This window comes from Coloeus monedula (assembly GCF_965178545.1).
Source record: "Coloeus monedula genome assembly, chromosome: Z".
NCBI lineage: Eukaryota > Metazoa > Chordata > Aves > Passeriformes > Corvidae > Coloeus > Coloeus monedula.
The window spans coordinates 32861734-32989324 of NC_138822.1; the positions used below are offsets into that span (position 1 = coordinate 32861734).

Sequence of the window (127591 nt, forward strand, 5' to 3'; positions counted from 1 at the left end):
GGAAAATTCAGGCTACTATGCATGGAGTTGAAAGCCTAACTTTAGGTCATTTTTAAAACTACTGAAGAGTTTCAGCCTAGTGAGTTAGCACTTGTACATTCAGTCAGATGTGTCTTTACTGTAAGGATGTTAGAAATTTCTGAATTTACTGGTGCTGTTTCGCTCCTTTTCTAAAGTCACTAGAGAAACATGTGCAATTACCTCGGCACACACCAAGGAGCCTCATACTGCAGTGCACTTTCCTTTTATGTTCTAGGCACTGTTTCATGGAGTTTTTGACCTAATTCCCTTCACGGTCCCATGCCCCGTTCTTCAGATCACTGAAACAATGTAGCTATTCACAGGAGCACAAGGAAATGGCAAGGGAGGAAAGAATCATAGTGCATTGATTATGGTTGTGATGCATCGTCATCCTTCCCTTCATACATTCCCACTGAATCTTGTCAGCTACAGCTAGCAGCTTTTTGCAGTGTTTAGTGGGACAAGGTCCTTTAAAACAGGGAGACCTGAGCAAAAGCCCTGCTGTAATTGCAGTTTGTTAGGGCACCAGCACTATTGTCTCTGTGCTTTACCACAGGGTCTAAATAAGCATTTTGAGTTTTATTGTGCATCTATCTAGTTTTGCAGTGATAAAACTCAAATCACAAACCAACTGTAAATCCAGTGAGAACATGCTGCAGACCTGTTAACTTGTTTTAAGTGTAGGAAAGCATACATGAAATACACCAGATGCCTTTCTTAGAATTCCCAGCAAACACAATCAGAGCCTGACTGCTCTTTCATGTCCAAGAAACTTTACCCCATCTTGTCAGCAAGTCCCACAGTTTCTCCCATAGAGCAATAAGAGAGTGCTGTTTCCAGCCAGGTAAGTGGATGATTTTGTGGCTTGTCTAGCAGTGGACTTTCCTGGACAACTTCTGAGGAAAGTCTCCTGAATTTTTTTTTCTCTTTCTTGGTCTAAATGCTTTCTGATTACTAGGAGAAGTTAGGGAGCCTTGAGGAAGAGTAGAAGGCCAAATACACTCTTAAGAACAATTTCCTTAAAACTGGTGGTTTTAAAGAGGTCACAGTCACTCCTGATTGAGACACAGGAGGATGTAGTGTCCCTTCCCTGCCCACATATTTCAGTTCTTTAGTTTCAGAACATGGGTTGTAGCTACAGGGGTTCATGATCACTCTTGCATCCAAAGTCCTGAATGGTCTTCTCTCTACAGGCATCAGGTGTTGGGATCTTCACTGCACTATAATTTTACACATTTCTCCTTGGTTGCTGTTGGCCTCTTGGCAGCACAAGGAGCCTGTTTCTGGCTGCACCTCCACCCTCCCTCCCTCAGCCTGCTGGTAGATACACTAGGCTGCTAATGCTAATTGAGCTCCAGCAAGCTGCCAGCTGCTATGTCCCCGCTGTCTCACAGGCTTGGCTTCACTTCCCCCACAACGACCCCCCTTTCCATTTATTTAGACTTAACTATTACAGCAACAGGAGAAAAAAAAATCTTCCTGTGAGCTCTGAGCAGCCTGCTTGTGAATATTGTAGGCTCCCTCTTTGTTTTACTCCAGGCATGTGGATTGGAATCCTCTGACCACAGTTCAAGGCGTAAACTTAAACCAGTAGATACAACCTTTCTCTGCCTTTTCCCCAGTCTCCTCCCATATTGCCCTCTGCCCTTGGCAGAAGGGGGTTTCTTTGCCAAATGCTTTGCAGGCAAATCAGATGCGTGGGGCCAGATGAAGGACACCAAACCCAAGACCTGCAGCAGGGGATCCAGATTATTTGTGACATAAGCCAAATTTTTTGACAAGCCCTCTCATTTATCTGTCCCTTTGGTATCACCCTGAGTGAGAAGGCACTTTTGACACTTGCACCAGCTGGACCAGCTGCACACGAGGGACCTTCTTCCCCTTAGGCCCCAGCTAAGTATTTCTCCATGGTTGAGTAGCTACTGTCTTGCTCTGCCTCACCCCAGGTTTCACTGTGGTCTCTACAGCAACCAGTTTCTAAAGTTTTGTGTAGCCAAACTGTTTTCACACCTAGCAAATCCTCACGTTTCCAATACACATACGTGCACCCTCCTGAATTCTCCAGAAATCCTCTCTGCTGCTTCGTTTTTGATCTCAGCTGTGATCCCCTTCAAGTTCCTCCGATGTACCAGCTCACATTTATTTGTTCCCCTTCTCCGAGGAAGCTAGCCATGTCTCTGCCCTGCGTCCAGATCTCAGTGGTGCAAGCAGCTTGGGCTGCTCAGGCACCCTGAGGTTTGAGGACCCTGGATAGAGCTGAATCTCAAGAGATTCAAATCATGTATTAGCAAATGAAGCTTGAGCAGAGGGAGGAAGGTGCTCTCCTCCTTGGTGCTCTCTCCTACCTGCTGGCTTTGAGCAAGGTCAGCAGTAAGGTGGACAAATTGTGAGACAGGATAATTCAGAGACCTGTTCAGGCAGGTGCTCATCTTCCTCAGGAGGACACATGCAGTAGCTGTGTACCAAATGCAACAGCATGAAAAATCAACAGAATGTCAACTAACCTGGCTTAATTTACCTGCTTTTCTCCTTCCCACTCCAGGAAAACTCACACTTTATTTGCCCCCTTGCATAAATCATATTGCACACAGCACCTGTTTTTGACCTGCTTGCTGATAACTTTTAAATAAGAAGTTTGAAGATCCCTTGTAGCTGCACCTAGGAGTGAAACTGGGCCCCAAGTAGTCAAAAGCCCAGCTGCCTGAGGCCGTGTGTGCTCTGCTGTGTTTGCCATCGCCTGCTGTGATGCAGCTGTCCACATTTAGAAGGAGGAGGGGCGGGGAAGTCGTACAGCCGCTTTTGATCTGTTGCTGCTTAAATGTGAGCTCTGATGCTAAGGGAAGAATGTGGATGTGTATATATATGCATATAAAAAAATAGCTTTGTGCTCTACAAACACAAAAAGCTCTGAGTTCATCCAGCCTTGCTCCCTGGTACTTGATTTGGCATTTGATGCAAGCTCACAACCCAATGAGCACTTTCTCACTAGGAAGCTCTCAAGCTTTTTGAAGCATTTCTGGTTCTTGCTGTTCTGTTTCAGACAGCTGTCTAGACCTTTCTGTATGTGAATAGGGCTGGCTAAATATTTCCTGGAGGGGACAGACCAAAGTCTTTCTTAGTAGTAACACTAGCTCATATTTTTGAACACTCTCCTAGAAATGTTCCTTCACATCCTGTTTTCGTTTGACTACAGCTGTGATTAGGATTAAAGCTATTGCAGTTTCTCCCTTGTCAGTATATTTCTAGATCACAGGAGTGCATCTTTCTTCATGCAAGTTTTTGAATAATTTCCCTACTCATTTTCCTGGTGTTTTTATAGCTCGGGGAAAATCTCCCGTTGCTATAAGCAGTACATTGGCATGCGTAGTCACTGAGCTGTGACAAGCAGCCCAAATAATACCTGACTGTGGTAGTGTGTATGGTACAGCACTGCCAGACTTACACATGCCAGACACGGTTAACAGCTCTCCCGTGTTTTCCTAAGTGTGGGAAAGACCTTTCAACAATACTAGCCAAAAGAAACAGAAGCCGATACAAATGCAAAGCCCTGCTTGGTATGTTGGTAAGAATTTGGCTGCTCTTAAGAGAAAAAAAATGGCATCCCAATTCAAACCTATGGCAGACACCAAATTTACTGCTGCTGAGGCAAGCAAATATGTAACTCATCCTCCCATGAGTGTTACTGGCAGAACAGTTCCAGCAAAGCACTGAAGGTCATTATCCATTATTCACAAGAAGAAAATTACATATTTATACTCTTGCAGCTCAAATGAATTTGCCAGAAGCCTTGTACAGATGGGCCTGTATTTATGGTAACACCTGACCTTGCCAAGATAAGGTTACAAGATGATTTCATACCTGGTCATATGCTGTGTCCTGCACACAGCGCTGGTGTCAAGCACTTGCTCCCTCCCTAAGTGGCCTGTCCCAGCTGCTTTCCTGCCCATCCCAGGGTTCTCTGGTCACCCTAAAACTGTAGGACTAAGATGATGATGCTTGCCAGCTTTAGGTGAAGGTTGGCTGGTACTAGGGGGTTTCTGACCTGAGCAGTCATCAACTGTGCTGTTGAGACAGACAGAAGACAGCCTGGGGCACAGTTTAGCAAACATCCTCTCTTCCCCTGCTGGAAGCTGGAGTTAACAGTGTTGGGGTCCCTCCCCTGCCATGGAGCCCTGGGAGAGGGGCCCTGGGGGGGAGACACGGGGTCTCCCTGCCCCTGGTCAGTCTCATTCCCCATTGGTTGGTTTGTGTTCCCCGGGGTGGCCAAGGACCCTCGGGTCCCGTGACTGCAGAGTTCCTGAGCTGAGCCCTGGCCATGCGGCTGGAGAAATAAACATCTCTGAAACAGCTACCACGAATCTGTCCATATATACTTCTTTTCCACGGGACTCCTGGTTTGAAATATACTTGTTGCAGTAATCCCCGCTGCAACAAACTGGTGGAGGAATGCGAGCAAGATACCGATCCCTGAGGAAGATTCGTGAGTAAAATAACCACTCTAGACCTCTCTCTTCTCATCTTGGTTTGGATATTCTCTCTGGACTATGGCAGGATTGTGGGAAATGGGGCTCTCTGAGCCACAGAGAAAAATGTATCTAGAAGTAAAAGGAATCCTTGAACAACAAAACAAAAAAGTAATGCAACCGGGAGATCTAGAACACTTTTTCATCTGGCTTTTCAAAAGGTTCCCCTGTATTTCTCGAGACTTACTTTTTAATATCGAACCTCCTGTATCTTGTGAGGGGTGTTTCTGGGATGAGATCTGGGATAAAGTATGGGGTCAAAGAGAAGCTTGCCGTGCATACCTTATAATCAGGGAAGCCCTTGAGGAGCATTTGAACGGTCCCATTACCCCTAAAGCAGAAGATCATACTTATCCCGTGGCCGAGCCCGCGCGGCCGCCATCCCGGGAGCACATGACTGCAGCCGTGCCGGCGGAGGTGCCTGCGCTGGATGCGCCCGGCCCCCTCGGGAGCCCGCGCCTTATCGCGGACCCCATCCCTGTCTCGGGGTCCCCGGCCACGCGGCCGCGAGTGAGGGAGCGATGCCGCAGGCGCCGCGGGTGCCGTGGGCCACGAGCAGCCAGGAACCGGCATCGGCGTGGCAGCCCGCTCTGAGCACATGGCTCGGAGAGCCCTGCGGAGGGAGAAGCGGCGGTTTCCACAGCGACACGAGAAGCCGCGCAGCGCCGAGCCGGAACGGGGCCGCACCCAAAGCAGCGTGGAGTTTGCGGAGCGGAACCGCTCACAGGGCACGGAGCCAGCGGCGATGGCGACGCGGGGCCGCGCAGAGCCCAGACACGCTGGAGCAGCGCTGCTCGGAGAGCGCGGAGCAGCCGCAACGCGGGGGCCCGGCCGAGACATCGGAGTCAGCGAGGCAGCGGCCACGCGGGACCAGCAGCCACGACGAACACGCAAGCACGTGATAGGAGGAGTTATAGCAACGAAAGTCACAGGAACTGTGAAATGGTACAATGTAAAAAACAACTATGGATTTATAACATGAGATGATACAGGGGAAGATTTATTCATCCATAGAACTGCCATTAAAAGGAATAACCCTAAAAATTACCTGCAAAGTGTAGGAGATGGGGAGGTTGTACAGTTTGATATAGTGCAAGGAAAGAAGGGTTTACAAGCAGCAAATGTTACTGGGCCTGGAGGTATTCCAGTCAAAGGCAGCCATTACGCACAAAATTATAAACAATATCCATCCCTGCAATTTCCCTACCCACAGCCTACTTCCCCCTTTTACCCTATACCCAATATGAATCCCTTCCTAAGTTTACCCTATCCCCAGTTTATTCCTAATCCGTTTTTCACCCCGTGGCTTCCCTATACAATTCCATTTCCCTACAATTCCTCTCCGATGCCGAGGGGGGGATGAAAAGAGGGAGGCAAGAAATTAAACCCTCTCCTGCCTCAGTTTCCCCACAAAGCATGCCCAGAGAGTTCTGTCTCCCTTCTGTCAGCCCTAAGAGGTTCCAGAGAATCTGTTTGGACATTTAAAGACTCAGGAGGGTGGCTTGTTTTGTCTTGAAACTGTTCTTTTTATGTTTATCCAGTTGTTTTCATTCTCCTTTTATTAAAATAAAACGGGTGAGATGTTGGGGTTCCCCCCCTGCCATGGAGCCCTGGGAGAGGGGCCCTGGGGGGGAGACACGGGGTCTCCCTGCCCCTGGTCAGTCTCATTCCCCATTGGTTGGTTTGTGTTCCCCGGGGTGGCCAAGGACCCTGGGGTTCCGTGACCGGGGAGTTCCTGAGCTGAGCCCCGGCCATGCGGCTGGAGAAATAAACATCTCTGAAACATCTACCACGAATCTGTCCATATATACTTCGGTTTCCACGGGACTCCTGGTTTGAAATACACTTGTTGCAGTAATCCCCGCTGTAACATAACAGTTACAGAAGGGAATTGCACCACTGATTTAGAGGGATGCAAGGTGTGGTCTGCTGAACAGCATCCACTTTTGCTGAGTTTCCTGTTAAATGTACAAACTACAGTTTGGCCCTACAAAGTGTATTTGAATATTTTGAGCTCATCTGTGCAGAGTAAAGCTAAATTTACCTTTTGAGAAATTTAATGATAGGAAATGTTGAGATGAGATGAGGAAAAGGCTTTTCAACTGAAGAAGAGAAACTACTGCTGTACTGTGACAACCTGAATTTGGGACAGTGACTCTTCCAAAATGAAACTGGGGAACGAAGTATAGGTCAAAAATTAGTGACAAAACATTAAATCAGAAGTAACTTTAGATGCTAAACATGGTAGAAAACTGTGCCACCTACTCTAGATAGCCTCCCCACAGAAATCAAAGTTGTCACTGAACTCAGCTAGCAATTGCACAGTACTGAGTATTTCTACTCTTAAACCTTTCTGATGAACTCAAGTCCACTCTACCCATTCCAAATTGCAAATGCTCCAGGCACAGAAATAACATTAGAATTAGAGCCCCATTGACAAGCACAGGACAAAATTCAGCTTTCAGTATATCTTGCTTATTGTGAGTCTTGACAATTCCTCCCTTAAGTGATTTGGGCAAAGAAATTTTCAAGCCTGCTCTGATCCTTATGCAGGGTAACTGCTGCTATTATTTCATGTTCGGAAACTGGAAACTGTTTCTGGGTATACTGACTTGCACTCTGGAGGAGGGTTCATATTAAGTATTTAGGTGGCTCAGTGGTTCAGTTTACCTTCAGCTGTTAAGAAAGTAACACAGGTGAGCTGAGGTAAAACAACATCAGGTTTGTAAAAGCTCTACCAGAATTAATTTCTGGACCTTAACGGTTAACTTTAACTTGTAACTTTAGTGCATGTGGAGATTTAGCTTTGTATATTTAGCTTTGTTTGTATTAGGGCGTAAGTTCCAGATATTTCAGTTGTCTTTTCTATGGAATTGACAAGCACAGGTGATGGACCAATCTGCAGTATGATGTGTAAATCATGGCATGCAATTGTTTTGGTAGTGAAGCTGGCATCAGATGCACAGTCAACCTCCACCTTGCCAGCAATTCATATTGGGGCTGGTAATGCTGGAGTTGTTGAAGAGCAGAGAAGCAGCTATCTCGGGTGGTAAGGATCCGTGAGGACCAGCAAAAAGCACTCCTGCAGACTACAGTGCCTGCTGATTTAGTTCTGTAGTTTGCCTCTGGATTTCATTTCTGGTGGAAATGGTGCTGAACATAAGAGTTAAAAACCAGCAAATCTCTTGGTATTGTAAGGGCACTCTGCATTATGCAGCCTCTGGTAGTTTTGGGCTGAATTTGAATGAGAGAATCACAGAATTAACTAGACTGGAAATGACCTTTAAGATTATCAAGTCCAACTATGGCCGAACATGACCTTGTCCACTAGAGAATGTCACTAAGTGCCACATCCAGTCTTTTTTTAAACACATCCAGGGTAGTTACTCTGCCCCCTCCCTGGGTATTCCAATGCCCAATCACCCTTTCTGTGAAGAAATACCTCCTAATGTCCAATCTGAACCTCCCCTGGTGCAGCTTGAGACTGTGTCCTCTTGTCCTGTCACTGGTTGCCTGGGAAAAGAGCTCAACCCTCATCTGGATACACCCTCCTTTTGGGGAGCTGTAGAGAGTGATAAGGTCACACCTGAGCCTCCTTTTCTCCAGGCTGAACAACCTCAACTCCCTCAGCTGCTCCTCACAGGACTGGTGTTCCAGACCCTTAACCAGCCTTGCTGCCCTTCTCTGGACACGCTCCAGCAGCTCAATGTCCTTCCTAAACTGAGGGGGCCAGAATGGACACAGCACTCAAGGTGTGGCCTCACCAGTGCTGAGTACAGGGGGACAATCCCTGCCCTGGTCCTGCTGGCCACACTGTTGCTGGTACAGGCCAGGATGCCATTGGCCATCTTGGCCACCTGGGTACACCCTGGCTCATGTTCAGCTGCTGGCACCAGCACCCCCAGGTCCTTTTCTGCCTGGCCACTGTCCAGCCACTCTGTCCCCAGCCTGTGGCACTGCCTGGGGTTGTTGTGGCCAAAGTGCAGGCATTTGGTCTTGTTAAACCTCATACTGCTGGATTCAGCCCATGGATCCAGCCTGTCCAGGTCCTTCTGCAGAGCCCTCCTACCCTCCAACAGATTGACACTTGCTCCCAGCTTGGTGTCATCTGCCAATTTGCTGATGGTAGACTCAATCCCCTCATCAAGATCATCAGTAAAAATACTAAACAGAACAGGGCCCAACACTGATCCGTGTGGGACACCACTAGTGCACAGCTGGATGAAGCACCATTCACCTCCACTCTCTGGGCCCAGCCATCCAGCCAGTTCTTAGCCCAGTGAAGAGTGCACCTGTCCAAGCTGTGGGCTGCCAGCTTTTCCAGGAGTATGCTGTGGGAGAGGGTGCCAAAGAAGGCACACACAGCACAACAGAGGATGGTACATGCTAGTGCAGACTAGTCACATCAGTGGAAGATGAGGAGTGACTGCAGCAGCAGGTAGTGGTCAAAAACTGCTTACTGATTGAAGGACATGGGCAATGCTCATGGGTCCAGGGATGCTTTAGAAAGCCAAGGAGCTTTGTTACAATGCTGGGCACAAGCTGGATCTGTGGCATGTCACTGTAGCTGTTAATCAAAAGACCCCTCAACAGCTCTTTTTTGCCCCATCCTGGGAACAATGAAAAGCTAAAATTCCCTCCCATCCACAGAACACTAGAAATCAGGAATAAACAGTCTACTGCTCCAGGATGCCACGAGACAGATCCCTCATTTTAGATAGAATGAAAAGATCTGACGAGCCATCATGTTCCCATGGAATCTGAAATACCACATAAGCTGATTGAATTTGTTCATTAGCAACTCCAGTGGAAATAAACCTCAGCAGCTGTGTTGAAGAAAGGAGCTTTCATGTGGCATCTAAAAGCAGCAAGCCAAACACCACCAATGGGGCTGGCCTGGCCTCTGTTCACAGGTACTGTGGGTGGTCACACCTATGCAAATCCAGAACTTTGCTATGCAATTGCATGTAAATGACTGGGATTGAGGCTTGACCTGGTCTGCTTTGCCACAATCATTTTAATATATTTTAAGTAGTATCAGCTACTCTATCACAACAGCTTAGGAAATCTTGATGTACATATATGCAGAATTATACTTAGGATATAAAATTTGCAGCACTTATCTTATCTAGTCATAATTTTTCTCTACTTCACCATGTTCAGCCCAATTCAAGCCAAGTACAGCATTTCTTATTGTCATAAGTTACACATAAACCCTTGGACTTTGGAGATGAGGAAGGGCCTGCAAAAAAAGACTGCTGTCTGAGGATGAAGGAAATCCCACAGGACCTCTGCTTCTCCTGGGAGTGAGTACCTCTTGCATTTTGCTGCCCCAGCCTTTACCTGCTTTCATGCTATCACCATTGACAGGTGCATCTCAGCACAGCAGGCATTGCAGCAGCAAGCAACTACAAAGGCAGAAAGCCTGATCTTACAGCATCCCTCAATAGCTGAAGAGGAATTCTGATGTTTATAAAGTAAAAAACTGAACTGAGGGCTCAGCTTCCCCAAATGCTCTGTCCCCTCTAAGCCAGATGAATGGGCAGTGATGATCAGGAGTGGTCCATGTCTACTGGAGACAAGCTGCACACTCTTGTTGAACCGCTGTGCTTTGGAAAAGACCTCAGAGTGGGCTCAGTTTGATGTAACTTTATTGTGTATCATCTCTGAATGTGTACTTACTGAAAATGAGGTGTTTTCTCATTCTGCTGAGGAATACAGAAATGAGAACAACAAAGAGAAGCCATGTCATGGTACATCATGGTAATGTTTTACACCACTAGATAAAAATATTCTTCCACATCTATTTTTCCAGTTCCTAAAGAGAGATTGGGGTTTGTCTGGCACTTAAATCCTGCCTCATCTTCAGAAGAAAACCCATATACTAGGTAATCATGACTGAGAGAAAGGGGAAACTTAAAAATACATACATACACAAAGACAAGAAACATGTCAACACCACTTTACCACTTTTGTATTTTATTGTGGAACTGAGTTTGATTCCTTTACATCAAATATCCTCAATGGAAGAGGGGATATTGCACACAAATATCATAAAAGCACTACATATTACTTTCACTGGAAACTAATTTTCTACGTTAGATATGACTGGATAGAATAGAAGTGATGCAGGATTATAAGACATAATACCATACACAGCTGCAGACTGACACAAACACCATTCAGAACAAGAGAGAGGAGGTGTGTGAGGTGCTTCTCAGCCAGCCACAAGACTTTCTTTCCATAGTTTGGAAAATAATGGCTGCATGCAAATGCGTGAAAGCATATTTCAGATTTTGTCTTTTACAGTTGAGATTACAGCCCAGTCTTGAAGAGGTAGCTCCTGCCATCTGGAGCTCTTAGTTAGCCTAGTAGAGAGAAGCTGCTTCTTAAATTTTTTTTTCTTTCTATATTTTATACCATTGTTTTATTTAGTTACTTAATTTCTTTTTTAAGATTTTTTTTGTAAAGTCAAAACCAACAAGATTTTTTCTTTTTTTTTTTTAATTTTAAATAGCAAACATTTTTTAACCAGTTTAATAATATAATTGCATTCTAAGAAATGCTTATCCCTAGTTGCTTTTAGTGTTTTGTTCAATTAAGTGAAAAGATGAAAGTTTACGGTTTCTTTCAAGTGTAAACAGTATATTTTTTCATCTTCTAGTAAATCCAGACCAATAAAATTACTATTTCTCTCAAAAGCATCATTACTGAGCAAGAACCTCTGGCGACAGATGAACAAAGAGAAGCGCATGACATAAATGTTCCAAATGCACAGCAAGTGCTCTTTGGAGCTCATTTACTTGTGTTGGGAGGGATTGAAAATTCAATTAACAAATTTATTAAATCTTAGTAAAAGAGTACCAGAACTCTCCTAAAATGCATAAGCTATCATAGACAATTAAAAAAACCCCAACATTCATATACACAGTTATCTCCATTCACCACAGTATGTAAAATAAGTAAAAAAAAAATCTAAAGTGATTTCTATGAAAGATGGGGTGAAAATAGAGGTCAATGAGTCAGGCCCACCACAGGACTTTGAAAAGGCATGCATGAGAGGCCCTGTCCAAGTTCAAGAGTGGGATGGGATCCCCAAAGTTAATTCTTCATTGAATTATATGAAGCAGTATATTAATAGCATAAAGATCATGACCGGGAATGCTGTTATGGGTAATACCATCATTGAAATGGAGTGTTCTTTGCACTCAGATATTGAATCTTTACAATTAAGAGTAATCAATAACAAACCATGCTCCTAGAAATCTATGCTGATCAACAGCACTCATCGTTAATGTACACAGTACATTTGGATGACTGTTACACTAAACTAGTTGTGTAGTACTAGGATTAGCACAGGTAGATTAGTTCCACAGGCAGGAAAGTCATTAAGGGCAAGAGGAGCTCATCGCTGTGTTGAATCTAGGTGCCATTGCCATTTGGAAGGGAATGGATGGAACAGGCATTGCAATACCTCCGAATAGCCAGACCAGGGTTTTAATATTCTTGTAGCAGCAAAAAAAGCAAATGCACATGTTAAGGTTAACTGTAACTGTCTAGTTATCATTATTATTTCAGAAGCAAAACAAATGCTTTGGCCATCATAAACTTGCTTGGGCATATTTAAGGCTTGATTCCAATTTAATTTACAGTAGGATCAGATGACTGTAACTTCCCTGACAGTAGTGAACTTGCTCGTGATTCACAGGCTTAAGTGGCATAAGTGAGATTAGTCACAAGACCACTGCTGTACTTAAAACAATTTTCTACCAAAGCAGAGATACAAACCATTTCAGTTATTGTCAGAAAATCAGAAAATCTGTTCCCACCCACTCAAAAGGTTTGAATTCTGACCTATATAATAAAGTAGACAAATCAGAAAGAATTGTAGAAAGAGTACAACTCTTGTGCCAAAAATTTTGCCCATATCTTTGTAGACTATGTATTACAAGAGCATTTTTAAGTGAATGACATGAGCCCAGCAAACATGCTTGTTTTCACAATACATTTCCATCTGCCTTTTGTGCCATAGTCACTCTGAGTTATTCTTAACTACTTAAAAGGTATAGCAATAAATAAAACAGCATTACTAGAGAGACCTAAAAAAAAAAAGAGAAGACATTAAAAATAAATCAAAATCCCAACCACTGAAAAACAGTAATTCACAGCATTAAATGGGCGTGAGAAGCCCACATTTACAAGACCCTAAACCAGTATTAAAAAACCCTCATAAAAATTAGGAGTGCAAACATACACCTATTAAACAAAAATATCCTAACAATGTAAAATTGAAATAAATTATAAGTAAGGAAAATAAAATGAGGTCATAGTTCACTACATCATAAAACTTAATACCAGCCGTAACGGTGATTCATACAACCAGCACATAAGTCCATGCTGGAGGCCTTTACACCTTCTTAAATTCAGATTTGCAGACCTTCTGCAAGGCAACAAGATTTTTTAAATTGGGGTAAAACTTCTGAGACTGAAAATCCAAACTGTCTTAAATCACAGAGAAGTGGTGCTGTTCCTTTGTAAGCAGTCTAGAGAAGGAAAAGAAGGGAGACATGAAGAAGGAAAAGAAAGGAAGAAAAAAGAACAGTAAAGGAAGAGGCATAGAAAGGAAGAGGAAAGGGAGTGAAAGTAAAAAAAGGAAATGAGAGGAGGAGAGAGGAGTAAAGGAAAGAGAAGGAAAGAATAAAGGAAAGAGGAAAGAGGAAAGGGGAAGAGAAGAGAAAAGGGAAGGAAAAGGGAAGAGAAGGGACTTATTTTAGCTTATTGCTTGTTCTATCCTTTTTCAAGATCTTGTGAGGGTTGACAATGTAGGTTATAACCTTTTAGTAATGGGCAATCAACTTCTCAAATCCCATTTTCTGTCATCACCAATAGAATGATTTTATAACCAGGGTATCCTTCCATACCCCTCTCCCCAAAAAGGTATTGACAGTTGACTGTTTTCAATAAATTTTACCTCAATATCCATTCTCACTAGAATCTTAAACAACACTATTCATTTATCTTACAAAACTACTAAAAAAATGCCTTTGCCTGCAAAATTTTTCTTTGCATTTACCTGTAAATGAAAATGTTTGTTACAAATCATGTATTAAAAGTTCACATAGCACTTAAAAGAAAGGCTTCTGTACATTTGTTCCCATGTTCACTCTTAAATTAAACAAATAAAATAGGGTAAGACAAAGGAAGGTTGAATACTGTACAGGCTCACAGGTAACCTTTTCCATCATTCTGAATGTTTCACTAAGTTTTGTAACTCTGATACTGGACACCACTTCAATCTTGCTTCCACAGTACAAAAGGAGCCTTCAAAAAAAACCTCATCTTGCCTTGTTGAGCTGTCCAGGTGCATCAGTGAAGTGTTCACATAACTAACATATGTAATTCATAGCACCAAACCATTTGACCAGTCATAAAGTTCCTAATACAACACATGCACACTCACGCTTCTTTACTGGTGTAACTATGATCCTACACAGATGTTTTATAAATTTGCTGTCTCAGCATTAAAAAATAAGTGCATCAAGTTTCTTTGTACATTCAAGTCACTTTCTAAGGCAAATTGTCTACTGTATGTACTCCCGACCGCTTTGGTATTTTGCTTCAGTTAATCGACAGTGGACATGGGTGTTCAAGCATGTGGACTGGTCAGTTCTGGCTGGAGTGAGTGGGCTTTCGCTGGAAGCATGCCTTAGACCAACAATTCTGCATGTTGTAAGAAAGGTTTTAGACTTCTGGATGGGGTGCAGATTACATGCATATTTGGCCTATGATTGTTACGGTATGTCAGTATGCAGAGTTCAAATTAAAGTGGAAAGCTGCTGATGAGTGAGTGATTAGGTCATACATCCCTTCCTAGCCATGTTCTCATTCTTTTTATTTTTGAGCTAACTTAATTCTTTAAAAAAAGGATCCCCATAGTGATAGCTCATATTGATAAAAATTTAAAACTTTCTTCTTGTGTGAGAACATAAGCAGACTGTAGTAAGCGATACATCTATTGCCATGAGACTAATGCAGACCTAATAATTTACTACTTTCTCCTCTTACCCCTCTCTCTCTTTCTCTCTTTGTGTTTCATTAGAGGTCAAATGCCTCTACCTGGCAAAAGTCAGTTGGGGTTGCTAGTGCATGGTTTCAAAATGTTCAGCAGAGATGCAACTGAATCTGTATTTTCGCAGTAATTTGTACTCTACTATGGGAAGACTGTTATTTCCCTTAGCAACCAACAAAGACTGAAAAATATTAGTGACTTGCATCACTGTGACACAGTATAGCATTTGGCAGGTATATAGTTCAGCAGTTGGAGTAGATGAGTTGAATTTTCAGAAAAGGTGTTTTCAAACTGAAGAATTTCTGGAAACAAAGTTTAATCTTGTGATGCACGGTCTTGTTCTTACAGTTCAATCTTGCATGCAGGAAAAGATTCATCTTGCATAACAACAGTGCTGCTGCTTGCCAAAACCATGATGTTGAGATCCTGCTGTTTCTCATGGGTCTCTTGATACCATTCCCTCATCACTTCTGAGTCGTGGGTTGGGATTAAGGTCACCTGCAACACAAAATTAAAGTCTTGTTGAATGGACCGCAAAAACACTTAATATGCAAAATGTCTTTGCAAGAAGCCCCAGCCAACAAGTATGTTTCCCTTTTGGAAAGAGTGGCTTTTTTATGCAATAAATACTTGAATAAATTGATGGATAAAAGGAAATCAACATGCTGGTGTGGTAGAATGACTTCAAATAAATAGTTTATCAAAATAAAAAGTTGGTTCTGTAAGGTGATGAGATGCAGGTTTCCAGAGAACTATCAGGCTGTTATCTGCACTGATAACTCTTCAGATTATAGACAAATATTTTGTTTACTTATTCACCATAATGGAAAGGCATATTAATTTTCCAAGTGCATGTAATTACTCTATAAATGGTGGAACATTGCTTCCCTACTTAAAACTGCAACACTGCCAAACTCAGATCATATATATGGTGTAGTAAAAATACGAAACAGCCAGCTGGCCCTGAAAGCCACTTCTCAACTGTTTTAAAAACCAGGAAGAAGTCTGAAGGGCCAGAGATGTGGGAGCAGCTGAGTGCAGAGCAGTTCTGTGCTTCACACGTCATCAGTGAAACAAGTGTCCAGCCTGGGGGCCCCATTCTCTGGCAGCTGCCATCCACTCCAGAGGTGCTCTAGTTTCTCATAGCTAAGAAGGGTTAAATTTCCAGGTTGAGATAGGAGTGAAGAGCCTACCTGCATGTTACTCTCCCACTGTGCCTTGCCCTCCAGCAGGGAGTCCAGAACAGCCCTGCTTGGCTCCTCGGCTGCAGCATCATTCCCGCTCACCACATAGTAGGATGACCGCACCCTCTTGAAAAACTCAACATCAACATTCTTGCTGTTGCTGTGGTTGGGAATGTACACCAGATCTAAATACACTGGAGGTCCCGGAGGCACTGCTGTAGATTTTGCCACCTTGGTATTCCCAGGTCCTTTGAAAACCAAACAAAATGAATATATCACAGACTGGTTAAAAGCATGCATTTATTAATTACTGTTATAACCACTGAGGTGAAATGTGTCCAATTATGGCATTACCCTCCTACATACAATGACATGTAACAGCTTTGCTGTACCCCAGTTATGATTGTAATGGGAGGAAAAACCTGAAAAACTGCAACTATATAATACAATTAAAAATCACTACCATATAGCAAAAATTTGGCTGAACCTTTTCCAGTAATAATCTATTATTATAGAACAATTATGATGCAGAGCTGTGATTACTGAATTACTATTCAATAAATGGTGGTATTATTTTCCAGGTAAAGAATTGCAGGTTTTTGAAAGTCTAGGGTACGAATGATTATAAAATCTAGTGTCACACAGGGAAGAAGATTTGAAGATTTGAAGCTTTCCTGAAATCTGAGGTACATAGCAAGACATGATAGCTCTTGATATGAGCAGGCTCCTGTACAGATGCATCAGGAAGCTACTACATGTGAGCAGAAAGGGGTTCAAGGAGGAACTTGGAAGGAGAAAGTTGTAAAGCAATTCAGGGAACAGAGTCAAGTATTTGTTTGCCGGCTGTATCCTTATTTGCATACACAAATTAGCCATTTATTGCAAAAAGTGGGGGGAAGCATTTCTTCGCTGCTGTACATAGCATATATAGTACTTGTTCTAAGAAGAGCTTCAGTCAAAATGAAGTACAACATGTAAACACATTAAAAATATTACACAAAAAATTGCATCTTTTGCTACAAACTAGATCACAGTGTTAACTAAAAATCGGGATTCAACCTGTAATTTTACCCAGATAATCCACATTTATGGTTTATCAGCCTTCTCACGTTGATTAAGCTTGGTAAACAATTATCTGAGCAATATGCTCAATTTAGGGTCAAACAGTGTAAGGCCAGCAAACTCCCTTACAGTTGCCTAGCGTGTCCTGACACTCACCATAGGGCAATATGCCAAATGAAGTGATAAGATTTCCTGATTTAGAGAGTTTTTACTACTGGTTTTGTTACAGAATATTTTATCATCTTTGATGATAAAAAAAAAATCTCTGATATATCTTTTTTAATTGTGCACACCAACACTGAATAAGATGCTTGTTGTTACATTTTTACATTTTTATATCATTACTAATTATTTCAGCACATACCTAAGAAGTATGACTAATGACTTTAATGTAGAGGTGAAGCGCTGGAGAAATGTACAGCATGAGAAACTATATTGCTGCTTTGAAATGTATCTTCTAACAGAAATATGCAAACAATGGTGTGGGAAAGGAACAATGGACTACCAAAACCAGGGAAGCTAAGGACAGGTGAATGCTGGTTTTTATGTATGGAATCCTAAAACTCCTCCTTGTAAAAAAGCTTTCAACAGAACATCAGTCCTCACAGCAGAAAAATCAAATTATCCCCCAAACGATCCCTGACAAGGTCTGCCAGAAACAACAGATTAGCGCAATGCCTCCTTCAGTAATCAAATTCATATTTTATTGCTACTTAGAATATACAACAGACATTCAAAATTACATTAACTTTCTGTATGTTTAGTCATTGCTGATGGCATAAAACTGGATTATGTGATGTCCATGCTTAGTTCACTCAAAATGTTTTTACTAATGTCAATTTTTTTTAAATGCTCCTTTTAAAATCAATCCAGCAAAGTAATAAGAGTATCAAAGGCAGATTGTAACTTCACCTCCCACAATATTAAATTGCATTAATTTATCTTAAAGAGAATTGTGTCTACTTATTTCTCACAATGAATAAAGGGGTTCACTTTGCTATTGATTCTACTTCACCTACAAAAGTGGTACTTTTAGTTCTATTAGGTGATTAACTGTTTAGACAGCTTGTATTAAACTCTTTCTATTTTATGAATTCTCTGGGCAAACTGACACATCAATTTTCTCAGATTATAGAAGTAGAACTAGTCAATTTCATGCATTTAAATGTGGCATTTACATGCTGGATTTATGCTTAAAACCTGATCTTTCTTCAAGGATATGCCACAAACCACATTCTCAGCTGATATAAAGGTAAACTAACTACACTGCAACAACTAAAAAAATCGTAACACTAGGGAATTGCTATTTTTCTTTACCTGTGGTTGCGGTCTTTGCCGACTTGGATGTTGTTGTATTTGCCGCATTCTTGGTGTCCTTATCTTTCTCTTCCACCCGAGACTTTACCTCTGGGTTAGAGATATTTTTGGTTGCTTTCTCCACAGATTCCTTCTTTTTTGGAGAAGCTGTTCTGGAAATCTTGTCTAAAGATTCTTTTGTAGCTGGCTTTGGTGAAGCCACTTGTTTTGATTTACCATCACTTTTTTTAACAGGAGAAGATGACTTGGTCTTTGTACCCTGCTTTTTTGTCTTTGTCTTGTCTTTGAGGTCTTTCTTCAAAGGTTTACCTAAGTTCTGTTCAACTGGCAGAGCCTCTGGATCAACCATGGTAACATCAGGGTGCCTGGGGGAAGGGCTGCGATCCTGCATTGGGACAGGTGGTGGGTCAATGTGTTTGTATGTAATTGTCTTGTCCGTTGGAATGGTTTCTGACTCATCTTCAGAGTCAATGTTAGCATCTGCAGTGATGGAAGGGCATTCCTCAGTTTCTGGGGGAACATCGGAATCGGTCTGGGATGGGGCAGACTCACTCACAGATGTGGGAGGGGTTTCATCACACTGCCGCCCTTGCTGCTTTCCCCCAGAAGGAGGCTGAGCTCCCCCAGACTGAGTTAGTGGCTTGTCTTGATCTAGAGACTGTTCTTCACTTGCAAACCACTCAAGGGGATTTGGGTTGATAAAGGAGGGTGAAAGTTCAGTTTTGGGATGTTTATATTCACAAGAGGACACAAGGCATAAGTCAACATCTTGACGGGATTCTGCTAACGATTTGCTTGGAGTGAAATGTGCACTTGCTTCATAGGAATAGCTGGTAGCTTCAGGTGACCTCCCAGTGGTGGCTGCCCCAGTTGTCTCAAATGAGTAATCTGTGGCTTCAGGGGAACTGGAGTCTTTCCCACTTGTCTCATAGGAGTAAGTCATGCCCTCTGATGACCTGGTGGTTCTCCCAGTTGTCTCATAGCAGTAGCCAATGGCTTCTGGTGACTTAGAGGTTTTCCTTGTCTCATAGGAGTAATCCATAGTATCAGGTGATCTGGTAGCTTTCCCAGTTATCTCATAGGAATAATCTGCAGCTTCAGGTGATTTGGTGGTTTTACCAGCTGTCTCATAGGAATAATCTGTGGCCCCTGGTGACCTGGTGGTTTTCCCTGTTACCTGATAAGAATAATCTGTGACCTCAGATGACCTCATATTTTTTGCAATTATCTCATATGAGTAGTCTGTACCCTCGGGTGACCTAGTAGTGCTCCTGGTTATTTCAAAGGAATAATCTGTAGCCTCAGGAGACCTAGTAGTTTTTCTGCTTGTCTCATAGGAATAATCCATGGCTTGAGGTGATCTAGTAGATTTTCCAACTGCCTCATAGGAATAGCTAATATTCTCTGGCGACCTAGTAGTTTTCTCTCGGGCCTCATATGAATAACTAAGTTCTTCTGGTGACCTGCTGCTTTTCTCTGAATCTTCTTTATCTGGGCTGAGTAAAGGTTCTGGACTGTGCTTTGATAGGGCTTCCTGATAACCAAAGGCTTTGACAGAAGACACTCTCTGTGACAACAAAGGTGTGTGACTAGCTGACACCGCTTCTGCGATTGCAGGAGGCGAATCTGGATAAGTAGGAGAATACAGAGGAGAAGATTCCCTCGGAGTTAATGGAGATAGATCAGATTTTGGTGACATCTTTTCTCCTAGGCTCTGCACCTTTTCTGAGGTAAAAGAATGTAGTGACATCTCTCTGGGTGGAACACTGCCTGAAAAAGTTTCCTCTGGCAGTGGTGAAGCTACCTGGGAAGGTGTATGAGCTGATGAGGTTGAGGATGAAGCTTCAATTTGAGAAACTGAAATAATTTCTGAAATATCTTTCTCTTGAGAGTAAGACGACTGCTCCACAGGTGAAATCTTCCGTGCAAAAGGAGGCTCCTGTATATCTGAAGGGCTATAATCTACTTCCGTTGGTCCATTTTCAGATATATGGTGTATACCAGTGCCTACAGCAGGATATTCTGGAGACTGCCTACTAAAATCCATTGCTAAAGACTGCTCAGGCGACTCCCGACCATATTCTACTGACATAGCTGACTGCTCAGGAGATCTTTGATCATGCACTGGTGTTCTTGATTTTGCAGTTTTAGGTGAGTAATCTGGTGGAGAAATTGACATAGGCCTTGGGCACTCTTCTTTAGATGGAGACATTTCTGTTTCCTGAAAAGTTGTTGGTGTTTGTACAACTGACACTGAAAGGGAATCATCAACTTCAGTAGAGTGGGGAGAACCAACTTCAGCATGCAAAGAAGGAGATACATCATCAGTAGTCGGTTCTGGAAATGAGCTAGTAGCAACAGATGCTGTAGAGACAGAAGCTACTCCTTCAATATGAGAATAGGTGTCTTCTGCAACAACCTCATCAACAGGAGTTGCAGACTTGTCAGAGACAGTGCCTTCAGAAATTGACATTTTGGTATCTTCTTTTAAGGAACCAAACTGACTGATATCTATTTGAGTTGGTGAAAGATCACCTGTTAATTTCCGCTCATCCAAGACCAGTGATGACTGGGAGCTGCTGGGTTCTGTATCCTCCATTTTCCTTTCCAGGCTGAAACCTTCCTTAATTACCATAAATTCCATGCTTTTTTCATCTTGTTTTTCTTGGAAGAGGCCTACAGAGCTTGCTTCAGAACCTGGGCTCATCTGAACAGGTGATTTTTCTTTTTCAGGTTTCCCCTCAGAAGGACTTCCATAATCTCTGGTGGGAGATTTTAAATCAGCACTCAAAAATGTATCATAAGTGGTCTCTGAACCTATCAGTGGTGGACTCCGCAGAGGCGAGAGAACCTTTTCAATAGGAGATTCTGAATCTGGCACGGGCTCATCCATAGGGCTTATTCTGCATTTTGCAGACTCATCTTTGTCTTCACTGAACTCAAAGCTAACAGGAGCTTCTGTTGACTTTTCACTGGTTTCAGAGGGAAGCTGACTGGACTTTTCATCAGTGGGAGACTGATAATAAGGTGTGTGGCCAGCACTACCAGCAGCAGACTGTGAGGGAGATGCTACTTCTAATGTTTTATCTTCAGGGCTCGCACAGTGCTCTTCAGCAACTTCTTGGTGTGCATCAGGCAATTTAGCAGTGGGGACAGACTCAGAAGAGACCTTGATCTCATTGGGAGTGAGTGAAAAGTTCACACTACGTTCACCCAGAGGTGTTTTGGCAACAGGTGATGGAGGGGACAAACTGTCAGCTGGACTTTCGGCTGAACTATGTTTTCCACCATCTTCTTGATAGGGTTCTTTGATTTCTAATTTGGCAGTGCCTTGGATTTCACTTTCTCTTTGCCGGTATACATCTTGGAATGCAGATTTACAGAATTTGTCTTCCTCTAATGAAGAGGGTGGTGAGATGGTGGAAGCTGAGGCATTATAATCCTTACCTTCTGTGGCCTCTGTTTTAGAACCTTCAGATAACCCATTAAAAGCATCTGGAAGTGGAGAAAGTTTAGCTCTACTGAACTCCTGAGAGTACAGTGATGTCTCATACTTGGTAACGTTCACATACTCCTGAGAGGGTGACTCGCTTTCCTCATTGTTAGTTTCATCACTCATGACATCTCGGGGTGTTGACATTTCATCCATTGGAGTTGGTTCACTGGATATTTCAATGGTGGACTGTGTGTAACCTGAAGTAGCAGTGAATTCCTCAGGCTGATCTTCTCTATTTTCTTCATCAGAAACAGTGGCTTCACTTTCTGAACCACCAGGTAGCGTCTCATCATGGATAGAAGAAGCTGGTTCAATCACTGGAGACTGAGACTCTGAGCGTTTAGTTGGTGTAATAATGAGTAAGCCATACTTATCCTCAGCTTCACCTGATTCTGCAGCTTTGTCTACCACAGCCATCACATAATCTTCTTCAGCTTCTGTTTTTTCAGTTTCCTCTTCATCTCTGATGTCTTCTGCTTTGTCTTCCTCATCTTCTTCAGTCTCTTCAGTTTCTGCCTTTTCTATTGCTTCTTCCCTGTCTTCTTCAGCCCGTTCATCAGATGCCTCATAATCTGCCTTTTCAATATACTTTTCATCTTTAATGTTAGCATCTACTTGAGTCATTACTTTTTCTAAGCCACCTACAATTTTTCTTGATTCTTCTATATATGGTTTTGTGGCATCCAGTTGTGTTTTTTCTACTTCATTTTCATCTCGTTCTTCAGCTTCTTCTGTCTCTGCCTTTTCTTCATAATCTCCTGCTTCAGATGATTCTTCCAAGCCAGTTCCCTCATCTTCAAACTTTTCGTTGTCATCAACCTTGTGCTTTTCCACTGGTTCCAATTCTTCAGGTGTCTGTTCACACTCACCCTCAGCCTCTGTGGTAGTTATGCCTTCATCAGATGACTCAGCAGGTCCTTCATTATCCAATTTTTCTTTTTGTACTTCAAAGGTGTCTTTTTGTACTGTGTCAGTGAGTTTCAGATCATCCTTTATAAGTGCAACTTGAGATTTTGTTTCTTTTATTGTTTCTACTTCTTCTGCTTTTAATTCCTCAAAATCCTTTGTTAAATCCTCTGGTGAAGACATAAGGGATCTCTCTGCTTCAAGATCCTTTCCACCACCTGTAATTTCTGCAGCTGCTACAGTTGTGGCTCCAACTGCTGCAAGGGCAGCTTGTGCTCCACTGACTTTGAGGTCCTTCTTCACACTTTTAACTTTACCTTTTTCCTTTGGCTTTCCAGCAGGTATTGGTTCTTTTTTAACAGGTTCCTCCTTCTTTTGTGGTTTCGGCTTTGCTGCTGGCTTTTTGGCTTCATTTGAAGGAGTAGCTGTCTTCTTTGTTTCTTTAGGAACCTTTTTGATGTCCTTTTTGGCTTCTTTGTCTTCCTTCTTGATTTCCTTCTTCTCTTCTTTTTTAGCTTCTTTTTTAGCTTCTTTTGTTGAAGCTTCTTTCTTTATTTCCTTCTTAGTTTCCTTCTTCTCTTCCTTTTTCACCTCTTTTTTAACTTCTTTCTTGATCTCTTCTTTTTTTGGTTTTTCCTCTTTTTTGATGGGTGTTTTCTCCTCTCTTTTAGAAACCTCTTTCTTTGGCTTTTCTTTTTCCTCTTTCTTTTCCTCAGATTTTGCTTTGACTTCCTTTTTCACTGTCTTCTCCTTCGACATTTTCGGTTTTACATCTGTAGTTTGTTTTTCAGGAATTTTTTCAGGAATTTCAGATTTCACTAGTTGTTCTTCCTTACTTGCTATGTCTTTTTCCACCACTATTGGTTTGGTCTCTACTTTTGCTGGTTTTTCTTTTTTAACTGGAACTTTTTCTTTGCCTTCCAGCTTCTGAGGCTTTTCTGGTACTGGACTAGGCTTCACTGTCTCTGGTGTTTCTTCTTTAGATTCCTTTCTGACAGGCTTATTTGGTGGTGTCTTTGCAGCAGGCTTGAGACTCTCCTTGCTGTCTGTTCGTTGTTTCAATTTTGCTTGTTTCACAGCTGGACTAGCAATGTTCCCAGTTAGGTCTTTTTGTGTAACCATTGGTTGTTTAAGGAAGTCTAAGTGTTTGAGTTTTTCTAGTCCCTCTAGAATATTATACTGGGTGCTGTTTCCAGGAAACAGAACTCGGATAATTTTTTCTGCAGGGTTAGCTGGATGCCACACAATCAGGGATGAGACAGAGGTGAAGTAGGATAATGGAATGTCTAGTTCTTGGCCATTGGGTAGCAGGAATTCAGCTTTATCTTTGTTAGTACCACTCCACTGCTGCATAAAATATTGCATCTCTTTGCTATTTTTGACAGGATTAAGCACATACATCTCAAGTTTGCCAACTCCCATTTTCTGAAATAAAATGATAGGGTCAATGGTATTTCCTGTATTTCTGAAAAGAGGTTCTGGTTTCATAGACAATTTATTTAAATACTGGAGAGTAAAGCAAGCTTCTTCTACACTCCTCTTTACTCTAAAATTAGGATCCAGGTTCTTCAGGTTCTCAGGTACATTAAGGAACACAACGCCTAAATCAGGTGAGATCAGATTTTTCATCCAGTCACTGTTGGTAGTAGACCCTTGGGACTGTTCCTCTTCTAGTTCGGCTATCTTTCGCTGAAGCATGCTATTGATTCCTGGCAGATTGTCATCTCCAATGTGAGTGAGCAGAATGGAATCTACCCTGTCCAAATGCCGGATAAGTTTCCAAAAACAAGATTTTCTTTCAGATCCTCCATTGATAAGCATATTGAATCCATTCACTGCAAACAATGCAGAATCCCCTCTTCCCCCTGGGAAAATGTAACAGCAGGGTTTGGAGAGCTTCAAGAAACCTCCTGAGGTTGGAGGTTCCAAAATGTCAAAAGGTGATGGCACTTCTACTGATTCTGACAGATACTCAGTGAATTCAGAGAGTCCTTCCATCTCAGGCAATATGGAAGCTGAGTTGAGTTTAATGTTGATAAAGTCTTGAAGGTTGTGTCTGTCCAGGTTGGAATTTTTCCAGTCCCCTTCCTCAGGGCAGAAAAGAGTTAGGCTGGCTTTGTTGGCAGGGTGTGTGGTGCTCAATAATTCACCAATCTAGAGTTATAAAACAAAAACACAAGAAGATACACACAAATTCATTTTTTTAGTGAGAATTAATGTCAACACATAGTATTTCCTGACCAGATAGATAAAACCTTTTTCATTTAGTTCTGCACTGGTGAGTCCCCATCCTAGAAGCTAAAGTAACATATTACCACAATTAGTTTACTGCCGTATTTTTTTAAGTACAAAGGAGGACCTTATTTCTGGTCAGTACTGCCCAAAGGACAGTGTCCAAGGTTTCCTCTTCCCTCTTCCATATTTTATAGAAGGATGGTACTAACTATTATACTGAGAGGGTATGAGGACTGAGAGGGTAATGCAGCCTGAGCTACCGCTGTATCTCTCCTGTGGACTCATGAGTCTCCCTGCTGGTCCTGTCCACCCAGAAGAGACAGCCAAATAGCTAAAGGACTAAGTACAACCTCTTAACAGGCAGAGAGTAACTGCAACACAGAGGAGGCCAGCATCCTCCCAAGGGCAGCCGCCATCCTTCCTCCTTCTCTCATGGGATATATTCCACCACACCATCGTTACTGTGGGTCTTTCTGCAGGCTGGCTCCTGAAAAGCCAGTATTGCTCCCAGATTTATCAAGATCGGCTGCAGGGGAGTTTTTCAGAACAGTAACGGTAAGATGGTGGAACTTGGAATCCTGCAGGGAAGAAGCAAAGCAGTAAGCACACTAGAATCCTGACCTTAGACCTCTTCAAGGACCTCTCTTCCTCGTCTTAGAGGAATCCCATCGTTTAGGGTTCTAGAAAATACAGGGCTCCAAGACACTCGGTCAATATTCAAGCAGCTTTCCTTCAAGCTCAAGACCCGCGTATTCTTGTGAGCAACAAATCAGTCAAAGGGGTCAGGAGACCTGCATGGATAAGCAGGGAGCTTCTAGGAAAAAAGAAATTTATGGGATATGGAAAAAGGCACAGAACACATGGAAGGACTATAGGAATATTGTCAGAGTATGCAGGGATATAACAATGAAGATCAAGGCCCTCCCAGAATTGAGTCTGGTAAGGGCTATCAAGGACAACAAGAAGGACTTCTACAGGTACATCAGCAGCAAAAGGAAGATTAAGGAAAATATGGGGTCACTGATAAATCAGACTGGTGTCCTGGTTATGGAAGACTTACTGAATGCCGTCTTTGCCTCAGTCTCTACTGCTGAGGCGAGTCCTCAGACCTTGGAGATAAGGGAGGCTGGAGAAAGGAAGAGTCTTCTTGGTTGTAGGGGGTTGCGTTAGAGATCAACTGGGCTTTCTCTCAAGAGAAAGATATTTCCGAAATTATTTCAGTTTCTCAAATTGAAGCTTCATCCTCAACTTCATCAGCTCATGGATCCTGATGACATGCACCCACATATGCTGAGGGAGCTGGCAGATGTTGCTAAGGCACTCTTTGAAAAATCACGGAGAACAGGAGAGGTGGATGATGGCTGATGACTGGAGGAAAGTCAGTGTTACTCCCATCTTCAAAAAGGGCAAGAAGACGGACCCAGGAAACTACTGGCCAGTCAGCCTCACTTCCATCGCTGGAAAGGTGATGGAATAGATCATTCTGGAAGTCATCACCACGCAAATAAAAGAAGATCATCAGGAGTAGTCAGCATGGATTCCCCTAGGGGAAATCACGCTGACCAATCTGGCAGCCTTCTATGATGGCACAGCAGGATGGGTCAACGAGGGGAGAGCAGTGGATGTTGTCTACCTTGACAAAAGCAAGGCTTTTGACACTGTCTCCCATAACATCCTCATAGCTAAGCTCAGGATATGTGGGTTAGATGAATGGACAATGAGGTGGATCAAGGACTGGCTGAATGGCAGAGCTCAGAGAGTTGTGATCAGCCAAGGAGAATCCAATCGTATTCAAACTGTTTATCAACAACCTGAAAGAAGGGATAGAATGGACCCTGAACAAGTTTGCTGATGACACTGGGAGGAGTGGCTGATACACCTGAAGGCTGGGCTGCCATTCAGCATGACCTCAAAAGCCTGGGGAAGTGGATGTAGAGAATGAAGTTCAACAAAGGCAAGTACAGGGTTCTGCACCTGGGGAGGTGTAACCCCAAGTACCAGTAACCGGCTGGGGGCTGACCTGCTGGGAAGCAGCTCTGCAGAGAAGGACCTGGGAATCTTGGTGGATGACAAGTTGTCTAAAAGCCAGCAATGTGTCCCTGTGGCCAAGAGGGTCAATGGTATCCCTAGGGGATACCATTCCTGAAAAGTCAGTACCATTCCTTCCACCAGGAAGAGTGTAGCCAGCAGGTTGAGGAAGATGATCTCTACTCAGCCTTAGTGAGACTACATCTGGAGTGCTGTGTACAGTTCTGGTCTCCACAGTTCACAAAAGACAAAGAGCTAGAGAGGGTCCAGCAGTGCCCACAAAGATGATGAGGGGACTGGAGCATCTCTCTTATGAGGAGAGACTGTGGGAGCTGGGCCTGTTTAGTCCAGAGAAGTCTGAGAGGGGATCTTGTCAATACATATAGATATCTTGAAGGCAGGTGTCAAGAGGATGGTGACAGACTCTTTTCAGTTGTATGCAGTGACAGGACGAGGAGTAATGGCCTTAACCTAAAACACAACAAGTTCCACCTCAACATGAGGAAGAACTTTATACTGAGGATGGCAAAGCACTGGAACAGGCTGCCCAGGGAGGCTGTGAAGTCTCCCTCTCTGGACACATTCAAAATCCACTTGTTTGGACATGTTCCTGTGCCACTTGGATGTTCTCCTGTGTCACCTGCTCTGGGTGCCCTGGCAGAGGGTTTGGACTGAATAATCTCCAGACGTCCCTTCTAACCCTAATGATTCTGTGAATCTGTGATTAAGAAATGAGTTAGTACTTCAGAAATAGAAACAGTTTTAAGTTTTTGGGCCCCTCTCTCCAAGGGAGATACTGAGGTGCTTGAGCATGTCGAGACAAAGCCGATAGAGCTGGTGAAGGGTCTGGAGCACAAGCCTGACACAGAACAGCTGAGGGAGCTGATTTTGTTTATCCTGGAGAAAAGGAGGCTTGGGGGGATCTTATTGCTCTCTGCAGCTGCCTGAAAGGAGGGTGCAGCCAGATGGGTGTTGGGCTCTTCTCCCAAGTAACAAATGACAGGATGACAGGAAATGGTCTCAAATTGCACCAGAGGAAGTTTAGATTGGGTATGAGGGAAAATTTCTTCCCCAAATGAGTTGCCAAACACTGCCCAGGGAAGTTATGAGTCACCATCCCTGCAGGTATTTAAGATGTGTAGATGTGGTGGTGCTTGGGGGTATAGTTTAGTGTTGAATTTGGCAGCATTGGGTAAGAGCTGGACTTGATGATCTTTGAGATCTTTTCCAACCCAAACAATTCTGTGAATTTACCTTTTCCAACCTTAACAATTCTATGAATCTATGATTCTAAGTTTTGTATTTCTGAGATTACAAGGTCCAGAGCCAGAGAAAGATCAAGGAAAAAAAAAATTAAGAATGCTCTTGTCACTAGTTTGATTTAAAACTCATGGACCACAAAATTTGAAATCTAGAGTAATTCCATTAATTTTGACATTATTAGTTAACCTGCCAGAAACAACTGCTGCAATAAAGGCACAGAAAATACGAATTTCCATGCCACAGTATGAAGACTTGTTTTCTATTCCACTCTAAACTAAAAAAATCCTGTAGTTGATGGTCCCAGATAAGTAGACAAACATGAGAAAGTAAGACATATTTTACCTTATCTCATTTCCACAGATACTTTCATTTGATTTTTTAACTGACAATTCAGTTAAATGTAGCTCATTTCTGTTCTATTTGCCCTTAACAAAGAGACCGCCAAACTTCTATAAAGAAGTATTCAGATATAAAATGTCAGCAGAAAACATGCCAGCACATCATCATACAAAATACCACAACCTTCTTTGCAGAGACTCAGTTGTCAGTTCAAGCTTTAAGAACAGTTTTTGTAAGGATGATATAGGTAACACTACAGCTGAACAATTGGAAATTCTTGGACCACAAGCTGTATCTACAGAGGAAATGAATATATAAAAGATTAATGATGTTTGATTGTGTTAGATCTCTTTGGGCCTCTCTGTGTGTAGGTCTCACTTTTTTCTTTGTGTTACATAACTTATTTTTAGCGTTTACCAAACATAGAACTCAACAAAGATGCACTGGCTGTTATAAAAAAAGTCCATCCAATAGATAAATAAAGCCCAAAATAAATATCTTCTACCTTCCTGTATCATCATTACTGAGTATCCAAACCATCTGACAGGAGTATAAATAAATCTCATAAATATGTCAGACATGGCCCTGTCTGAATGACAGCAAATGAAAAAACAAAGCAGAAAGAATAAATGGAGAAGAGGCTGAAAAGGCTGAAAGATAAGGACAATAGGGAAACCGTTGTTGGTTTTTATTGCAGAATTAAGAGAGGCAGCACAGATGACAGCTTTGAAATGGATTTACAATCTCAACAGTACTCCTTATGATATGTCTCTGATCAGGGTTGAAAACACATTAATAGGGAGAGCCAAATATAATAAAAGATCACTTCCTCTGAATAAATAAATCCAAGTCTGTTGTACACATAAGGGAATAAAACTTGAGTACACACTGCTTCTCACAAAGGGCCAATTTTCTGTCTAGATTTAAAAAAATCATATGATAACATACTGGGCTAATGGATATACCATGTCAAGGTTTGGGGTGAGTCCTCTCCAGTTTATATTATACCATATTTCGATTTCTGCTTCATACTTCTAAATTCTGACTTTTTTGCTCCTAAAAGTTCGCATGCATAATGCAGACAGTGTTAAGCCACTGGAAGCCCAGGCTAATTAAAAATTCAAGAAAGTTTATTTGAGGCATAGATCATAACTGTTGGGAATAACAAGTTCAGTCATGCCTCAGAAGAAGTATCAATGGATTTGAATTTCAAATGGTGTCATTAGGGATAGACAGTAACATAGTGAGGTAGCCATTCTTTCTCTTCTCCAAATTCAAAACCATTCTGTGAGCAAAGAAATATACCTGTAAACCTGAATGTATTTTCAAACATTTGAGAGACATCTGTTGAAGAATCCTTATGTTTTAAAGGTGTCACAGCTAGTGAAGACAAACAGTAAGTTGGCTTCTCAGAGAAAACACAGTATTACTTCTTACCGTGAACCACAAAGGTACAAAGAAAGGTCTTCCTGTTCTAGCTGTTGTTACAGAAGCAGGGGAATGAGACACTTTACACCTTCCCACACAGGAGATATTGAAAATTCTGCTTTTAGGCATTGCCTGAAGGGAGTTCTGCATGCTAGGGATGGATTTCTGAATTAGACTTTATACAAGTATCTCCCAAAATGATACTTATTTGCAAGCACATTCCTTGACCTTAGTTCAGGTTCAGCCCAGTGACGTAAAAATCGGCAGAGGTCAGAAACACTTACTCCACTGTACATGGTTATAGAATCATAGAATTGTTTGGGTTGCAAAAGACCCTTAAGATCATTGAGTCCAACTGTAAATCTGGCACTGCCAAGTCCACTAGGATCAGTACAGCACAGTAATTCTTCCATCTCATCACCACATAGAAAACTAGTAACCACTTTTTCTAGACCTTTCTTTCTAATTTTTTGTTTCAATTTAAAAAAAATGTTGCACACATGAACTGCAGTATGGCAACATGATCTTTCTTCAGTTTCATGAAAGCTTGCAGACACACTGAGACCCCGAGGCTTCAGAAACAATAGGCTGGAAGCCAACACTTGCTGAGAGCCATGCCAGCTGGCTGGTGAGCACGCTGCCAGCCACAGAAATGAGCCAAATGAGCCTTACTCATAGCCCATGCGAGTGTGCCCTGCACACCCACTACTGCAGTAATCCCACAGCATCTGCAACTCATGGCCAACCTCCATCCTTCCACTTTCCAAGCAACAGTTTTGTTTCCTAATGGTAATGGTAGCATTAACTCCTAGTTCTGCATGTAGTCATAAAGTAATTATGTGTCATTAATTAGACAGAGACATAAGGAACTTGGGTTTGTAATTTCATAGAAAAGTAATTCTGAGAAATGCCAGGGAATTTTAGGTGTCAGGCATGTCTCAGAGAGCAGGAATCCAGCTCTTTCCCCAACCATTTGCTGAAAAAAGAGGCTTTGAGAATAGATCACATGGATACAATAAGGTCACTCTAGAGCTCACACAAACTACACTGTTTCAGTGCTGAACTTTCAAATCTCAGTCTACTGACATGCTCCTAATTAATACTGGAAACTAAATTCCTATGGATGCAGCCATACAGTTTATTTAAACATATACTTTACATGGCAGCCAGATTAAGTATGACAGCTTGTTTACTATGGATTCCTGCCCTATGGGAGCTTTCAGACACAGTACATTAAAGAAGAGAGCAAAGTAACAAGTTATGAAACAAATGGCATTAAATACTGGTATACTTCATGCTTATCTTTTTGGTATATAAAAATCACATGTTTTACAGATTCACTGGCCATATTTTAAACGCTACTATAAAAAAGCTCATAGATGGTGCAAAAAATACAGCTCTTCTGATGGCCACTCTCTGTCTTATTAATGCCACTTACTAGTTAGCCACATGCAAGAACCTCAGGTCAAGTACAATTTGACTGCTTTGTATGTGCACCTTAGATAAACAACCTGTGTATTTTAAATACAGCACTATCTCCTTCCATTGTTGAGGGTTCCTTGATTTTCTCTTTCTGAAAGTTGTAATTTAATTTCCCAAATTAATATTTAATTATTTTGTTAGGCAATTTACATGAAAACTAAAGTAAAATAAACAAATATTTTGCAAAAAAGCCTATTAATGAAGAATAAAGAGCAGCAGCATCAGGTTGCTTATGCTAACTCTAACAGGACAGAGACCCATTTTGGGTCTTCTAGAAATCTCTGCCAGCACATTACAATTCATGGGAGACTTTCTAAACATACCTCTTGATCTGTGAAGATCTCAATGAAGTTCTGGAAGGAGAAGGATCCTGACTGAAGAATGAGTTCTCCTGTGTTTTCAAAGCACTGGCCAGTTAGAACAAGGAGCTTGTGCCTTGCAGCATCTGTGATCATTAAGCGCACCTAAAGTGAAGAAGAGAAATGCATCAATAATGGGAGCAACCACGTGTTTCAATATTCCACTGAGAACACACAGTTTATCTCTCCTAATTTAAAACCAGTGTCTGGAACAGGACTCTCAAAACATTATGGAGTTATAGTGCTGTTTACAAAAGACAATGAGAAAGGGGAAAATGTGAAAAAAGGAAGGGCAAGATGCAATCAGAAAGAAGGTCTGAATAATAAATCAAATTAATGACATGGAAAAAACAGCAAGGAGCAGAACAGAACACAACTTGAATGAAGAAATAATTTTTTTAACAACAAACTTATTCATAATGTAGCTCTTGGTTTACTTTTACAGAATTTTATCAGGACAACCTTGGTAAACTATTTAAGAGCAGATGCTTGTTACTTTATCTGACCCTCACTACAGCTACTAATTATTCTTGTTTACCACTCCCAAGGGGGAGACTTATGTGCATGCTAAGAGAAAGCCATATATTCTAAATTTAGGAACAAAACTAAACAAAACCTCTGTAAGATTCTGTACTGTTAAGTAAATGCTTTGTAAATACTTTGAAAGTCTTACTGAACACTGAAAAACCAATTCAGCCTATGGTAAGCTATGAATTTCAAGTCCACTAATTACTCTATTAAGGAAGAATTAAATCAAACCAGAATAGTGATTCCAGAATAAGGCTATTGACATATTAAACTAAATGAGCAAATAAGCAGAATCCATCTGGGACAGCTCCACATGATATTGCATCCAAGCTCCATCTCCATGGAGATGACACAATCAACTCAGCTCCCCTAGCAAGATATTCTTCCCAAGGTTTATATTGATTGTTAAGCAATCAGTTGTTCTAAATAACTCTTGAGAATGCCGGGAGGCTGAGCCAGGAAGGCTTAACCTGAATCTCTGCTGAACAACTCATGTTTTCAGTACAACTAGAAAACAGACACTGCAGTGTATGTATCTAAAAGAAGGTCCCAACTCTATCATGTCTTCACTGTTATTTTATTAAATAAGTGACCCTGATGCTGGGCACCAGAAAGTTTCTTTAACTAAATGTAGGACTAATGCTTGTCTGCCACTAATTGCACTAAATAATTATAAATTCAGAAGTATCATGTATGCATTGAGTGTATCTATTTCTATTTCAGACAAAAATATAGATAAGTGCAAACATTTTTCTGATGTGCATTGCTCTAATCTTCTGTTTTCACTCTATTAAAACTGTATCAGAGCTGCCTTCCTCTTCTAAGTTTTCTATTGTTGCTGCCAACAAAATGATGAGCAGTGCACACCAGTCTGATAACTTTTGTGTAACCTCAATACATTTTCCAACAGTAAAACTACTTCCTGACTTGTGAACCACTGATAATGTGACTGTCATATAATTCCCCTTCAACCTACTTTAATAATTGACAATAAAGTATGTTCTGCAGAGCTAGCAAACTATGCCAAGAAAAAAAGTAAATAAGTATTTTCAGATTGCAGAGCATGATGTGTTCACATGGAAGACCTTGAGAGACACATAAATTCTGTGTCTGGGTACAAATAAGGTTTTTTGAAGGACTACCAGGAATTTGTCTCCTGATTTCAAGACCACTCAGTTTCAGAAGAAATACTGCAATCTGGTAATTCCATTCAGTTTAACTGTTGGTTGAAGTTCAAAACTGGTTCAAGTAAGTGCGCAGCAAGATGCAGCCTCAGACAAAACAGAGGTTAAGATGGAGTATGAACAGAGACGGGCACATCAGCAGGTCAGTGGTTTCCCAGACTCACAGTACAGTCACAGGAATATTAAAGCAACAGAGTGGGGACTTCCTAAAAAAGAAGTAAACGTTCATCGGGGTTTTCTTCAGGAAACAACGATCTCTCTCCCTTTGGGCCTCTTTCTTAGGGGAGGTATTTGGCATTTGACAGAACATGACAGGAGCTCCGGGCACAACCATGCTTGGGCTACCAGCAGGTAAGGCTATTAGCAGCCAGATTAGCAGGTATATTTTATTTCTTTCTGGGTCTTTTTTTGTTTTGTTTTGGTTTTCTTTTTATGCTGTTGTTTTACTTTGGTTTGTGTTTTGTTTCTTTGTGTGATTTGCTTTTTCTCGAGTGAATAGATTCCAGTTCCTCTTCTGGTGAAGTGAGAACTTCATGGTATATCTCTGTCTCCCCCAGATTTCCAGACCCTGGAAATCTCTGATATATGAAATTAAGTTTTATATTTGCCATAGTGAACAGATAATGTCTACTCCAACCTCTGATTTAATTCTGCCACCTCTTTCTGATCGTCTCTTTCTGAATTCTGTCTATTCAGAGCCTTGCTTCGCCAGCCAAGTTAAATCTCATCTTGTAACATCTGACTGTGACCAGTTTGGCAGGATGAAAGCAAAGTAAAAATCGCCTCCCACAGTCTAGTGAGATAAAATTTACAGTAACATAGCCAAACATCTTCCAGAGCCAAAGGAGTAAGCCCAGGGTTCAGAAATCATTAATGGGGGTCAGATCATGTTCTTCCATGTAGTCATCCATCAAAGGAATGACAAGCAACAATAACAGAAATAGCATTTCCCTTCTTTTGGCAGTTTTTTGTCCCTTCTACCCCTCCACACACGCACACACTTGATAGCTTTTTACTCTGAATGAAAGCATAGAGAGCTGCTATCCTGGTGACCCCCTTGTCCTTACCAAGCACCTCTAATGGCTTGTAAGAGATCTCCATGCATTGTATTTTAGTAAATAAATCGCCATTAACTAAGGTGACTTTTCAACTTCTACAGCTTCAGAAATTTCATTTGTTTTGGAGTCCTTTCTTCTGTTTGTGTTCAACATCATTCAGCAGTTGACAGCAAAATAGTTTTTTCACCAGTTACCACCAGCAGAATCACTTCATCTCCCAATAGAATGAGACTGTGGCAGTGCTTCCCAGCACAGACCAGCAATGCAATTATCCCTATTATTTCAACCTTCAGTCTCACTAGCTAAATAGATCAATTTTGTCTTTGAGCTATACAATCAGTTCTTTGACCCTACTGAGTTCATAAGGAATTGGCAGTCCTCTTGTGGGCACTCTCCAGGGTTCGCTAATCATGTCACATGCTTTTTGAACAACCTAGAGTCACCACCACATAGTTGGTAATTCTTCTCAGAGACCCAAATTTGTCCCTGGGCATCTTCAGGCACTTTCTTCATACATAAAATAGGCTACCAAACAATAGCAAAGCAGAAGAATAGCAGAGGCAGGTTCACCACAGCTGCCTCCACTCCATGAAGAAGATAATTTGATGCATTATGAGAAAAGGAATTCTGGGATCAGAGGTGTGTTTCTGTCCTATGCCTCTGACAATATGTCATGAGTCTGGGAAACCAGGGAAAAGATCAAGGGATGGGTGGCATTTTTCATGGTATTTATTCCAAATATACCCTTTCACTGACAGGATCTGCTCTCAGAGTCTGCTAAGACTTTGAAAAATAGTATTTGAGTTTGTCAGTCTCTAAGCTGACAGGCAGTGAGTGTGCTCCATAATCACCTCCACCACATCTGCTTCAATGCTCTCAACATGTCCACTTAATGGAGCTTTTATGATATGTCAAACAAAGTATTTCTGACTTACCTCGGTACTAACTGCTTCATCTGAGGGATTGATGAGGACTACAGTTTCTAAGACATCACTTCTGTGGTGAAGAATCTTCTGACCTGCAAGTGCAGAGAGGAAAAAAAGAAAAATTAAATTCAACCGTTATAAACCAGGATTTTCCATGAGTTTGCTGTATGTTTCATTGTGTCACAGCACTCTCGTTGCCCTGGCTGGAGGAGTATCTGTAACTTACCTTGTTCTCACAGAGCTGGTGCAGGTAAGGGAGTAACCATCATCAGCTGAGCATCTGACCCTGACAAACCAAGTGAAAACTAGAACCCACACTGCCAAAATGCTCCCTTCTGCCTTCCACTGGTATGGACTAACATTGGGACCCTGCAAAAAGTTCCCTATGGGGATTGTTAGACACTTGCCATGCTGCCCTGCTTCATCTTCCTCCTGCTTACAAAAGCTGGAGCAAGCAATGTCAAGCAACAAGAGTGACAGAGTGTACAAATAACATCTAGACCCTGAATTCGTAAATTCTGGGCAAGTTTGGAGCAGCCTTGCAGTGTACTGGCTTTCATACTTAAGTTTGTCTCGGTATTTAATAGTGATATTCATCTCACTGGGAGTGGATGCCAGAAAAACAAAACAGGACTGTTGATTTATTTTCCCCTTATGTTAATTGGCAAGTTCTTATCAGGGTCTCTTTCTGTGAGAACTGCAGTGAGATTAATTAGCATTGGATTGTCATTCAGAAACCCAGACTGATAATTAGTCTAAAAAACCAGAAGAGCTCTCCCTTCTGAGCAAACTGCTTGGCACAATATTAATCAACTAAAATAATTAATTAGGCTTAAAAGGGAGTACGGGACACAGACCTATCTGCCAACTTAGAAAAACTCCCCTGTAAAGAGACATAAATTAACAAGGCTGAGGATGGTCAGGCTGAAAAGAGCTCCACATGCCTGAGAGCATTGTGTGAGAGGAAGGGCAGCCAGCCATTCCCACAGCGTCCCTGACTGGGGCAGGCTCGGTGCTGCCCTACCTGCCCCTCGCTGACCTGCCTGCACCACTCCTGCCTTCTTCCTCCTCCTTGCCTTGAGCTCCCACTCTGCTGTGTCTGTTGCTGTTGCTCTGGGGAATCTCTACATTTATAAGCATGTGAGCTTGCAATCAAATGATAGAAAGTGATGGAGAAAGAAAATAAAAATAGTGCTCTCAAGTAAAATGTGAGATAGAGTTGTAGTCTATTCTCTTGTGCATGACAGTGCCTAGAAACTTAGGAATAATATCTATTTAGTTGGAAGAAACTTAGTTTTCTTGACATGTATTTTTTCTGCTATACTTCCTTGAAAGGAGGAGACAGATTATATATTACAAAAGGGGAAGAGGGCAGGTCTCTCTCCCTCTGCAACATCCATTTCTGGTATTACCCTTTGCAATTAAATTTATTTTTATAGTTTTGCTTCCTTGCCTATCAGAAATGTACATATAAAGCTCCAGTCAGTAAAACATCCAGATAGCTCTGTTACTGCAGACTCCTTCAGAAGATGATCCGTGCTCTGATATTTTAGTTGTTTGCCAGATTTCACTTAAATTAAGAGATTAGGCAGAGTTTATTGAATCTAATCATGAAGGAAGTGAAAGATATCATCACCCTTTAGCAGACACTGAAATTTCTTGCTTAATAGTTGGTGACACTGAGCACATACTTTGCTTCAGGCCAGACTAAGCCTCATATATCATTAGACACGAACACATTAAACACAGGTAGAAAAGAAATGCAATTAGCCACATGCAAAGTTACACAAAGATGCATAGCTTTCACTAGGCTCAAAGCACATACTTAGGACTTAACTGAAGCTGCTCCAAGTCATGTGTCTGTGTAGCTGGGAAGGATCTGACCCGAGGAGTCACAGCTCCTGGTGACCAACACTAATGGTGGTTACTTACATCCTAGCAGACTCCCTGCTGTAGCAGCTGTGTGGGTTCATGGGCCCTGAGACTGATTTCCAGAGGCAGGCAGGTGTTGTCTGCACCATGTACATGGTGCCCACTCAGAGATGCATGTGTGACTGTCTCCCCCTTCAACTCCTTGGCATAAACATGTTACTGATTATCATACAGGGTGGGGACCCAGCACTGGCAGGGTGTGAGTCACTACAAGGGCTCCCATGCCATGGAACACCTGGGAAGTTTGCAGCTACTTGCTGATGTCAACAACATGGTCCCATGTCACCGATTGCATAATAAAAGAGACTTTGAAAAACTATTTGCAACTTTGTAGGAGCAACACAGGCTTGCTGCCCAGGTTGATATCCTCAGCTGGAAAGTCTCATATAGGAACAGTTTTATCAGACAAATTAACTATCACAGTGTGGGAACAGAAAGCAGCAACAGCACTTCATAAACTGGCAAGAGACTGCGACTTACTAAATTACAGATGGAGTGGGAGAATCTGAGACTTGTGTAGATCTGGGGTTGCTTCAACTCTACTGGATTTTTGCAGCCTCTCTCTACACATGCGACAGATCATTTTTGTGATTTGACAGAGGAAGAAAGGAAGAAACTTCCATGTTGCACAGGAGTGGTTGGGTGGATAGATTTTACCTGTTTATAGTTTCTGGAAAGCAGAAACAAAGCCGCTTCTAAAGACTTCCATATATAAATACTATTTTTGTTTGGAAGAAATCTAAATATCTGCTCATATTTTGATTTTATTAATTAAAGCTTCAAATGAAAAACTGATATGAGCAAAGAGTCCTGGCAGCTGTTTGATTCAGAACAAGAACAGAGAGGAGTAATAAGCATGTAAAAATTGCTTAAAGAGTGGCTTTTGCATTCATCAACCCAATTTCTATGGCCATAGGATCCTAATGTCCCCCAGCTCATCCAAATATCAATGGCATCTATTGTGTGATTATTGAGATGGGGATAGTGTTAGTCACATCTCCTAGAAAAGTGACTGAACAGATTTCTTATCTTACACAGTCAATTTTTTCAGGCCAATCAAGCAGCACAATCATGAGGGCCACTTTTAACAGTGACTATGTTAAATTCATGCAAACACAAAGTGCAAATGAATGGCAAGGGAAAGAAATCAGTCCTCATTCAAGTTTTGTTTAACCAAGCATCACTCCTGACACACAGTTTTTCTTGGGCATGCCTGTGTGACCCAGCCCATGGGTGTGCATGCTGTAACAGGCTACTCAACACAGGGGTTCCCACCAGCTTCTCCTGCCACCCCAGGTAGACATCAACATTCACTTGTTCCCTATCAATGCCATTTCCACACAAAGTAAACACAGAGGAAGCAGGCAAATCCTGTGGTGATTCTTGGCAGAAAGGGTGAAAGGAGTACTCTCCCTGAAAGTATTCCTTCTCCCTGAAGGTGGTAACTGTTTGACACCTGATCTGGCATTCAAACACATTTCTCTGGCAACTTTAAACATCTCTTGTTTTTCATTGTAAAGAACTTCAAAGTATCGTTTCACCACCAGAAGACATGACTCCTGTGTTACGTCAGCCACCGTGCTGGGTGGTGTTAACAGATGGCACAGCTTGCAAGGCTGGCTAATGAAACTTCCCACAAGCCATGAATATGCGATGACCTCTCTGCAGCTAGAAACGTTCAGTGCTCTGCACTTACAAGTAGCGCCAATGCCCAGGTCCCTCCAGCTGCCCCTTGTCTTGTGGAGGAATTTCTGGACATTCAGGGAGAAATCCTCTAAAATGAACCATAAAACATCCATCCCTCGAGTTCTAAGGATGCTGAGACTCTTGAAAGACAGTATTGGAGCTTGCCAGCCACTGTGCTGGGAAGCAATAACTGATGCTTAAGAATCATCTCAACTACAATCTTTTTCAGATTTACCACGTCTGATGAAGGTTATTGGAGTGTTATCATACCGCTTGCACATGACACATTTAAAGCAATACATTCCTTTGGAAAAAAAAGAGCCTTCTGTGTAGCCAACAGTAATCTAATAACTCACACATTTTAAGTAACTTCAAACTTCTCACTGTTTCATCTGCTATTTCTAGTGTAGACTCCAAATTTGTCCTCCAAAACCAGATGTGTTAACTTTGTGTTCTTCGTGGTTGTTCTATGTTATCAGCAGAGTGCTCAGAGTCTGGATGACTGGTCATCTGATGGTTGCTATGTCTTGTACTAACTGAATAAATCTATTTTTCCTTGTTTTCAATACAAAGATCAATGGGTATAAATTGTCAAATAATACAGTAATCATGACCAGCCCCAAATATCCCCATTGTCTGCCTGGAGGCACTACATTGCAACAACATTTCCAGGCCACAGAGAAAGGAACAAGATCCCCTTTTACAGCAGATTATTAATTATCTGAAGAAATCTTGCATAAATGATATGGAGCACTCCATCCTCTTTACCTTCTTTGTTGAGCATGCTAAGCTTCCTGCTGAACTAAACTGCAAGCTGGAGAAACTGGTAAGTGTACAGCACTGAGGAAGGCAGTGATTTTACAGAGTCACTGAAGCAAATTCTGATGTTGTAAAAATCTGGAGTTCTATAACTGCAAGTAAGAAGAAAATGATTTGCATCTTCTGATGAAGAAATGGCTATCTAATATCCAGGCACTGGACTACGAGAACAGGACTTCAGAAAGCTTATTCCAGGAAAGGTCTGAAAGCCCTGTAGGTGATGCCAGGGAATGCGGAGCGGAATCATTCAGTCTTGTAACTAGCTGACACAATGGGGAGTGCATAACACAGGCATAACTTCATTTATGCCAGAGATGATAGATTCACTGCCTCCAGGGCTCAATTCAGCCCAATGGCGTCTTAAATTTAGGCTGTCTGCAAGGAAGGTGTGGTAATTTTTTTCCAGCAATAACTCCTATCTATGTACAAATATCAGAATACTTTACACATTTCTAGGTGAAAAGAAAATCCTGTTAGGATGCTGAGCTAGTGTGACACCTGTGAACAAATCTAACAATGAGCTAACATTGCTGAGCCCTCTGATGGAGACCAAGATTTGGGAGAATGACACTAACTGCAAAGTGTGACTGTTTTCCTTGCCATCATTTAAACCTGCTTGCTCTGGACCTGATGGTTAGTTAGGATTCATATCTAATATGATTCTTACAGAGAATTATGTGTTATCTCTACGAAGTTAGGTTAATCTTTTTTGCATCTGATCAGCTGGAATACTAAACTGTGTTGTGACTCTCCAGAAAGAATAAATGTCTTGTTTATTTTCTCTCTCTCCCTGCATGAATAGAATTGATATTTGAGTTTCATTTGGTTCAGCTGCAGCCTGGTGATAGTTAAATATTTTTCCTATCCACATTTGACTTTCAACAATTTATTAACTACAAGTCCTGAGAGGCGATGTCCTGCAGCGTGTTGTATTTTTTCATGTTTAAGCTCACATTTATTTAATGAAATAAAGCCAGTTGCATACAATTTCATTTTTGTTCTTGGTTAAGTCCTTATCTGTCAGATCTCATTTTGGTTTATACCTCCAGATAATAACAGAGCCCTGAAAGTGGGAGGTTAGACAGAAGATGATTATGCAGTCTGAACAGTGACTGCAAGATTCAGCCTCCAGTTACTGTACACGAACCGAGTTCACCAATCCTTGCTCAGGACTCTTAGACAGAAGCGAGAGAATGCAAGTTGACCTGTTTGCACTAATTTTCATAGGTGGATTCGTACTTTCTGCCTCAAACTTTAATACTTGAAGACTTATGAACTGAGCTGTGCTAGGAGCTGCTGCAAGAACTACAAGTGATTGCAGGGACCTCACTGATCGGCGACCATTCCCCCTGAAATATCCTGAAGTTAATTCAAGACATTACATCACCCTTTTCACACCCTGTTGATCAACAGACTAATTGTATCATCTTTTCACACTAAATATTGATTTCTTGCATGTTTGCCAACTTTGTGCGACATCTAATTTGCTGTCAAAATACAGCCATTTATCAAGTAGAAGCAAACTGCCGGCCTTTCACTCCCATCTGTTACTGTCAGGAAAATTAGTACTTTCAACTCTTGTTTCTCACCTTCAGAAAATGGTATTTCTCTGACAATTCTGAATACTTTACAATTTCAGGACTCTATGAAGAACTGCTAAAGCATTAAAAATCAAAGACTACCCTGAAAAGAAAAGTCAAAGCAAATCAGACTAAAGTACTATAACAAGAAAAGTTTACGTATTATAATTTTAATGTCTGCTAAAATAGATTTATCTCCCAAAAAAGGGTATGTGCTACAAAAACTGAACCAAGTAGCCTAGAGTTTTCATTACTGATTTCACTGAGTGTCTGGACAGGAGTGAAATTTAAAACCAGTACTTCTGAAGACCTCAATAAAATGACAGTAAAAAAAAAAATACACTTGCTGTTTATATACTGAACTTGCAACAGTAGTGGAATCCAATGTTTCCAGTAAATGGATTCACGCTTGATTTTGTTTAAGAAAAAAATATACCCAATAGTCGGTCACAACAGCATCAATTTGTTCAACGAGTTCAGCTGCAAGTTACTGCTGTGGAGCACTAAAATTCATTACCAGTACGAAAAAAGACCAGCCTCTTTGCGAAGTGAATGACTTTGATTGCTGGAGTACTTATTGGATTAGGAAATCAAACATTCCTGATCCATCCTATGACAACCAACTGTTCCCAATACATATGATTTCATCTTTTTGGGGAAACTACACAATATCCTAGCCAGCTGTAGAGACAACAGATCCCTGGCAACAGTCTTTGCTTTCTTGTATGCTGCCACAGCCTTGCATGGCTGTCTCTGAATTCTGCCATTTCTGTTCCTCCATTGACCTGTGTCACCTACAATTCACATGACAGGTAAAGCTTAAACCCCAGAAGCCTTGTACACCACTGTTTAGCAGCACTGTGATTTCAGCCAGAGGATGGCAAGCACAGGACTTAAATATGAACAGGAATAGCTGGAATTATGCTTTCCAGAAAGAGAGTGCAGCTTTATGATCCTACTCCAAGAAGTTATCTCCTGTGATTATAGGAAGGGGAAAACAAGGAGTGTTTAGAGAATGGAGCAGTTTATTATCAGGGCAGAAAGAGAGGGAAGAGTGATGGGTGTTTATTAGAGGGCTATGCAACGTTCCTAGTCATGAGAACTGCCTTAACCAACATCACGGCTGTAGTCAGTGTAGCTTGAGAAGACAACACCTCTTTCCAACCCAAGTGTCTGACATGGGATTTCACCAACAATTCATTTACCTGAAGCCACCATCTCCCTCATGAATCACTCCTCCAACCTTGAAACAAGCAGTTTCAGAGATGCTAGGGGACTGCTGCATTCATCAATTGGCTTGCCCTTTAATCCTTTTTATATGAATTATATAGCATTTTCCATTGTTTTCAAGGCAATATATTGCATTTATTAATGCTCCAGATAATTAAAATTTAAGATTTTCCTCCAATATATTCAGTTTCAGAGTGGCTTCCTGAAATGAATATTTTAATCTTGTTGTAGAGTATTTCCACATATTGCTTTTGTATATTAAAACTCTATAGACACTGTGATCTCTAAACGACTCCTCTCACAATTTATTTTATCTTTAGAACAGATCTGATAAGTGTGACAGAATTTTAATCTCATAAAATACATACAGAGAAACAATTTCCAAGGTCATAGAGAAACAGAAACATGAACCTTTAGAAGCCAACTAGAGTGCTGTAGCTAGCTTTTGGTTCTGCAAGTACATCACTATGTTGTGTTTTAGAAAATACTGAATACTTAAAAAGCTAAGCTATGAATAATGGATTTTTTTTTAATGAAACCTGTTAGCTATTCCCAGAGCTGAAATTCTGCTATAAACTACTTTCCTGGGTGTTATTTGACACTAACAATGTTATCACTGCAGTCCTAGAAACTCCAGCTTCAAATGGCAACAGAAAACAGAAACCAACATCCAGTGAAATTTAGGAGAAATTTGTATGGGATTATCTGGGATAAAGCCAAGCAATTTCATCTCTTCCTCTCACAGATTCTGCATGTCACAAAATTGAGGCAGGAAGGTAGGTGAATGTGAGATTCTCTGCAAGCATTTTTCTTGAGTTACACATCTCAAGATAACAGAAGTAATAATCTCAAGAAGCTCTTAAAAGCAAGATAGTAAATCAACGGCAGTATACCACAGTCAGCCCTGTATTTTTAGGCTTTTTCATTGTCTCTCATTAATCTCTCTCCCATCCTTAAATCTTAATTACACAGAAAATGGCAACGATTGCTCTTGGATGCACTGCAGAACTGATTCGTAGACCTGGAGATTTAATTTTCAGCAGCACAGCACAGTGCCCTGGTACTGCATAGGAACTGGAAGCCAGCACACACCGCGATGGGAGACTGCAGTAATGCAGAGCTGACTCATGAGCCCTGAAGGTCAGTGAAAGCCTTCAACTGAAACTGCATTTGGGAGTGCAGTTACTGCATTACAGTACTGCAGGGAGAGAAGGAGAGCTGCGCAACATCAGACCTCTTCCACAGCCTTCTCCATCTAGAAAGAAGGAAAATTTCTTCTTTTACCTCTGGAAAACATCTCAGACCCAGGAACTAAAATAATCCTGAGGAGAGCAGACCACTTCCCAGGATAATTTATTTGAAATAGTCCCTGGAATATGGTATTTTAACTTTGGTCAGTTATTCAGAAAAGGAATCTCTCCCAGCTGTCAAATAGCCAAATAAAATCTTATTTGGGAAAAATGCTACTTCTTTCTCAATACCTCTATCTCATACTTCACTGTTTAGCAAACAAATCATAATTCACAGGACTGGTTAGAAGCTTAAGTGTTCTTTTGTTATTCCAAGTGACAGGTATATTCACATTACAGACAAAACTGTTTACTGGGCTATTGAAGATGCTAAGCAGATTTGTGCACTAAACATCCTTGGCAGTTTTTCCAAGGGCTGCTCTTTATGGGAAAAAGACAAGCCCAACCAACCAACCAAACTATCTGGTTTATTTAATTACATCTTAAAGTATGATTGTGCTAATCTCCATTAATTAGCTTAGCATCTACCTCAAATCCAAGTGTACTCCACAGGAATATTGTCACTGAGGTCAATGAGGAATGGAAAAGGCTTTTTGATTACAAAGACCTGCTGTTGAAAACAAGATAGGAAACATCAGCAATTATGGTTCTCCGTAGTGATATTTAACCTAGTAGCCAAAAGCCTTCTTGTATGTCAAAAGAATACCCAACAACCTCAGTTAAATTTATTTTATTTCCTTTCAAATGTTGCCAATGCTAAAACCTCTTTTTTACATCCTTTCACTTCACCTCCCTGTGCTGCAGTGCCTGGCTGTGCTGTTCAGCCCACACCATCCTGACTGCCAGGGAAGGGAAGTTTTTTCCTTTTCTCTGCAGCACACTCTGCAGATGCTTCCCTGCACCTCACCGCAACTCCCACCTTCATAAGGAAAATGGAGCACAGCAGCATCAGGGAAAAGATTATGTAAATTTAAAACATGTAGCAAAGGCATAAATACTGACATATATATATCAGAAAAAAGTAATTCCAGAAGTTAGCCTTTCCTCTTCCCAGACATCTCTACCTGAATATATTTTTAGTCTTTCATTTCTCCTTATGGAGAAGTATCTGCATTTTGATCACTTCAGAAGGTTTCTGCTAATGTTTCTAAATTGCTGCAGGCGTCTTACTAATGGGTTTTCATCACTATGGCAGCTGAAGCCAAACCCAAAGCTCCAATTAAAATCCTGTGGAGGACACTTTTGGTCTTGGTGTCATTACCTTACATGCAATTAAGTTTTAAGTTCACCTGCCATTCCCCTTGAAAATCTGACAAGTCAATACAACCTATAATGGCTTCACACACAGGGAATCTATTCTTTCCCTAGAGCACATTTTCTTTGCCATGTATTTATTAAAATTTCTCAGTTTAGGTATAATTTTTGTTCTTCCTCCTAGCTCAAATCAGAGAGGATTTTCTCACCTTGGCAGTGCATGAATAATGAATGACAGATCTGTTTGCAAGCACTAAGGCTGTTGCAGGAGCCTTGCACTGCAGATTAGACACTTTACTTTGCAGTATTTTAAAATTACTTATGGTTAAATCTTCCTACAGTCTGGCAATCAGTAAATTTTCTTGGGGAAAAAACCCCACAGTTAATAACCCACCCTTGACTCCTGTACTGTAATGTTCATTATGTACCAGAAAACCCCTCTGCTGTTTGTCAAAATAGCTCCTTAAATCATAATTTACCTAGTGATGCTCTTTGAAGAGCTGTGAAGTTCTTTCTCAAGTAACATCACAGCTTTATTGCTATTCCCTGAACAAATCACACAATCATCGTAACTGTATTACAGTGGAGAAGTTGTATTTTTTAATACTTGGGTATGCGTTTGTGCATTTTAGAAAACTGGCATTCTGTTGAATGTAGTATTACTTTCAACTAATTCACCACCTGTGGAATATCCCTGAGCCTCTGCAACCACTATGAAATATAACAAGATGCTCTGTTTGTAAGCCTTTAATGAGAACCAGGTATAAGATTTTCCCCTGGCAATCACCTGATTCCCAGCTCCATAGCAAAAATTGCCCAAAGCTTTTATTCTGGTTTACATATAAACAGTGTTGCTAATCAATTTCTGGATTAAATTCACTTTCCCTTTCTAGCAGCAACCACTTTCCTGGTCTGAAAGAGCAGAGCAACTGTTCCACCCCCAGGGAGAGCACAAGAGAGACTCTCTTATAAGCCTCAAAACATCTTCCTTCTCTGATTCTTTACTGGATGTGTGCAGTTCTCCACTGTGATGGTTTTATACAAATTGAAAATGTAATATGAAATCGATTGCCTCTGTGTACAATACAGGCAAGTACTATTAATTAAGTCTAGGTTTTACAGAGAAGAAATTAGAGGGCACACCTGTTTCAGCACCAAGGGAACATTCTTTTGGGTTTCATTTCTGGAATTAAAACAAGCCATAAAGTAGTCCCTCCAGTCTTTGGCCTTTAATTTTCGGATGATGTGCTTAAGTACAACTAACTGAACTATATTATAAGGCAGAAAAAGACAGTACTATCCTCTAATTAGATTATAAAAAACACTGAGAGGGGGGAAAACCAGCACATATCTTCAGGAAATACAAACTCATATTCAAACATTATCTTGCACAGGGAATGTCTTTTAATACCTAAATAATAGGTATTACCTTTTAATACCTCTGAAATTTCACAAAGCAATTATCCCTATCAGTGGTTGAAACTGTCGTAACAAAAAGCAATGCATGAACAACAAATAGTGATAGCTCATACCCACTCATACAAGAAAAAAATACCCAGCAACAGAAGTCAGAGGACCTGGAAACCAGAAATCAATGAACCAGCAAGTGTGACAGCAAAAACTGGCCCTCTAAATGCCAAAGTGGACAGATTCCAGAGGCCAGTCAAGCATTAGCTTGGATGATTTTACTTCTTTACTGGCCCTGTATCCTCTCCCTACACCAACTTCTGTACATAAGGATGAGTGAGGAACATCTATTTTAATCTTCAAGTGTTTAACTTGTTAAATCTTCTTCTTAGTAAAAAGCAGGTGCCCCCAGAAATAGTTCAGGCAGCCTCTGAACTGAGGACTACTCTTGCAGACTTGTAATAGGAGGATCCCTTTTGCTTAAGCAGTCACAGCATTTACAGGAGGAAACAGAACTCATACCTGGTCCAACAGTTTACTCCTGTATATGCAAGAGCCACTGTGGACAACTGTGTCCTCTCTAACTGGATAAAGATCCACCAAACTCCCAGAAAGCCCACCACAATGCTCAGCACATATCAAAACTAATTACATTAAAATGAAAGAGCAAAATCTTGCCCTGTCACAGAAAGCAAAACGTTTAATTAAATATGAGCTCTGCCTTAGGTTCTGTCTCTTGCCACTAAGATTTCTTACCTTTTACTAAATCTTCGTTGTTATTTTGGAACCCCTAATCACCCTTTATGTCTCAAAAATACAAATCTCTGAAAATACCTAACATCACCCAGTAGGAATAGTCATACAATTTTGGCCTGGTCCTTTGTGAAACTCTTGGAAACCTCTAGCATACTATGATTGCTTAAACTTCCAAGCTTTATTCTTCCTTTTTTGTGCATGCTTAACTCCTATTAATGCTGATGAGAGTTATTTGCATACAACAATGAAAGATTAAACTCTTTCATTGTCTAAGGGGTGCTATCAGCCCTGGCCCGCTTCAGTGAAAAAACCTCAAGGATATTGCAAATACTATGGGGAGTTAATCTCATTACACACTACTAATAGCATTTGTGGCAGTGTTTGCTTCTCAGATCAACTATAGGTGACCACCTGGTGTCCTGTAACTAGAAAGCTCCTGCTACAACACAGGCACAGAGCAGGCTCTTCTTGAGAGACTAATCTGTAAGCTGCTATGGATCTATTCTCCTGACACTTTCTCTCCCACTGAGAAGAACATGTGTTTCTGTTTTAATGTTTTAATATTTTTAAGTGAACAATAGAGCTTTGTGAAAAAAGTTCAAATACAAAGATGTTTAGCTAGGAATTAATATATTGTGATGCTTTCCAGGGCAAACTTCACATAGGCTTGTCTTCCTGAGTTACCAAATGATTATATGATCAGCTTCATCTAGTCCTTTCCAAAAGTAAAATTGCTGCAGGGCTGATTTTAAGTACTCTTCAGGAGAGCCATCAGTGAAAATAAAAACATCTGTAAAAGAGAAACTAGTATACTGAAAAACACATGAGAAGTTTCTTTGATAGGTCAGCATTGTCTTGTCTCTAAGTATTATAGAAGATAAGTATTAAATTTACAAAGATATTTTTAACTAGGTTTTCTTAGTGTATGCCCATTAAATCAGCAGGGTCATGCTGACTTAAAACAGCTAGTGACCTAGCACACAAAGGAGTTTTACTGCAGATTTGAACAGAAAGGACACAATCACTAAGCAACTCTTTGCAGGCACCAACTGAATAATTAAAGCTGGTTTCATCATAAAGATGACACATCATGCTGTGAAAAAAAATTACCCCTGGCAACTCCTGTTTCTTTATCTGAAACCTAGAAAACTTTAAAAAGAAACTTGTTCATACTAGGTCCTGTATTAAAATTAATTCCTCTGGCTTGGATCCTGTTGGGATGCTTTAGGGTAAAAGCACAAAGAATGGTGACCGCCAATATTTAAATAAATTTCATCTTTCTAATTACACCTGGCAATTGATACCAAGTAGCCTACAGCAAAGGATTGCCAAGATGACACATTTCTAAGTGTCAAAACTGAAATCCATAAATGTGTAGCGAGAGCATTTTTAATAGAGCTGATGTGCTGATACAGGCATACAGCAATGAGGACTGCAATTAAAATACAGTTTATTTAATGTGTTTTAAAAGATGTCTCATATCCGTATCCCATCTAGGGATTTCATAATGACACTGACAATTTGTTTAAGCGGTAGCTCTTGAGCAATATAGAGTGAATACTAGAGATACAAAGGTTCTATTTAAATCAGAGTGGTTAGAACAGTTTTTGGCCCCTCTCCTCAGCAAGCTTCAGGCTTTGCCTTTGCCTCTGTGCACAGACTGCACCTGGAAATGTGTTCCTGGAGTTCTGAAGTCTGAAGGTTCTTACCTGTATCCCCAAGGATCATACTGTTGAAGTTATCTTAATGTTGTGTTTCCCCTGATAAAAAAATTGGGGAACACAAGAGCCAGAAAAAAGAACATGTCTTGGGAGTCTCTTAAAGGAGAAAATCCAGATAACATGGAAAAAACCCTCAGCTCTCACATAGTTGAGAGTGAGGGAATGTGGTAAATTCAGTAAATAACTGGTAGTTTTGTAGAAAAATTTTAAGTATAAATTATCTATCAATAAACAACGTCTACATTTTGATTTATCTAAGTCCCAAAAATTCCTGCAGAGTTTCCCCTCAAGAATTCTGCAGAGTCTAAGGTGGGAATTTTATAGCATTTGGCAAGACTCCATGAGGATATTTAGAAGTTGTAATAGGCACGCACAAAAGGAGTTCCATTTCAACATACTTTGAAGGAGACCTCTAGAAAAAGCAAGAGAAGAACATCTTCCTGATTCAGATATAATGGTGCAGCATTGTATGCTGTCCAAGAACAGATGTGTACACAGTAAATGAAGGAAGTCAAGTCTAAAAGTAGCATTAGAGCGGTCAAGCACTGTACAGATTCAGAATGAATGTGCCTCAAGCCATATCTGTCTTACAGTAAAGAGCATGCACTAGATCTGCAGAGGTGGCAGGGAGCAAGAAAACATGGCCTTTGCTCAAAGGGTGAGATTTCACTGTGTTCTCTGAGTATTCTGTATCGCCTGCATTTCTCAACCTAAGGGTAATTTCTGGAGACCTCTTCTTCAAAGTACAGTCAGTGCACAGGTTTTTATTCAGGTTTTGGGTTTTTTTCCAGCTAGTACGTAAAATTACTGTCATTCAACTTCTAGCTCACAGTGTGCCGTATCCCACTCCATATCCCACTCCCCTCATTACTATGCAGTCCTACCTAGGCTGAAGAAAAGCTCACCCAACCCAGATAACCTGTAACTTCCTCATTTGTAAAAGAACTGGCACTGAAATAGCTGATTTTAAAGCACCTGGGGAAAAAAAAAAATCCCTGGTGATTATAAAAAGAGCCGTTGATTGCAGTGGCTTTCCCCCCACAAGCCTAGCTGTGTGGCTAAATCCCATATGCTGCTACTCAATTTTTAATACGTTATTGGGCAAATTTTCATTCATTTTTTATGAAAGCTAAGGTTAAAACTTAACATGACTGCTGGTAGGCATGGGGTAAGAGATTGTATATTTCCATAAAGAGGTTTATATATTCTCTGCATATAGCTAAGAAAGATAGAATGAAAATATATGTATGTTTATCCTCTCATTAGGACTGCAGTGCTGGAAACATTCAGCACTTATCCTAAAGCTGCTTGTAAATACCAGTTGAAGGAGAGAACCAGAAGAAGACCTATTTACTCACCTGCAAGGCCTGTGCAGTTTAGAAACATATTAAGATCACCCTTGACAGGAGCAGGTACCACCCAGACAAGAGAGGGCCTTGGTACTGTCTCAGGATAGTTCACATCGCGAATCCACTGGGAGGTCACATCCCAGTTTTGGGACCCCTCCTCTGTGACAATCAGCAGATTTGCTGAGCTGAATTTACTGCCCCATCGCTTCCAGGAAAAATCTGGTGGGTCAGACCCATGCTTTCCAGTGCTTTAGGAAATCACTAACAGGGTAGGAATAAATCAGATTTAGATTTCAAAACTATGTCTCTGACCCCCTCTAGCATCTCTTAATTCAGACTTTGAGGGTCTCAGCAAGATTGCTGGATTTCCAACAGGTCTTCTTTGGCCTGTTTTCTCCAAATAATGTGAGTGCCCGTGCTTTTATTTTTAATTTAGATGACAATGAAGCATGGGGTAGAGTCCAATCAAAGTCTAAGCAAAGATACTGTCTGGTATGAGTATTAGACCCAGACATATTGATAATATTTAATATGTTCACCGATAAAACCCTCATAATGATATTTACAGTTGAGGGAAATGTTCCTCTTTTATGTGCCAAAGAATGAAAAAATAATATGAAAGAATCTCCAGAAAACTGGCACACTTACTTACAAACTGTCCTCGGACTGGTTGTTATAAAACAAACCACATGTTCTTCAACATAGCTCTCATTGTTTATAGATTTAATCAATTTGCAGTTCATGGGTATTAGATCCTGATCTGCAACTGTAAACAAATCCCTGCTGTTCACTGAGGTGAAAGCATGGGGACTTACATTTTATATCATCAAGACACAGTATGCTTGCTCTTATTTCAAAATATTTAGAAAACATCCCATGCAACTCTCATTTGAATTATATTAATTAGGGAGACTGAGAATTCAACTGTCATTGCAATATTTCATTTAATGCAAGAAACTCTCAGAAACACCTTACAATATTCAACTGAGTCAGATGAGTTCTTAAAATATCAAGAGCTCATTTATATCTTCAGAGCATATGTCAGTTTTCAAGCCACATGAATTGCATATGCACACTTAAGTGTGTCAGAAGGATATATTCATGGGCATAAAATCAATTAGTAGGTCTGACCTTATGTTCTAATTACACTGATACAATTCTCTTCTCCCTCGTTTGACTTCCATGTTCCTATGAGATAGTGCTTCACTCTCATTTCTCTAAATGGTGAAGTATGCCAACACTAATATGCCCACATTTTTCCTATCCATTCCATATATCTGGGTACTTACCACCCCACCATTATCAGACTTACTGTATATGCCATTCTTCGTCCATATGCAGACTTACAATTTCTATAGTTCCCTTCTTTCTGTTATTTTAATCTCCAAGATAACATTAATTTCTTACCTCACCATCAGATAATATATTAAACAATATGTTCATTTAAATTTAAATTATGGATTGCAGTACATCTCCACAGTTTGTACGGCAGTAAATTTAAACCCTTCTGAATCACAAAAGATCTTAATTTTGGCTCTGAACAATTTAATTCCAGTGTTTGCATCTTTCCTGTTTGTAAACCCAAGATGTGAACACACCAGTCAGACAAATTGCACCACTGAGGTACAGTCTAAGGGCTTGCAAGGATCTGTCTTTACTTGGCCAAATCCACTGCTGGATACACACAGCTCCTGGTGACTTAGAAGGAAATAGGAAAGCAGTAAGAAACCTTCCCCCTGGGAAGGTTTGGCTCTCTGACCATACAATGAGGATGAGGTGTCCTGCCCCACTTTACATCATGGAATTTTATTTCCTTTGCACCACCAGCATCACAAAATATTGAATATGTTCGTGCTGATTAATTACAAAATTGCCCTCATTTCTTTGCTCATTCCTTTCTCTTCTTGATCCTTGTCTCCTTTCTGTCCAAACTGTAATTTTCAGGGGCAAGAGCTCACACGAGAAGTAAGTGAGCTGACACAAACACGCAATATAAACAAGTAACACAAAAGCAGCTTGTGCTGCCCATGATCCCAGCATGTATTAGGTGTGTTGATGCAGAGGATATGTCTGGGACGTTCTCTGTCTGCAAGGCCCCCAGAGGAGTGGTCATGGGCAGTATCAGCACATGAGGCCACAGCTGTCACTACTACTTATGGTCAGGATAAGTGCTCATGCCTCAGCTGTGGAGACCTTCCTTCTTTTACCCCGCTCTGGAATACACTAAGGGAAAGGAGACCTTTGTGAAAATGTCCCTGATAAAGCCAGGCTTACATTAGATGGAAAACTATGCTCTTCTGGTAAAAGCTTTTAAATGGAATTAATTTTTTACACCATTTCAATTTGGAAATTGTGGGGGCAGCAAAAAGGAGGTAAGATTTTACATGTTTGCTTGTATCGGAAAATCCTGCACAAAAAGAAAAATAAGAAATTTTGGCAAAATGTGAATTCTATTGAAAGGGCATTTTCAAAATATGTGTAGCTAAAACCTTTGAGCAGCTTTGCAATCTTTATTTTTAGTAAAAAAGGTCAAAATTATACTTTTGGTTTCCTTCAAGTGTGCCTTCCAGCTCACTTCCTGAGCTCCTGGGAGCACTTGCTTGCTTTATTCCTGACAAAACCCCTTCAGGCCACAAGGACAGGGGGCTAGTCCCAGTGTGTGCCACATTTACATTTGGAGTGAGTGTCTCACAGCTGCAGCTGCTGGCCTATGTTTCTGTCATTATTTGCATTTCAAACAGAATCAATGGAAGCAATGAACTACAAAAAACCCGAAATTCTACAGAGAAAATGAATGCCCCTTTTTAATCTGAATCAGTTGCTGGAATACTGAAAGACTGAAAACTTGGTGAGACTGTACAGTTCCTAATGCTGAGCACCATATCAGGTGAGACCAACAGTACTTATCTGTCAAAAACTGTAATTTAAAAACTTCTACAGCTGCTGGTAACCTAGTTTTCAATAGGTAATCACCTATGTGGTTAAAGCCTAGCTTAAATACTTCAAAATACAATTCCAAGGATAGTGTAATAGAAAAGAAATTGAGTAAGTAACTCCATTTTCTTCGTCCAGTATCTTAGGCTGGTCTGTGTTTCACACGCTATAGAAGTCGGCATTTCCTGCCTGGAAGTTTGATTTGTGGTTCCCAGCCTAATACTTATCTCAGCCCTATTGCCATATCCTTTAGGTCGTTTCTCACTTGCATTGATCCACAATTTGAAAACTTGCTTAGGAGGCTAGTGTCAGGTGTAACAGAGAAACTGCAGGCAGTTATAAGTCTAGGTTCTGGCAGGAAATAGAAAAGGCAGGAAAGTCAGAGAGAACACCCTGTAACAGTCTCAAGCGTCTAACACTTAATCCTGTTCATTCTTCCCTACTTCCAGGCAGCACTGTCATCCATGCCCTGCTGTACCTCCAAATGACACATACTGTGTCTGAATACTAAAGAACATTTCTGACAAAATAATTCCCTGGTGAGCAGGGCAGTGAGGGAGCACTAGGATTTGAATTGGCTGCACTGATCCTGTGGCTACGACATCAGATCTCTTAAGCTGATGGTTAGGACACTAATAACAAGAGTACTTTGCTTCTTAATGGACTTCTGGGTTCTTCAGCACATCCTTAGTAAAAATAGTTCAGCATTAGTCCTTCCCTTGACTCCTTCCCTTTTTTTTCCTCTTCAGAGCTGACATAGTGCTAGATAAATGATCTTTGCAGAAAGTGACAGAATCAAGGTTACTATTTTACCTTCCAGTCCTTGATGGGAAAAGTTCAAAGGATGGCTCGATCCTGCAGGGACTCATCTCATCTCTTTATAGATGTCTGTCCTGTGTTGCAGTGTATTCTATTACCATCCTCATGAGCTGTTGAAACCAGATGGGGCAGTGTTTCCTTGCCTCCTCCCCCCAGACTATCTTGCTGTTAATGGCCCATCATTGTCCTGCTGCCTGACTCAGAGATAACTCCCTCTGGACTATCTTCTGTTAATGAGCCCAATCAACACTTGGCCTCATGACTCATTACCCCATTGTGAGATGCTCCACCCAGAGGGAGGAACCAAGCATCCCATCGTGGATATAATCTGGGACTCTGACCACCAGAGACAACCCTTCCCACTGGATTTCCAGAGGGCAGGAGCTACACAGCCACCACTGGACTTTCTGAGGAAGAGCAGACTCTTTTACTACAGGATCACTGCTTCAGGAGGACTGCAGCCACCATTCTACCAGACTGCTACCACCACCCTGCCTAACAGGGTGTCAGGTTGTACCTTGACTCTGTCAGTTTGACAGTGTTTTCTTTTACTTTTTTTTCCCCTTTTCTTTAACTTCCCCATTAAATTGTTATTCTGACTTGGTGCCTCCCACTGGTTTGTTTTCAAACTAGTACAATGTCTTACAAAGATGTCTGGATGCACTTGGAACTGTGGTGACTCAGCTAGACACAAAATAAAGGTCCTGTCCACAGAGCATCTCTTGACATCTTGCAGAATAGTTTGTGTGTCACAAATTAATTCCTACCCAGAAGCAGTTTGTTTTCTGCCCACTTAGAATGTCCCTGGCTAATATATTTTCCAGTTTTTGTTATAATTTTCTGGGTGCTGTGAAAAAAGTTGTCAAACAGCTTCACTTCAAATAAGGCAATGTCTGTTTACTGTTTATAGTTCTGTTTGTAAAATTGTTCAATGAATGTTTAGGAAATACTTGCATTTTATAACTTGCTATGCAACTGGATCTTTGTTCCAGTTATAGCTATTGTACCTGATTTGCAATAAAAACAACAGAAGTACTACAGAAGGTAAGATTATAGCATCACAGAATATAAGATTATAGAATCATAGAATGGTTTGGGTAGGAAAGGACCTTAGGGATCACTTCTTCCCAATCCCTCTGCCATGGGCAGGGACGCCTCTCGCTAGACCAGGTGCTCAGGGATTCATCCAGCCTGGCCTCGAACACCTCCAAGGATGGGGCATCCACAACTTCTCTGGGCAACCTGTTCCATTCTCACAGCAAAGAACTTCCTGCCAATACTTAATCTAAACCTACTCTCTCAGTTTGAATACATTCCCCATTGTCTTGTGCTCTTGCATTCCCCATGCTCTTGTGAAAAGTCCCTCTCCATCTTTCTTGCAGGTACTGGGAGGCCTCAATTAGGTCATCCCGAAGCATTCTCTTTTCCAGGCTGAACGAACCTAATTCTCTCAACTCTTCCTCACAGAAGAGGTGTTCCATCTCTCTGGTCATCTTGATGGCCTCCTCTGGACTTGCTTCCAACAGGCTGTTCCAATAAAAATTGCCAAGAAATGCCTTTCTTGTACCGAGGACCTCAGATCTGGATGCAGTACTCCACTCTGGTGTGATGTCACCAGAGCAGAGGGGCAGAATCTCCTCCTTCAATATTTGTACAGAAATAACTTGACTGTGTACATTTCTCAGGCACCATCTATCACATGCTGGAAATGAAAGAAACGTCCCAAGTTGCAGAATAAATGCAGCTCCCACTGCCTTTAGACAACAGACCTTTTCTTCACTGACTTTAGTGAAGTGGACAAACTCACTGGATTAATTAGAAACAACAGTCTAGAACATGTGTCTTACAAGATAAAAATACAGAATTTTTCACACTGCCAAAAGTACTTTAACTTGCTCATTAGCAATCTCAAAGAAACTTAGTGTTGACAGATTTTAAATGAATTAATATATTCATTGTGCACCACAATGTGAATTTTCCTGTGACTTCAAGAATAAGTTAACTGTGAATTGGTTCTTGGTCTAATATTGTGAATTCAGATATAAATTATTCATCCTCTCTCATATATCTCTATATGCCATTGCAAGTTATATGGAAATTACTCTCATGGCACAGATTCCATCTAATGTAAATTGGCACAGCAACAGTGGGTTTACATCCTATGTTTAGCACGGACTTAGCAAGAGGCCTAAGAAATTCTGCTTGAGAATGTCTTTAGTAACTAAACAGCCCCTGTGGACTGAGTTCTGCAACATACGTGTACAGCAGTGGCCCCAGCATAAACCCTCTGGTGATGCTACCGGATGGACTAAGAGCTGCTGCAAACAGTTTAAAGAAGAAACAGTATTTCAGAAGAATGCTTAAAGCCAAGTTAAATTAAAGGCCTTGGTCTAATTCTACTAATTTAGGTCCAAGCACCTGCTGATGTGGGCATCCTTTTTAACCATTTCATTCAAGCTCTTCTCAACAAAACCTAAGAAGACTAAGAAGACAAGCTGGAAGACAGACAGAAAGTTTAAAAACCTGCACACTTTAAAGAGCTATTTTTCACATCTCTGTAAAAAAAAAAACCCAAACATGAAAATACAAGAAAGTGTTTAAACCTTTGAGGGACAGGATCCAGCAAAATCTCTATGACCATGGAATGAGTCACCTGAGTAAGAAGTTCAGAAGTAGACCCAACCATGTAGTAGTAGAAATTTAGTGATACTAGAGTTATTACAAAAAATTCAGGAGACAATCTCTTGATTTCATACCTATTCATCCCATGTATTGGCTTTTTATTGTGCCTTAGGTTAATGTTGAAAAATGCATTTTTAGGAAAAATGTTTGTGAAGATGCTAATTATTTTTAAATATTACCTTTTAACTCTCACAAGTGCTTATTCCTCTAAGTGTATGTGCAAATCAGCACCCATATTCGCACCCTTCTTTGGTCCACAAACACTACCTTCTAGTTTGTGTTCTCTTCTGCTGCTGAAGACAAATCAAATCATATCAGATATTTATCCAGTGACAACTTAAGGACAAGTGAAAGATGAAAAGGAAAGTTATTTCATTTCCCTCTCTTACCTCCTAGCATGTCTGATTTTATTCATGCCTGTCTTTTTTGATCTCCTTTTGTACCACACAGAGCTTACCAACTGACACAAAAATAAAGGCATAACAGATTTTCTACAAGACCAGACAAGGGATTTGCTAAATATAAAGAAGCTGCCTAGTCAGACTTCTACCCTCATCCGTAAGGGTGAATACTGTTGTTTCTGACATCTCTCAAGTTCTTGCAATACCACCTCAAGTGCTACTAGCAACCAGTAATTAGTCTAGCTCTCAGATGCCTTGAAGGTCAATAGAGGAAAAAAAGGCCATGAGTCCTACAGATTACCTTAAAATCAACTTCCACAACTGGAATGCTGCAATGAATGGCTATAAACACTTCAGAAGGGATAGGCAAGGAAGGAGAGGCTTTTGGGTGGCCCTGCAAGTTAGGAAATGTTTTGATTATCTTGAGCTTAATGATGGTCACAATAGGGTTCAGCGTTTATGGGTAACACAGCAGATATCCTGGTGAGAGTCTATTATACACCACCCAGCCAGGATTAAGAAGCAGATTAAATATTCTGTAAGCAGCTGGGAGTAGTCTCCCAATCACTGACCCTTGTTCTTATGGGGAACTTCAAATTAATGGATGTCTGCTGGAAATGCAACACAACAGAGACAAAAAAGCTTAGGAGGTTCCTGGAGTGTGTGTAAGATAATGTCCTGGCACAGCTGGTGAGGCAGCAAACCAAGGAATGCGCTGCACTGGACCTGTTGATTGTGAACAGTTACAGATTGGTGGGTGATGCTATCTTGGACACAGCACTCATTAAATGAATTTTTGACTCTGAGAAGGAGGGTATGGTAGGCTAGGATAGGGTATGGTATCAGGAGAACTGATACGGTACCTTTGACTGGAAGACGACAGACAGACTGATTGACAGAGCCCCTTGGGAGACAGTACTAAAGGTCAAAGATGTCCAGGAAGGGTGGACATACTTCAAGAAGGAAATCCTAAAGGCAAAGGAGCAGGCTGTCCCTATGTGCCAAAAGACAAGATGCTGGGGAAAAAGACCATCCTGGCTGAACAGCGTCTTGGCTGCAACTCAGGAAAAAAAAGGCAGTTTATGATCTTTGGAAGAAGGGGCAGGCAGTTCAGAAGGACCACAAGAATGTCATGAGGTTAGCCAGGAAGAAAATTAGAAGGGCAAATTCCAACTAACCAGAACTTAACCTGGCTACTGACACGAAAGACAATAAAAACATTTGTATAAATACAGAAGCAATAAAACGAGGGCTAAGAAGGATCTCCTTCCCTTAATGGGTGTGAGTGGAAACATATCAGCCAAGGGTGAGGAAAAGACTGAGGTACTTCTTGTTAATACAAGATCAGCTGTTCTCCAAGTAACCAGACTCCAGGGCTGGAAGACAGAGATAAGGTGCAGAATGAAACCCTAATAATAATCCAAGGGGAAATGGTCAACAATCTGCTACACCACTTAGACCTGCACAAGCCTTACAGGGATGGATGGGAGCCACTCATGGGGAGCTGATGGAAGTGCTTAGAAAGTCATTTTCCATCAATTTTTGGCAGTTGTGCATAACTGTGGAGATCCCAGTAGACTGGAGGCTGACAAATGTGACACTGGCCCACCTATAAGAAGGGCCATAAGGTATTCAGGGAAGCACGGCCCTGTAAGCCTGACCTTGGTGCCAAGGAAGGTCATGCAGCAGATTATCTCGAGTGTCATCATAAGGCATGTTCAGGATCAGGCTCAGCCAGCATGGGTTTGTTACAGGCAGGGCCTGCTTGTCTAACTTGATCTCCTTCTGTGACAAAGTGTCCCACTTAGTGGATACAGGAAAGGCCGTGGATGTTATGTACCTGGACTTCAGCAAAGCTTCTGACGCTGTTTCCCACATTCTTCTGGAGAAGCTGTCTGCTCGAGGCTTGGATGGGTGCACTGTTCGCTGGGTAAAAAACCAGCTGTACGGCCAGGCCCAGATAGTGGTGGTGGATGGAGTTACATCCAGCTGGTGGCCGGTCACCAGCAGTGTTCCCCAGGGCTCAGTACAGGGGCCAGTTCTGTTTAATGTCTTTATGGATGATCTGGACAAGGGGATCGAATACACCCTCAGTCAGTTTGTGGATGACACCAGGCTGGATGGTGCCCCACTGGAGGGTATGAAGGCTCTGCAAAGGTATCTGGACAGTCTGGATTGCTGTGCTGAGGCCAATAGTGTGAACTTCAACAATTCCCAGGTAACTCTTCTTCAGTCACAACAACTCCAGGAAGCACTACAAGCAGAGTGACAGGAAAAGGACCTGGGGGTGCTGGTGACAGCAGCTGAACATGAGCCAGGGTGTGCCCAGGTGGCCAAGAAGGCCAATGGCATCCTGGCTTGTACCAGGCAGCAACAGTGTGGCCAGCAAGACCAGGGCAGGGACTGCCCCCCTGTACTCAGCACTGGTGGGGCCACACCTCAAATCCTGTGTTCAGTTCTGGACCCTTAACTATAAGAAAGACACTGAGGTGCTGGAGCAGGTCCAGAGAAGGGCAGCAAGCTGGTGAAGGGTTTGGAGCTCAAGTCTGATGAGAAGTAGCTGAGTTTCTTGCATTGTTATCTCATGCTCACTCAGTATCATATTTCTGCATGATTCATCTAAAAAATTCTGGCTACCTTCTATAACAATACATTAAACAGTTTGAGTAAGGCTTGCATGTAGGCCTACCATGACCTGCCATCTTTGCTTTCTGTGTGGAGCAAGAAGAAGTATAAGACAACATCTGGGTCCATGGCAATGTATGTGAAGTGGTCTAGCAAAGGAAATCAACAGAATGGATACAAACATAATACAATTTCCTGAACAAAACCCCCCTGTTTTCTTTTATTTCCTCCTGGGATCTGGCTATATTTCTACTCAGAATTCATCTGACAGCGTAAGATCATTTGTAGTATACCTGTCAAAGCTGAGTCATAACCATATCATGGGAATGGCCCAGGAGTACAGACACAAATAAGACATTTTCAGGGTTTTTATTAGTAAGCTTGTTCTGAGTGGTTTATCATTTGACTATAGTAATTTGCTTCCCTTAGGAAAAAAGTATGGGAAGTTAAAAGTCTATCGTGCCATTCTGAAATGAATAATTAAAGTTCACAAAAACACTGGGTTTCAGTTACATTTCTAGTGCTCAAATTGCTTTTGTTTTTTCTATATATATGGTAAAACATGAAGTCTCATTTAAAATTACATCTCTCAGCTCAAAGTTTTCCTGTGAATCATCTAATTCTGGACTTTTCAGTAATCCAGACGTCTTTTATGACAATTACATATTTCCTATGCTGATGGGCTTAGAGTCTAACTAGATGGGAAACCCTCAAAAGATGTGGAGTAACATAAGAAACATATGAGCAAGTTCAAGCAAGTGTAACAATGGGAACAAGGGTTTCCAAGAGGTCAAATATACACCATGGGCTCTTTGACTCCCTGACCTGTGCATCCAGAACAAGGGCTCACCTGGACGCTCCATGGAGGAAGTCAGCTCTTGTGTATGCCTTCATTTCTGTTAGTGTGCACTACATGGTGGTCCACATAATCATATGGGCCATATAACCCATGTGACAGCAGCAGAGTTACCTGTAGATATAACAGCTTGCAGCAGCAAGACTAGTCATATTTGTATGGTCTATATGAGTTCCTCTGATACTAATGAAAGTTTTTTCAGCCTTCTTTCTACATAAATTCAGGATGGAAATCTGTTTAAATAAGGCACAAAAGAAAGGTTTGGCTTCCCATCTCTCATGTTTCATAAAAGAGGAAGAAAATTTAATACTAAAATAATTTCTCACAAGGGTCTTGTGTCAACTTTGGCCTCTATATAATTTATGCAAATTATACATACACATATAAACTGCTAACTGTTCATACAGCCTAAGCATTCCTGGGCACATATGGTCTCCCACCTGGGGACTGATTCCGTATTTGTGCATTTTATTACTCTGTTAACAAATGCAGATTTCTTTGTAATTAAACAGACTATTTAATATTCTGAAGTATGTGACCATATCAAGATTTTCTGCAATTTATCCCCAGTTATCAGGTACATACAGTAGAAGGGAGCTGTTAGCAAAGGAATGAGATAACAAAAAAACCCAAATCCAACTATAAAGAAACACAAAAACAGTGAACCTGTCTCCATCTGCAAATATTTTTATGCTGATGACAGATCTGAACAGGTTGACTAGTGAAGAGCCACTCACCTGGTAAAATTTTAAAGGTTTAAGCTTTGCAAGAATTCTCCTTTAGTACTTATTAACCTGAAAATAATGTTTGAAGAGCACATGTAACATGAAGTATATAATGCACTTTTTTTTTCCGTGGGAACACAAAAGCTATTTCCAGGTCTGAATTTCAGCATAGGTTATTACTAAGTATTGCCTCCAGGGGAAAAAATGTATTACTTTTGCGATAGCAAGATCTCCTTTGGGCTGATATAAGAAAATAATGGGCTTTTTTAAAGTCTAGATTGAATTTTTTTACTAGCTTTAAAAAAAAAAAAAAAAGGTAGAATTAAGGCAATACCAGTTACACTGCACTTTGATATAACCAATAAAACATTTTTGCTTGTAATGAATAAGGCCCACTCAATGAGCTTTTGAGTAACACCAGGGAAAAGAAACTTTCCTCTAGTCTCCCTCATCACCTGCTTCTCCTCCTCTCAGTCAGCATTAGACCAATTCTCTTCTGGGCTGGCCGCGGGGTGGATGGATGTACCAAGTCTAGCACTTTGGCATGGTCTTGTTTTAAAAGCTATCTCAAAACAAAGTTGTACAAGAAACAAATCCAAGTCCTTTTTGCAACATCCAGAGTGATTCTGGAGCTCTTTTCATGCAGCCTTACCTAGACGATTTTCAACCAGAAAATGCAGAAAAGTAGTGGGCAAACTTGGCTCTCACTTTGATGCCTGCGTCTACTTTGGCGTCTGTGTTTTGTACTTATAACTGAGAGAGCAAGAAAGCAGCTGGTAGCTGTGAAAACTGAGAGGGTCTCTGGCCATCCCCATCTCAGGAGGCTGGCCATTCTCATTCAGTGCTTGAGCCTGTCAGAAAGTATGCGCAGGTACCACAAGAGGTCTGAGCAGACCACAGCTCCAGCTCCCTGGATTGGTGCCTGAGGGCATTTTGGTGGAAAGAGCACAACAAAGGGAAGAAAATGAAGGCCAAAAAAAAGGGGAAAAAAATACCTCTCTCCCTCTTCAGGGCTTCTTCCAGTAGCAGACACAAAAACTGGACATAATTAAATCTTGAGGAACTGAAGGCATTCTTTCCGACCGTGTAGATGTGAATGATATGACAGTAAATTTCTGCCATTTTATTCTTTTATAGCCAAGGGGGACACACAGAGATTGCATAGAAGGTGCAATCTAGTCTGTCTGTTTACCACTGATCTCCTTCTTGATATATTTCTCAGTCTTTACTGTTCCTCCCCTGAGAGCTCCTGTCACGTACAGGTCACTCCTACTCTGCCTTAGAGGAGGGTGTCTGCAGCCCCAGAAGCTGTGCTAAAGCTGATCTATTCCTTATCTGGTGGACAACGCTCTCACAGGCAATTCCACCAGCAATATCCATCTTAATGACAAAGTACATCTTTTACATGTCTGGTTTCCAACCACATACATCTAAGTGTTATGCTGGGTGCTTTTTTTTTGACATTGGAAATCACTGACATAGTGCAAGTTGTGTTTCAAACTGCTGGATTGACAGATGTTTTCCTTTAAAAAACATCCTATATGCTTTGGTGATAAGGACACTGCTCTGGCTGGACTAAGAAAATTAATAACAAGCTTTCCACATAAGGCCAACAAAAAATAAAATTAAATCTATCTTTGAAATGTGAAGCTGCATTTCTAAAAGATTAATATTTCAAAATTAGATTAAGGATATTGGGAAAGGACCCTTGTAAGCTATTTGAGCTCTGCACTTAACTTCACATTATTATTGTTGTTTAAATGAAAAAAGTTATCCAGTGAAAATTAAATGAGCAATTTTCATGTGAAGGCCTCTGGGCATTATTAAGATTCACAGTACAAAGTGTCATGCTGCCTCATAATAAATTGATCTGAATAAGGCGGTAAATATCTACTGCCTTTATAACTGAGAAAACATTTTGCATTACCAGTGTTTCTGAAACAGACTGACAACCAATTTCTTTCCTTAAATACACAGCCACAGGTTAAATGCTCCAGCATTTTCCAATGGCAGCATCCATCCTCCTATACTTTGGCAGGCAAAATAACCCAGATTAAATTAGTGTCTTCAACTACTGTTGAGCTCATTAGTAACCCTCTAACATTGTATGTTCTGAAGATATACGCTTAAGTGCAGTAATTGTAGGCACTGGTTCATTAGCAAGTACGATCAACATGGGTTATCAAAAATATTTTTCATGCATAAAAAATAGAGCAAATTGCTAAAACAATAAAAGAAATATCTAAGATCTACAGCAGGTCAATCCACATGATGTAATATTTCATTAACATAATTAGAAGCAGATTTATAATAACTTAATTTTCCACCTTCTTTTGTCTAAAGGAGACCAGGCATATTGCCCTGCTTCCTGCAGAAAGTTTCTGCCCCCGGCTGGCAAAATGTCAGGTGAAATTAAGGCTGTGCAATGAAGAAAGTGCTATTTTAGATGTGATAGACTCCCTTTAGAAACTCTGCGATTGTACACAGGCTGTGTAATTACAGGCACTTGCGAACTGTACTTCATTTTAATGACAAAGTATTGGCACTGGTGAGGTGTTTAACCCTCCCAATATTAAATGAACACAATTCAAGTACACTGTTAGAATCATCATCATCGTCATTTGAAAAAAAACAACATGGGGGGACACTTAAGGAATATGGTAACAACATAGTTGCACTTTTTCCCTCAAAGATTAAAGCAATGAGGTATTCATTTTCTCCTTTTTGGGGAATAGAGATCTCATGACTTTTAGTATTTCTCTTGACAAAAGAAATAGAAATGTTGCTATTAGATTTCTACTGGAAGCTTCTGTTGTCGTGTAAGATAAGCAGAGTTGCAGTATTTTCTTTTTTTCCATATTAACCACAATACATTTGAAGTTTGGCACACTTAATTTTCAAAGGAAATTACAATAAAAGGAGAACTCTTACTGGATGTCAATGAATGGACCTGTGATTGATTGTAGTTCTAAGTAGTACAGGTGCACAAGTGCTCTTTCTTAGCTTAAGAAAAATACTTACCAATACTTACCAGAAAAGAAATAAACAGTGGAGGGGTTGACCCTGCCTTCATTGGGATTGAGTGCAAATTTCTGATGGATTTCCAAAAGGAACAATTTTGCACACAAGACTTGCTACAAATTCAGTTTATCCTTGAAGGCTCCAGCAAAGAAAAGTATTAGTCAAAGTACTAGTGCTGTACTACTCAAATCAGATTTATCTGCCAGTTTGAGCATACTAAAACTTTATGCTTATGATCTTTACTGTATTTTTTGGAGAGAGCTACACTTACACAAAGTTACATTACTGTGTAATTCATAAAACACATTAATCTGAGAAATGCAAATTTAAAAATAAAAATATTTATCATATAAGGTATTACAAACATACATTAAATAAAGCCTTACATAAGAAAAATGCACTAAATGTTGAGTCTTTCACTCTTTTTCTGTTAAAAACTTACGATTTATGGCTTCTGTTTCAAGACCTTTGTGACTGTTCCTAACTGAGCAGAATTTGCATACTGTTCCAACATGCTCCCAAAAGGGAAAACTACTTCCCTTGCAGAAAACACTAAAATTAATTTGAAAAGAAAAACCACAAAAAGAAATCAACAATGACATGGTCATGCAAGCTCTCCTCATTTGGCATCTATTGGATGGCCTCTGTAAACCTGGCCACTTACATAAGTGTTTAGAATACTAGACTATATCACACTCACCTTCCACATCAAATTTAGACAATCAGAATAAATTTAATGGAATCGAGCTATAGAAACTTCTTCCCAGCACAGTGCTTGCAAATTACTCTACAGCTACATATTCACATTTGGGTTTGACAGTTTTTAGCCAGTGCCTTGACCCATTTGACACCCTTCCACTAGGCTCTGCACTGCTGCAAGGAAGGGGCAGCGGTCCCTGAACCTAACTCCCTCTGTCAAACCGACGTATCAGATGAAAACAGCAAAGCATAGGAATGCAGATGAAACTAGAGAGAATACACGGTCAGTCAGTGTTAATCATTCTTAAAATTCCACTTCACACCAGAGAGGATTTAATTGTTCCTTAAATGGCTCTAGGGCCTCTGAATGAGAAAAACCTGTCCAAGAGAGAAGACATTTATTTGAAAAAAAATCTCTGTAATAAATATTGATCTATCATAACCATACTTAATTTTGGAGTCACAACAATTGCTCTTTGCCTAATTAAACTGTGCTAATATGAAACCGCAGGCCAGGCCCATAAGGCACAACAGATCTGAGGGAGTGTGGAAATGTCTGGAAGTTGCAAGCTCTGGGAAGAGAGGCAGAAAGGCACAGGAACTGTGCCTGCATGCTAATGAACTCCACCAGATCATAATCCATACAGATGCAATTTAAATTCCCTTCCACATCCTCAGCCTCAAATTCTTCTAATTAATCCACAGCCATGAGATAAGCAGCCGTGCAGAGGCAGGGATGGCACAACAGATATGACAAAAGGCGAAAGACTACTCCTTGCCACTTCTCTTTCCTCAGGATTTGAAGGTTGTGTCAATCACTAAGCCAAACTCGGAGGGGCAATCAAAATGTCACTTACTTAATTTCTCCATGACATTTTAACTTTTACCTTATAAGCATTCCTGGATTTAGGACAGGCAAAAATGTTTTAGCAATCACAAAACACACGATTCCTCAGCCACATGGCAGCATTTAAAAGCATTTCACTCCCACTTGACACGGAGCTTTGTTAAAGATGGCAGGCAGTATTTCACCAGCTTGGCTTGCGCTTTGTAAAGACACTCAGCTTCCTACAGAGGTTTAAGTCTAAAAGAAGTCAATTTATTGCCAGCTCCAGCACCATGCAGACTTGCAAAGAGACCACAGAAGTGAATTGCCATGTTTTATTTCAAGTGGTGTTACAGCAACCCAGCAGTGTTGCACGTTACTATATGTAGAAACCAGTTACAAACCATAGTTCCCACAGCCATTTCCCTCAAACTCTCTATAGATGGGATCTACAAATTGCACTCCAATGCTGCCTTAACTTATAACAGGGTAGATCTGGAGAGACCTGTTTTCAGTGAAATTTCCTGTAATTTACACTCATTCAAAGCAGAGTTTGTCAAAGTGTTTCTTTGTAATCACAATAAGATAAACTGCTGGCTATAGTTTTGGGCATTTTCTGATTTTTTTGTATGTTGTTTGGGTTGTGTGTTTTTTAAATGAGTGGTAACAAACAGCTGCTTTCAGTAAGCATCTGGAGCCCTGCTACTCCTCCACAATTAAATGAGATTAAAAGTATTTGATTGTCCATTTACCAGTATTTGCATATATGAAAAGATTTTGCCTGTGCAGTTGTAGGCAGGTGTTGTTTAATAAGAAGGTCCTCACGTGTACTTCTTCCTAATACAGCTCAGAAATCTGAAGGAGTTACACAATGTCATGAATGGCTAATCTCACCTTTTCATCTCTGTTACTGTTATTTTCAAATCAATTTGTGCGATCCCTTTAGTGTTTACATTAACATCTGGCTAGTAGCTTACTAGATTACTTGAAGAGAGTTGGTAGCCTCATTTTGAATTTTAATGAAGACCACGCTGCATAAATCACTGACATTAGATTCCCTACTGGCACACTTGGCCATGATGGAAAGCTGAAGTAAGACAAAAAGAATTAAATGCCATTACATTACTGCAATTGAATAATCAAGATCATGGGTTGTCCACAGCGCCTGAGCATGACTGCCACAGTCAGTCTTTACATAGTTCAGGGGAAAAATTAAGAAATAAACTTCAGGTCTCTTGATTTATGACATACCATGTGTTCTGCAGTCACCTAGAAAGCTGTAATTCTTTTTTTCCATCTCTGAGAAAGGAAAAATGCCACACTGGGACTTGTACAAACACTTACCTTTTTAGACAGACAATACTGATTTGCTTTGTCAAACTACCTGCTACTGTACTCCTATATTCCTAACAGACTGTCATAGCACAGACTGAGACAGGGGAAAAAAACTGAGATATACTAAACTTGACAAGTGAGTCAGACTCCACTTGCTTAGGTCTCCAGTCTTTTATTTCATGCTGTGTTTTAGGAGAGAGAGAGAGGCACTAGGTCTTGATGTGGTTTATATTGCAGCTTCTAAACAGGAGAAGCTCAGGCCTCTTGGAAATATCCAGAAAATACAGAGAATACATGATCTGTGAAGCTGATTTTCTTACCTGTATCTAGAGATGTGTTAATTTATGCACAAATCTAGCTGTGTGTAATGATCTTGCTTTTCTCCCTACTAGCTCTGCAGAGCTAATGTTAAGCATTTTCATAAAATGATCACTATCTGTGGTCTTCAACCTGAATGAGCTATACTCTGCTTTTTCTCCATCAACAGAGAGAGATCTGAAGTTTGCTGAGCTTATTTCACATTGAGGGATTCATATTTCACAGTCAACAGAGTTGAAGTCCCTGAAATTTAAATTTCAAGTAAGATGTCAGAGCAAAATAGAAACATATGTCTCACATTAAGAACTAAGACCTAAAAACATTATGGAAGTAATCATACTGACTTTAGAATGTGGTCATTTACTGCACAGCAGTGAGCATGGGCACTCAGAATGCCATCTGCTGGCAAAAGCAGCATAAGGAAGCATGATTCCTTGGCAGGCAACTTTCAAAAAAGGGAAAAATTAAGAAACATGATGTGGATTGTCAGTTTTTCGGTTTGGGTTGGTTTGGGTTTTTTTAACTGTCAATTTGAAGTTTTTTTCAATAAAGTAGCTTTGCCTACATGATATAATGAATTTGATGTAGAAACTTTGGTGGGGAATAGATTTTGAACAGCAAGAAGAGTATTACAGCTTTATTTTGCACTGGAAAAGACTATCATTTGAAAATAGTAACAATCTAAAAGGCATAATGAATAATGAGGAAATACAAATAGAGCTGATAGACTGATACTGCTTGTACTTTCCTGTTCTTCTGGAGGGGAAGCTGTATGAAGAGCAGCTGAGGACACTTTGGCTGTTCAGCCTGGAGGAGACCGAGGGGAGACCTCACTGTGGTCTTCAATATCCTCATGAGGGGAAGCAGAGGGGCGGGTCCCAATCTCCACTCTCATGACCAGTGACAGGACTCAAGGGAGTGTCATGAAGCTAAGACAGGAGAGGTTTAGGCTGGATATCAGGAAAAGGTTTTTCACATAGAGGGTGGTTGGGCACTCTAACAGGTTTCCCAGGGAAGTGGTCACAGCACCAGCCTGACAGAGTTCAAGAAGTGTTTGGACAATGCTCTCAGGCACATGGTGTGATTCTTGGCAGGTCCAGTGCAGGGCCAGGAGTTGGACTTGATGATCCTTGTAGTTCTCTTCCAACTCATCAAGTTCTATGATTCTGTGATTCTCCTATTTCACAGGATCTCAAAAATAACTCACGATTTTATTAACTATTTGGTGAGAATATTGAGAGGCTAAACCTCTACACTAGAAATTGAAAAAAAAAAGAAATCAAACCCAGCAGTGAATCTGTTTGTTATTGTGCCATCACCTATAGCAACTGTGATTCCAAGCTTTATGTGGCCATTTTGTGATTTGACCAAAAATAGTGGACAATACCTGTCTAGTAACTCCACTTACAAAACAGTGACTGTTGTCATAGGACTACAGCAAGGCAGATCCACAGAAGTCACATCTCTACTGGTTTCAAAACTGTTTCTGCTGGGTTGAAAACATCTTCTCGTTCTCTTTTTTCCCCCTCAATGATTATTTTATTGTGCCCAGTTCCACAGCCAACAATCAACCAAGTTACCTAAACTATCTAACAAAGAACAACTTGTCTAATACTGCTCGAGTGTTTTCTGAGTGTGTCCCATCTTTGCAAGCCAGTCAGAAACGTGGGACAGTACAGGGAGTAAGATTTGGTGGGGCTCAGCAAGGACTTTGGTCTAAATATAATTTGATTATTGCTTAGATTAGGTTTACAATCACTGACAAAGAAACATCCATCTGCTCAAAAGTAAGACCAACAAAAAAGCTGGAAGTAACAGACATCAACTCCAACATATTTAATAGCAGAGGGAAGCCAGAAACAAAAGAAAAAACTACAAAACATAATTTGTGAGCAGAGTCATCCCTGACCACAGCTTTTCCTACACTCATCTCTTAGAAAGTACACATTTATTTATTGTCAGCTGTGGTGTGGTTCCAAGAAAGGCAGCAAACCTAGAAGATCCAATACTGAAAAGATGCCATTCACATTTTACCACTAAGTTATCATGACTTACTCTGACATATAGGAAGACCGCAGGATGAAGAGCATGGGACAAGGAAGAAAAGTGTCATCTAGGATGAATACAAGCTTCTCTGAAGTCTTGAAAACATCTGCTAATTTGAAAACTCAGCATTTCACCCATTTCAGGAAAGAAGGGAACAGGATACAAGGTTTAAAATGTGCTCAAGAAATGAAAAAAATCAGGAAAACAGGAAAAACAGTTTTAAATGTTAGTATCACAGCACAAAGTCTTTGATCTATGCTTTGTCCATGCAAAAACTATCCTTGCAGGGATACCAACGCTGTGTCTGAAACAAGGCAGCAGAGCCCTGGTAACTCAGAGCTGTGGTGAAGGTAAATGCTGGTGTGGTGAGACCCTCCTGATGGGTCTTCAGAGAGGCTCATCACTGATGAGATCATTCTTCTCCGAGGGATGGAAGTCTGGGGCTGTACTCTCCCGGGTGGAGGTACCAGCTCATCTCTGCCTGTGAGGGTAGCTCTACCCAGGACTGCCCTGCACCACCACTCTTTCACTTCCAATTGCAAAAGAAAGATCATAGGGTGGCCCCCTCTTTTGACATTGTCCCTGGGGGTTTTTTGTGATTAAAAGTCAAGGCAAGAAGGGAGAAAATGCTAAATCTGCCAAGATTGGAATATTGCCCTGAAAATACCACGCTTAATACACCTCACTACTGCTACTCTGGAGAGCAGCAGGCACTGTGTTAAAAACTCATTTGATTCTCAGAGCACTCTAGGAATGCCTGAAAGGTACATGAGGACACAGGTAATTTCATAGATGCCCAGCTGTCTCCAACATCAAACGGAAACATACTCCAGTTAGGAATGAAAGTCAGAGGAGTATCAACTCTGCAAGTGTGTAACATGCTGTGTGAAACTCAAAAAAGTAGACATGCATAAAATAAAGTAAATCTCTAAGTGTTTTCTAGATTCTCTGTGAGAAGCTCATTCCTTGGCCCAGAATTTACTTTCAATTCAAAGCAATTTAATTACAGAGGGAGCACAAAGGTCATGAAACAGTCCAGAAATCAAAACAATACCTTTTTCGGTAAGCAGAGGTCTAACGCATGGTTGTATTACACTGTTCAAGAGACTGAAGAGTAATTCCATACTGCTTAAGGAAATTTGATGGCTTGGTATCCTTGGTCTCCTTCCTGTGATTACTGTCTATAAATAGTTGTGGAGAATCCACAACCCACACCCATTAGCACAACCCAGTAAATGGGTTTCCCCCACTCAACAGCTCCTGACGGATTAATACTATCAGATCCTGCTATTCATCACAAAATGAGAATGTCAGCAAAGTCTCTTTTCACATGATAATCCCCTGCTTGACATACAATAACACTATTCCACCAAAGCTGAAGGCAAAATGTGATTCTTGTTATAATTACAGGATTTAATAGGTACAGAGGGTTTTTAGGTGCAGAGCAACTATTCTCACTAGAGTCTTCAAGAATACAATGGCTGCAGCCAGATGATTTAGGCCATTGAGATGGTGTTATGATCAAAGATGCCCACCCTTACTTTTTAAGGGGTCACTTCAGTAATAAGCCATCTCCATTTGGATTTCTTTTGGGTAACGCTGATGTCTTTCATGTGTTATTTTGAAAGGTGACATGTTTTTGATCTGATTCTGCAATACACATTGTAGGACACAATGAAAAAAGCCATCTCATACAAGTTCAGGCAGGTTTTGGATAGATAACTAGCTAGCTAGCGGATTGAAACATAAAAAGAATGGAATGAAACAGTGGACAGGAAGATTAAAATTTGTAAAGTTGCTTGGAAATGGTATATGTACAAAAGCCTAGTTAGTATTGAAAATATTTAAATCTTCCACGTCTAATAACCTTTAGAAATTGGGCTTTGCAGCTAGTAACGATAGGTTTGAAAAAAATCAATAGCACCATACAAATTATTGTGAGCATACCATTAAATTATTAGTTTGCAACAAGCATTAAATCCTATCCTGAGATATTCTTGAAGGCTTGCTTTCTATATCTATTTAAAGTACTGGCCACATACAAAATATTTTTTTTTGAGTTTGTCTAAGTGCTGTGCAAGTTCTAGAGGACCAGGGAAACTATGGGACACAGTCTGAGGTTAAGAAAGCAAGCTGGAGGGCCATAATACCCATGACAGGATGTGTGCTTCTGTCTCCAAGCCTTAAGATCAGAAGAAGGACTCCTGTTGCTGGACTCTCTTAGGGCTCTGTCAAACTTCATCCCCTTTATTTCAAGAAGTTCAACAATGGTGTCAGCAAAAAAACCAGTGACCTGAACACAAATACCACCATGCAATATCATGCTCAGCAACAAAAGCTAGCATAGAGGAAGAAGGTGGGGATTATTAGTTACTAAGGTGGGGGCTGTTCAGAGACTGGCTGGGCATTATTCTGCCTGTGTGAGGCGCTGAGCAATCTCCTTCACTGTGCTTGTTGGTTGGGTTTTGGTTGTTTCTTTGGTTTTGCCATTTTTCACTTCACCTAATAATAACAACTCACCTTTATCTGGACCCATGAGTTTTCTTACTTTTGCTCTTTCCAGTCTCTCAGTTGTGGGGGAGATACTCCATCTGCCATAAAGAGCTTACAAGACCTAGGACAGCTTATTTTTGACTCAGGACATGGGAGCCAAAGCTGGGATGAGTCTTTTGTCCAGAAGAGCTACAACTGCCATAATACCGGTCCAGCTTCCAAAGGCAGCCTTTGACAGTGGGGAGTTGACTTCCAGGTGAAAGTATGCATAGCTCCTTAGAATCACTCAGATATTATACAGTCTAAGAATATGGCTAATCTTGTTGCAAGAGGTTTTTTTGTTTTGCTTTGGGGGGTTCTTTTGTGGGGTTGATTGCTTATATCAAATAAAATCCCAAGCTTTCCAGAGTTACTGATGGGTATAATGTCCCACACACAGCCATGCAGGAGACAGGGACACAGGACGGCGACTCATCTCACCATTACAGACAAGCTTTCAAGTACTGAAATACATAAAATTGCAATTTGTTTGTTTATGAATCGGTTATTACTTGAATACAGTTTTTTTACACTTAGTTTTTTATTCTATCAGCAACTGGTTTTGACTCCTAAACAGATTTAAATCTGCAAATCCAGGTCACCAGGAGCACTGCTTTTCTTCTCAGCTCTAGGAACAGATTACCACCAGCAACTACAGCCCCAAACTAACCATCTTGTCTTTTTGGTGGGACCTACTGGAGGGTTGATGCAAAACCACGAACCTTTGTTACAAAACTATCCAGCTTTCTATTTGTGACTATTACTGACTCCAGTACTTAACTCCCCTACTCATAGGGACTGTGAGGTACTGTAGGATACTCCTGCCAGTCTACAGTCACGATCACATGGATTTGCAGCCAGTATGGATGCACCTCTTGTATCTGTCTCTACAAGGCAGATGTCAACTGGAGCTCTTCATGCTGTTGCAAGGTTGATATCAGTAGCCACAGAGGCAACTCTCATTCTACAGATAGCAATGGGAATAAACATGAGCTCCCCACTCCACCCAGTCTGAAAACGGAGTGTCTCAACTCTTCTTGCTTGGGTCTGGTTAGATTTCTGAATATAGTGGTAGGCAGCTCACTTCAAACAAAGTAACATTTTTGTCATTCAAGAAGGAAGGTAAAATACTCACTTTTTTGCTAATTATGTGGTATTTTGGTCTTTGTTCTACCTTCAAAATACTAGATTGTATTTTCTCTAATCCAAAATCCAATCCAATTATTTCAGTGGCCTTTGGATCAAGTCTCTTCTCATTATAAAGTCCAATTAAAACACTTAATGTTTCTCTCAAGTAACTGATAAATTAGATGTGAAAGCAACAAATTCCAGACAAGTAAAGTACATCAGTCTTAACAAAATTAAGAAAAACAGCCATCTAACAAAAATGTTGCACATGGAAAACAGAAATTAGATTTAAAAAGTGGCAATTATATTCTGGTTACACATTCATAATAAATCCATGATGAAAGAGATGAGAGGTAGATCATCTGTAAAGAGTACTGGGCAGAGGTCAAAAATAAAATATTGTTGAAATTTTCAGTTTCAGAAATCCCATACAGACAGAATACTACAAAAAAGATTGAGGAATCTCACAAGTGACATACTAAGAATTATAATTCTATCAGATAACCCTTAACAAAATAACCTTTGTGAATATACCATTAAGTATGCTTATTTTTCATTCCAATAAAGAGGAATGAGGATTCAAATTTCATAATGCAGTTAAAATTCCATCATTATGCATAACTAACTTTATCCCGTGCCTCTGGTAGCTGCCTCACACAAGCCAAGAGCTGTTCCCATAAAACATGGGCTATTCTAGGATGATTGAACTTTCTATCTTTAATTGTGATACAAGGCATTTAAAAATAACCTCTCACTAATTTTGCTGATTCACGCTAACACCTTAGCATCAGCAGGTACCGTTGAATGCAAATTCATGCTAATTTTCTTTGAGATCTTTCCTAAAAAAAGCAAAAATGGAAGTCAATGCCAGAATGACTGTCACATAAATGCAACACCTTACTTACTGTAAAAAAGATGATAAAGTGACTTCTTAGCCCATCTCTGGAATTTTAAATAGTACTAAGAAAAGAAGGCTTTGACAATTCTTGTATCCAAACACATACGCTATTACACTGTAATCCTCTCCCAAGCCACCAAAATGGTAACATCCCCCCACAAAAAGCTCAGGAGTAGTCCAGTGCATGTGCTCCCATCAATATCCCTCCACCAGGACCCAGGGGCTCCTGGCTTTGTGCTGCTGGGCAGCTCCACGGCCGCAGCCCTGGACCACGGACAGCTGCAGGTCACCCCGCAGGGACACCATTCGCAGCTACTGCAGCATGAGTCAGCTCAATTACCTTCTCAAGTCCTAGTCTGCCTCCATTTTCTTTATTTCAATGCACAACTACTTTGAGACACAAAGGAAGTCTAGTAGCAAACTAAAATTAACCTCTCCAAACATATAATGAGCTAAAATGACTCCACTCAATAGATACTCCAGCTACCATCACAGCCTCTAAATATCTGAAGAATCATATTTGTAGCATGTCCTTAAGCATGCATATTAGGCTACCTGAGATCTTAAGCAAAATTAATTTCTAGACAGTTATGGCACTCTGATAGTACCTGAGAAATCTGGTCTTGACCTCTTGTCTCTTTTTCCTTTCTTTCATTTTAAATCATAGGTTTAGCTCGAGTACCTGTGTCCTGACTTAAGGAACTTTGGCGAACTGCCATTTTCAAGTAAATCAGCACAAAACCCGTGCTGTTCAGGATTTTATCAGTGACTCCACAAGCTCACATGGCAAGCTACTAGGTGTGATGTTAACTGGTTTGAGATCTGCTCTGACAAAGGAAATGGCGCTATAGACCACTTTGTTGCAGTACACAGCTGAGCGCATTGATGACCAGAAACTCCAGATCCAAAAATTCTCCACAGGTTTCCAGCTGTCCCAAACAGTAACTTTTGAAGTGGTAGCTTTCAGAAGGGAAGTCGTTAACGTTTTTTGGAATAATGACAACGTCATAGAGAAAAGACTTTTTAGGAAGCCTGAAGGAGGCAAGCCCACTGCTGCTGCAGGTAGCTGCCAAGAGGAAATAAAACGTCTTGCACTTTGCCAAGGTCCCCTCTGGCTGCAGGCAGGCTGGCAATAAAAAAGTCTTAGGAACAGGTAAAGAAGGACTCACGTCAGCAGCTGGTGTCTGCAGTGGCCAATAGGTAACAGGAGGCCTCCTGGTACTGTTCAGATACAAAACACATATATATGTTCTTCATAACCACAGGAAAAAGTACAAAGTAGCCACAGTGTATAGCTCGAGCAGTATTTATCAGAAGGTTGGGGGTGAGCAGCTATTTAAATAAAATGGATTTTATCTAGACAAGGGCTTGAACATGCACCAATGCAACAGTTAAATGTCTCCAGGTGGAAACTGAGGGATAAAACAGCAGTGCAAAAGCCTTACAGAAGGGCCCTCAACAGCTTCACCCTCCCCCACCCAAAACCAGGGTCTTTTGTGAAGCTGCTTTATGCAGCCGAAACTTTCTTGTTAATTAAGCAAAGATTGGTAGGTACAGCTGCAATTTCAAATGAGCTGTTTCCAAGACTCTCCACTTGTTCTGCCTCACTACCAGATGCACAGTTCCTTTTCCAGCTTGTACATTGTTTGCATTTTTTTGTCCTTTTGATATTACTATAATATGGAAGTTATCAGTACACGACAGAGAAAACAGAGGCACCACTGGAGTACCCCTTGTCATGTTGCCTGTTGTTGTGGCAACCACTTAATTAGCTGTGTTACTCATTTTTCACCAGCGCCTGCCAACATCACCTCTCCAAGATCTGTTATTATTAAGGAGTCTGCTAATTCAGCTGCTTTACAAGGTAGCAAAAAAGATCTGCTGGCATTTCCATTCTGAATCTTATTTTTCAGGAATCATAAATCACTCATAAATTGCCCAACAGCTGAACACAATGTGCACAAATACTACAGCGGTAACCCATCCCTTTGAAAAGAACACAAAAAATGTTAGGATCTAATCACGCTCCCTGCAGTACCAGTATGTATTCACTACACAGGGAGAAGGATCAGACCTTAAACTCTTTAAGTGAAAACACCCAAATGCTTTGACAGACAATCTCTTGCATGTCTCTCCTTTGACATCACAGATGTACGGTATGGGGACAGGATTGGCCCCATTTCCTCCAAGCTTCCTTTTAGAGAAAGATTCCTACCCTTCACATTGCTGCTGTATGTATCCTCAAGCCGTTCTGAGAAGTACACAAACATTACTGAGCCAGCACTGCAATTACCATAATTAAACATGATAATCAAAGAGGCTGCAGTCAGTCAGAAGTCTGACCAGACTACATCAGGAGCCTTGCTCAAGAATAAACTGTCCCTGTATGTGAGTTGCTCAGAGACTTCAGACTCAAAGGGCTGAAAAAAAAGAAGTTGTTTAATTACATTCCACAGACAACCCCATCACCTTGGATGAATACTTCCCTTGGACAAAAGATCACCTAGTTACCTAAATTCCATATCTGAGTCTGGGACCATAAAGCAATACATACTTACAATCATCTCTTTAGTATCAAAGCCGACCATTTCAACAGTTGAACACCCACAGTTTAATATTTGGGTGCTGTAACAGAAATTCAACATTCTGAAATCTTATTAAAATGTGGCAACAAAAAAGCCTCTCTGCCAAACAGCAGAGAAGATACAAAGGAGCCTCATGCAGAATTCAACATCAGAGAACAGCAGAAGGAAACTAAAATAATTCTCTGATCTGTACAGTGAGATTCTGGAGGTAAAAATGTGCTTCTCCACAAAATTTTAGACAAGAAGTTGGTCAAAAGGGATAGCTTTATCCCTTGGTATTGCATCTATTCAAGTTTCAGTCTCCCTTAATGCTCTTTAAACACAGATTTTGGCAGTTTATTGTTTAAAGATTGAGCAGTGGTGAAAAACACATTCATTTCTGCTTGTCAGAGATGTTGATGAATTCCAGTCACATGCAATTAAGCTGGAATTCAACACAATGAAAGACTAAACAGGGAAGTCTAGACAAACAAAGGAAAAAAAAAAAATCAATCAAAAATACAATTCCCAGAGAGAAATTCCTAAATAATTCTATATTCTTTCTGCTGCAAAAGAAATCTTATCTTATTTATTATATGAAAGTAGAGTATTTGCTTTTTCTTAATGCATGCAGCAGTATTAGAATGTATCATCTAAAAGAGACAGCAAAAATACTAGTCATGCTGTAATATTTTTGCTACAGGAGAAACATAGAATCTTGAAGTTTTATAGTAAAACACAAATTTGTTAAAAATGGGATACACTGCATTTTCCATTTCTTAAAGACAAATTCCCTCTCTGTAAAGCAAAGCAACAAATGTCACCGAGAAGTTGAATTGTCTTCATGACATTTAAAATGAAATGAAAGACAAGTATTCTAGGCCTGAGCTTACATCCACGTAAATAAGGAGCTACATGTCTTTACTCAAAAGTCTTCATGCTGTGTATTGTTTTATTAGTTATGTTGTTTTTCAAACCAGAGGAAGAATCATAGAAGTATATAATTTTTTCTTAACTCTGGCAGTGCTTTACTGTCTCTAGATATGGAGAGATACAGCAAAAACTGCTTTAACATATGCTGCAAGAAAAAGGATTAGTTACACAAGACATTTTTGTACATTATTCAAAACCATCAGGTCAATGCTGTCATGCTAGCAAGGCATCAGGGTCTCTTTGTCAACAGTGTATAGCAACTGACCTCAGGAACATGATGTAGTAGAATGATACAAAATTTCATAGCCCTTTTTCACCACAGGAGAGATATCCCAGAAGCTGGAATTTTTAACACTCGTCAGTACTAGGTTGTACTGTACGACAGGACTCAACATGCACATGGCCACAATGATTTCACCAATGACAGAAACCTTTACTACTCTGAGAAAGTCAGAGATTTTCACATGAGAAACCTGATTGAATTCATTCACATTTGTATTGAGAGTAATGAGATCTTAGAAACTTACCAAACACTTCATTCTCATGAAACCAGAACAAACCCAAATTTTACACTTCACAAAACTGGTAAACAAATGTTTCACTTTATTGAATGAATCCTCTCAAAGAAAAATGGGCTTGGAAAAAAGGCAGCAAGAGAGATTTAGTCTTATTAGCCCTATAAATTTCTGATTTCCTCATACAAGCCAAAGAAAGTTCCTATGAGTACAGGCAGACTCACCATAACTCAGCTTCTCATACCAAGAAAAAGTCCAAGTCCTTTGGGAAGAAACACAGGGCTTGAGCTGCATTTGTGTAACAGCTGCAACATCAGTTCTGGCTCTGTCAAACTACAGAGCTAACCTTTCCAGTTAACCGTTTTGTATGTACTCTACCTACTACAATAAGCTTCAGACTCTGGACTACTAGATAGGTGCTACATGAAGAAACTGTTCAATCAAAAAGTGAGTTGTCTTAACTTTGAAAAGGCCCTAAAACTAATGGGCCAGGTAATTTCAGAGCGTAATTTATTAGTTCTGCTCTTAAACTTACCTCGAACTTCAGGAGAGAATCGAGCTGAATGGCGAGACACAAAAAGTTTCAGTTCTTGATCCAAGTTGCATTCGACCAAGTTTGTGTCCCATGATCGGATCCCTAAAATTCAAAATACAAAACACATCCAGCTTGACACATGAGCACTGGAAGTTTTAACCAAGTATTTTTCTACTTGTATTCATGCTATTTGCATATTTCTAAATTCCAAGCCCAGCCTCACTTCCTTTCAAGGCACGCAGCTATTTTTTAAAATGCACTTGGAAGGATTCTGGCAGGAATCAGAAAAAGACAACCTGCCTTTCCAAAGGGTGACCAGTCTTTAAGGCCGCAGCTTTAGAACTGCAGTAGTAGCCACTTCACAAGAAGCTACCAATGTCCCTGATTTGACTTTAAAATAGCAATATACAGGTTCACAAAACCAGAGGACACTTCAGTCATGTTGCCCTTCCAAAAAGAAAAAGACAGCACCACCTAGCATGTTGCTAATTAATATTTAAATAAAAAGTATTAAATTGCTGACTTCTCCATTGAATATCTTTGAAGCATACCATATTTTAAATTAAAATTTAAGTGATCTTTTATTTATGAAGTGTCAGAACTCTAGTTTTGAGATTTGAAAATGCTGTGCTTGATCTTTTTTCTTTTAAAAACTGAACAGCACATTTCTGTTCCCTACTGTTTTTCCCCCAGCTACTTAAAAAGTGAGACACTTGGCACTTATATGACCAAAAAAAGTATTATTCCAAAGTAGATTTTTAAGGATTGACATTTGATCAGGAAAAAAAAGTCATTGCAGCCAAAAGACAAGTTTCTAGTTCCCTTCCGTAAGATTTTGATGAATAATTTGGGAAAAAAAAAAAGAAAAAAAAAAAAAAAGAACATACTTTGGATTTTTCTCTAATTTTGTTTTCAAATTGTTCTGAAAAATATTCTAGTTTTGAAATAATGAGCAGGCAGTAGCACTACAAGTCAGTCCAGGCACTGCTGCAGTTTTGAAAACCAAAATTGCACTCATTTTTTTGTCCTAGAAGAACATCATTACATCTACACAAATGAACTGGCAAACATAAAAGGGATTTCTGGTGAGGAAATGTCTGGTGGCCCCTCCCCACATGAGCATCCTTTGCATGGAATCTCTGGGTTAGACCACTTTAGGGTTTGACCAGGAGATGCCTGAAGAGGTGTGTTTCCAACCCCTCATCCAGAACTAACACTCCTGGTAACTCTGTCAGGGTTTCAGGCTGTGGATGTTACTGTCAATGCCACTTCCCATGCTCTATATTCTGTTTCAAGGCAGCAGAAATGTCAGGACTTAGACTGGCAGAAGCCCTGTTGCAGGGATGAAGCATGAGGAGAAAGAGGGAAGAGCAGAGAAACCAGATCTGCAGTGCCAGTCTCCCACTGCAGCTCTGAGTAGGTTCTCCATGCAAATATGAACATCTGCATTTCAACAGCCTGAAGCCTCTGCAAGAAGAATGCATCCAGGGCTTTTCCTAGTGAGCATCCAAGTAAAGGTAGTAGCAAGCTTACTGTAACATGCTACCAACAATTAAGTAGCTGCCATTTGAATCTCCAGAAAAATTTGAAAATACAGTATTGCCTGTGTGTTCCATAACCACTTGAGAAAAATAACTGAGCTATAAACAGCCACCTCCACTTCCTGACTGATGCATCATTGTTCAGAGGCATAAGCAGCAAGACTCTTCTGCAACTCTCCTTACTTTGTTTTCTCAGAAAGCTCTTGGCCATATGGTGCATTTTTGGGATGAGTTTTGGCAGACAAATATGTCTAAACAGGCTTTAATATATTCCAGGTGTTGGAATATTTGAGAGCAAGACCGCCAAGATGATATAATACCATACACATAGAGCACATATGAAAGCAATAACTGTGAAACTGACATTGATCACAAAGCTGAAGAACGCTGAATGAATGAGTGCTGAACTTCAAGAAGCTTTAAGATAAACAGCTCCCTGGCCTATGACACCAAGATTGGGTGGAGGAACTACAAAGCCTTCTGGAGGTCAGTTAAACAACATGGACTATGACTCATCAATGCTGCTAATGATAGGAGTCATCCACCATCTCTAGCTGCTTTAGATGTGATCCTAATTTGCTGCAGGGATAAGATTTTGATCAGATGTAGTCAAGAACATTGAGTCAGGCAATGTCCAAAATACAGGACTCAACACAAAATAAATAGGGGAAAAAAAACCCAAACAACAAAGCCAAGGGGAAAAAAAGCCTATATGCCCTATGCACACAGCAGTCCTAGAAGTTGAAGCAGGAATTTGGGTAGACTATCCAAAATTTGCAACTGCATGATTCAGCAGTCTGGATGCAAAAATTACGCATGTGTACCATAGAGTAGCAGAATGCATTAAATGCATGATATCACAAAATCATGTTTTGGGCAGAAAAAAGGTAAACGTGAAACTAAAATCCAAGGTCAATCAAATGACGGATTAGCAGTGTGGACGTAACTGCTGTAAACATGACTGAACTGGAGCTATTTCTTTCTTACTGCAGTCTTAGGAATGCAATGCCACCAGATACAGGACTAATGAGACAGCAGGCAGGGCACACCCAGTAGCATCTGCTAAACCAGTAGAAAAATCTTGAAGCTTTCTCTTGAGTCCCCTCTTCTCTTTTGGTGGATGGTGGGTTGGAGGACTGCCCCCTTAGCAAAGTCACATCCCAAATGTAATTACTGAAAATACATCTTGCCATGCCATTCCCTCCCCATGATATCTTAAGAAATGACTCTGCATTCCACCAGGTTGCGTAGCATCACGCCACTGATGTGTTATCAGCAGACGTTTTCTTTGACACGTTGCTCTGCAGTTTGGCGCATGAACCCACACTTTTCAGTGATGGTACTCAAGAGATGTACCAGAGAGGACAGCGAGGCAGAGTTATCAAGAACCAAAATGCATTTAAAGCTCTACTGAGATGAAGGTAGCGAGAAGTGTTTTTTTCCAGACTAGAGCAGACTTTCCAAAGAGAAAGATATTAGCTGAGCCCATAATTGCCTCATGCAGAAAGAGCTTCAGAATCCCATTGTATTCATCCAAAACAATGTACCTCAAAATTTCACCACAGAGTTTTCTTAGCAGGCAAAAATCTCAATCAGATGGTCTGATACTAGAAGCAGCACAGTGACTTCTAATCCCAAATGATGAATTAAAAGGCCAAAATATTGCCTCTGAACATCTAAACCCATAAGCGGGTGTTATGCTTAGTGGCAGAGGTAGCAGCAACTGAGCTATGCAGCAGCAACTGTACAATAGAAGATTCAAGAAGAGACTGAAGAGCATTTCTTCAGAGGAAGGGTATTAGCTGTCTCGAGGGAAGAAATTTTACCAATTTGCTCTATAATCTTTAACAATTTAATTAAAATGCAGCCAGTTCACTTCTAACACAACTGAAAATTAGATAGAGTTAAGGAAGTGTAATGCTGAAGAAGCTCTGAATGACAAAGCACCTGCCTCAGTAGTTCTTCCCAGGAGACAATGGTCACAATAAAGATGAACAGGTTATGATGAAACTGGTTAGGGGAGAGAGAATGCCTTTTACCTCAGACAGGTACAAAAAAGAATTCAGAGAAATAGCCAACTAAAGCAACAATGGTTGAGAAAGCAACAATAGAGACAGACGAAGTCCTAGCTGGACTGCTGAACCACACCTACATGACAAGGCTGCTACCAATTCCCCGTTCCGGGATCTCTTCTTCAGTCTAACAATGGCAGTTTCTGAAATCTTTGTTTTCACTAGCCGAGAACAAAAAATCCATGTTATACAACCATGTATCAAGTGAGTTTAACAAACTGTAAGGTCTGGCAATAATTTTCTTTGTGCTTTATTCCATTAATACCGCAACGGGTTGGGGTTTTTTTTCTCCTATCCGCATATACACTGCAATCTATTGTATCAAAAAACACAACGAAAACTCAAAAAACTGTCATTTGACTTGCAATACCATCCTGCATCGCCGTCTTAAGGAAAGGACAAATAAACGCCGAGTCAGAGCAGTCCGCAGTCGGACAATAACGAGGTTGAGCACTCAAGTAACAGCCTTGTTATTCAAATCGGTTTTCTTTATTGGAATATATATACGCATGTATAGAACTTGGGTCCTGAAAAATTCTCCAGACGACAGAAAAGTCCCAGCGCCCAAAGTTAGACACAAAGGCGCGGCTGCGCTCCCGCCCGCGCAGCCTCTGCCGCCGAGAGGGAAAACGCCCCGAACCTCGCCGGCTTGGCGTGGCGGTGGGGGACGACGGACTGCGGGCGGCAGCCGCCCCCCAGCCCAGCCCATCCACCCCATCCCCAGCCGCCCTTTGTCCGCCCCGGGCTGCCACCGGGACCGCAGTGCGGACCGTGCCACGCCCACCCGCCGGTGTCTCCGGGCAGACGGGCTCGGCGGCGGGCGCTGCGCTCCCGGCCCGGCCCCTCCGCCCAGCGATGGCGGGGAGGGGGCTCGCTGCGGTTCTCCGCAGCCCCGCTCCGCAGCGCCCGCACCCCGCGGGGGAAGGTGAGTGGGTGGGCGATTGCGGCGGGACCCCCCGGGGAATAAAGAGCTGGAGACCGCGGCTCGGAGGGATGGGTGTCGGGGGCAATCCCGGCTCCCGACCGCGCCCAGGGAGGGGCAGGGCGCCGGCGGGGGATGTCGCGGCGCTGCTTGCGGCGCCCCGGCTCCCGCCGCCTCACCTCGCTCGATATTGACGATCGCCCGCCGCAGGTGCTCCTCGGTCACCAGCTCGCCGATGACGACCAGCAGATAAAACTTGCTGTCTAGGAAGCGGTGGGAGAGACTGGGCGAGGTGGAGGTCGGGTTGGGGATGCTGCAGGAGGGCTCCGAGTCCACTTCCACCACTACGGTGGCCATCGCCTCCGCCCCGCGGCTCCGGGGCGCTGAGAGCAGAGGGGCCGCTCGGCGGCGGCTCCGCAGGCGGCAAGGAGGGAGTGAGGGCGGGCGGGGAGGCGGCGGCGCTTTTATACGGAGACGGTGCAGGGCAGGGACCTGGTGAGGAGGAGGAGGAGGAAGGGGGGGAGCCGGCGCATCCTCCGCGCCGCCGCCGCCTTTCCAGCATCCACAGCTGATGTCATCTGCGGCAAATCCTCCCCGCGGCGGCCCCCGGAAGCAGGAAAGACGCGGGGGGCGAACAACGCCCCGAGGGGACGCCAAGGGGTGCGCCCCGCGCCCAGCTCCCGCCCCGGCCGTGAGACCCCTGGGCCCGCGCCCCGCGCCTCCCTTGCTCCCCGTGCCCGTCCGGGGCGTCACCCTGCCGGCCGGTCACCCCGGGGCCCGTCCCGGGTCCCAGCCTTGAAACAGGCGGTGAGGAGCCGCAGATGATGGCTTGGCAGACCTGGGGAGCTCATCTGGGAAAGCCGGCATCGGGACTCCAGCAGCCCTCCGGACTCCAACGGGTGAAAAAGCAGTGCCGCTGCCCAAGGCCAGTTGTCCTCTCCTACATCTTGCTGTAGCACTGCAGCAAAATTTGAGTCATACTTAAACACACACGCTTACCCAGCAATCTAATAATTCTTGCTAACTTTTTAAATTTAAAAAGCAGTTCATTTAATAAGATACTTCAGACGTGGCCTTTCTGCACATATTCAATGCCCATGGATATATGATATCAGAAAAACACCGGTTTTGGACAAGATGCCGAAACCCATATTCTTGGCTTATTCAAAGCTGCAGAAGTTCAGAGGGGTTTGGGTAAGTAATGTTGACCAGGCTCAAGCAACTCTAGGGAGCAATGATAGCAGAAAACTTCTACAATGACAGAACCAAAGGTTTAATTTCTCTTCTCATGGATGTCAGATATATACACCGCAATACTCAGTGATAACCGCCTCTGAAAAGTGTGTTACTCTCTCCTAACCTGGGATAGAGACAAATCTGTCTGAGATGTTCCTCTCACTTTACTGACATAAGCAAGCCACTTGTTTACACTAAGCCTCTTGTTTATATGGCTCAAGTGATGTGGGATAAATTTCACTGTGACACAGGAAAGGATATAAACTTTCATAGCCTGCTTTTTAAGATAACCTCTTGTCCCTGGCTGAGAAGACACTTCCTCTGTCTGCAGCTTCTTACAGTGCTGGGTGTGCAAATTCTCTGCCTACTGCTCAGAAACAGAGTGCTTGTGGATGAACCAGTACGGCAGCCCTCTCTTCTTTGTATTTTGTTCCAGAGCACAGTGGACTAATTCACATGCATTTCAGGTTGTCACTACTAAGTTTTTTTATCTTACTAGCCTGGAGCCTACAGTTTCAATCCACAAAGGTTAAAGGGCCATCATTATAAGTGCTAGTCCATAATGTTATCTATCTATAGCACCTAGTGGTTTTGGTATGAATAGTTCCTCTGCATAAATACAGTACTGAGAGCCCTGGCTTACATGGCATGGTGTGTTTGGATGTTGCATCCAAAGTAGGCTTTTTCTGAACTGCCTGAAGGTTGTAGAGTGCAGACAAGCATTTTCACAGCTATGTCAGGTGGCTGAGATGACACAGTGGTAAAGAGCACCAGTGCTCATTCTTTGCTAGAGCTGACACTGCTGATAGAACAAATACAATGGCATAGATGCACAAGAACTAGCAGCAGTTTTAAGGTTTGCAAGGTATTGAAAGGTGCAGGGTGCCTTTGGATGCCCCTGTTCACCTGAGCCTCACTGTGACTTTGCTGTTTCCTTGCTAATCCTCTCAGTTTCCATGGGATGGTGTAGGTACCTACTTAGAAATAATGTCCATCCCCTGTGGCCTTGTCCCCCTTCCTAATAATCTATTTTAATTATAGATACCTCCAAGACTTTCCACATGGTGCCCACTGGAGAAAGCCATCTTCAGGCTTCCTCCACTGCAATCTGTAGTTTTGGGATATGCCTTTATTTCAATCACCAGCAAGAGCAGCTAGTCTCTCAAGCGTGGAAGGGGCTTGCCATGGGGACTTGCAAACTGGTTACAGAATAGACTGATACTGGTTCCTGGACATAAAGGTAAAACAATTACTTGCCTCACAAGCACAAAAGGTTGAATGTGATACTCAGAGAAATGCACACCAGTACTCAAAAGGCACTGTATGGGCTTTTAAGTGCTTTCTTACTTTAAGGGAAAAATGGAAATGTCCATAACTGGAAAGATGTCTGTGAATTTGAAAAGAGCTGAAAAGAATTCATTTTATCAGAGAATAAGATGCTTACATACAGGTAGGTAATACAGTCATGTTTGAAGTAGCCTGCTCAGGTAGTCCTCTGTTTTATACTGCATTGTAAAATAATATGCAGCTAGAACATGGTATGATAAAAGCTGAACTGTTACAGTCAAGCTGTCTTGTGATGGGTGATGTATTACACATTAAAACCCAAAGGAAAAGAGGTTGTCTTTGGAAGAAAATGGTCTTCAAAGGATGCAGACTTCTGGCCTTGTCCTTGTCCATTCACAAGCATATGCTGCATCATCTGAGATTGAAGGTAGACAAGAAAAGGTGCTTTATCCTCCTGAACACATCTCCGAGGAAGCTGCAGAGTCCCAGCTCCATAGCCACTGTTCACACTGTGACTTGCCCTGTTGGTATCTCAGTCAGGTAGATTTGTTTGTCATCATCTTTCCCTATCTGGAAACTAATTTATATTCTGCAATATGGAGCATCAGGTCCATTCCTGAGTGAAATGTGGAGATGTGCTGCATAAAGCTGACTTAGTGTCCTGTGACCCTCACTGTTTGAAAGTGATACTACCTGCCTAGCTGCAGCTAAATCACATAGGGATGCCCTTTCAGTAGAAGAAACAGCAACGTTCGTGGACTAGAGAATATATCTTGCTGTGCCAAAGAGACAGTGATTGAGACCCACACCTGTCTGGCCTTTGTTTTTGTTTGATTTTGTTGTTTTATTATGTCCAATACCAAACTGGAGTTCCACAGTTGAATATGGTCAAATATTATATTTGAGAGCTGTATTTTTTAGATGTTGTATTTTTTAAAGAGGCAGTTTAAATAAAGTGCTTGAAGTTTAAAACATGCTTCTTGGTGGTATGTGCCATTTGTTACCACTAATATTCAAGCTTCATTCAAGTTCAATCTTCAAATTTTAAATGAAGTTTCAGTGATGTACAAGCTGGTCCTTTGTCTCAGGTCAAGTGTCATCCCTAGCATAAAAGAAATTCATATCCATGTGGATTGCTTTAGACGAATTGAAATACAGACTGGGGAACAAGAGAGTGGAGAGCAGCACTGTGGAGAGAGACCTGGGGTTGAACATGAGTCAGCAGCCAGGAGGGCCACCTGTGCCCTGGGGGCATCAGGCACAGCATCACCAGCCGGGCAAGGGAGGGGATTGTCCTGCTCTGCTCTGCTCTGGGGCGGCCTCACCTCCAGTGCTGGGGCAGCTTTGGGTGCCACAGGATAAGAAAGATATAAAGCTATTGGAGAGTGTCCAAAGGAGGGCCACGAGGATGGTGAAGGGTCTGGAGGGGAAGCCGTAGGAGGAGCAGCTGAGGGCACTTGGTCTGTTCAGCCTGGAGCAGCCTGAGGACAGACCTCACTGCAGTTACAGCTTCCTTGTGAGGGGAAGAGCAGGGGCAGACTGATCTCTCTGGTGACCAGTGACAGAACCTGAGGGAATGGCCTGAAGTTGTGTCAAGGGAGGTTTAGGTTCAATATAAGGAAAAGGTTTTTCACCCAGATCGTGGTTGGGCACTGGATCAGGCTCCCCACAGAAGTGGTCACAGCACCAGCCTGACAGAGTTCAAGAAACATTTGGACAATGCTCTCAGGCACATGGTGTGATTCTTGGGGTGTCCTGTGCAGGGCCAGGATTTGGACTTCAATGATCCTCATGGATCACTTCCAACTCAGGATATTCTGTGATTCTTTGAATTTAAGAACTTTACTGAAAGTGGAGTGTTTCAGAAGGCTGTCTTCACTGAGAGAAATGCCAGTCTGAGGATTGCGCAATGTGTCATGAAGGGGGTTCCTCAGGTGGGTAGGATTTCTTAAGGATGGGCAGGAAGGTCTAACTTCTAGAGATGCAGATTTGCCAGCCTATGCCTGAGGTGACAGATTGACAGAATGGCTGGCTGGAAGGGACTTCTGAAAGTAATTTTGTCTAATTCCCCTGCTCAAGCAGAGCCACCTAGAGTAGGTTTCTGAGAGCTGTGTTCAATGGGGTTTGAATGTCTCCATGGATAGAGACCACCAACAGTGATGGTCTGGGCAACCATCACTCTCACTGTGAAAGTGTTTGTGATACATGATGAAGTCAAGAATATGCAACCAATACTATAGCAGATACCTGTAACATTTTGTACCTTGCCTGATGCCTTCTCAATATGACCATCATTCTCAATACCCCCACTCCACCTCATCCCCCATTTCCTGCAATCAGAAGCTCTACCATCCCCATGTGATCCAGCCTTTACCTCCCAGAGTCTCCTCTGTGCATTGGTCCTTTGAGGCAATTTAGCAGAGCATGCAGCAGCAGTGCAGGTGCAGAGGGACAGTCAGCATGTCACCCTGACCCCAGCAGAGCAGAAGTGTCACCCTACAGCTGCTGGCCATGGTGTGATTAGTCATGAGCCCTTCCCTGCAAACACCTAGATGTGTGGTTCATGAAGAAAACTCCTCTTGCCTTCCCCCACATTCTAGGCAGGGAAGCATCTTCATCTCTGGCATCCTCAAGCTGGCACTGCCAGGGAAGCTCCTCCTCCAGCAGTGATATGGCAATAGCCAGGGTCACCAGAGAGATCTGTACCTGGATGAGCAGACAGAGACTTGGACTCCATGAGAGACTCTTTAAGATGGGAAATACTTCATATTTTAGGATGGCAGGCTTTATTTTTAACTACATGCAAAATAAAAATTACTTGACCAACATTAATTTCAGGTATTTAAAATATATTACTTCAGTTTTAATGATTACTTTTTAAATTGCAAAGGAGAGAAAGCTTTTATTTGCTTACGGTGAAATATCCATTTCAATTGGTATTTCATCTGTTTCTCATTCCTTACACTTTCTCCACAGAAAAGGGGAAGTTAAATATATTTAAAAAAAAAAAAAAGTGAAGAAAGCAACACTATTGCTTTTAAAAATAACATCTTCTCTCACTTTTAGCTTTCTGTCTTGAAGTGAGAGAAAAATAACACCAAGTAACATTTTGCCTTAGTTCCCAGTAGAAAAATTAATTATTTTTTATCAGAGTAATTTCCCTCTTTTTCTTCAGTGGAAAACAAAATAGAAGTAAAAAAGGAAAAAAAGCATTTAACTGCAATGAGAATTAAATTAAAAGAAAAAGATTTTCCACTGGACTATTAAAAAAAGACAAATTAAAAATAATTATTTTGCATAATTTTATCCTGACATTTGCTATGAGAAGAACACGTATCTTTTCATGAACATAAAATGATTGGTTCTCCACTGTTGGAGGGAAAATAGAGCAGTTTTAAGTAATTAGATCATGTTTACTAATTAGGATGATGCTTAAAATTCAGCAATAAATGATAATAAAAGCATTGAAAGCAGTGGTACCCATTGTACCACAAAGCTGGATGGATAATTAAAACATCATCAGCTGCAAAAACAATGGTAAGACAAAATGGTTGGCATCAGGCAGTAGTTTTGAGCTTCCTTTGAGCTCAGGATTCAGTTCTTCTGAACAAGAGGGAGAATGGTTTGTTGATGTGGGATATAGTTAGGGTTTCAGGAGGTAAGTTTGTTAGATTTTTACTTCTTATTGAAGAACTGCAAGTTACAGAATTTTATTTGGGTTCTAGGGGTAAAATACAATTTATGTCCTATCACACCGACCCGAAGAACCTGCATGTGCTTCCTTTCAAGCCAGTTTCAGAGCTCAGTCTTAACTTAGGAGGGGAGGCAAATCAAGCCAAGGGTTTAGAATGACTGTGTGTACACTATCATCTGCCTAGTTTGGGGTCAGCTGGAAGCTGCGAGTTCCTGCACTGGGCTGTTGGCTGCTATGACACCCATGTTCAGCCTGGCCACAGGCTGCCCCAAACCTGCCTGCTCTGGCAGCACACCCTGTCCATGGCCATGCTGGAGGACCATCAGCCAAGGTGTTAGTCCCTTAACCCACTACAAGCACAGAGGAGAAAAACATCAATGGACTGTTGGCCACGTGCTGCTCCATCCTAGATACTCAGGTGGGAAAAGCACAGGGAGGTGCTCTAAAGAAAAGAGTGGGTGGGAGTGTTTTTTGTTTTCTCTCCAAGCTGAATTGTCTAAAGCTGCCTCTGGGAACCAAACAGCAAGCAGATATTCTATAAAATATTTTCATGTAGTTTTCAGATGTGCCTTACAATACTTTTCAGAAGCTGCCTGCTAGCTGTGCTAGTTCTGTAGGATTTAAAATTGGCTTATTATTATTATTATTTTACAGGGGTCCTGTTCTCTTGAGCACACTATGATAGAAATGACATTGCTACTACACAGAGAATAGGAAGCAAGAAATCTAGGCAAGCATCATTTCATACAGTGCACTGACCAGCTTCCATACACAGAATCGGGGGAACTGCTCCATCTTCCTACTAGAAAGGTCCAACAGACTCTGGTCCTATGCTGGAGTCATCACAACTCTTCAAGGCTACAGCAATTTCATGTATTGCATAGCTGCAACCAGAGTAGTGCATCATTTTGCACCCTTGCCCAGGACTTCTCGTGCATGCAAGGATCTTGATGCAGCCTTTCATTCTAGCTCTCTTATTATGTAGAAAGCTACAATGACTCCGATTCCTAAAAGAATAGCTTGTGACTCTGATGTTGCCTAAACAGGGTTTAGACATCCTACTGATGTAGCCTTTAGTCTTGCTGTTACAATCATCCAGTCTTTTAACTCTTTCAGCTACCACAAAATCTCATACTTTCTCAATAGAACTTGGTACTCTAACAGCATAAACGGTATAAATGGTTAACTTAATTTTATATGTATCTCAAAACAAATTCCAGAGTTGCTCATTCAGACCACCTACATGACCGACCATCTGGTTCCCTTCCCCTTTTGTGCACTTTATTATTTCAGCTTAATAGCAACATTACTATTTGTACAATTTTGCAGCATCATTTTGGATTTTTTTAAAATTTTGTTTGGTTTTTTTCCCTTTGTTTTCTGTTTTTATTTATTTGTCTGCCCCATGCACTCCAATAGGCTGACACAAAGTAAAGATGATTTAAGGGTGCTCTTTAAATTAATAAGTCATTCCTGGTCATTGGTATTTTGCAGTAGGTTGGGATGTGCTGACTAAGAGTTGCACTGCAGAATTTACTGAAAGGCCTGGGCAGAGGGTGTACAGCCGGGGTGCCCAGAGAGGCCAGTAAGCTGAGCATTTTGCTGAAGTGCCCCTGTTTTAGGAGTGGGTAGAGACCACCAGCACTGTACATTCTGATACAAGGGTTCAACATCAGTGTTTGCTTTGTGCCCAAGGGTGCCTTCCAGTCCTGCCATGGCAGTGCCCCAGGAGTCCTTGTGGAGCTGGAACCATGCCATGGGACAGACAGGATATGACATGGTTTCCTCCTAGAAGTTGTCCTGATTTTTTGTCAGGTAGCCTGCTTGCCAGAAGTTGCATTATAACCTCTTTCGGTAATTCTAGAGTGGTGTTATATTTCTGAAATACGGAGAAATTTTGTTCTTCCTCATTATTTGCAAAGTCAGTAGAGCAACAATGCTGGAGCCATTGCTGAAAAGTATGATTAAGTATGATTTCCAACGTAAGAATATAGATCCATTACCAAGTACATTACAAAATGCAGAACAGGAGCATTTTTTAAATGTTCTTCTCCAAATATTCATAGTCTGATTTTTGGGGTTGTCCTGTGCAGAGCCAGGAGTTGGATTCAATGATTCTTGTGGGTCCTTTCCAAGTTAGGTTATCCTATGGTTCTATTAAATATTCCATTCAGGTTTCCCCAAGATAGCTTGAACTTTGATTGTAGCTTTTTTCCCAACTTCTCCTTATGCTGATTTCATAAACATTTTGAATTCCAGATTTGGAAGGGTACAGTTATTCTTCAAAGCTCAAGGAAGGCAAGATTTTTTAGCCTGATTTACTTCACTGCAGTCACCCTGCAGGCATACTTTTGATATAGCAGCTATTATATTGTCATTATGTGGAACAATAGTATATATTTATGTATATCACATAAATAATGCAGAAAAACCTCTTTCTCCTCCCAGTAATACTGGAAATACTACTTTTTACATGCAGGAATATCTTTTTCCACAACAGCACAGAAATGTTGCTATTTCTGGGATAACACAATGTGCCATTGCACTCAGTTTTGTGAAAAGGCATGAATGAATATATCCTTTCCAAGCAAAGTCATGGAAATACATTGCATAGATAGAATGTAATCTCCATTTTTGAGTGATACAAAGGCACTGGATTTTAGCAACATACGATCAGAGCTGTGTTTTCCTATTTCCCTGGGAAAATCCCAGTTCCACAAACCACAGTGCGCCTACTCTGTAATAGGAAATAGGTCCACTAATAAAATGAGGGAACAGTTTTATTTATCTGGATATCCTTACCACAAGCTCTGTATGTTTTCTTTGGAGGATTTGTGTTGAGTAGGCTCAGTCACAGAAGATTTTGTCATCACTGAGAGAAAGCACTCAAACAAATCCCTATGACCCATGGGTCATAAAATTGTTCATTGCTATATTGCTGCATTTACACATTGTATTTTTAACAGCATTAAAGTCATTATAGATCATTCCTTTGATGAAAACTTTTGCTTATTTCCAGAGGAGTCTCTGATTACCTCTTGCTTTTTTGACATCTCAGGCTAAAGGCTCAGTCTTCCAGTTTGGCCACATCGTTTTCCTTGGGTTCAGTTAGTGTCTCAGTCTGAACTGATAGTAAAAAACTCAGTAGGGAGCATAAAACAGCTGTCCATGGCCACTTTCATAGAAAATAAATTAAAGATGTGGTAGAAGGACCAGTAAATCTCTATCTAGAAGAAAACTGCTAAAGCCACCTTATGGTGCAAAGTACTGAGAAGAGGAGTGAATGGAAGAAAAGATTGGGAGACTGTGCTGGTTTTGGCAGGGATAGAGTTAATTTTTTTCACAGTAGCTGCTATGGGGCTGTGTTTTGGATTTGTGCTGAAAACGGTGTTGACAATGTAGAGATATTTTTATTATTGCTGAGCAGTGCTTTCTGCCAAAACCTTTTCTGCTCCTCACACTACCCCACCAGTGAGGGGGCTGGGGTGTACAAGGACTTGGGAGGGGACACAGCTGGGATAGCTGACCTCAACTGACCACAGGGATATCCCAGACCATATGGCAGCATACTCAGCATAGAAAGCTGGGGGAAGATGAAGGAATGGGTGTATGTTCAAAATCACAGCATTTGTCTTCCCAAGTTGCCATTACACATGATGGAGCACTGCTTTTCTTGAAGACAGCTTGCCCATGGAAAGCAGTGAATTAATTCCTTGTTTTTCTTTGCTGGTTCATGAGGCTTTTGCTTTACCTATGAAATTGTCTTCATCTCAATGCATGAGTTTTCTTGCTTTTATCCTTCCAATTCTTTCCCCTGTCCTGCTGGTGAAGGAGTGAATGAGCAAGTGTGTGGGGCTTTGTTTCCAGCTGGGGTGAAACCTGACAGAGATCAAGTGCAAAGGATGAAGTTATAATAAAATGGACAGGGAGTTGTTTTCTCTCTCAGAAATATTTTCTGAAGTCTAGGTTTTGGTTTTATGCCCCAAGGATGATCAAGGTTGATGGGAAGATTTTTATGCCATTGGCTTTGCAGAAAGCCCAGTTGGGAGCCTAGCATGGCAGTCTGGCTCCAAAGGGAATTGCTGGCAGGCAAAGCCCATGTTCTGCTAGCATCCAGCACATAAAAGGGGTAAATATCAAGGCTGTGAAATATTTTTAGGAGAAAAAGTTTCTGAATAAGAACAACATGAGATCAAGAAAAAGTCATGTTTATTTTGGCTGAAAAAGGTACCCCAGGTACTATGCAAATTAATGTTAAAACACACATTAGTACCTCCTTTCAGACTGTCGGCACAGGAGGAAAAGTAGAGTCAGAACAAAGAGGTGACTAGCAAGAAGGCCATGATATTGTCAATTGAAATTGGACAGTAATTACAAAAATAAGTATGAGGTGATGTAGGAAGAGACATGGACAGATACAGTAGATATTGAAACAAACATTAAATATGATTACTTCTCTTCCCATGCATTCTTCTTGAAAGTAACAGAGTGGGAATTCATCATTTGGAGAAGAAGAGGAAGAGGAATGGTTCTGGCACAATTCTCCTTCAGCCCTGCAAAGCCCAGGGCATTGCACAAAGGGTAAGTCAAGGTGTGCATTGGCATCCCCTCCAACAATGATTTCTTGAAGCAATGGTTGTCTGTGTTCCCCATGGAGCAGAGCACTGGCCATGCAGTCAGCACCGAGAGGGCACCTGAAGATTCTCATGCACCTACAAAGGACACTGAAGCCCCTGCTGTAACCAACAGAACTGTTTGTCCCAGCCAAGGGCAGGGCATCACATCACAGGGTTGCTATACAGCATGCTGCTCATCAGCTTCTCCTCAAGCAGTACCGACGTGCTCTGGGTCCAAGGCCAAAAGCTAATGGGATGCTCTTGTGAGTAAGCACTTCTGTACTGAGTGCACTGTGATCTTCATGAACTGCACATCTTTGGGGAGAAATTTCTCAGAATTGCTTGCAGACCCCTGCCTCCCTCTATTTCTGCTTTGTGCCACCGGTGGCTTAGCTGGAACATCCACTACTGCAGCAGCAGTAAGTGCAGAAGGACTAATGACAGGTGTCCATAATATCCCCAAATTGGTGTTGCCTTGTTGTCTGACCAGGGTAGCCACTCACATTTTCATTCCATATGATTCGTATTTCAGTGTCTTCAGCATAAATTCCCATTTAAAAGTTTTTCCTCGGGTTTTTGTTCTGTTTTGCTTGGGGCTTTCTGTTGTTGGTTGGTTTGTTGGTTGTGTTTTTGGGAATTTGTTTATTTGTTTTGTTGTTTTTGTTGGTTTGTTTGGGTTTGTTGGTTTTTTTTTTTCTGAGCATGAGCAGGAAAACATACACCAAAATCTAATAAATACTGAACCCAACCTGGGTTATTTCGGGTTGATGCATCTATAGTGATATTTTGCACTGAGTATTTAATTAACAGTTCTCTTCATGATAAATAAACCAGAATAAAACCAGCTGATCTTCCAAGAACTGAATTTGTCCTCTACTGTTATTGGCAGTAAAAATTAATGAAATATTATTTAATCTGCAGTGTAAGTTTAGATAACTCTGAAAGAATGAAAGGAGCCCACCTGTCAAGGAAAACCATATATTTTAGCTTTGTCACATAGATGTATTTATATTAAATCATATAGTTGGCCTTCATTGTTCTCCTGTTTTCTCATTTATAAACCACAGATTTTCTTGGTTTTGGAAGGCTGTTTGAAAAAGTGGATATAAATTCTTCAAGAACAGCAAAATAAGAAGAGTTTCTTCTCTGGATTTTTGTTTACATTAATTTTCTTCTGCTTAATTTCCTACATGTATATTTTGATTTTAAGGAATTTTCTGCTAATATTATTCAGTTGAGGGTTTTTACCTTAAGCATTTATAGCCTTGATGTCATTAATTGAAAAAGCAGGGAGATGCCCATACGCAAGGCAGTGAAGTTGAGATTATGTAGCGTGAGAGGATGATCATTCTACTTTTGCAGACACCTAACCTGAGGGGTTGTCTTATCTACTCTCCAGATAAATTCTAAGCATGCTGTGGTAATATTACCAAAGGAGTTCATCGTATTGAGTGTTTATCATTCTCACAGACTCTAAGATCCTGGCATGCTGTAGCAAAGTCTACCTTAAACTCACTTTTTTATGTCTTCCCGAGAGAGTAAAAAGTTTACTCTGTTGGTGTAATAGTATCTCCGGTACAATATAGCAGCATAGCTCTCTTTTTACACGAGATACAATGCCTCTGGCTTAGTATAAAGTCATTATGCAGTACGCCCAGTTTACTGAAATTCTGGAAGCTGATAACAATAATTAAAATACTACATGACAAGTAGTATTTTATTATGCAATCCCGCAATGCCTCAGTGAGATGTTAGGCACACAGCCAACTGCTTTGAACCACCTGGAAGAATTATTTTTGCACCTATCATGGATAGTGTTAGGGAATGATCTGATGGGCTTGCTGATCTGTAGTTATCACACACTAATCACACTGGTAATATTTCATTTCCTGAGTAACTAGACTGATACTGAGTTAAGTGATAATGACCAGGAGTGAACATTGCTGCTGCCTTAATGACTGGTGCAGCTCAACACATGGCCCAAGGCTTAACAACAGGCCCTTAGTCAGCAGGCAGAGCCCCAAATGCAGCTGTGGGTGTTGTTATAAGCTAAGACTGGCTGCAGGTGTTTCAGGAGGAAGGGGAAGCAAAAAGCAGAATATTTGGATAGGCATAGGATATGCCTAAGGAATAAGGTGTCCATGAGCCACATGTTGCAAATGTGCTTAACATTTCAGAGCTGTAAATATGTGTAAATTTATCTGAGTAGCTTCTAGTATTTTTTTTTTTTTTAATACTTAAATTTTTTGCTGTCAAATTACTTAGCCTGTCTTTAAAGGTTACATTTCCAGAAAATGGGATATCCTCAGTCAGGACACTTCATCCTCTGATGTCCAGTTTAATCAATTATTGGCTTGGTTTCAAATTTGTTTGTGTACCTTTCTAAGCCTTTGCTCACACTGGGACTAACCTGGGGCATGATGAAGTCACAGCAAAAATCACAGTTGTTTTACTGAGATGGTAATTCTTGTGTGGTGGTTTTACAGCTTCAGGATACTGCCAGGTTAAAGTTTGTAGTGTTTCTCTAGTCCAGACCACCGTAACTGCATCTCTTGTCTTCACTGCAACCTTAAGAACACAATGGTCTGTCGTTTTGTATTGCTACTTAAGGTTGCATGAATGTACATTAGGTAACAAACATACCAGGATTTTTCAACAATAGCCATGACAAGTTACATTTGAAAAGGCACCATGAGTATTGGGAATAGTCACGTTCTCTAAGAAAGACACTAACCTGGGTTTCTAGGTTAGAATGGAAATTTTTTGATATATTCCTAATAATTCCTTCCTAGTGTCTGTTCCCTGTACTGCAGGAGAGAATGAGATGGTGTTCAGAGCAAAAGTCTAACTGGGGTGCTGTGAGAAGCACTCTGTGCAGGAGCATCCCTTTTCCTCTGCTTGTTATACTGGGAACTGAGGATGCTGAACCATTCAGGACACTAAATTAGATGCCCCAAAAAAAAAAAAAAAAAAGTTACTTGAAAATAATAATTTAAGCTTATCATGTTAAAATTTTGTATTGTATATGGAAAGTAATTGAGTTAGTAGTTTTGCATGAAGGTTGAAGTAGTTTTGGTTGCTCAGCTGATGACAACTCATTGTTTCTCAGAAGATGCTGACTATCGTTGGTGTGTGTCGTGATTTGTGAGTGGTGCTCCCCAGTTTAGTGCTTCCACTGAGACTCCCTAAACCATGTTGTTGCTTGCCTGCTCCCCTTCCTCCTCCCCCTCTCCTGCACTGGATGGAGAGGAGAATGGGAGGCACAAAAGGTAAAGGTCATTTACTGGAATTTACTGGAAACAGCAATGACATAAGAAAACTAACACTGATAGCAAGAATATTAATAACAAAAATGTACAAAAGAGATAGTGATTCACTTGCAAAATGCTCATTGCAGAGTTTGATCTGACCACAGCCATGCCATCCCGACTGCTCCATCCAGCTTGTAACTGGTGCCACCCAACCGCTCCCTCTGGCTTGGAGCCAATATTATTACCCCCTTGCTCCTCTGCCATGTTCCTCAACAGAAAAGAACCCCTTCTCCTCAGAAGAGAGTCCCTTTCCCCTGCCCGTGGCAATGACAGCAATAGTGAGGTGATACAGAATAAACCCCAGGTCCTAGATGTGCCCCCACCTGGCTACTGCAAAAATTAACCCTGTCCTGATTGGAACGAGAACTGTAACTGAACTGAGGAGCATGAACACTTTGGCACTTGTTCAGTGGTTTTATTGCTGAGTTTCATCTAAGCTTACCTGTCCAATGAGGAATTTGAAGGAAAATTGATTTTCTGTTCTTAATAAGTCAAGGGCCTTTAAGCAGTTTTGTCTTGAGTGATGCCTCTGGAACATCATTTTGTACTACTTTCTCAACATTTCAGAATGACAATTCAGAAAATGTATTAACACAAAATTCAGACAGACAGTGTGGTCATGACAGTCCCACGCTCTTTGAAACCCAGCTAGAAGCGCAGCTCGAATTCCTCAAGTCTTTGCCATTTGCTGTAACACAAAAGGGAATTTATAACATGCAGTGATCATTTCAGTTGCCTGGCTGAGTGGTAGGCTGGTTTAGGGGCTGTCTGACAATGGCTTGCTCTTGCACAAGCCTTGGTCTGGTGGATTACAGCAGAGGGACCACGTCATGACAGAAGATGCCATTTGATTATGTCACACCCGTGACCATAGGGTCTGTCATAACAAAAAAAAAAAAAAAAAAAAAAAAAAAAAAAAAAAAAAATATTGGCATAACTGATCAATATCTGGGCTGTAAGAAAAATGGGTAAGTGCTGCAGGCATAGGGTTTGTGAGCTCGTACATAGATTGGAGGTGTACAGTATTAGCCTGTCATTTAAATCAATCATGTAAGAGAAAAAATTATAGAAGATGTTTGGGGAATCATAAACCTGGAAAACTTCCAGGTAACGATTAGTCAGGAGAGGTCTGAATGTATACTTAAATGCCTTATAAACTCTCCATCTTACAGAAAACTCTTAGCAGAAATCTTTGGGCAAGTTTCTTTCATGGAAGTTGTTGACAGCAGTGAAAGGGCAAATGGCAAAGGGCATCATCTCTGTAGTAACACTGTCACCAGAGGCTTGTGAACCCTGTTTCCAAGAGCAGAGCTGGACAAGATAAGTGAAGCTATCACAACTCTCCTTTTCCCAGCTTTGGACCTGGCATGAATAGCTATGCTGCTTCTTGCTTCCCTGACAGCTTAAAAGAAATGCAGCCTGTAACTATACTGTTGCCAGCCCAATGTGACTTCTCTTTGTTATCAAAATGTTTGCCACAATGTGTAACACTGGAGAGCACAGACAAAACACCCTGCTTTAAGTTTTAATTTGCTATTGTAACCCCAAGGGAAAATGCTATGCATGAAACATAATATGAGAATGGGTTGGAAAAAAAAAGACAAATGAAGATTTTCCTGCTGTGCTACTCTCCTTGGTGATGGGCTTAAAAGCTGGTTTAAAACCAGAGCTCTGCAGGTGGTTGCAGAAGACAGGCACCGTCTGCACCACCTGGGTCTGAAGAAATTTCCAGTTTGATTGCATATAAGCAAGTTGCCTTGAAAGGTGCTATACCATCAGCAACTGCTGCCAAATGTGCTCCTTCTCTGGAAGTTTCAGGCTTTTAGCATTAGGACCCCATCCAACTGAAGGCTCAGCAGTGATGATAAAGCAAAGATAACAATCAGCTCAGCTAGACAGTGAGCAGTCTCTTTGATGTAGGTATGGAAGGTTGCTTTTCTCAAACAGCAGCATTCAAGATTTCCTTTGCATTGTTTTTCTTGCATTTTATCTGGACCAGAGAAATGGGGGGCCTTGAGACTTCTGGCACATACCTTGTTATAAAAGTAGGTTAGTTTTGCATTCCAGCATCGTCTTGTACAAAACAGGATACTATCTATTACAAAACTCCTTTTCTTCGCCTCCTAAAAACTCATCAATATTTTCACTTTTTTTTGTTGTAGTGCTTTGAGTCCTCAGACTTGATTAGTCCTATCTCATATCCGAAGGCAATGCTGGAGATGGCTGAACTCCCTCACACAGCACAGGGAGTTGTGCCAGAACAGATTGCAAGGAGAGTGATGCAGCACAACCCGGCTCCCTCCTTCTCTCAAGATAGAAACTGGGCTTTGAAAAAAATAAGCCTCTCCTCTAGGCATGCTCAGAAGCTCCCTACCGACTGCTGATTACTGTTGGCATCCACTTGCTGCCTGCAAGGTGTAACAAGCCAAGCCCCCAGCTCTTTTCTGATGTACAATAGGGTGAATCACTGGTTTTGTAGTCTTGAAAAATATAAATATTTGATGAGCCACAAACTATCATTGTCTCCCAACTCCTTTTCCTGCACTGTATTTATCGCACAGGAACCAACTTAAAATCTCTGTCCATACAAAGATCACATAGCCACCCCTGTGAAATGAACTGTTAAGGTAAATGCATCTAGGTGTACCCTAGAGGATAATTTAAATCCTATCACCCTGTACTTTGGATGACAAAAAGACTTTGCCATGAGTTACAGATTTTCACCTGCAAGAGCCAATTTCTTTAGCCATTTGCCTTGGATTTTTCAAATGTCATGAATTTTCAGTGCTGTTAGTTGAACTCAACATTGTTTAAAAACTCCTAGTAGTGCTACAACAGTGGTAAATTTTATCACCTCCACCAGAGTATTGATCAGAGATTGGACAACTAGCCTCCAGTTTCTTCTGAACATAGCAGAATGTCAAGATGGCAAAATAGAAATCAGGCTAAGGGTAAGGTCACCAATAAGCTGAGAACAGAAATACCACATTCAGAGTGATGCAGAAATAATAAAAGCCAAATAATTAGCGTAAATTTTTAGAAAAAAATTTAGCGTAAAAGAGTAAAGATTACCAAATGAAAATAAACAGTAAGTTTTAAATTTCTTTTTTAAATTCAGTGTCATCTTTCTATGGCAGAACTTAGACAAAGGGATTTTTGAGAAGCCTGATACCAGGAGCTCAGAGTTTCCCTGTAGTTACTAGCAGAAAGGAATATTACCTGTTTATTTCAGCACATGAGAAAAATCAAAGCAATTCTGATATTAAGGTCGCCATAAAAAGAGGCTTGCCTGGTAATTCAAACCATGAGTTTTGACAAAGAACATTCACAGAGACAAAGAACAATCACAGAACCTGACAGTAAAGTTTGTTTCTTGTTTTCTCTATAGCTAGAACAATTCTCCTAATTTACTGCACACTGAAAATAGTTTACTCCCACTGTTTCAACAGTCCCCAGTTACATTAGAAACTGTAGCCCAACACTGTTGTATTACTCCCTGAAACCCAGTATCATGCATCTTCACAGCTCAGAAACACTTTTGGACTGAATGGTTTTATTTGGATTATTGCAGCTAGAATAGAAAGAATCATTATAACATCTTTTTGATGAAGCACACAGCCTGTACAATGCACTCAGGAATATCATTGATCTTGGACTACTTCCCATGGAACAGCCCCACAACAGGATGTGACCCTCACTCTATACCTAAGGAGGCACAGCTTTGACATGGCACAACTCACTGATACTAAGCAGCAATAAAGATCCATGTTCATGAAGTGTTCAAGGCCAGGCTGGATGGGGTTTTGAGCAACCTGGTCTAGTGAAAGGTGTCTCTGTCCAAAGTAGGAGGGTTGGAACTAAGTTTGATCATTAAGATCCTTTCCAAACCCAACCATTCTGTAATGATTAATATTCTGGACAAAGCCTTGGGTTGCATGCAAAGCCCCCAGCATGCTAAAAAAAAGTCAAATCTGCACTCTCCCATCCAAAAATTAAGTGCCTAACATGCTTCACTTGGGAATATTCTGTTTGGGGCCATCAATCTCTTTTTGATAATGTTTTTATGGCATCTTGAAGTTAAAGGACATCCACGTGCCAAATTCCATCAAAATGAACAGGAAAAGACATAAAGAAAGTAAGAGCCATACAGCCTCCTCTTTTCTATTGTGAAGGACTCTTTCATCCTCCAAAGAGAAGGAATAATATCTCTAACTCCGATCTCTTATCCTGGGTTATTTCAGTTACTGGATATTACTTTTTCCTATTCAAAGCACAGCAATCTCTTTCATGAATTAACTTTGGAGTAAGAATCAGCTTTGGTGAAATAACAGATTTGAGCTTCTGAAACAGTTACTGCAGACCTGGGTAAGCACATCTGTAGATGAGAACCAGAGCTATTTCCAGGTCCATTAGTGAGAATAAGAGTGATGCCATGGTGATCAATGCAATTATTTTGCTTCAGATGGAAATGGTTTGGCAGGAACATTGCAAAGGGACATTAACTGAAATGGTTTTTTACTAGATAAATGATAGAGATGGTTTCTATATTGTTTTAAATACACGTTTGCTCACTTGTATTTTCCAGTCTGAGACACAATGTATAAATTTATAATCCAAGCATATGTCCAAGCATGGTATTTGGTAATCAGGACACATGATATCCAGAATATCAATTTAGTAGTCTACATCTAATTGCTGAAAAATACACCAGAAACTGGAAAATACATAGAATGTTCATAGAATCACAGAATTGGTTAGGTCGAAAAAGACCTTTAGGATGACTAAGTCCAATGCTGCAAAGTCCTCAGCTAAATCACATCCTTCTCTAAGTGCCACATCTACACATCTTAAGTATCTCCAGGCATGGTGACTCATCCACTACCCTGGGGACCCTGTTCCAGTCTTGACTGCCCTTTCAGTGAAGAAATTTTTCCTAGTTTACAATCTAAACCTCCCCTGGTAAAACTTGAGGCCATTTCCTCTCGTCCTATCCCTTGTTACTTAGGAGAAGAGACTGACCCTCACCTCCCTGCAACGTCCTTTTAGGTAGTTGTAGAGTGTGGTAAGCCACATCTCACACCCCAAACCAGACTCCAGGCTAACCACCCCCAGCTCCTTCAGCTGCTCCTCACAGGACTTGTGCTCCAGACTCTTTTCCAGCTTCATTGCCCTTCTCTGGATATGCTCCAGCACCTCCATGTCTTTTCTTCCAGTGAGTGACCCAAAACTGGACACAGGATTCGAGCTGTAACTCTTTCCCCCCACATCCAAAAGAGGATGGAGATTCCCCTTAGCCCTCTTTCTGTTGTTAATGCATTTACAGAGCAGAATATAGAATTTATGTTATTGTAGCAATATAAATATAGAAGAAATATTCTATTCCTTCTATTGCTAAGACTGCATTTACTGAAAAAAGGGGCATATGCCATGGACACAATTTTGCTTAACTTAAATCCTTCATAATTATTATTCCTTCTTTTCAAATGAACCAAAAGAAACCCCCCAAAAATGGATATGCTAGTGATGGATGAGCTAGCTAAAGTGTGGTTTAAGGCTGTCTGCATGCTTGATATGAACATTTGAAAAAAAAAGTGACTTACAGCTTACTATGTATAGGTATAGACTTTTAACACAAAACAATGGTTTAAGATTCCATAAGATATTTGACAGCTCCCCTTTAATTTGCATCCTGGGTAATGCTGGAGCTGTTGGATGGATGCCATGAGTACAGCTCCAAAAAAAACTATCCAGACCATTTTGATCTTGTCCTCCATTAGGGTAATGATATCCCAGGAGGCTGATGATGGAATTTCCTATGTTTGTGCCATGTCACTCTATGCAATTTTGATTTTTATACCCAGCAGTCATGCTTTTATGAACTGAGATCCTGGAAAGGAACATTTTCATACTCCTGCCTTTATGGGCAAGAGTATTTTTTTCCTTTCCTTTTTAAAAAGAAGACAGTCTATTTGTTTATTTTTTGTGATAAATTTGAACCATGATGAGACCATAGTATTTGTCCTTTTCTCTTATTTCTATAATCACTATCTTATGGACTTATTTTCTCTCACTGGAAGGAGCCCATTAATAGACTCTTCAGTGGTATGATTCGTTATTCAGTACCAATGTATTAAAGCCTTTCATGCAATTTGCTAAAACCCAGATGTCTTCATTTCCCTGAGTTTCACATTCCTGCCCCAGATAGCAATGCTGGGAATGCAATAATAAAAAAAGTTGGATGCATACAGCGATCTTCCTATAAATAAGAGACATCACTTGGCTGTCAAAATGAATGATCATATTGTGTTTTACTGATAAATGGTGTTTACCTTTTATATTTAATGAATTAATTTTTTAAAATGCTTTAACACACAAAACGAAAACATCTACAAAGAAGTGGTGCTTTCTTTCAAGGCACAGGCACATATGCTTCATATCTCAGTAGTAACACACTGATTCACAGCAACTACAGCTTCTGTGACATGTTTTTGGATTAAAAGAAAATAAATGAAATGTTTGGATTCCAAAATACTGGCCAGATCTTTTATTAATTGAGTTATGTAAAAGAACTTGCTTTTCAGTGGATGCAAGAGGAGGCAGGGAGCATTTGGGTGCACTAGAATGAAACAGATTTACAGAGCAGTCTTTCTTCTGTCAGAAAAAAAACATTGCCACTGTCTTATTGTCCAGAGCCAATCACATCAGTGTGAAACTGGGCACTGCTTTCAAAAGACATTGCACTGTCATATACTAATTTATTAATCCCATCCCTTGAGCAGGCACTATTTAATTGCATACTCAGACGAAGTTTACTAGCAGTCGGGTCAGAAAATTCATGAAAGGATCATGATGAGACTGGATTCAATCTTAATAGCTACATCACTTGTCAAATCTTTATTCATGAAATAAGAAACAGTGCTGAATTTCCACTTCGTGATGCTATTCTGAGGCTACAGTGAGCTGCCAGAAGAGGTTCAGAAAAATCTAGGATACAGGGCAGAGAAAATCCATCTGCCAGAATTTTTAAAAAGGAGGTCTTGCAGGCTCTGAACTGACTTTGAATTTTCTGAAGAACTGACTGATCCCTGCTCTTCAGAATTTAAGGCCTTCAGACAATAATGGCCTTTTGAACCAAGATAATATGCATTTAGCTGTCTGCTACATTAAAATCTCCTCTTTGGTAAGGAGCCTCTTCTATTTGGCACCATCTTACCTCCATGCATACCCTCCCCCCCCAAAAAGCCCCACCCAAAAGTCTGGAGGTTGCACTACAGCATGTACTGAGCTTTTGCTTTGATGATGGTTGTATCTGCCACAGCAGGCAGGGCCAGTGAGCTTGGTATGGGTAGAGCAGCTCAGGCCAATGTACCCAGAAGCAGCTCTTGCTGAGAAGCTGGCAGAGAGGCTCTGTGTAGGCACAGAGGTCCCATCAGAGGTGTACAGCATTGCACATGTGCAAAGCCTGGGCCCAAGGATGCAGAATTGACTGGGATGTAGGTGATGGCTGGTAAATAAACGAGCACACTGCACTGTCAAATTGCCATTGACATGTGTTGACATCAAAGCTGGTGGAGTTATTCTGGATGTGTGCTGGTAGAGAAGAGATCAGCATCCTGCCCACTATATATGAAGTCTTGCAAATATAGAATAGCTTAACATGTTAAAATAAAGCATGTGTCAGCCTTTTATATACAGTTTGACTAACTTCAAAGTGGCTTCTGTAGCACAGAAACCATCTCATTTACAAAAAAAACCAAACCCAAAACAAACAAACAGAAAAACCCTTCAGAAGTGAGGTCATTTTCCTGGATCTTACATGCAGTATACCTACTTATAATAGTTTCAATGTGATTCTAAAGATAAGAAAAATCGCAGTCCTATATTCACCTTTTCCCCACTGCACATCAATCTTCTCTGTTAGACACATTTTACCCTACAGCCTTTCAAGATTATCCCTTTTTCCCCACCCTCTGAGTTGTCTGAAGTCAGGCTTGTCCTTTGTTGTACAGACTGAGGAGGGGAAGGTATGGAAACCTGCTCTGTGTTACCATACATCCATGCACACTAGCCCCATGCACATCTGGGAGCACGGGAGGCCCCAGTGGCTGTGCAGCCCCCTGTCCATCTCCCTCGTATTCACCCTGCAGCTACAGCCAGGCTGGACAATAACCTTTTTTCCCCCCACCATGATCCATGCTGAGTCTCTAACAGTGTGAAAAGGAGCGCCAGGCTATGGCAGTCTCTTATCACTATGCTGTGATGCCTGATACATCGTATATTGCAGGCTCCCTGGTTTGTGCACCCAGGGGTCAGTGCGAATTTGGAAGCCTGACATTTCCAGGCAGTGTTTCCTGGTTTTTTTTGAGGACATGAGGTCAGTTCCTAGTCTAATGTGTATATTTGTGGGGATGCTGCCCATCCCATATTCTGGGAAAGTTCAGAGAATACATCTATTGCAAAAGAACTGGGCAAAAATTTCTGGTGAAATTCAGCCTATGTTCATAGCCACATGAAAATCATAAACCTCTTAATTTCCCAGTCTTCAAGAAAGTCTGCCAGGATGAAGAAAATATGGTTTACTAAAGTAATAAAAAAGCACATTGTGCTATATGGAGCAGAGACACTCTCACACAGAGGTCACAAGCCTTTGTTCACTTTCCACCTGGCTAGAATCATGTAGCTTCCTTGGGAAAAAAAGAAAAGTTCTTGTTGAATTATTCAGTTTGTCTTCATTTACACTCAGGTATACTTTATGATTACTATCATTATTCATTTGTGTTATTTCATTACCCACTAGCTCACTTCCAGGGTAAATTATTTGGTGGTGGGTGTTGCAGAAATCTGAAAGAAAACAAGAGTGACTACTTCACACAGGTGAAAATGTCCTTCTCTGGCTCAATCCTGGCTCTTCCTACAAAAGCATGAGCTATGCAGTATTCAAGGCCAACATATTTCCACCAATAATAGAATTAAACAATTGCCCCAAACAAATAGATGCATGAGGAGGAGAATAAAGCACGGGTAACCTGAGAGGGTGTTCATGTACATTAGCCATGCACAGTTCAACTCACCACCTGCCTCCTCCTATACCTGCATGTTCAAGATAGCACTGGGTTTCACAGAGGAGTGAGAATTTGCCTGATGCATGTGGATGAAATTGCTGCTTCCTGTACAGTAGTTTTTTCATGGTTCTCCTTCTGTCCCATAATGGTGGCTTTGTTATAGCCATGCTAAACATAAACACTGTACACTTGCACTGTTGTTCTTTATATGTATTTATATATACGTGCTACATAGAGAAACTAATATGTGTATCTGCATGCGCTATCTCTACATGTATGTACAATATACACACAAACACCACATTTTTCTAAATGTATTCATCTACACGTAAAAGTTTCATAGGAATAATTGTATTTGAGAGGTGTATTAAAAGTGTATCAAGTGAGCATTCATGAGAGAAAGGGAGTAATAGAAACCCAAATTCAGGTTTCAGCACTTTATTTATTAATTATTATAATACACAGCTTGTCTATAGGGAAAACAGAATTTTCACAGGATTAATGGAAAATTTAGAAGTCAATATATTTAATGCATGAGTTGCTTATTCAGATTTGTATTAGAAGGAAACAAATATATTGACTAACCCCTCTTAAAATAATATTTTTAAGTAGCTGCCTAGAACAAAATGGTGACTAAAAATGTAGGAGATTATGCCATTTTTCCTCTTATTGCTACAGCTCCTCTTTTCAGACTTCAGAACTGGACTCAAACTGCTCTCCCAGGAGGAGCTAGGCCCATGGCTTCTTGGGCAGCAGGCTTCCAGAGGAAAGGGCTTTTCCTTCCCTGAGCAGTCAGTTTGCCCTCTGCCAACCCACGTCTCTATCACCCCACCAAGCTTTTATAAAGGCTGTTCCTTTCCAAGCACAGAGAAGCATCCCCTAAGCTCTGAAACACGAATGAGCTGGAAGGATCACAAGCATGTTAGGATCTCTCAGTCCTGCAGATAACCAGACTTGGTAGCCCAGATTTGCTTCCAATTGCATATCAGCAGTGAAAGTGAATTGTCTGCAAAAGCACATGGTATCCCAGCTCCTCATTTGCATTTTCATAGCTTTAGGGTTTTTGTGAGCAAACACGATGCTTTACTATGAGCGTCAAAAGCAAAACACAGAGCTGAAAAATTCAGGACCCCTATTTTTATTACATTTCAGAAATGGCCCCATCTATATGTTTCTAATATATTTCTGCTAATTTATACTCCTCAGAACCCTTCTGGCTACACAGAGGTCCCACAAAATGTAAGGTCACAAAGATACTGCTTCCAGTTTTTCTGTTATAAGCAATGGAAGCCCCTGACACTATTCACTCCTTAAGGTATTCCTCCATGTCCAAAAAAATCTCATTTAAAATCCTGGGTGGGAAAAATATCAAGATCTGAAAGACTACAGGAGACATAATATCTGCACAGGCCTGTGTGGATTTCAGGTGACAGCTGATCCCCTTGTTCATCACCTAACAACAGAGAGGAGCAGAATTCATCACTTGCATATAAATAAGTAGGTGAGCTCTGTGATGTATTACAGGACCACCCCTTCTGCTCCAGCAGCCTCCTAGATGGTCTCTGCCTGCAGGAAAGCCTCAGGTTTTATAAGTGGCACCTTCCTCATCACTGCTGTTTTCTTCTGGCTGGCTGTGTTTAATTTTTTAACTTTGTTCAATCCATCTTTCATACCCTCTCAGCGCCACTTTCCTCTCTTCCCTCTGTTCTCTTTCCTAACCAGACACTTTCAAGTGTCTTCACTATAATTTCCAACCACAATCTATTTCTTTGCATGTTTACTCTAGGGAGAATGTGAACACAAAAACATTAGTTTTCAGTCAATCAGGGACTTTCAAAATTGATCAAACCTCTTCTCCTCATTTTGTAATGATTATTATAATATTCCCATTTTGCTAAATGAGCTTTTTAACATACTTTTTGCTGTCTATGCTTCTAATGGCTTTCTAATTACCCAAATTTATAGAGAAATTTATATTTAATAAAGCTGATGTCTGTTTGCTTAACACAAGAGAATGTTTGCTAATAAGAGGGCACTTAAATAATCAACTACACAGCCCTCAGAAGCAATGCAAGAAAATAGGAAACTGCAAGTCACCATGGATTTGTAATGAAACAATGCTGTCTACCCAAGCACTCTGTGCGAGAGGAGCACCTGAGCTCTACTGATTCAGCTAATCAGGGCAATGGAGGCCCTCCTTCCATGAAACTAAACCAGTAGATAATGAGTATCTCAGGACAAGCTTCAAAACCAAAATAATGAAAAGGGAGGATCTTAAGCCTGTTGCTGCAGCATTTTCCAAGGTAGGGGATTTTGTACTGTAAAACTTCAGAGCAGACACTGCCCAGGCAGTTTTCACTCAGTGCCTGGATGCAGCAACATGAAAATGATTCCTATTTCCTGCCCTAAACTCTAAAGTTTTCTCAGATGCTCCTCGCTCTCATTTCAGTAGCATTGTGCTTAACTTCTGGTGTCCTAGTTTCTTTTTCCATCAATACATTTAGTGTCATCTCCCAGAATCTTTGATTTGCTCACTTTCCATTGTTGTAGACATTCACAACTGGAGTATCTCCAAGAGTATGCCTCACAAAGACACATTAAAAGATAGCAGAACAGTTTGAATCCCAACATGCCTAAAGTTTCTTGATAACAAAATTTTCTTATTTTTCCATTTACATTATTTTTTGGGACGTTGCCACCTTCCTTAGAGCCCTTGGCCTTTTGCCATCACTTTGAAAGAGAAACTGCCACAAAAGTCAATGGGAGATTAGTGTAACACTCAGTGACAGATTTGGCACGTTGCAACTCTAATACTAAATTTGCTTGAAGGGTTATAAGACTTAATCACTGTTCATATCAACCCCCTTTGGCCATGTAATAATATACTCCATCACTGACGCAGCATTAAAAACCTGAAATTCATTTCACACTGAACCACCCATGGTAATTTTGCCATCACTCACCCTAACCCTGCAAGTCAGCTTTGGTACCACAGATATTGTTTCATGGCAGTTCTGCAGTTCTTTTTAGTCATCACATTAGGTTGTCTCCATCCTCTTGCTACTTCTGCCTACCTTAAGGTTCTATTTTCACTATTAGTTTTTAAACTCCTGCCTCTAAAACTGTATGTGGAACATACAGACACGTGTGTTTTCATTCATTCATTCAAATTCATACACTCATTGTCAGATTCTTCCCAGCTGGCCCTTGCATACATACAGAAATGCTAATTCTGAAAGCAGATATAAAGGAAGGTTCAGCATATGTACATGTGAACTCAAACACCAGTTTGAATCTTGCTGGCATTTTGACCTTTTCCACTCACCAGCTCAGACTCAGAGGCAGAAATGTGCAAAAATGAAAAGAGGGGGAGTCTCTGTTTTCATCCAATATATAAGCAATAGGTGACACTACTGAAATGGGGTAACCGTTTAATCACTGAGAGAATGAAGTTAATTCGGACTGATTTGGGATGAAAACACAAAGTATTACTAATCCCAACTGAAACACAGCAAACACAATTACCATTCATTTGTACAAGTAAAATTGAAGATTTGCCAACATTCTTTTACAAACCAAGGACAAATAATAATTCTACACTAAACTTTTTCAGTTGAGTCTAAATGCACACTTCATAGTGTCTAACCTTTAATAAACAGCAAATAATCTCTAATAAACAGCAAGTAACCTCTAGATCAAATTTTAAATAAACTCTAGACTTGGCAAGTGAACATCCCCAGTTAGAATTGGGACACTAACCAGGATCTTCACCAGGGCCTTTCAGCTGTCATCTGTGGGCTACTTCTGAGAAAGCTGAATAAGAAAAGCAGGGGCACACACACACATACACATACATGTGACATTCCCTGGGGAAATGCCACTCCACCACAAAGCAGCAACAAATGCAGCAGGTCTGGCTCTGTAAAGAGTGGCCTACAGGCTCATTTTCAGCTCACTACCTATTATCCCATAGCATTTCACCCTTCCTTTCACAAAGGCCCTTGCTACACCTTCCCTTCTGATTTGCCTCACTGTTCAAAGTGTCCATGACAAAAAATGAGCGTGTGGTGCCTTTCACTGTCTCTGGAAGCATGGAGATGAAAGATGTCCTTTGTAAACAAGAACCCTGCTGCTGCAATTTCAAACCATTGGGGCAAAACAGAGGCTGACAAGCTTAAAACCCTTTTTCACAGTTCCAGTTCTTCTTTCAGGGTTTTGCTGACTGAAATACTGTTTTTCTAGCTCTGTTACTGGACTTGCATCCAGTGTTTACATTGCATTACCAATATCTGCTCTATATTGCTTCTGTCACAGTGTTTCAGATAGCATACATTTTCATTTTACAGGTCTCCTGCTTCCCTTTAACTTATGACCTTTATTGAAAATGAACGCATTTGTTTGCAGAATGTCAGGTGAAAGGGTTAAATCACAGGGGCTTGGCATCTGTGAAATGCTTTGCAATCCATTGCAGCTGTATTGGGAAAGTAGTGATGGAAAACTATAAAATGCCCGAGATTACAAGTTTATTCTGGAGGACCCTAACGTGCCTTTAGATTGACAAGCACATTTCACTCACCAAAACAAAAAAAAAGAGGCCTGTTGGGAATGACTCTCTTGATGCTTCCCTAACACACTCTTTTGTTGACTCTTCTATAAGCATTTCTGTCATTTTTGTCATATTTTTACTGCTCACAGTATCTCACAGTTCTCCTCAGCAGGCCCTAGGTGCTTGCATTAAGTGCTTCAGAAGCCAGATGGGGACTGGGTGAGTTCCAGAACGCAGCAGTGTTTGGCAACAAGGTCCAAACTGCAGTGCTGGGACATAACATGTTACAAAACAGAGGCAAAAAGCCATTTTTCTTTAATTTCAACAATTCATTAAACACTAGCCACTCAGGATCTTACAGTAGCCTAAAGAATTCTGTAGTCTAAAAAAGTTCATGCATCTTGTGATGCTTTGTACCAGTGCCCCTGACAAGGGGAAGGATTTATCAGGAGGAGAATGGGATAAACATAAGACTACTTGTATGCTGCTGCTGCCGATATTCCTGGAGATATTCCTAAAAGGGCCTCTTTACACCCAGACTTGGAGCTAAGGAAGTTCTACCTGAGAGAACCATTTGGGGACTGCACAATTTTTCAGTGTTTTAGGTGGAACCTTAAACTGGATTAAGTAATTTGTGGAAGGCAACCAGTTATGCAAATCATCTGCCTACTGCCCACTACCCCACTGGTAAAGCTCTGAAAGTGTGCAGTGGCAAGGCTACGTGCAGTTGCCCCCTTCACACACCACAGACGGATGTCTTCATTCCTCTGAGTGCAGCAGAATGTGTTGGTTTCCCCTAAATGGGCCCAGCTTTCAAGAGTAGCAAAGTGATGAAACACAAAAAATGGGCCAGAAGTCGGTGGCAGAGTCCTTCTTACACCTAGCTGCTGCACTGGTACTTAGGTTGTCCTGCTAGCTACATGCCAATTCATACAAGTTCTAATGACCTTGGCACTGGTCAGAACAACAGTATCTCTGTTGAACCTGAAGTTAGAGGGCTCTGAGGGCTTGACAATATGTTTGGAACACATTTCTGGAGAAAAAAGTCAAAGTGACAGTGGCATTTATGTGTCATCCATGCATCTCAGAGTTAAGCTGGCATCCTAGGAAAACACACAGCTGATCGAGGTTAAGAGGGAGTGGGAGAGAGAAGAAACCCTGCTGAAAGAAAAGAATTGAACTAAAAGAAATCATGGAGTCCCTGGGATTTATGGAATGGTTTGGGTTAGAATGGACATTAAAGATCATCCAGTTCCAACACCCCTGCAATGGGCAGGGTCATCTTCCACTAGATCTGGTTGCTCAGAGCGCCATCCAACCTGGCCTGGAACACTGCCAAGGGATGCAGCATTCACAATGTCTCTGGGCAACCTATTACCATGCTTCACCACACTCACAGTAAAGAATTTCCCCATAACATCTAATCCAAATATCCATTATTTTAGTTTAAAATAATTCCTCTTTGTCTTATCACTATCTGCCCATGTGAAAAAATCTCTCTCGATCTTTCTAATAAAACTATTTTAAGTACTGAAAGGCTGCATCTACACAGCTCTTTGTAGAACCACAGTGTATGCTGATTTGGAAGGGACCCACAAGGGTCATTAAGTCCAGCTTCTGGCCCTGCACAGCAACATCCCCAAGAATCACACCATATGTCTGAGAGCATTGTCCAAACACTTCTTGAACTCTGTCAGGCTGGTGCTGTGGCCAGTTCTCTGGGAGCCTACTCCAGTGCTCAATGACCCTCTGGGTGAAAAACCATTTTCTTGTATCCAACCTAAACCTCCCCTGACACAGCTTCAGGCCATTCCCTTGGGTCCCGTCACTGTCACCACAGAGAAGAGATCAGTGCCTGCCCCTTCCCTTCCCCTCACAAGGAAGTTTTAGACTGCAATGAGGTCTGTCCTCAGGCTGCTCCAGGCTGAACAGACCAAGTGACCTCAGCCACTCCTCATACAACCTTATCTCAAGGCCTTTCACCATCCTCATGATGCTCCTTTGGATGCTCTATAAAGGCTTAATATCTTTTATTGTGGTGACTAACACTGCACACAATTTGCCTCAGCAGGACATCTCAGGCAATGCTGTCATCTAAACCCTACTCCCTAAAAAAAGAAAACATCACAAAGCATAATAGACAATTATGATATAGCTTGCCTTCAAGGGACAGGTATCCTTACCTCTCAGATCCTGAGATAGAGCCTTGAGGATGAAGGGAGGTATGATAGACACTGGGCAAGTCACCTAGACTGGCCTACTGGCAAAGAAAAATTCATGTATAAGTAGCAGACAGGATGTCTAAAAGGTGTTTTATGTGGAAAATGTTATGTTTATGTGGAAATTTCTTTCTCAGAGCTCAGCTGTTCTATTAGGGCCAATTCTTGTCCTCCCTTAGAAACCATGTAGATCTTTTTTTAAAGAATGATTTTTCAGTGTTGTTCTTATTCAAAATTTTTGTCTGCAGTTACACAAGATTATTTGTAGGCTATAGCATATTTTGTGATCTCTTCTTGATGTCTCAAACAGCTGGATCACTCCATAGAAAAACTAGGCTTCATTTCCAAAGCATATTTATTATTCCTTGCTCGGCTGCTGAAATACCTAACCTTGTATTTTCTCCATTTTTTGGTCACTGCATAAATGTTGTACTTCTGGGCAGCTTTTTATGGATCTAGAAAAGCATTGTAAATTTTCCAGGTTCAGATTCAAGTTGCATTAACTGGAAAAGGCAGACCACCGTAAAACGCAATATTCTGAAGAATCAATAAATCTTGCTATCAGAACAGATCAGGGTTTTCACTGCCTCCCCTACACTTTCCAGCCACCTCTTCAGAGGGAAGCAGGACGTCTTGCTGTGCAGGAGGAATGGTCACAAACCAAGTCCTCAAAGTACCCTCCAGCGCTGTTCGGCACAAGGCAGCAGCATCCACTCTTTGGCTACTGGGCTAGGCACAGATGCCAGAGCAAGAGAAGGGCTGGATTTGGCAAGTTGATTAAAGTAGTGTTGGCAGAGCATTTCAGGTCTATCAGTCATCTTGCTATCTTAACAGAATTGAGGTGTGCCAGGCCTGCATCAATCACTTGCATGATCCCTTTTAACATTCCTCTAATTATTAGTGTTAATTTTTAAAATTTAATGATGAATGTCAGTGTTTCCTATTTTAATTCCCACAGAGAATTTTTTTCCTTGCAAATAGATTTTAAATGTCAGGAATAACAGAATGCCATTTTGATTTTTGTCCTCTTCTGCATATTCTTCATTGTAAATTCACTATCATGGACATCTGGTCACAACAAAATCTCATTGCAAGGAATGCTGTTGCATTAGATTTGTTGCTGTCTGTTTTGCAGTGGACAGCTGATCACAGAAATTTTATCCTGTGCAGCACTTATTCCAGGTCATGGATCTATTTCCAACAAGTGGAGATGAAGTTTCCCTACAGTTACTACAGCCACTTCAGTTCTGCATCTTTTCAGTATACAGAAGATTCATGCAAAGACATTTCTCATTTGGCCAACACAGCCAAAATATCCAGGATAGCTGAGAAATGATAAAAGAACAGGTGGCCTTTCTGAGAGATTGGACAGGGAGAAAACACAAATTCAAGTGTTTGAACTTGCTTCAGGGTGGGATTTTAATCAAGACTGTCAAAGCCACTTGTATTTTATTCTTAGCACAAGGAAAATGACAGATCTCACATACCACCAGTACCATCAGCAAGAAATTGCATATTTAACCCCAGCTACTTTGGTCCCAGTGACTTCAGATTGGGATTCCATGAGAATTTGCCTCTCTAACAATCAGGAAATTCCTTAGGAATCCTGTGCCATCTATTCTTTGCAAGTCCTATAACCAGCACCTACCCATGAGGAACCATACATTTCTTTTGACAGCAGAAAATGCTGAATTAAAGGCAATGTCTGATTTTACTCTTGGTCGCCTTTATCACCTGGACTAAGATCTGGCATAGTACAGTCACAAGAAATCCTAACAGAGCATTGGCAGCAGCACTGAGCAGAGCAGCAGTGCAATCAACGCACTTTAACAGATGGCATGGTGGGACTCACCCTTTCTTTCTCCAGCCATCCCAACGATGCCTTTATCAGAGGAGAGACCCCTGCACCCAACAGCAGTTTTGTTACTTCAAGGACCAACCAGGTCAACTGCTCTGGTTCCCTGATGCCGTGCCATCAGGGTTTCCCCCCATACGATGTGGCCAGTCTGACAAGCGGAGGAAAAGGAACAAAGCAGTTAGGTCAGTATCTCAAAGGCTGGGATGGCAACAAGCAAAGCAGATGACTGGGGTTCAGTGGGATGCCCTCTGTCTACATGGGAACATTGCCTTTCTTTAAAAAACCCAAACCTCTGGCCTCAGCTTTACCAGCTGGGCCCATTGAGGGCTGTCTCATTTTCCCCTGATTTAGCACTCAAATGTTCTGATGCGTTTTTCAAGGCGTGAGTAATCTCATTCTGAGTATTTTTGCTTTAACTTACTGTTTTCAGCCTTGGTTTTCTTTCTAGGCCCTATATTTTTGAGTTTAAACTGTTATTAATCTGTCTTCAAATTTTCTATTTAATTTATAATTGCTCACTAAACCCAGAAGACAGATGTGACTATCAAATCTGTTTATTTTGGGGAGGGGAGGACAGGGAAAGGAGGGGAATGGAAACAGTTAATAGCTTTAGCATTAGGCAAAAAGGAATCACAACATTCTAGGGACTGTCTGGGACCTCTGGAGATTCTCTAGTCCTGATCCCAGCAGGGTCAGGGGCAGCAGGTTACCCTGGAGCATATCCATGTGAGCTTTTAGTATCTCCAACAATACCCAACAATATTGCACCATTGTTAAGAAACTTTAAGTATCAACAGAGAGCCACAGTTAGCTATAAAATAGTCTTGCTAATTCAGTGTGTTAACAATTTTTGGCAGTATTATCATCTGAGACAAATGATGTCTCATTAACAATTTGGGAACTTCCTCTTATGTTACCAGGATATTTTCAGTTGCATCTTTCCATCTAATCTAAGAAAATTACTACTGCTTTCCTGTTTTCTGATGCTAAGAATTAATTTGTTTCCTGGATGGGGCATTTTAACCACTTGCATGATGCAAATGACATTGCAACCTGAGTATTTTATAATCCTGTATATCACTTTAATACCAGATGTATCAGATTCTCTTGTGACACTTCAGGAAATAGAGCTTTGGGACATGACATCTTCGGGTACTTGTACCCGCAGGCTGGTCCCATATCCTACAATGTATGCATTCATAGCAGTGACTGTGCCTCCTATCTCTCACCAGTTTATCATTTGATGACTCTCAGCCCTCAGGCTTCTTCTAGTGACATACAACATGATCCAGCAATTACCCCAGAGGGACCCCAACAGCTCACCTGCATCTCAGGAGAGTATATAATGAATGTTCCTCCTGGCTTACAGATATAAATCAGTCAAGAGAGTGTATTCAACCTTCACTGCCCTTGCCTGAAGCGAGTGCTGACTGTTTTGCATCCCATCTGACCTGCTAGTAAGGTCGCTGCAAACTTATTGCCCCTGGTGAAAGGCCATATTTGCACTGGTCAGCATGCAGAGGTTTATTTAGTAAGTTGAAAAACCTTGTTATAATTTTTCTTTCTTCTGATTTCATGATGATGACAAAATCTTGCAGGCAATTCAAAATTCAGTTCTACAACAGGGAAATAACTGAGCTTTCATTGAAAGTGAGCACTTGTATGTGCAAAATGAAGAATGAAAGATGTGAAAACATAGTGAGAGAGTCATTACCCTGGGGTTGAATGAAGCAGACCCTTGACCCTGGGAGACGCTCCTCCCTTACACATTAGAGATATATAGATGCATTTGTAATCAGCACAGCCAGGGTGAAATAGCTAGAGAAAAACTAACCCAATCCACTATTTGCCTGGGACTAGTAGATGAAAGCACTACACTGCATGAGAGGGACTCAGGCTGAGACTGGGGAGGAAAGAAGCCATGAAACCCAACTCCTCACAAGCACAGAAAACGTTGGAGTGACAGCTTGCTCCCAGGTTGTGGAAAGCATGGGGTTACGGAGCTGTCACATGAGTCACAGCAGCAAGGTCGATCACTGCTGTTGTCTCCTGAGAAGACTGGATATGTATCAGGAAGGGGATCTCTGAAACAAACGTGCTGTTTCACACAAAAGCTGCCTGTGCATCAAGAAAACGCAAGGTTTCTCCAAGCTCCTCTCCAGCCTGCATGTAAGTCTCACAATTGCATCTGTGCTCAGGTGAAGTCAGCTGAGGTGATAAACATTTCAATAAATCACATGGCTGACTTCTTCTTTAGCATATCCACTTACAATCTGTAAACAAATCCTGGCAGGTAGTAAACAAATAAACTTTTCTATGAAATTATTTATTTTTATTCTTCCAACATTCTTACACAACGACAATATAGAAATCACAGAAATAATGTGGATGGCATTTTCTGTTGCCGTTGCAAACAAACAAGTTGATGCTAGCAGTAATGTTCAAATGACTTTGTCAAGCTAGACTTTCAAAGCCAGCTTGCATTACCTTGAGTCTGATCCCACAGAAGGACATGAGATCAGCTTTTAAGAAATACTGAGGATCTCAGCCATGAAGACTATTGTTCTTGTCCATAAGCTACATTCCTGTCTGAGAAGGCAATAAGCCATTCAAATGTAAATTACCTTGTGCCAGACTAACTTTGGACCCTGTTGTATGGATGGTTATATCAAAGAGAGTATTGCAGCTCAGACCATGTACCACAGATGGCTTCAGACCCAGCTTCAGTGGTCTGTTCAAAGTCTCAGAGACAGTCTATGGCAGAGTGAGATATTAAAATTGATTTTCCTAATTTCTGGAGCACTGATGCAACCACTCTTTTTACCAGCTTGTCACTGATTCTTCAGTATTTATGTGTGGACACCATGTTAATTTATGGTGTTTATTTACGAGTGTGTCTAGAACAGCTGGATTTGTCACAGGTGCGGAAGCAAAGTATCACATCAGACCAAAGATGAATTACTGAGATCATAATCTCATTCACAACTCAATCTCCTCAATTTAAAGGCAGTTAAGTTCTACTTTGATAGCACATTTTTTTTCTTTTAATTAAAACATTATCTAAGTTCATTATATGTTAAGAACAGCAATTTTGATGATACTTCTCTTGCCAGAAACTCATCCTGCAATAACCGTTTTTCCTTTTCAGAGCTTTTGTCTTACTCAATATTAGAATATTAATACATCAAAACCATGATTGTCCTTCCAAAGTTGCAGCATAATTGTACTCCATTTTAGTATCAGAACATTATTCAGCAAAAATAAAACTAATTACCACAAGACCAGTTCACATTCAGTGTGCCAACTTATTTTTTAAAGTCCCACTAACAAAGGTATGCACACATTTTTCTCTGACAGTTCCTTGGAATACACTCTTTACCTTTGTGCTATTTTCCTGCTGTTGTGCTATTTGTGATTATCAGTGCAATTTTACTTTATTTTCATGATACTTGCAGAGAACAAATTTCAAATTCACAGGTTTGACACCCAAAGCACCCTTCTCCAAAGGAAATCATCTCCCAAGCTTTTAATCACAAACTATATTCATCCAGAAAAGGCATGAAACCCTAAACACAACAGAACAGGGCCACATGATTGATGGTTTAGTCAACATGTCTCAGTCTTAAGCACCAAATTCTTGAAATGTTTGCCATAAATCCAGAGTTCAGGAAGAAGGGGGAAATTTTACTGAGAAGCTCAAGGATAGGAAGTAAGGATTGTCTCACTACCATTCTGGAAGAAGAAGGAGCACTGGGAAAAAAAAAAAAAAAAAAGGCATGCACAGCTGAGTTATTTACTCTGCTATCCAGGACATATTTGGAGCAGTATTGCTTTAGAGGGGAGGTTAAACTCAGTGTTACTGCAGTCTGTGCTGTCAGGTGAGTCATACTTCTTTGGAGACAAAGTAGTTTGGGTTTTTTTTCCCAGTGACTGAAGTGCTTATATTCACTTCTTGTCAATCAGCCACAGGGGATTGTCTGGCAGATCTTGAAGTGTAGAGTGACAACATCAAGGGGAACACTACTAATAAAGGAGCAGCCATTGGGGGTGAAAAAGAATTAAACCTCTGCTGAGCCTGGCTCTGATTCTCTGTTCTCTAGGAATTAGTGTTCAACCAGGCATTCATAAAAGTCAGCTGAAAACTTACAGAAGGAGTCAAAAATGTGATTTCCCTCAGTGCTCTATCATAGAAATGCCCATATCACAAAGCAGAAAAGTGTTGCTGTTAAATACCTATCAAATAAAAGTAGGGCAAACATGCTGGAAGAGAACAAAGGGCTTAGAGAAAAAAGAAAAAAAAAACAAAACAGAAAAACCACCAACTTTTTTTTTTTCCTTGAAACTACCAGAACGTCTCTCTCTCTCAAGGTCTGTAACTGTGCTCTGTGTCAGTCCACAGCGTAGTCCGTAGGTTTTCAGGAAGCCCAAGTGTAACAGTGTGCTTCTGTTAGAGCTGTTTACATTATTCAGCTTGGTAATCTGGCTCCGACGGCAGCGCGGCTGAGCTGGCTGTGATGCCTCGTGGGAAGGGGTGCCATGCCTGACGGGCATGCCTGACGGGCAGCGTTCCCACCCAGGGTCCCGCTGGAGCCAGCCAGATGCCAGACCACGAGCCAGAAGCCAGTTCAGCAACATGACTAATTTTCTGCTCTCCACAGCACCGCTGAGCTGTTTGTGACACCTCCCCCTCCTTTCTCCCATGCAACAAAGGCTATTTTATAGGGAGGGGCATTTCCAATTCTAGGGTAGGAAATCTGTGTATTCAGAATTTTTGGGGGAGGATGAGGGGAAATAATTACACATCAGAACAGCCAGTTGCTCTGGTTTTGTCTGATTGCTTAGCAAACTTTCAAAGGAAAGCGAGTAGTCACTATAGAAACTACCACATCATATGGCTGTCTGGGTCACCTCTGAGATACGGAATATCTTTTAATAAGACATTTGTATTTTTTTCTGCCTTTAGAACACACTCTACAATAAATAGCTGGGCTTCTTTGTGTGTGGGTGTGTGGGTTTTTTTGCAGGTTTTTTTTTGTTTTGTTTTTTGGGTGTTTGTTTTTAGGGGTTTTTGTTTGGTTGGTTGGTTTTTTGGTTTTTTTTTTCCTTGTTGGTTGGTTGGGGTTTTTAAAATTATCATTATTTCTTCAGGTTTGCTTTTCCACCATTGAATGCAGTACAAGGGTAGGGTGTATATGGAAATTGATTTCCACAAGTGAGAAATTACCGGTCATTTCAGTCTGTTTGAGCTTCATTTTTAGTAGCAGCATCTTATCACTGTGGAAGAACTCTCATTGAAGGATAGATATAGTAAAACTGAGTACAAAAACAGCCGTCAATCCACAGCTCATTGGGAAAGAGAGGTGAAGATATCACATGCATACAAGTCCAGCAGGTCCCAGTTATTCAAAACTCAATGTCTACAGAGAAAAAAGCACTAGCTGTTTGCATTGACTTTATAGGTAATCAAGCTGTCACATAAAAGGTAAAACATCACAAAAAGCACCAATATGTACAAAATCCCTTGAGACAGTGAAGCTTTCGGTAAGAAAAAACATTGAGAAAAACACAGTGCATGAAACCTTCCAGTGATCGTTTCTCTGTAATTCATGGTGACCTATTTCTAGTTTATTATCTTCACCACGATAGAGCTGAAAAGATATAAATCATTCAATGGCACAAACCCACTGAACTTCGCCTTTGTTTGAATTTTCACCTCTCAGTTCCTGAATCTGCTTTTTCTTATATTTCTCTTCACTGAAAGAAATGGAGAACTTCTGTCAGAAGTTTCTGATGTGCTGTCTAGGCTCCCTCTTTTCCCACAGTGAAAGCCTTTTTTTTTGTTGTGTGTTCCTTGGGACACTTGCGTGAATAAAGAATTACGTATTCAGCAGTACAGGATTATTTCATGAGATTCTCTGAGTTTTTGACTCCTTCAGCACAGCCTCCAGCTCAAAACAACCTGTTCCACCAATCCAGCCTGCTCCCTCAGCCTCATGTCCTACTGTTCCACCACACAGGCTTAAGCATCCTTGCTAATCCTCAGATGGTACTGTCACCATGCATGTTGCTGCTTGTTTATTTTTTCCAGACCCTCTTCATCCTGAAACTCTCCAGTATGCCAGCTGTCCTTCTTGCCTCAAAGCAAGTTTTCCCCTGCTTAGTTCTGCAGGAGCTACCAAACCTTTACTTTCACCTAAAGTTGCAGGTTGCCCTCTGCACCCTCTGTGCACAGTGCAGAAAGCAGCAGGCAGAGGGAGAAGCATTCCTGGGGCCAAGCGAGGTCCTTCACGTCCATACTGTGGAGCTGGAGGGCAGAGGAGACAGGTATCTGTTGGTCTCAGATACCTGGGTGCGAGTAGTCCCAGGAGCCAGGTGAGGAGCTCAGATCAGTAGGGGATCTGACCAACTGGCCTAAACTGTGTCTGTCTTGCACAGAAATGAAAGGCTAGCAAGCTAGCGTTTCTGTCTTCAGACCTTCCTTGGAGCCACCACAGCTCTTACTCCGTTTTTACCAAACCCAGGAAGGGGTTTTATGTTTTGTTTTTTTTTTAAATAATGCCTTCATTACATACTTCATTGCTTAACTACTGGAAAATTACTGTTAATCAACCATAGCGGGCTGGCCATGGTCTGAAGACTGGAATGAATTAAGAAGTACACAGACCTGGATCTCTACCAAGCATTACTTCAGCAGAGCTTTCAGGCCAGTTTTGAATGAGATACTGGATAAATCCTACCCACCAATATAAACTTGGTCAGTAGATACTGTTGTGTATCAGCTTGGCAGATTCATATTCAGATGTCTGCCTGCTGTTAGACCTTGAAGTTACAAAGATAGATGACAAATAGAGGCATTTCCGATGAGCCAAAGGAGTCTGTTCACAGTGCAAAGCTATTTGATGTATTTTCATTTAGATGATGACAAACATACAGCTGGAAAAGTTGAGAGTTGAAGCAGAATGGGTGGACTGGTGACTAGATTACTACTGTCAGATCTGTATTCCAGTGGTCAGACAATTTCATACTAACATGTTGCATTATATCTGTAGATAACATGTAGAATTGAAGGCTATAGGACACACAAATGCAGTCCTAGCTCAGATTCAAAAATGTTCAGAGTCAAGCAGGTTAACCCACTGAACCCGCCCTTCCAGCACACCTAACAAAACAAGCAATAAGCACAGAACTGTCAGCAGAAATAAGGATGTGTTAATTCATAGCTATATGTGGCATTTGTACAGAAACTACGGAATCCCACACCTCTGCTGGGAACCACTGTGATGGACACGTTGCAGCACTGAAAAGAGCTCACAGGAAAACAAGGAGAATGACAGAAAGTCCAGGAGAAGCTATTTACTAAAGAAGCACAGTCTAGTCAATTTAGCTGAGGAAAGGTTGAGAGGTGACTTGCTGCCTGTCCAGGAATAGCTGCATGGGCAGGTAATTACTACTAGCAGAGAGCTCTTCAGCAGGCAGGGGCTTAACAAGATCAAACAGCTAGAAGCAGAAGCCAGCTGAACTCACAGTAAAAAAAACCCTCCTGTTTAAAAAAACAGTAATGAACAGAGCAATTTTCTAGGTTAATGTTATCACTTCAATGTTTTATATCAACACTCCCTTTTTTTCTTTAAAGATGTGTCAGGAGTTGAGCTCTTGAGGTAGGAATAACTCGGTTAATTCCTATGGCCTAGTTACAAATCATGACAACAGCAGCTGCAGACCTGACTTCCAGGTCCATGTAACACACCTCTAAGAGAGGCCAATGGGGGTGCCTGGGGAAGGCTGGGCACAGCTCAGTGCTCCCACAGGACAGCCTCCCCAGTCTCCTCTGTTGACAGTGCCAGGAATCAGCCTGAAGAGATCTGCATCCCTGGAGCAAACTGCTAGCCTCTATACACCGCAAGAAGAGGCACAAGGCTCAACCTGCCAGAAACAAGCACAGAGGGTAAACAGAAATACCACCAAGAGAAAGATCAAACCAGCAAGCCTAGAAAGCTCCAAAGACAGTGAGAAGCCTGGGAAAGAGAACCCTCCCTGCTGGGACCTTGGGCCAAGGGCATTGCAGAGCTCAGCCATTTTCCTCCTCCCCTGAGGCAGCCTGCCCTCAAGACCATCAATGGCTCCTGTGGTCCCTTGGGTCCTCTTTGCTCACAGGCAACAAACACTAGCATCACTCCAGACACTCAGCTGCTGCAAAAGTATCAGACCATCTCCAGATGCTCTCTCATTTCCTTCCTCTTCCCTCATCCATGCTCTGATGATACCAGTCATCATCACCTGTCAGCTTTCCTTCATCAGGCCTTCTCCTGCTCATTACCACTGTCTATCTTCTCAGTTTTCCTCCTTTCCCCACACCTCTTAGCAATGAGCAATGTGCAGTGTGATAAAGAATCCAGCATACAAATCCTTAAGCGCAGCTTGTCCCTGTTGTGTGGCCACCAGGAGTAGGTAGATATCTGTTGGAAAAAGCCACATTCCTTCAAGGAGCTGGAAGCCACACTCCTTCAAGGAGCCCAAACAGGCTCTTCCTAACAGAGGCTTTTGGCAAAGGTGAAAATCTAGCACAGTTTCCAAAAATCTAATGTAAAAGAAGTCATGCAAGTATATAAAAAGTCAAGTTAGTCAATGCCAGGGAAATTATCCAGTGCTGTAAAAAATAAAAAAGAGAGAAAGGGAGAGAAAGAGTTTCAAAGCAAGTGCTATGTTAGCAAAAAAAGATAAGGCTCAACAAGGCAACAAAAGGGGAAGCAGTGATTTACAATCAAAGTAAAATAGATTTTGTAGGTAGCCAGAAGGCTGTAGCAGTTGCCAGGACTACAGACCTGGTCACACAACGTATCTGGGAAACGTTTTAGGTGAATGTCCTTCTTCACTAAGAAAACTAAATGTTTGCACTCTTCACATGTGAACCCATCAGCTCTTTGGAGCAAAGACTATATGCATGTAAACATAAAACACCATCAGTACTCAGTCATTAAGAAGAGTAACAAAATGTTCTGCATGGATCCCAAAAGAGCAGGTAACTGCACCAGAGACTTGTCTAGAAAACCGTCATTAATTCTTGCAAAAATGTTATCAGAAGAAAATTCTGCTTCCATTAGGAAGGATGGTAGTTCAGCTCCCTTTGCAATTGGCAGCTATCTATTTTTGGTTCAGAAGTACATCATGTTAAGACCATAAATCTCAGAGACAAGGCTATAGCCTCATGCTTCTGTGGACAGCTGGCCACCTGCCCTCACAATAGCAGTGAATTTTGTCATTCACCAACAAGATTTTAATCATTGATCTACACATTCAAACCTGGATGGCATTTGCAGAAGACTTATCCCCAGATCACCTCACTGCAGCAAATCCCAGGAAGTTTGGACTCCTAGGTCAGCTCCATGCCTGCTCAAGTGACCTTTGCTACTGTCAGCACGGGATGCACTGCCACCAGAGCATATCTCAGGTGAGGAAGGGACAAGAGCCTCTACTGTTTGCAGGACTGCAGTTAAAAGCCTTGCAGTATCCTTCAGCCATTAAAAGATGAGTGTCCCTGTTTCTTATAATCTGTGAAAGCAGGGCATAATCTGTGAAAGCAGGGTATTCTGTATAATCAGATGACAGGAGGGAGGTTATAGAGCCATTTCAGTTCCCCTTCAACAGTCACCGAGGCTTTTAATTGCATGCTGTACTCCACAAGGATTGCCTGGCCTGTCCCTGTGGTGAAGCAGGTGCTGTTTACCATTCTCACCCTCCCTTAGGAATTTTCTGAAAGGAAAATAGCAGCCTCCTTGAACGAGGCCTGTAGAAAACATGTTGATGAGGATATGAGAATTTGATCCCGTCTGTTGTCTCTTCTCTTATCAATTTGAGAGACATTTTAGCTAAATCTAGGAAGTTACAGTTTATGAGTATCCACAGCTGATTCCAACAGGCTTCCCTGACTGCACCTCGTGTGTGTGCACTTCCCTGTGCACTTCCTGAGCTGTGTCCATTGCCACAAATATAGCCTGATGTAGCTCTATGACACTGCATATTTGATAGCTTTATTAATATTCTTTTATTAATATTCTTTATAGTAAACCATCTTCACCCCAGTGTAACAGGAGTTGGAGCCTTACCTTCTCTGTGTATGCTGAGTTCCAGAAACTTTTGATTACATGGGGAATACAGAATTTTCCATTTTGACAGATTTCTTTTCCCTTTTACAATCAGTGCAAAATTCTTGACTGGCTATCCTATAAGTTCAATTTTTTGAGAAAAATACAGACCTTGTATTCTATGTTTTACACAGCTGTTGGTATAATGCTGATTATGTTTTATACTTTCATGTCTGAGGGGCAGTTCAGCTGGTAGCATGTAGAAAAAAAGTATGTGCATTGAAAAAGCTCTTTAGAGGGAGAATGGTTGGTTTCATTTCCCATTGAAAAAACTGCAGTCCTTTGTGAAGAAACCTCTCTTACTAAGAAGTGCTAGAACAGTTTTTAATAGGCTTTTACAGTGTGCGTGTTTAGGAATTGAGAAACCTCCCACTTGCCTGACTAAGCAGGCAATGAGGGCTCTCCCAATGACTGCCCCACTCAATTGGGCTACAAAGCATCTCCCTGATACTGGGGACAAAATATGCAAAGAATAAATTCTAAACATTTCACTGAGATTTCAGCTATTATTTATTTTTGTCCTTTGAAACAGCCGTGTTCTTTGAAACAAAATCTTTCTCTCTGGAAAACACACCTTCTGCTGAGAACCAAAACAAAGCAGGTAAAGAATTTCAAGAAATTATTGCATGGGAAGTACTGTACCAGGTTAGACCAAATCTTCATCCTGTGTCCCATCATTGGCAGCTGACAAAAAATCCAGTGCTCAGGGCAGGGCAGAGTGAGTGTGTTGAGAAGCTGCCCCTAAGCACTCTCCTGGAAGCAACTGGCAGCACAGGATGTTGTCAGCCAGGGCAGATGGGTTTGTGATTAGCAATTTCCAGTGGCTTTTGCTTTAAGAAGCTCAGTGCCTTTGACATTACTGTGGGAATGTAGCACCTATATGCTACTACTCCTGCACCCAGGAGTTCCCATGCTCAGCTGCAGGTCACATGAAGATCCACATTCCTGTGGCATAGCATGTGATGAAAAAAGCATTGAGCTGTTTTTCCTCTGCCCACGTACTCTTTCAGTGTCTACAGAGCCCTCTCAACAACACCCTGTCAGCTCCTCTCCAAGGTAAAACCCCCTCATTTCCTTGGGCAGAGGCTGTGCTGCCTCTGGTCATCTCCTGCCTGTGGTTGAGCTTTTCTAACTTCTGCCATATCCCCACTGAGGCATGGGAACAGAATTCCACAGAACATCCAGCATGTCAGCACATCAGGAATTTACACAGCATCACAAGTAGATATTTCCTATCCTCCTTCTGAATAATTCAATTTTCAATCCCAAGCAAATTTAAATTTTTTGGACTGCTTCTGGTTTTTTGTGCTTTCAAAGATCTAATACAAAACCACCCTCTTGTTTCCAAGCAGATACAGTAACGGTGTCTTCAGTCCAGAAACTTAGGGAAACTGCCCCTTCCCTACAAAAAGTTCAGATTTTTATCAGTGCAGAAGATGTTCATGAAGAAGGGGAGGCTTTGCTGAAAAAAAAATCCCAGCTGGTCCAGGAAGCAAACTTTCACAGACACGAGGCTGAACTGAGAGATTCATTGCACCTGATCTTCCACAACACTAACTCCTGCCCCAAGCAAAGCTGTGCTGTGCTTCCCCCAGCATCACCAAGAAACTGGGTTCCCTACACAGGGCACAGCTCCTGCCTCTTCCATCACTTCCCTGACTAGCACTGTGCCTGTCATGTTGCTAATTAGCCCACAGCATGATTAGTCAGGTCAGACATATTGTAAATTCAGTTCTAAAGGCTGTTAAACCCTGATATTTGAGTTAACCTTTAATTAAAATATTTATAAGCACAAACCATCCTCTCTTAGCACACTGCACCAGACAAGACACTGGAAATTAATTGGCCTAGTAAAAGTTAAGGATTAATAAACAGTGATAGAAGAAAGGACAGCAGACACTGTTTTAATGGTAGGCTGCCCTGAGTTTACAGCCAGGAGACATCAAAAGGAAAGCTGCAGTATCTCCACAAGTCAGTAGCTTTTTCTGTAGAAGGTGAAAACAGTAACTACAGTTCCGCCAATAGGTCAAGAGAAAACAAGTATGTTTGAAAGGGTAAGTGAAAAGAGTAACATGGAACATTTCTAAAAATACTGCTGATGTTAATAGAAAGAAATGAGCTAGCACTTTAGCAACAGGCAGAGGTCTCAGCGGCTCCTGTTTTCTAACCCCACCTTCCTTTGTGGGCCTCAGCAAGCCAAGCTTGGTATCGATCTGAGGCATTTGTAAGGCTTTACCATTTAATTTCATTCTACATAAATCAACAAATTTTAGCAAAAACCCTCATGCATTTTTAGGAGTT

At 41.2% G+C, this 127591-nt stretch overlaps 1 protein-coding gene across 4 annotated transcripts; it reads right to left on the reverse strand.

Annotated features, from left to right (window-relative positions):
• Positions 1-13239: 13239 nt before the first annotated feature.
• MAP1B (microtubule associated protein 1B) lies at positions 13240-83676 on the reverse strand (the record flags this gene model as incomplete). Of its 4 annotated transcripts, none has more annotated exons than XM_082301177.1 (8): positions 13240-15111; positions 15807-16045; positions 18177-19024; positions 19334-24732; positions 31677-31817; positions 35418-35500; positions 78785-78886; positions 83499-83676. In XM_082301177.1, the coding sequence occupies 8 exons, from the start codon at positions 83674-83676 to the stop codon at positions 14956-14958; spliced, it is 7146 nt and encodes a 2381-aa protein (XP_082157303.1). In that variant the 3' UTR covers positions 13240-14955. The 4 variants fall into 4 exon arrangements, with proteins under 4 accessions (XP_082157303.1, XP_082157301.1, XP_082157302.1 ...); XM_082301175.1 differs by having other exon boundaries at positions 18177-19132; XM_082301176.1 differs by having other exon boundaries at positions 18177-18970; positions 19184-24732.
• Between the last annotated feature and the right edge of the window lie 43915 nt (positions 83677-127591).